At 37.2% G+C, this 141583-nt stretch overlaps 2 protein-coding genes across 2 annotated transcripts in view; both read right to left on the bottom strand.

The window, feature by feature from the left end:
* Positions 1 to 11750, bottom strand: part of ALDH9A1 (aldehyde dehydrogenase 9 family member A1) — a 28942-nt gene extending 17192 nt beyond the window's left edge. The window contains 5 exon segments of the mRNA XM_082833831.1: positions 92 to 93; positions 95 to 224; positions 989 to 1118; positions 9602 to 9747; positions 11555 to 11750. Of these exon segments, the coding sequence (XP_082689957.1) occupies positions 92 to 93; positions 95 to 224; positions 989 to 1118; positions 9602 to 9747; positions 11555 to 11735 (589 nt within the window). The 5' untranslated portion in view covers positions 11736 to 11750.
* Positions 11751 to 21772: 10022 nt separating this feature from the next.
* On the bottom strand, positions 21773 to 68627 carry TMCO1 (transmembrane and coiled-coil domains 1). The gene is made up of 7 exons (XM_082834508.1): positions 68427 to 68627; positions 67941 to 68018; positions 58645 to 58704; positions 46938 to 46984; positions 45513 to 45580; positions 35425 to 35569; positions 21773 to 22746 (listed from the first exon to the last, which is right to left on the bottom strand). The coding sequence occupies exons 1-7, from the start codon at positions 68494 to 68496 to the stop codon at positions 22648 to 22650; spliced, it is 567 nt and encodes a 188-aa protein (XP_082690634.1). The 5' UTR covers positions 68497 to 68627; the 3' UTR covers positions 21773 to 22647.
* Positions 68628 to 141583: the final 72956 nt, after the last annotated feature.

The raw sequence follows: 141583 nt of genomic DNA, 5'->3' as shown, positions 1-141583 counted from the left end.
CCTCAAAGCTCCCTAAGGGGTAGGGCAGGGGTGAAACCGTGTCCTGGGAGAAAGGGTGGCTCACAGGTAGAGGAATAATTCATTCTCTTACACAGCCAGAGCTGGAGCCGACTTCCAGCAGGCGATCTGAAAGGGGTAGTTCCACGCTCCTATTCCGACACACACCCCTAGTGGTTCCCTTCTGGTGTAACCAAAGGATCCGCCGGGGAGCTGGATGTGTTCGCCTAAGGGGAAAAAGAGGGTAGAGAAGAGTGCAGTACCGCTTGTCCCAAGACTCCACCAGCACCTGGACTCACTCTGGACTTGTCAGACCAGCCCCCTCCCAGGCCCCAGCCACTGGGCTCACACCACCTCTGTTCTTTTGTTCATTCTAGTCATTCTTACACTGCTTCCGCATGTTCTCTTCACGTAAATAGTCCTTTCTATCCTTCAAAACCATGTTCGTTCAACTCAATATAACCCTCTAAAAATTAACCAAGCATCCACCACATAACTTAGATGAAATGAAACAGAAATGGGGGAAGACTCAGCAGCTGAAGAGTCTGAGGACCCTGAAACCTCAGACTTCCGGCTCCCCACAGCCCTCATGGGCCCTGCTAAACCAGCTGACATGTAAACTGTTTCTTTGTACACTTCCTAGACAAAGAAAATTTTCTGCTAAGTAGGTAAAACTAATAAATATGATGTACTTACTGACTCTTGCAAGAACTGGTTTTTCCACAACCTGTTCTACAGCTCAGGTATGAGGCTAGGTGCTTTACATACATCATCTCATTTAATCCTTATAATAACCAAGAAGATAGAGATTACCATCTCCAGTTTAAATAAAGAAAGATAAAATAGTTCTCAGTGTCACCAAAGTAGAGAGTGATAAGCCCAGGATTTTAACCCAGGCCTGTCTTAATTCCAAAATCTGTACCCTGACCCCCCAGGCTCTGCTCTCCTGCCTCCTTGTCAGCTGGTCACAGAAGGCCAGGTGAGGGCTTACCGGCCATGGATCCCGCTAAGCCTGCATAGTACTCCAGGCACTGCCAGGAAGTGTCAATGTCCCAGCGGGCCTCAAAGATGGACTTGCCGTTGTTGATGGTCTCCACAGTGGCAATTTCATCCTTCCGATCCTTTGGGTGAAACAGAAGACCAGATTTAAGACAAATTACCATACACCTCAACACATTCAACAGTCAAACCAGAATACATTGCCCAACTTTTAAAAATAGAAACAGCTTTCACTTTCAATGAAAACAGAAGGAATGGCAATGGGACATTTGGAAGAGAAATAAAACTTATTGCTAAACAGTACCCTGTTCTCCCCATCAAGTAACTGTCACAGATACAAGACCAACACCTCATTTCAAGATCAATTAGAAAAGGAATGTTTTGAGAAATAAATATTATATATGTACATCTGTATAAATATGTATAGATACATGTGCATGTGTTTGCATGTATAGAGTAAGAGCAAACAGTCCTTACTTAGGAAAACTGTACAAAACAGCCAAACACACAATCGGCATTTAAAAGGTTATATACCCACGGCTTTAATTCACCCAAAGAAATGCAGCATGTTAAAATCATAAGATAATCACAAGACAATTATTTTCTAATGCTTAGTACTCATCAATTCTCTTTTCTAATACTGTTTCCAGATGTAGTTTATAGAACTTAGAGGTAAGAGAGTCCAGGGATGAAGGAAAAAGTTTGGGAAATTAGACCTAAAAAGAAAAGCTAAATAATGCCCCTAAAGGAGATCAAAAAATTGAATATGTAAGAAATAGATATTTGCTATTATGGATCAAATTTAAAATAAACATTGTGGTCAAAATCTAAACATACATAAAAGATGAATCAAATAGTTGACAAGAAGATGCATTCTCTTATTAAAACTGATAATCAGTAAGGCTTACCAGAAGCAAAATGAAATAGCAACAGAAATTAACACAAGCGTCTAATTAACACAAACTCTATCAAGATTGAGTACAAATCTCAGAAAAGATGGAAGGAGGAATATGAAAATCAGTATGAAATATATAAAAGGACAGTTTTATAATGATATTTGGACATGTTCTGTTTCTACAAAGACCAGAGGTATAAAGTACTTTGATTCATTCATTCCATATTTGTCGAATTCCAGACATGGCAGAGTAGAAGGACTTGAGCTCACCTCCTCTCATGAAAACACCAAAATCACAACTAACTACTGAATAACCATTGACAAAAAAGACTGGAACCTACCAAAAAAGATATCCTACATCCAAAGACAAAGAAGAAGCCACAATAAGATGGTAGAAGGGGGGCATTCGCAATCTAATCAAATCCCACGCCCACCAGGTGGGAGACCCACAAACTGGAAAATAATTATATTGCAGAGGTTCTCCCAGAGGAGTGAGAGTTCTGAGCCCCATGTCAGGCTCCTCAGCCTGGAGGTCTGGCATCGGGAGGAGGAGCCCCCAAAGCACTTGGCTTTGAATACCAGCAGGGCTTGATTGCAGGAACTCCACAGGACTGGGAGAAATAGAAACTCCACTCTTGGAGGGCAGACGCAAGGTCTCATGCGCACCAGGACCCAGGGAAAAAGCCGAGACTTCATAGGAGCCTGGGCCAGACCTACCTGCTGGTCTTGGAGGGTCTCCTGGGGAGGCGGAGGGTGGCTGTGGCTCACTGTGGGGACAAGGACACTAGTGGAAGACGTACTGGGGAGTGCTCATTGGCATGAACTCTCCTGTAGGCCGCCATTTCGACACCAAGACCTGGCCCCACCCAACAGCCTATAGGCTCCAGTGCTGGGATGCCTCAGGCCAAACAACCAACAGGGTGGGCACACAGCCCCACGCATCAGCAGACAGGCTACCTAAAGTCTTCCTGAGCCCACTACAACCTCGAAACACACCCCTTGACATGGCCCTGCCCACCAGAGGGACAAAGCCCAGATCCACCCACCAGTGGGCAGGCACCAGTCCCTCCCACCCGGAAGCCTGCACAAGCCTCTAGACCAGCTTCCTACACGAGGGGACAACACCAGAAGCAAGAGTAACTACAACCCTGAAGCCTGCAGAACAGAGACCACAAACACAGAAAGTTAGACAAAATGAGATGGCAGAGAAATATGTTCCAGATGAAGGAACAGGATAAAACCCCAGAACAACAACTAAGTGAAGTGGAGATAGTAACAAATGCGGAATGACTGCCTAAGAAAAAAAGGATAGATCCAGTCTCTGCCTTCAAGGAGCTCACTTCAAGGAGTCTCACTTAGTGGGACTTCCCTGGTGGTCCAGTGGTTAAGATTTTGCCTTCCAATGCAGGGGGTGCAGGTTTGATCCCTGGTCAGGGAGCTAAGATCCCACATGCCTCACAGCCAAAAAACCAAGAAAAAACAAAATCAAAAAACAAAAAGCATAAAAAAGGAAGTTAGTAACTTCTAAATAAATTCTGCAATTACTGAATAGACATGTTCCTTCAGAAAGGATAATTTGTTTACATTCAACACAGTCTAAAATAAACTGCCTTTTAAACCAGCAATTTACCTTCTCTTTCTCTGATTCTATACTCACCAAAACGACTTTTTAACAATTAACTTGTTTCCCAGTTACTGATACTGGAAAGAGGGTACCTAGAAGGACAACAAGCATCAGTTCTGATGTAACAGTTCTTTAACTAGGTGTAAGTTATTCCCCTTCTTGGATCTGTTGAGTATGATCAACATGAAACACATTTTCAAAAGGCACGATCAACCGTAAGTGACTTAAACTACATTTCTAGAATGCAACAGGGCAACTAATCCCTAAAAAGGAAGTAGGTACTGGTTCACTAATCAGCATGAATACACTGATGAATCAGTATATTACACTTCAAACACATGAAAAAATATTAAACTGGCAAAAGTGAAATGCTGTTGTCTTCCACATTAATACAAGAGTGGACAGACAGGAAGTAATCTGTGACTATCGCTGAAAAGCCTTGGAATATTTACTAAGAAAGGAAGTTTTATTATTATTATTATTATTTTTGGTAAACAATGGACAGGCAATTAGCTTTGAGGACTGTTTCAAGGTTTGAACTCAAAGAGAAAATTCAAGTTATTGGCTGGCCTTCTGAGATTTTTCTTGTCCTATTCCAGCATTCTCTATCCTCACAAAAAAGGTTATTTCTAAAAAGCCATTATGAGGGACTTCCCTGGTGGTTCAGTGGTTAAGAATCTGCCTGCCAATGCAGGGGACATGGGTTTGAGCCCTGGTCCAGGAAGATCCCACATGCCGCAGAGCAACTAAGCCCATGAGTGACAACTACCGAGCCCACGTGCCATAGCTACTGAAGCCCGCGCACCTAGAGTCCATGCTCTGCAACAAGAGAAGCCACCTCATGAGAAGCCCATGCACCGCAACAAAGAGTAGCCCCCGCTCGCCACAACTAGAGAAAGCCCGCACACACCAATGCAGACTCAATGCAGCCAAAAAATTTAAAAAATAAAATAAAAAGCCATTATGAGATCTTTTAACATACCTTCAAGGATCATCAAAAAAAGTTCCTGACGAAAACTATCAAAGAGTCCGAGTGGATCTCTACTGATACTTAATATTGCTTTCAGGGAAATGGTATTCGCTTACCCTCCCAGAATAAGGAGAGTAGAGGGAGAAGGGGAAAACAATATAAGTTTCCTGCCCCTACTAGTACAAGAGCCAGCACAAAACAAAACTGTCCACCATGACAATGTACTGCTGTTAAGTATTTCTTGGGAAACATGTACTTCCTATCTACCCCTGTCATCCTCTCCACCACCCTGCTTCACATGTGACCTGACCAGGGGTCCTCTGGGATGAAAGAGAAGAAGCAAAGGGCAGGAGACTCACCTCTCTCCTTCACTTCAAACCCCCCAGCAAGCTCAGTGTTTAGCTTTTATAAGAGAACCACCTGAGCAAAGACATGCCCACTAAACCTTGACAAGCCTGAGCCCCTGCTTGCTTTAAGAGGCAGAGCTGAGCAAAGCAGTCACTGAAGGCAAGTGCATAATCTATATACACAATCTTTTTATATGTAAATGTGTTATCACAATCTTTTTATATGTAAATGTGTTATCACAGTTTTAAAACACATTTTCTCTCTCCTTTTAAAGCCAAACGATAGCTACTTTCATAAGAACACTCCAACTAAGAAATGATTGGGGCCTACCATTAAGATCTTTATAATCTGATAAAAAGCATCAAAAGATTCAAAGTGAAAAAGGAAACATAAGACCAATAAATATACCAAAAACCATCCACTTCACTAGGAGTCAATGGGCTCCCAGCTAAGGTGGAATTACAGGGACCAGATTTAGCCTCCACCTTAAGCAACTAAAAAGACCAGGTAAAATACATGAAACAACAATTTTCAGACACTGGACAGACAGCTCAGGACAGTGATCCCTGAGAGAGGGAAACAAATGAGGTGAGCCCTACACGTATTCCTGCCTACTGCCTGGAAAGAGTTCATCACAGAGCAGGGAGGAGGAACTTAGGTGGGGCCCAACAGATACTCTGAGTTGAGGAAACAGGTTGGGAGTTCAGGGAGTATGTGATGGCTACAGTCTGCAGGCTGAGTATGGGACAGAAGAGAGCTGCACAGGAGAACCCCAGAGATCCCCCTTAAGTCTTCATCTGAGAACTGGTCAGTTGTGAGGACACTACCCAAGGCCAGGAAAAAAACTAACCAAAAAGGTGAAAAAAATCCCCCAAACTCACACAGGGCCAGGAATAGTTCATGGTCCCACCAGCCACAGTGAGAAAAACCTCACTAATACGCAGAGCATCAAGCTAGGTATTCAAAAGGGTATTCACCAGTGGGGCAAAATTAGCTTCTCTGGTCATACCTAACAAAGCACAGAAGCAAGCCTTGCAAGGATCAAATTGATTCCAAGTAACTTCACTGTGTCCCAGAACAAAGTTCATTAATATTTTTTAAAGTACAAGAATATTCGACATCCAACAACATACAATTCACAGTGTCTACTGGTAATAACTTACCAGACATGCAAAATGTAGGAATGTTATATAACGCCTAACCAGGAGGAAAAAAAACAATCAATAGAAACAGAACCAGAATTGAGAGATGACAGAATTAGTAGACAGGGATATTAAATGTTATTATAACTATATTCCATGTGCTCAAGAAGGCAGAGTAAAACATGAGTATGTTAGGGAGCAATGTGGAGCAACAACAAAAAAGACTCATGTTGAACTTCGAGAGATGAAAAATATACTGGATGGGATTAATAGCAGATTAGACACTATAGAAGAAAAGATAGATGAACTTTAGGCATAACAATGGAAATTACCCAAAATAAAACACACAGAGGAAAAAACTGTGGAAAAAATGAACAGAGCATCAGTGAACTGTAGAATAGTTTCAAGCAGCCCAACATATATGTAATTGGAGGCTCTGAAGAAGAGGAGATATAAAAGGGGGCAGAAAAAAAATATCTGAAGAAATAATAGCCAATATTTTTTCAAATTTAACTAAACTGTAAGTGTACAGGTTCAAGATCAATAAACTCCAAACAAAAGAAATATAAAGAAAACTGCATCAAAAGCCATAATCATACACCCCAATGTTCACTGCAGCACTATCTACAATAGCCAGGTCATGGAAGCAACCTAAATGCCCATCGACAGATGAATAGATAAAGAAGATATAGTACATATATACAGTGGAATATTACTCAGCCATAAAAAGGAATGAAATTGGGTCACTGTAGAGATGTGGATGGACGTAGACTGTCATACTGAATGAAGTCAGAAAGAGAAAAATAAATATCATATATTAACACATATATGTGGAATCTAGAAAATTGGTACAGATGAACCAGTCTGCAAGGCAGAAATAGAGACACAGATGTAGAGAACAAACATACGGACACCAAGCGGGCAAGCGGGGGGTGGTGGAATGAACTGGGAGACTGGGATTAACATATATACACTAATATGTATAAAATAGATAACTAATAAGAACCTGCTGCATAAAAAAATAAAATTAAATTTTAAAAAAAGGAAGATATAATGAAATTGCTTAAAACTAGTGATAAGAAGAAAAATCTTAAAAGCAGCCAAAGGGGGAAAAAACATTAAAAACAGAGGAACAAAAATAAGAATGAGGGCTTCCCTGGTGGCGCAGTGGTTGAGAGTCTGCCTGCCAATGCAGGGGACATGGGTTAGTGCCCCGGTCCGGGAAGATCCCACATGCTGTGGAGCGGCTGGGCCTGTGAGCCACAACTACTGAGCCTGCGCGTCTGGAGCTTGTGCTCCGCAACAAGAGAGGTCGCGGCAGTGAGAGGCCCGCGCACCGCGATGAAGAGTGGCCCCCGCTCGCTGCAACTAGAGAAAGCCCACCACAGAAAAGAAGACCCAGCACAGCCAAAAATAAATAAATAAATGAAATTTAAAAAAAATAATAATAATAAGAATGAAAGCAGACTTCTCTTCTGAAACAACACAAGCCAGACAACAGCGGTGCAACATCTTTAAAGTACTGAAAGAAAAAACTGTCAACCTAGAATTATCTACCTAGAATTCTTTTAAAAAGGAAAGCAAAATAAAGACTTTCAGACATACAAAACCTGAAAGAACATCTCCAGCAAACCTGCACTATAAAAAATGCTAAAGAAATTTCTTCAAGCAGAAAAAAAAATATGGTAACAGATGGAAATTTGGGCCTACCCAAAGGAATGAAAAGCACTAGAAATGCTAAAAATGTAGGAAAATATCAAATATTTTTATCTTATAAAAGATAATTGTGCATAGTTTTAAAATGGAAGGGGCAAAGAACTGCAGATCACGATTAACTAGAAAAATCACTACGAGAAACAACTGAGAGCTTTAACTGTAGGCTGTGGTCAGAAGGTGGGATTTGTTTAGTTACGGAATAGTTTTGGGTAAAGGCAGATCCAGGGTATGATCATCAGACAAGAGCTTTAGAGAAATATAGTAATATATTTTTGACTGTAATATGTAAAAATATTACATAAGATATTAAAGAAAATGGAATGGGGAGTTTAAAGGAAAAGAAAATTAATATCAGATAGTCCATTTCAGAGCAAAAAAAAAATTAGATATTATTCAGGATTTAAAAAGTAATTTTATAATGATAAAGGAGCCAGTTCTTAAGAAGATATTACAGCCCAAATGCTTATGCACAAGGAAAACGTGAGAGACAAATCAGAATAATAAATTATCAGCTTTGAGTTACCACTTTTAATCTATCAAATAAAAAATAAATTTTAATAGCAGAAAATACCTTGTTGGGAGAAAATTCTCCAGGAATATTTTGACACTACTGCATGGTCCAGGCTTTCTGAGCAAAGGACACTGGCAAGCTGACTGAAAAACAAAGGCCTTAGAAGGCAGAGACGGGGTCTCCCAAAAGATAGAGGTCACTGGAGCGATGTGGCGATATAAAGCTCTCTACTTCCTGTTCCTGGAGACATCTGCTTCTATTCCAGGGTAGTAAACCTAATGACACCTTCCCCCCTTATGAGATCTGCTTAATGAGTAACTTCTCTCCAGAGAAGAGAATGGGCAGATGTGCAGCCCCCATAAAAGCTGAGTCTCATAATTTTAGGGTTCCTCTCCTGTGGTGCAACCACTGCATGCAACAGGGTTAACACCTGCCTCTCACTGCATCACCCCATGGGGACTGGGACTCAGAAAACTAGTGCTAAAGTATTGCTCTGGGTACAGCATCTGGGCGCTGTAATAAATCCTTTCCCTAATCCAGAAAGCTTCATGTCTCTTGTCAGAATACACATATAACCTTGCAAGTAGGGTAACTCTTAGACCCTCAGTTTCTGACAATAACACACTGATGAGGAAAAAAGAAAATCATCACAGTCCTACACTGAGAGATAGCCTTGACTTATATTTTGGTGTATATCCTCTGAATTTTCTAATTTTCTGTAATGACAATCTAGTACTTTTGCTCTTTAAGACTGTAAAAAGCTAAACTTTATTTCTTAAGAGGGGAACACTGATGAATCTATGAAATCTTCCAGGCAGCTAAGGTAAAAAGTAAAACGAAAAGTGAACTTAAGAGTCATCAGAGGAAAAAGTAAAAAGGAAACAAGTATACATAGTAAAATGAAAAGGAGACAAGCTACAAAGGATACATTATCACTCCAACAAAGAAGGAAAAGAAGGGCTTCCCTGGTGGCGCAGTGGTTGAGAGTCCACCTGCCGATGCAGGGGACACGGGTTCATGCCCTGGTCCGGGAAGATCCCATAGGCTGCGGAGCGGCTGGGCCCGTGAGCCATGGCCGCTGAGCCTGCGCATCCGGAGCTTGTGCTCCGCAACGGGAGAGGCCACAGCAGTGAGAGGCCCGCGTACCGCAAAAAAAAAAAAAAAAAAAAGACGGAAAAGAAAACCTGCCGAGGGAGATGTCACAAGGAGCCAAGAGCCAGAATGAAATCACTGATGGAAAGCTTGTTGTACATACCAAGGTGAGCATATGGAAATGTCTTCCTACTTCATCAAAAAGGTATCACCTAATAGCGCATCAAGGTCTAACTGCAAATCATCATAAAGAACTCACAGAACAGTGCAAGAGGACTTTTCTGGAAGACATTAAATTAAAACATACCCTTATTATCCTGGCAGCCTCCAAAAGGATTCGGCAACGTTCCATGCCAGATTTTTGACTCCATATTTTAAAGGCAGCCTTTGCATCTTGAACAGCTAAATTTACTTCCTTTTCTCCTGAACACGTGAAAGTAGCTATCACTCGCCCTATAAATACAGGGAGAGTCAGTTTTATCTCAATTGGTTGCCACACATTTTAAATAAAGTATTGTGTATCCAATTTTCATTTTATTGATCCTCTTCTTGTTTTAAAGTATGGTTTGATTTAGTGACTACCCTTATACCAGCAGCTGACCTTTTTAAGAATCTAATAAAAATTGCAGACTTCTGTCCAGAAAAATCTACTGAACCGTATCACAGAATTATAGAGAGAACATGTCCCTTGCCTAGCACACCATGAACTTCAGGGTAAGAACCCCTGCCCTCCTCTATTTTACATTTGGGTTTACTAACATTAACCTCCAATCAATTATTTCACAGTGCTCCTTAACAATGTTTGAGAATCCCAGAGGTCTTACAAAATCAAAGTACTCCGTCTCCTGGGGTATGAACTCTGACTTTAAATCACTGGTTTATGTTCTATACAAGTCATATAATACTGATACTTGATGAATATGGTTAATAAACAGAATATCAAGAAAAGATATTCCTAAAAGCAAGAAAAATTTTTTCTCAAATATGGGGAAAAGACAAACAAACAGTCCCTCATTTTCTTATCTCAGTCTTATTCCCTACCCTGGGCAAAATATGAAATGATCAGTTTTTCTAGACCCAAATCCCAAGGGTTGTGACTGACTCTACTAAAAAGAATTCTCTAAGATGTCAAGTCAGCAGTTTCTTTTCCCCTCCCACAAGAACACCTGGGACTCCTGCTTTTTCCAGCGATTTCACAAACCTGCTATTTGTTACAAATTTAAGTAGCCAACTGGTAAAGGCAGTGCTTAAGGATCACACACACTGTAGGCAATTAAAATAAAGAGCAATTTTTCTTTCTTTTGTATCATTATGGGGGTGGGGGTCAAGAGGCTGTTTCCTCCTACCTAAGGAAGAGCCTGATGGTGTCTGTGGCCCCTTCCTGCTCTGACAAGTCGCTGCTCTGTGGTTTGGTGTTATTGGTCAAATGTAAATTCTCCAGTCTCTTGAAATCCAGTTTTATCCCTCTGGCTACATACCACTTGGTTTGCACAAACATTTACACTTCTCTCCTCACAAATATTCCGTAACACCCAGCAAAACAAACACAAAGCAAAACCAAAACTAAAAACCTGTTCCTCATTTGCTTTGTGATCTATGGAGCTCCCAGGGCAAACTGAGGGCCTGGCACAGTGCTGGACACACATTAAACACGGGATAAACGCAGGATTTTTTTTTCCCTTTCCCAGTTCTGGTTCATGTTCGGAAATATTTTAACACTAGGGGACGGCAACAAAGTCCTCATTCACGTTAACTAGAAACCTCTGTGCGCGTTCCTCCATTTTGGCACAAGTGTTTCTTTTCACCCCGTCCTTCTAGAACTCCTCTGCTACGTGCACGGTTGAAGACATTACTGCACTCCTAACCTTAAAATTTAATAATTAACGAAGACTCCACCTCACCCACCGGGGACTTTGTGGACTCTCTGTTCAGGCCGTTGTAAAACTACCCATGACCCCATCGAGCAACTCACCAGCCTGTCCAGTTTCCTACGACCCCCTTCGTGTCCGGTCCACATGCTTTCGAGTTTGCACAGCACCGTTAGCTGCCTACACATACAACTTTATACTCTACACTGTCACTTACCTGTGCTCAGTAAACGTCGGCTGAATGCACTACATGAAGGTTCAGGGAGGTAGACTAGGCTCACCCCTGGGGCGGGGGAGAGTCAATCCGCGCCCGACCCTCGCCCCTACCCCGGTCTCCGCCTCGTTCCCCGCCCCGCCGCCCCGGCCCTGCCGCCCGGTCTCCGTCCCGTTACCGGTTGCTGGCTCTAATGCCTTCTCGGTGCCGGAGGCGTCCACCGGATCCACGCGGGCCCCGCCGCGGTAATTGAGCGGCTGAGACACGATGAAGGTGCCAGTGCTCATGGCGGCGACCAGAACAGGCCGGAGACTGTGGCGAAGCGGAGAGAGCCCGGACGTACCCGCTCGGAGGAACATGGGGGACGGGCGCACTGTCGTGCCCTAGGTTAAGGGGAGGCGGGGAGGGGCGGGGGCCGCTGAAGGGGCGGGGGCCGCGGGAGGGGCGGGGCCGCGGGGAGGCAGAGCTAGCTACGGGCTGAGGGGCGTGGCGCCGCTGGACTAGAGTTAAGGGGCCTCCAGGAAAGGAGCCGGGCCTTCCGGGGCGGAGTTTGCGAGACCTTTGGGGGCCCTCGCTAGGCTCCTCCGCGGTCCAGGTCTGGCCTTCGCTTAGCTGAAAGGATGGGCGAAACACCAGAGACTTAAACACACGCACACGCATGCACGCTTTCTCTCTCTCTCTCTCCCTCCCTCCCTCCGTCTCTCTCTCTCTCTCTCTCATTTTTGCTTTCTTCTTCCAGATCAATATTTGAAACAAGAGTTATCAGGTACATCACTGCATGTAATCATCCCAGGATCTTACTCTCGATTTTTCTGTCTGAAGACAGCGGAGGATTGGAGTGCTAGTAATTTTACTTTGGGGATTACTTCACTATTAAGCCACCATTTCTTTATTTGTGTAATAATACTTTTAAAAAGTTATTGCCTTTGTTGTACACCTGACACTAACACAACATTGTAAATCAACTATACTCCAATATAAAATAAAAATTAAATTAAAAAAAATGTTTAAATGTTATTGTAAAGACCAACGGGAGGACTGTCAAGGAAACATGATATTTTGGAAAGTGCTGGGAGTGGGGGTGCTGGTGGGATGAATTGGGAGATTGGGATTGACATATATACACTAATATGTATAAAATAGACAACTAATAAGAACCTGCTGTATAAAAAATAAAATTCAAAAACAAATGCAGTAAATAATTGTGAATAAATTAATACAAGTAAAAAAACAAGATATTTTGATGTGAAGCTGCTTTTTTTTTTAAACACCTTTATTGGAGTATAATTGCTTTACAATGTTGTGTTTGTTTCTGCTGTATAACAAAGTGAATCAGCTACACATATACATATAACCCCATATCCCCTCCCTCTTGCGTCTCCCTCCCACCCTCCCTATCCCACCCCTCTAGGTGGTCACAAAGCACCAAGCTGATCTGAAACTTCTTTTTAAATTCCGAAAGATCTATGTAAATTCTATTAATGACAGCAGCACAAACGGAAACCTAATAACAGGTTATAAAGAGCAAAATCCTCATGAAAAGGCCTGTGGAAAAAGGCACTTCCAAGGTCCCAGCAGCTAAGTGATCTTACACAAAAGCAGTCTTGTTCATTCTTCGTACTGAACTCACATGCATCTGCAGCAGAGAGTTTCATGAACAGAAATTAATTGCCAATATGCACATTCCATTATTTCCGGCAGGCTTGTTACTCTTCTAGGGGCTGCAGTCTTGCTCAATGTTCTTTCCTTTACCTACCAGCACAATATTAGGGAGGGTGATTTTCACGTTTGAAACAGAAATAAACTACACTGGTCAACTTTTCCAGAACTCTATGCCAATTTGTTACCCCCTGCAATGCTTCTGAGATTTGTAGGTCTTGGTCCTCAAGTGGAAACAGCAACATTCAAACTTAGAACACCTGGGGCCAAACTCCGCTACTACCTTTGTTATTATTGGCCATTGGAAACAGAATTGAAAAATATCATGAGTTGATAACCAGCAATGTAGATTTGCAGGATCACTGGATCAAAGATGGTCATTTGCATGTACAGAGACCACACATCTGAAGGTTTTTACTTGGGGGGTGCAATTCCTACTTATAATGTTCTGCCCCAACAAATGCATTTTGACCTGTCAGATCATGGGTCCTGATGTTTGTTTTAGACATATGGTCGTGATGCCTGTTGCTATAATTCATAGATTAAAAAAATGACAAATCTCCACCAAAATATTTAGCTCTTCCCCTTACCTACTGGTGCTTTTATTATTAGTGTTATTAACATATTATTATTTGAAAAACCCAACATGTAGAGAGAGCTTTATAGGTTGCAAAGCCCTTTCACATTTATCTCCTCACATAATGCTCATAATAACCCTGTAAAAGAAAAGGAGACTAGTACAGATTGACTGAGGAGCTCATATAGGGCACTCTCATAAATATCTTAGTGGTAATTCAGCAAGGCAGGTTTTATCATCCTTTGTGTAGATGAGGCAACTAGCTCAGAAAGGTTGTAGATCTCCCCTCCTGGAGGACCTGGGATGGGAATCCAGGTCTGTGCAAATCCAAAGCACATTTCTTCTCACTACACCAGGTCCAGATGTTGTCCCCATGAAGGTTGCCATCAAAATTCTCTCTTAATTGGGTAGTCATTTATCAAAGAAAAGGGGGATTTTGAAACCCAGGAAGCTGGCCCTGGGGAAAAGATTGAAAGAACCTGTAAATTTCCTGGGAGGAGCTTCTTAGCAATACTCCCAAAGCAGCTGAGAAGCCACGGAGGGTGTTGGCCAGTTGTGATCGGGGTGAAAATTTAAAGAGACAGGCACACACCGAGTGAGACGAGTGCACCTCCTGAGATGGATGCACGAGGGACGGCACAGGTGAAGGAATAAAGAGGAGTGGGAGGAGTGGAATCGTTGCTAAAGGAGGAGGAGAAGCTGAGAGAAACTGCCTACCTCACAATTTGCTTAAAGCCAAGCCTGGGTGCCACTAAAGCCACCTCCATATCCAAATTTCCTTCCCCAGAGAACTGGAGGTGAAGAAGAAAAGCAACTAGATCCTCTTCCCCCATCTCCAGGATTCCCAAAGGAGGGAGCCCTTGGGAACCCATTTGGGGTCCCTCACTCCCCTCTCACCCCCATGTCATCCAGCTGCCAGGCTGTTGCTTTGGCTTAGTTTCATCATTAGCGGTACTCCATGCTTTGATACATCCACCAGGAGGAAAAGAAAATGTCTTTAGGGAGTAGCCAGCTCTTACTCCATCTTCTAGAACTACATTAAAAATAAACAGTCATACAACTTTTTTCCTGGATACAATAATACATCTATTACACTTTTCTTTCAATGAGGAACCAGAAAACCATCCACACAAAAAGAGGAAAAAAATTATTCAGAATCCTTTTCCTGCCCATATTTACAGGGACTTTCTCTTATAATAGTTTACAGATTGAATTCCATTTTAAGCCTTGAGACTGCACACATTCTTCACATATAGAATATAATTGTCTTGGGACTTCCCTGGTGGCACAGTGGTTAAGAATCCACCTACCAATGCAGGAGACACAGGTTCGAGCCCTGGTCCGGGAAGATCCCACATGCCACGGAGCAACTAAGCCCGTGCGCCACAACTACTGAGCCTGTGCTCTAGAGCCCGTGAGCCACAACTACTGAGCCCACGTGCCACAACTACTGAAGCCCACGCGCCTAGAGCCGGTGCTCCGCAACAAGAGAAGCCACCACAATGATAAGATCACGCATTGCAACGAAGACCCAACGCAGCCAAAAATAAAATAAAGAAATTAAAGACTCAAAGATTTTAAAAAAAAGTTATCTCTGTGATAAGCCATAATGGAAAATATGAAAAAGAACATATATTTGTATAACTGAATCACTTTGCTGTACAGCAGAAATTAACACATTGTAAATCAACTATACTTCAGTAAAATAAGTTTGAAAAATAAAAATTAAAAAAGCAATTTTGAAATTAAAAAACATCATCTCTTAGTAGACTTACGTTTATCCTCTTCCATATTCATTTGTGACAGGTGAACAATTTCCTGATTTAATAATTTAAAATTTTCTTCTAAGATTCACAAAGTCACATTAATATGTACCATTCAGATGGTGAAACAGGAATGTGGGGAAGTTTTTTAAAGAGAGGGAAAAGAGATAGTGATAGTCACTTAAATGATACTCCCTGGGAACCCCAGCTTGCCTTACATGAAGACATTTTGCATAAAGGGTAACAAGTCCAGACAGGATTCCAGCTCAGCAGTCTTATACTGTAGACCCAATGGAGTCAGCCTACCGGATGCTCTAGTGGAAAGAGCATGGACCCTGGGGCCTAAGGCTCTTCCTCGTTCTGCCACTTGCTGTGATCTTGGACACATCACAACATTTCAGAACCTGATCTGTCACACAGAAAATCAGGACAATAAAAAGATATCCTATCTACCTTATAGGACTGCTGTGTTTGAAGATCAAATGCTCTCAATATGCGAGGCATAATGTCAATTGCTTTATATAATCCATCCAAAACACTATGAGGGAAAAATCCATGTCGCTGATGTGACTAGAACCAGTAATTTGTAGGTTAATCTAAAAAGTTAATTACACAATCATGAAAAAATTTTTGTATGTACTTCAGACACTTCTAACTTATAACAAATATATACCTATTCACTTCTGATGTAGGGTCAAGGCTTTTCCCCTGAATATGAGCCTATTTTTTTGAGTCTCGTTTTTCTTTTAATAAATTTATTTATTTTTGGCTGCTTTGCGTCTTCGTTGCTGCACGCGGGCTTTCTCTAGTTGCGGCGAGCGGGGGCTACTCTTCGTTGTGGTGCGTGGGCTTCTCATTGCGGTGGCTTCTCTTGTTGCAGAGCATGGGCCCCAGGCATGCGGGCTTCAGTAGTTGCGGCTTGTGGGCTCTAGAGCTCAGGCTCAGTAGTTGTGGCGCACGGGCTTAGTTGCTCCGCGGCACGTGGGATCTTCCCAGACCAGGGCTCAAACCCGTGTCCCCTACGTTGGCAGGCGGATTCTTAACCACTGCGCCACCAGCGAAGTCCCTTTTTTCTTTTTTTGTATACACTAAACCCATAATAAGTGTTCAAAGAACCCTTTATTTTGTTTTCCATGCATAGTTTATAGCAATAAAACAACAGAATCAAACATGTGCAACTCAAAGATTTCAAAGACTGCAAGAATTTAAACAGAGTTTTAAAAATTTATTTATTTAATCTTATTTTTTGGCCATGCCGCGCAGCATGTGGGATCACAGTTCCACAACCAGGGATTGAACCCGCGTGCCCTGCAGCGCAAGCATGGAGTCTTAACCACTGGACCGCCAGGGAAGTCCCTAAACAGAACCTGTGATGATGAAAATTCCATGTTTTGTGGCAATGCTTTCCTAAAGTAAAATGTTGTGGGGTTTTTTTTGTGGTATGCAGCCTCTCACTGTTGCGGCCTCTCCCGTTGCGGAGCACAGGCTCCGGACGCACAGGCTCAGCGGCCATGGCTCACGGGCCCAGCCGCTCCGCGGTATGTGGGATCCTCCCGGACCAGGGCACTAACCCGCGTACCCTGCATCAACAGGCGGACTCTCAACCACTGCGCCACCAGGGAAGCCCTAAAATAAAATGTTTTTAAGACGAAAATGTATCACCTCTGATTTCCAGTTTTGGTTTCTTTAAAGTGAAGTATGAACTAAAACACTAAGAATGAATATGAGTACTGAATCTTTCTAAACTTTTATTACTTTTTTCAGTCTCTGTTATTTTACCCATATGTAAGTCAAAGCAATTATTTTTAGCAATTTGCTTTTATTGAGTCATTCCAAACCATTCAAATTAGTTTTCATGGACACAATTCTCTTTTTTGCATTCATATTTCATTAATTTACACAATACTTAGTGTACATAATTAAAATTAACAAGTAAAACAAGTAACGTTATACAATCCCCTGGTAAGAGCTAAAGTGCATACGTGCAGCTGAGAGTGTCCAGTGTGCTGTGGGCAGCAGGCAGCAGGGTTTTCAGAGGGAACTAAGAGAATCTAGCTGAAGACTCAGATGAGTGATGTTGGATATGACAGTTTTAACTGGAGTGTTCATCCCATTTTCCAGACGAGGCCATTGAGGCTTAGACAGTTAAGAGATTTGCCCATTTTTAATAAATGACTCATATGAAAAGCTCAAACAGATACAGGGAAAAGAAACCTAACACATAAAGGTCAGAGAAAACCTTTAGGAGGAGGAGATGCTTGAGTTGAGTTGAGAAGGAAACATGAGAAAATCAGGCAAATAAGAGAAAGAATATTTCAGGCAGAGAAAACAAAGGTAATAAAGTCTAAAAATGTGAAAAATGCAGAATTTAAAAAATAAATTTGCTTGACTAGAGCCTAGGATGTATGCGAGACAGGGATGGGAGAAGGGTAGATCCTAGGGGTGGGAGAGGCTGGAGATCCAGACTAGGATGATTTTCTATGCTAAATAGTCTACATTTACTTACAGGTTACTGGGAGGCGGTGGACAACTTTCCTTGGAGGAGCAACACAAGTAGATTTATATTTTAGAAAGATTATTGACTTTACAGGATGGATGATGAGCCAGGAGAGACCAGAGTAAAGGAGACTACCTGGGAGGCTACTTCAGGGAAATATAGGGGACAGAGATGAGGACATGAATGAGAAACTCAAAAAAGAAACTATTCCACATAATCTGAAATTTCAGTAATCTGACTGTATACCTGGAGTGGGATGTATTTTAAAGAACCTCCCCCCACTCTCCCCCCAAAAAAACTTCAATTATTTTCAGTAATTATATTGTTGGTAGTAATGTTGGTATTGATATTCTGGGACTTTTGGGTGGATATTGTGGGATTATGCTAAAGACTAAGTATATGATATTCCATCATTTCTGGCAATGAAAATTGCAATTCTTAGCATGAGAATTAAAAGAGACACAGGTTAAAGAAAGTAAGGAAAAACTCTGTAGCTCAGAATTTAAGAGGGGCATAGAGTACTGGTATAAACGCATGATGCATTTTATCTTAAAACAACAACAAAACGTATTACCTATCTTAGTCCACAAAAAGGGCCTAGAAACCTACTAACCCAGTCTCAACGAGCATCTTTATGCTCTGACTGCAGTCTCCAAATACCATTCCCCAGTAAAAATAATCAGGCCTCCTTGAAGAAAGTGTTGCCTTCTGCTCAGGCAGGAAATATGAGGCGGCCCTGGAACATCTTGTCATATCACTTAACAAGGATGCCACCAATGAAAACTAGGGTCATGTCAAACAGTCCCAGGAGCCAGCTTAAAGAGCCTCTCACTGGCCAAAAATAGGACAATTTGAGCATCTGCAAGAAAAATAACTTCAGTGAACTGAAATGAATCAAGTATGTTTAAACCTATGAACTGCTAATCACACACATTGTTCACCCCTGGAGCATTAGAGTGAACAGCTCATTATTTTGAAAACCAGATAATCACACATTTAGTCTGCCTTTCCTATAAAATTTAACACTGGGTAACCAAACGGTATATGAAGGGATGCTTCTACCTATAGAGGTATTTTTACCTAATAAATGAAGAGATAGTAGAGTATCATAATTTTTCAATCCCTAATTATTAGTAATTAGTGATTAGCAAAAGCTAACATTACAAAAAGAGACAACCAACAGTGTGTAAAACAGGCATGCAATCAGCAAATTTCAAACTGAGGGAAACCCTACAGGGGAAACAATGCAGTTTCTTCAACAAATAAATTACAAGGGGGGAAATGAAAGAGAGATGGTGCGGAACTAAAATGTGAGTGGACTGCAAACCAGCCAACATCAGCATCACCCTGGAATTTGTTAGAAGTGCAAGTTCTCAAGCTACACTGCAGTCTTATCAGAAACTCTGCAGTAGGGCCCAGCAGTCTGTGTTTTAAGGCTTCTAGGTGATTCTGATGTATTCTAGTTTGAGAACCACGATAATAGATTAGAAGAGATTTACAACGCTTGTCAACCAACTGATTCAAAAAAACTGTAAAAAATTTTGAGATCTATAGACAATTATCCTATCAAGGAATTGTCAATTTTTTAAAGTGTGAAAATGGTATTGAGACATATATAGAGATATATTCTTTAAAGCCCTGAAACATTTTTGAGTAAAAGATACAATGCCTAGGATTTGCTTTAGAATAATATAAGAGGAATAGAAGCAAGAAGGGGTAGACATAAGATTGGCCATTAATTAACTGCTGAAGATGAATAATCAGGATCTGGGTGTTCTTTATACATTTTTTTAACTTTCATTTATTTTTGAGGTTTTTCCCCATTCTAAAAAGCTTCAAAACTCAAAGCAAGAAGTAAATTCAAAGAAAATAAAAGACTGTAACTTAAGCAGAATTAATCCAAAAAAGGAGAAAGTATATGGTGCTTTTACTTGTATTGAAGGGCAGGACTGAAATACACAATATAAGTTTAAGTTATGTTGAAAAAACCCTACTACACACTAGCCTGTGACAAAATGATTTTGATTTGGATGTAAGGGAAAATTCTGGATGCTCATCAACCCACTGATGTCATTTTAAATTACTAAACAAACTGAAGAGAATAATTTTCAAATGAGAGAAGAGGAACCACAATCTGGTCAAAGGCATATGAGTACACTCGTTTGCTTTCCAGGTTTCAAACTGGCTTAGATTTTGAAGTCTTATCTGTTAATAAATTTAGGTTTACCTGCATTTTTAAAAAGTTTACTACTAAGTATATTATGAGCACAACCTGAGTAGCCTAATGTAAATATTAATAATGCTTGATTTTTTTTTTTTAACTAGGAAGGGGACAATCTACCCTTTACATAAGCAAAGTAGCCAAATCACGTGTTTTGAGAGCTGTTCAGAGGCTTCTCTGGCTTGAAATGTCATCTCCACTAATTCAGTGATGGTCTGGATTTAGAGTCATCCAAATGACTAGTCTTGAAAATTTTTCAGGGCAAGTAAATTAAAAAGCTAACTGTGAGGCTACAGTAGCCCTTAGTATCTCCTTGAATTTACATTCTTGTGATGTGATAGCTCTGTTTCCTCTGCATACATCCCTGCTATTGTGTCCTTTTAGGAATAGGGTGAATAGATGTTCTCTCTCCTCCTTCCTTCTCCTTTTTTACTTCTCCCTCTTATTTACCCTCTTCCACTGAAATATACTTTATGAAAACCTCAACATCCATTAGAAATCTGATTAGAAAGCATCAGCTTCAAAACCTAAGAGGGCTGATGGGAGGATGAACTATATATTTTCACTTTACAAGGTAATAGCAGAATTTTGAGTGTGGTTTCTTCTCTTTTTATGCTTTATTTTAGATATTCCATCATTTTCTCATCATTGTTATCGTGATCATCATTTCCTTCTTTATCACCCTTTTAATTATTATTTTGCCTGGAACAGTTAATGACATGGAGGAAAGACCATTAGAAGTTATCACTATCCATTATCAGGCATCTTTTCTGATAAAGGTAACCTTGCAATAGAGATTTCTGTTCCATTTCATCTGCTTTCAATGAGCTCCTGCTGTGCTCCCTCCCACCCATGTGATGGCTTTGAGGAAACAAGAACAACAACCAAAAAAGACAAAGCCTCAACTTTAGAGCTCATATACTCTAGCTGAGGAGATAAGGGAAAGAGATGGGAAGAGACTCACCACATGCTATATTGGGATGTTATAATACAACATAGCATTTGAGAGCCTGGACTACATGGCTTTAAACTGCTTGGGTTCAAATCCTAACTCTGCCACTCACTACCTAAGGGATGCTGAGCAAGTTACTTAACCTCTCTTGCCTCAGTTTCTTCATCTGTTAAATGAGGGCAAGAACAGTAATTACTTTGTGGGGTTGTCTCGAGATAATCCTTAAACTAGATAATCCATAAAATATTTAAATTTATCCATATAGTTTACCAATTTCTGTGTTGACCATCGATTCTTCGATCCCACACCTTCCCCCTGGTATTCTTCCCCGTCCCTGAAATATATCCTTTAATAATTCAACTATCTTGGATTTTGTAGCTCTGAAAATATTTTCCCCAGTTTTGCTCCCAAACTTCTGGTTTAGCTGTACATAAAATTCTAGGTTGATAATTATTATCCCCAGCTTTCAAAATATTATCCCACTGTCTTCTGGACTTGATGCCATTGAAAAGTTTGCTGTTGGTTTAACAGTTGTTACTTTGCAAATAATGTACCTTTCTCACTGGTAGAATACATGCATCTAAGGACACTACTGATAAAAGTAAACATTTAGTACTAGAGTTATCACTCCACATAAGATTTCTAATTCCATGGATTCGGGGAGGGGGGAAGATCATGGTATAAACATCCCCTCATCCTTTACAAAGGAGCAGGGCAGGAACCGAAGGCCACTGTGACTACAAGGAAGCTCTGCAAGATTAACCACAAATAACCATAACCTTGCCTCCAGGGGAGGACTGAGTGCCTTCCCAAGAATCCAACAGATTGTACTAGGGTATGAAGGAAACTGCTGAGGACCCTCATTTTTATACTTCCGTGAGTTATTACCTTCCTTTCCTCTCATGCTTTAGAATTCCTATAACAGGGCAACTCTGTATTTTGAGCATATGAAGCAAGTATGATAAAATATTACATTTAAACATTGCCCCAGGGTAGGGGGGACGGGTGAGAAAAAACAGAAACAGCATTGCCCCTTCCTCGCCAATGTTTTCCCTTATGTTCAGATTACTAAAAATATGTATCTAGAAATATGGCAAAACAAAACACGTCTCTCCTTGTAGATGAAATAGCTAAAATTTTGGCCTCTTTTATTGATCTCAGGTCATATATTTGGGTTGAAAAAAACACACAACAAATTGTTCCAAATAAGAGTTACATAAACTAAATTTTTCTTCCAGATATCTAAATGCTCATAGAAAGCCAACTTCCATGGTACATGGCACACAGCACATACTTGAAAGTTGATCCCACAGAAATATTTGTGTAAGCAAAATAAGAATTTGTTTCTCATTACATAAACATCACCTGTGCTTATCTAATCAAAACACTTGTTTAAAAAAAAATTAATTTGTGACCAAAAGCACTATCATGTTTGTTGAGTGCCATTCTCATTCGAATCATATCCAAAAAAACCTAGAAATAACTCAAAATTAGAAAGTGGCCCAAGTTCTAAGGCTGCCTATGGCTCTTGCTACAAAATAGTTGCCGGTCTTATTTGAGTGCCTAAAAAGAATGACAGGAATTATAGGGTTCTTCTTAAATTCAAGAGAACTTCCCAGAAGGAGGTGGAGGGCCAAGAAATCCACCTGCCTGCTTGGTGGCGGCTCGTGAAGGGGCAAGGCCAAGGATCTTCTGGATGTTCTGTGAAGGAAAGAGAATAAAAATTGGGTTTTAATGAGATTTAGAGAAAAGTATTTAACATAGATCTCATATAAAGAGAAACCTTACAAATAAAAAGTACTAATATGACCTAAAACAGGACGATTACTACTTATTTTTTAAAAGGCCTACAATGTTATAGAGATCACAGAACAGTAAAAAGCCTCTTCCCTCATAGGATCTTGGTCTACTAACCAAAGAAGCTGATTTTTTCAAGTGGAGAATCATAAAAAGAGGTAATCTTTTATTTCAACACAAAGTACATTCATTAGCTATTTCGTGTAGGAAGGCTTTTTCTCTGAGTATGGGGCTTATAGCTGGATTTAGTCATTATTGCACCGTCTGAAGCTGAAACTGAAATATTCAGTATCAGCTGAAACTGAAATATTCGGTATCAATGTCTTCAAAGAAGTGAGAGAAATCAGAATTTTGCAAAGTAATCTAAGTTCAGAATCCTCCTAGGTTTCTACACAACCCCTCATCTTTTCAGCTGTCTCACTTAAATCTAATTCAGTAGTTTTTTTTTTTTAGAAACTCAACTTTATGAAACTAGTTCTCATAGAAAAGACTATTTTATACTCAGATTTCATCGGTTAATATAACATTAAATTAAATAACATAAATGCAACAATGAGTAAAACTAGCATAAACAGTTTCGGGATAAACACAATTCGCTCTTGGAAGACAATGACTCAACTGGTAGGAGCAGACAGGTGGAGGAGTTCTAAAGAGCACAGGAGTGGACAGTGTGATGTGGGGATAAGGTGGTTTGCTTTAAAGAGGGAGGGAAGGGGTTCATGAATGTGGAGAGGGTAAATAAGGTCAGTTAAGATATTGTACAGCACCTGTAAGTGGGAAAAACCTTAAAGATCGTCTAATTATTTTTGCTCAAGTCTTTCATTTTATATTTGAGAAATTCCAATTAAAACTTGGAAGAGTAGGATGGCCTGTCCAAAATTACAAAGTTAAATGAAGAACAGAGTTAGAATTAAAACCCATGTTTTTGGATTCTTAATCTAATGGGTTCTCTTACATAGTACCTCCTCTATTAAAGTTCTGTTCTTCAGAACAAACTCTAACCCAGGGTAGGCAGGTTAGCTTGTATGCATTCATTCATTCAACAGTTACTGAGTACCTAATGTGCATAAGGCACTATGAGAATATCTATATCTAGGCTCCTCTGAAGTATACACTCCCCAATACTTTATCATTAAGAATAATTGCTACTGAGAGGGCAGACAGCAGAAGCAAGAAGAACTACAGTTCTGCAGCCTGTGGAAGGAAAACCACATTCACAAAAAGATAGACAAAATGAAAAGGCAGAGGACTTTGTACCAGATGAAGGAACAAGATAAAACCCCAGAAAAACAACTAAATGAAGTGGAGATAGGCAACCTTCCAGAAAAAAAATTCAGAATAATGATAGTGAACATGATCCAGGACCTCGGAAAAAGAATGGAGGCAAAGATCAAGAAGATGCAAGAAATGTTTAACAAAGACCTAGAAGAATTAAAGAACAAACACCTAGAAGAATTAAAGACAAAAAAACAGAGATGAACAATAAATAACTGAAATGAAAAATACACTAGAAGGAATCAATAGCAGAATAACTGAGGCAGAAGAATGGATAAGTGACCTGGAAGACAGAATGGTGGAATTCACTGCCACAGAACAGAATAAAGAAAAAAGAATGGAAAGAGATGAAGACAGCCTAAGAGACCTCTGGGACAACATTAAACGCAACATTCGCATTATAGGGGTCCCAGAAGGAGAAGAGAGAGAGAAAGGACCCGAGAAAATATCTGAAGAGATATAGTTGAAAACTTCCCTAACATGGGAAAGGAAATAGCCACCCAAGTCCAGGAAGCGCAAAGAGCCCCAGGCAGGGTAAACCCAAGGAGAAACACGCTGAGACACATAGTAATAATACTGACAAAAATTAAAGACAAAGAAAAATTACTGAAAGCAACAAGGGAAAAACAACAAATAACATACAAGGGAACTCCCATAAGGTTAACAGCTGATTTCTCAGCAGAAACTCTACAAGCCAGAAGGGAGTGGCATGATATATTTAAAGTGATGAAAGGGAAGAACCTACAACCAAGATTACTCTACCCAGCAAGGATCTCATTCAGATTCTACGGAGAAATCAAAAGCTTTACAGGCAAGAAAAGGCTAAGAGAATTCAGCAACATGAAACCAGCCCTACAACAAATATTAAAGGAACTTCTTTAGGTAGGAAACACAAGAGAGGAAAAGGACCTACAAAAACAAACCCATAACAATTAAGAAAATGGTAATAGGAACATACATATCAATAATTACCTTAAACGTGAACGGATTAAATGCTCCAACCAAAAGACACAGGCTCGCTGAATGGATACAAAAACAAGACCCATATATATGCTGTCTACAACAGACCCACTTCAGACCTAGGGACACATACAGACTGAAAGTGACGGAATGGAAAAAGATATTCCATGCAAATGGAAATCAAAATAAAGCTGGAGTAGCAATACTCATATCAGATAAAATAGACTTTAAAATAAAGAATGCTACAAGAGACAAGGAAGGACACAACATAATGATCAAGGGATCAATCCAAGAAGACATAACAATTATAAATATATATGCACCCAACATAGGGGCACCTCAATACATAAGGCAACTGCTAACAGCTCTAAAAGAGGAAATCGACAGTAACACAATAATAGCTGGGGACTTTAACACCTCACTTCACCAATGGACAGATCATCCAGACAGAAAATTAATAAGGAAACACAAGCTTTAAATGACACAATAGACCTGATAGATTTAATTGATATTTATAAGACATTCCATCCAGAAACAGCAGATTACACTTTCTTCTCAAGGGCACATGGAACAGTTCTTCTCCAGGAGAGATCACAACTTGGGTCACAAATCAAGCCTCAGTAAATTTAAGAAAACTGAAATCACATGAAGCATCTTTTCTGACCACAGTACTATAAGACTAGAAATCAATTACAGGGGAAAAAAAACATAAAAAACACAAACACAGGGAGGCTAAACAATATGTTACTAAATAACCAAGAGATCACTGAGGAAATCAAAGAGGAAATCAAAAAACACCTAGAGACAAATGACAATGAAAACACAACGATCCAAAACCTATGGGATGCAGCAAAAGCAGTTCTAAGAGTGAAGTTTATAGCAATACAAGCCTTCCTCAAGAAACAAGAAAAATCTCAAATAAACAATCTAACCTTACACCTAAAGGAACTAGAGAAAGAAGAACAAACAAAACCCAATGTTAGTAGAATGAAAGAATTCATAAAGATGAGAGCAGAAATAAATGAAATAGAAACAAAAAAACAATAGCAAAGATCAATAAAACTAAAAGCTGGTTCTTTGAGAAGATAAACAAAATTGATAAACCTTTAGCCAGACTCATCAAGAAAAAGAGGGAGAGGACTCAAATCAATAAAATTAGAAATGAAAAAGGAGAAGTTACAACAGACACCGCAGAAAAACAAAGCATCATGAGAGACTACTACAAGCAACTCTATGCCAATAAAATGGACAACCTGGAAGAAATGGAGAAATTCTTAGAAAGGTATAACCTTCCAAGACTGAACCAGGAAGAAATAGAAAATATGAACAGACCAATCACAAGTAATGAAACTGAAACTGTGATTAAAAATATTCCAACAAAGTCCAGGACCAGATGACTTCACAGATGAATTCTATCAAACATTTAGAGAAGAGCTAACACCTATCCTTCTCAAACTCCTCCACAATATTGCGGAGGAAGGAACACTCCCAAACTCATTCTATGAGGCCACCATCACCCTGATACCAAAACCAGACAAAGATACTACAAAAAAAGAAAATTACAGACCAATATCACTGATGATAAATCCAATATCACTGATGATAATCCATGATGGAAAATCCTCAACAAAATCCTAGCAAACAGAATCCAACAACACATTAAAAGGATCATACACCATGATAAAGTGGGATTTATCCCAGGGATGCAAGGATTCTTCAATATATGCAAATCAATCAATGCGATACACATTAACAAACTGAAGAATAAAAACCATGTGATCATCTCAATAGATGCAGAAAAAGCTTTTGACAAAATACAACACCCATTTATGATAAAAATTCTCCAGAAAGTGGGCGCAGAGGGAACCTACTTCAACATAATAAAGGCCATATAGGACAAACCAAAGGATATACAATGGAGAAAGACAGTCTCTTCAATAAGTGGTGCTGGGAAACCTGGACAGCTACATGGAAAAGAATGAAATTAGAACACTCCCTAACACCATACACAAAAATAAACTCAAAATGGATTAGAGACCTAAATGTAAGACTGGACACTATAAAACTCTCAGAGGAAAATATAAGAAGAACACTCTTTGACATAAATCACAGCAAGATCTTTTTTGATCCACCTCCTAGAGTAATGGAAATAAAAACAAAAATAAACAAATGGGATCTAATGAAACTTCAAAGCTTTTGCACAGCAAAGGAAACTACAAACAAGATGGAAAGACAACCCTCAGGATGGGTGAAAATATTTTCAAACAAAGCAACAGACAAAGAATTAATCTCCAAAATATATAAACAGCTCATGCAACTCAATATTAAAAAAACAAAGAACCCAATCCAAAAATGGGCAAAAGACCTAAATAGACATTTCTCCAAAGAAAACATGCAGATGGCCAAGAAGCACATGAAAAGCTGCTCAACATCACTAATTATTAGAGCAATGCAAATCAAAACTACAATGAGGTATCACCTCACACCAGTTAGAATGGGCATCATCAGAAAATCTACAAACAACAAATGCTGGAGAGGGTGTGGAGAAAAGGGAACCCTCTTGTACTGTTGGTGGAAATGTAAATCGATACAGTCACTATGGCAAACAGTATGGAGGTTCCTTAAAAAACTGAAAGTAGAACTACCATAGGACCCAGCAATCCCACTACTGGGCATATACCCAGAGGAAACCATAATTCAAAAAGACACATGCACCCCAGTGTTCACTGCAGCACTATTTCCAATAGCCAGGTCATGGAAGCAACCTAAATGCCCACTGACAGACAAATGGATAAAGAAGATGTGGTACATATACACAATGGAATATTACTCAGCCATAAAAAGGAATTAAATCGGGTCATTTGTAGAGACGTGGATGGATCTAGAGACTGTCATACAGAGTGAAGTAAGTCAGAAAGAGAAAAACAAATACCATATATTAACGCATATATGTGGAACCTAGAAAAATGGTACAGATGAACCAGTCTGCAGGGCAGAAATAGAGACAGAGATGTAGGGGACAAACGTATGGACACCAAGCGGGGAAAGCGGCGGGTGGTGGTGGTGGTGTGATGAATAGGGAGATTGGTATTGACATATATACACTAATATGTATAAAATAGATAACTAATAAGAACCTGCTGTATTAAAAAATAAATAAAATAAAATTTAAATATTCAAAAAAAGAATAATTGTTACTGATGTGTTTATATTTCTGAGATAACACCGTCAGAATATCACATAATATTTAAATATGAAGACACAACTTCAAGAACTCATTTAAATTATATTTGCCATAAAATACTTCATTCATTCATTCAATCACTCACAATACTATAGACCATGCTGTACTTTAAAAAGAAATCTAAAAACAGGTTATGAAGAAAAATCAATCATTAGTAGGTTACTTCCCCTTAGTAAAGCTGGAGAATGTCTATATTTCTTTCATAATAAAAATAGCTCCTTCATGCCCCCCTCTAAAAATCCACTACACAAAGCAATAAGAAGACCAAATGATAGAATGTCACTAAATTTCCAACTTCTTTTATTTATTTATTTAAAAAATATATTTATTTATTTATTGGCTGCATTGGGTCTTTGTTGCTGTGTGGGGCTTTCTTTAGTTGCGAAGAGCAGGGGTTAGTCTTCATTGTGGTGCGCGGGCTTCTCCGAGCGCAGGCTCAGTATTTGTGGCACACAGGTTTAGTTGCTCCGCAGCATGTGGGATTTCCCCAGACCAGGGCTCGAACCCATGTCCCCTGCATTGGCAGGTGGATTCTTAACCACTGCGCCACCAGGGAAGTGCCTCCTTGAAAACTCTTAGGTCAGTGGTGAATCATATAACCACTAACATACCAGAACATGAAAAAAATAAGTAATAGATAAAAACCAGACTCACAAATACTTATGTGAATTAGTAATGTCATAAAATTGCCTTAGTTTAGGTTTAAAATTTAATCTTTGTTTAATCTGCCTCCACTCTGAATGATTAGTATAACAGAAATAATTTTAAATGTACTTCTATACCCTCATATTTGATAATGATTTCTTTAGAAGTGAAGTTGCAGGTGGGGAAAATTAACCTTTTTATTTCAAAAGAAACATAAGTTCCATGAGGGCAAGGACCATAATTATATGTCAGTTTTTTTTTATAACTATATACTAAGCATTCAGCACAGAGCCTGATACACATATGTGTTCACTTTTGTTGAATGAATAAATGAACAGAGGACTCTATCAAGGGATTATTATTAATGTGATAGTAAGTTCTCTTATAGATAGGGGAAAAAAATATTGAAGCAGATAGATACCCTTAATTCAACCTAATATTATACCTCCATCATAATAAGGGGGCATGATATAGAAAGTTAGCAGTTTTCTTTTTTGTTTTTAGCAGTTGTTCTTAAGGTGACACTTTTTTTTAAACCAGTTAGCACACTCCTACCCTTGGGGTATTGTCACGAAGGGACTGGAGCTAGCTGATTTAATCACACTACCACTCTCAGTAAAGGAAGTGGATTCTGGTTAATACCGTAGAGATGTTATTAACTGACATATGTAAATATCATAATCTTTCACAAATATAAGGTGTTTAAAACAAATTCCAGAAACCTGGTGATAGAACTATCTACTCACTTCAGCAATTAAAACTGTTGACACTTTAAGGACATGAATAACAGAAATGTTTCTCATTCCCGTAGATGCTATATTCTAATTTACTACAAGAAGACTTCCCCATTAAAACAAGCAAGGCCACCCTACCATTGCTGGAGGTAACGAATAAAATACATTTTGTTTTTACACATTCAGCATAAACATTAACCCTGAGTGAATGAAATTATGGTTTTCACTCACTGAAACAAAAGCATGAGAAATTACTTGTATTCTTTTAAAAATGGTCTCAAACTGGTGGCAAACTGAAGCCTTAAGATAACAGTACTGGGTAAAATGATGAGTAGCTGTGGAAAACAGTATGTTGATTCCTCAAAAAATTAAACATAGAATTGCAGTATGACCAGCAATTCTACTTCTGGGTATATATGCAAAAAGAAGGGAAAACAGGAATTCAGACATTTATACACCTGTGTCCACAGCAGCATTACTCACAACAGCCAAAAGGTAGAAGCAATCCAATTGTCCTTTGACAGATGAATAAACAAAATGTGGTATATACATACAATTGAACGTCTATTCACCCTTAAAAAGGAAAGAAATTCTGACACATGCTACAACATGGATGAACCTTTAAAACATGCCAGTTACAAAAGGACATAAGTATGATTCTACTTATATGAGGTCAAATTCACAAATATTAACAATCAAATTCACAGAGACAGAAAGTAGAATGGTTGTTGCCAGGGACTGAGGGGAGAGGGTAATGGAGATTTAGTGTTTAATGGGCAGAGATTTCCGGTTTGGGAATATGAAAAAGTTCTAGAGATGGATAGTGGTGATGGTCATATGACAACGTACAATGTACTTAATGTCACAGAACTGTACAGTTAAAAATGGTTAAAGCAGCATATTTTATGTTATGTCTATTTTACCACAATAAACAAGAAAGATTAAAAGCACTGGAATTACTGAATATAGGAAACCAGAAAGTAGCTTCTGGACATAAGAGAGCATTGCCTTGAGGATTCCTCAGGAAAACTGCTACGAGGGGTGGTCACACTGACAAGTTTAAACCTTGACACTCTATAGGTATGACACATATATTTTAACCCACTCCTCCATATTCTTTTACTCTAGGGGTTCAGATCACAATGCTTAGCCCACTCTATGACACCTGCGCATTGCAAAACCCTAATTATCTACACAAGGTGTGAAGAAAGGAGGAGTGTCCCCAGCCAAACACTTGCATGGGGATCTGAACAGACTTTCAAATTTCAAAGAGGAATTTAGACAGGCACTCCAGAGAAAATATTAATAGTAGGCTGCTGATAGGGCTTCGTCCTACTCATATACACACTAGATTCAAGAATAATCATTAACCTTACTGCATTCTTTTGACCCTTCGGCTCCTCAGTCTTTGAAAACAAGGGATAGGCAACCTTTGATCTCAAATGAATCCATGCTTTCCCTAATAAAAATCACATAATAGTTGGCAAAGTACAAGAGCAAAGAATAAATAAGGTACACCAGTGTCAACTCCAAATGCATCGAACCATGACTTAATGAAACCAAAATGTACTAGAAGAAAACAAGGATGAATTTCTTTATAACTTTAGTTAAAGACTAGTAAACCAAAAAAGGAAAAGAAAAACAAACAAAAAAAAAACTAAAAACCTCCAGCAAACAAAATTTTGCATGGCAAAAACCATACTAAGTAGAACAAACACGAATGACAATTTGTAAAAATTATTAGTAACTTAGATCATAGAGAGGGCTAATCTCCCTAAGAGCTAAAAATTAAGAAAAGACCAACAACCCAATAGCGAAATAGGCAAAAAGCATACGCGGTGTCTCGCCTACCAAAGAAAGAAAAAAAATACATGAATAGCTCTTAGACAAACAGAGATGCTCAATCCAAATAAGCAAATTAAAACTACGATGAGAGAGCAATTCTTATCTGTTAGATTGGTAAAAACCCCAAAGTTGGACAATTCCTACTGGAGGTTGGGGGCAACATGAATTTTCCCACATTGTTTTAGGGAGTAAAAAGTGGTATAACCCCAATTTTCCAAGTTTATATTTGGGTGTAGTATCTACTGTTTGTTTCACACCTGCCTTTTAGGTGCACACTACACTTTAAGGTATATACAGGAAATTCAGAAATCACTAGAAGCCCGCGCACCACAATGAACAGTAGCCCCCGCTCGGTGCAACTAGAGAAAGCCCATGCGCAGCAACAAAGACCCAACACAGCCAAAAAAATTTTTTTTAATATATATATTTATTAATTAATTAATTTAAAAAAAAGAATGGCTTCATTGAGGGAATCATAATACAGTCTCTAATCTGAAAGTCTCATATTTTATGACGGATCATTTCACATGCATCTACAGAGTCAACTATTATGCAACGTAAGATCTTAAAAAACAAATACAACAACAAGACAAAACATAGAAAGAGAAAGGGAATAAGAGAAAGGAATTTTAATTCAAAGAAAGAAGCATATATTCCATAGTAACACTTCAAATGCTAAAGTATTTCAGACTGGATATAAGTTCATAATCCTCCTGTTAGTATACATACTAACAACCAACGGGGAACAGAATAAGAAACTATTGGCAGCTAATAAAACTGATAAAAGTAGGTCATTTTAGTGATTTTTCAAAGATTTTTAATATCTCTGAATACCTATACTAGAGCTCTATATACTTTTCTCTTATTAATATCAGTGCATAGACTCGGACAAGCGGAAATTAAAAGTATGAATATATATCTTCCTTGGCTGAAAACAAACACACTGAATTTTTGTGTGTTTTTTTTGCTGCTCCTTCTCTCCCCACCCATCACCTTTCACCTTTTTTTTGTATTCTCAGGAGTTAGCATGGCTGGTCTACTGTCCGTTTTTTAAAAATTAATTAATTAATTAATTAATGGCTGCATTAGGTCCTCATTGCTGCGCACGGGCTTTCTCTAGTTGCGGCTAGCGGGGGCTACTCTTCATTGTGGCGCGCAGGCTTCTCACTGTGGTGGCTTCTCTTGTTGCGGAGCACAGGCTCTAGGCGCATGGGCTTCAGTAGTTGTGGCTCGCAGGCTGTAGAGCGCAGGCTCAGTAGTTGTGGCACATGGGCTTAGTTGCTCCGCGGCATGTGGGATCTTCCCAGACCAGGGCTCGAACCCGTGTCCCCTGCATTGGCAGGCAGATTCCTAACCACTGCGCCACCAGGGAAGCCCCTGACTGTTTTTATAAATAAAGTTTTGATGGAACACAGCCACATTCATTCATTTACATATTGTCTAGGACTGTTTTCATACTATAATGGCAGAGTTAAGTTGTTGTGACAGAGACTGTATGGTCTGAAAAGTAAATACAAAAGTACTTATCATCTAGACCAGCAGTCCCCAACCTTTCTGGCACCAAGGACTGGTTTCATGGAATACAAATTTTTCCATGGACGGGCAGCGGGGAGATGGTTCAAGCAGTAACGTGAGCGATGGGGAGCAGCAGATGAAGCTTCGCTCGCTTGCCCGCAGCTCATTTCCTGCTGCGCGGCCCAGTTCCTAACATGCCGTACCAGTCCGCAGCCCAGGGGTTGGGGACCCCTGATCTAGACCATTACATGGTGGTCAGCAAGCAGAAGAAGTTTGCTGACCACCATGGTAAATGACCATGGCATTCCTGATAAAATTAATTGCTACACATACACCTCACCAGACTTTCTGAAATAACTGAAAGGAGTTTAAAGACCAGCTTGAGCTGAACTTTCTCAATGATCATTCTTAACATTTATTTCACTAAAAAAAAAACCTTTACAGTTCAGATGGTGATTTCTAGGTAACAATGTCCAGGTAGCAGTGCAAATGGTGCATCTAAAATAACTATTGTGAGGGAGTTCCCTGGTGGCCTAGTGGTTAGGATTCCGGGTTTTCACTGCCATGACCTGGGTTCAATCCTTGGTCAGAGAACTGAGATCCTGCAAAGCCGCGAGGCTGGCCCAAAAAAAACAAACCCCCAAACACAAAAAAACCACAAAACTGTCGTTAGCCGTCACAAATAAAGTACTAACATCTGCATGTAATTAAAATAGAATTGTTCTTTGTTGCTTAAAGTAGCATGTATACATCATTTTTTATTAATATTTTGACCTTAGCTATAATTTTAATATTTCATACTTAAATAATCAAATTTAAGAGCAATATTCTAGTTATCAATGACCTCTGTTAAACCAACAAAGAGATCCATGTTGTCACTGTCTTGGCTTTCACCTTGGATAAGCCAAAATGCTAAAGCATGTCAAAAGATGTAGTATACACCTCGGCTACACAAGAATACAACTTCCTGGTGGACATACCCACTTAAGTGCCTCACAAACACCTCAAACAGCATGTTTTCTAACCAACCTACTTCTCTTTCTTCTACTCCCATCCTCCATTTGGTCACCAAAGCCATAATGTTGAAGTTACCTTAGTTTCTCCTTTCTCACATTAAATCAATCACTAAGTTCTGCTAGTTTACCTCTATATATTTTTCAACTTTGTCCTCTCCTTTTCAACCCTCCCATCACTGTAAGTTTAGAACATAGTGATTTTTTGCTAGACTACTGTGATAATCTTCTGAGATTTCTGCATCTGGTCATATATCTACCCTTCAGAATGCAGCAAGTGTCAGAAAATGATTCCAGGAAGCCTGGAAACTTGGTTGCATTTAATATGCAACAGAAAAAGGTGGGAGACATCCAGATAGAAGGAAGAGCATTCACAAAAAGTGAGTCTGGGTAAGTGGAACATGGAAACTGTCAGGCAAGTCAGAATGGCTGGAGTGTTGGATGAGGTAAGGAAAGTATTAAGTGGTAAGATCATGAAGATCTTTGTGACCTTCAAACTATTATTCCATTTCCTATTGATTCCCACATGCCAGACAAATCAAAAAACCTGCTGCCACAGACAATATTCAGAGGAAGAAGAAGAAAAATAACTCTGAATCATTTATGTAACAATCATTGAAAGAATCATGTTCATACTTATTGCATGTGCCAACCTCCCCACTACAATGCCTGCTGAGTGGCAGTATGTTCAAAAACTGAATAATGCCTTGAAATATGAAGAGTTCTGGAGCCAGAGACTTTAATTAACCTCTCTTACTTTTTAAAGTCCCATCTCAAAAGCCACTTCATTCTTTCAACCTTTCTGCCTGAATCGTCTGCCACTAATTGAATGTTATGTCTCTCTTCCAGGCTCTCACAACCTTATATGTATCTCTTAGCTCTCACTCTTTTTCACTATGAATGTCTGACCATCATGTTGCTTGAATGTAAATTCTACAAGCCAGACTTTATCTCAACTGTGACTAACTTCAAGTCACCAAATTATTTATTTGTGTTTCTGAAGTGCCAAAAGGCACTGGTGTATAATAAAGAAGAAATGATAGTGGGAAGACAAAACCCACTCTACTTTCCTACCTTTAGATAGTTGCAATAAAGAAGAAACTTGAGAGCTCTAAAAATGGGATGTGGAAACCATGTTTGATTTTATGGCTATTTCCCATTCCTAAGGATCAGTAATCTAGACCTACATACATTTAGAACAGTTTTAGATGATACTTGAATTCTAAAACAAGCAACTGAAAGATCTCAGTAGCAACAGGTAGACACTTCCAGTATTACAGAAGTAGACACTAATTTAGGGTGTGACAGCAAGGAAGGATATACATATTAAATAGTGGATGTTGTCACTTACTTGTCGAATTGACATGGTACAGAGAATATACAGGAAGATGAAGGAACAGTCTGTGGTATCGTCTCCCAGCAGATTTCGATGAGACAGTCCTTGGATGTAGGAAAGGGGGGTGAAAGGGAGCTTTGCCACCACTCTACCATCAAATCTAAAAAGGAAAAAACAAAGAACTGTTATTTTTGGAAGACTGACAAGCTTCTTAGTTCCAGAGAAGAATCTGGGACAGAAATAGAACTCTAAGTCCCTTGATCTCTAAAAAACAAAGAAAGGATGATATTCTAAAAAGAGACTTGAAATATAAGAATGTAAGGAAGGGCGCCTAGATTTTTCCCATCAATCTTTTTCTAAACTAGTGATTCTTAATTTTTTCAGTATCAGGATCCTTTAACACTCTGAAAAATTATTGAGGACCCTAAAGAGGTTTTATTTAGAGGTTATATCTATCAATATTACTGTTTTATAAATTAAAACAGAAAATTTAAACCATTTATCAAATGATTTAAAAGGTAGCAATATTCAGTATGTTAACACAAATATTTTTATGGAAAATATATGTTCCATACAGAAAAAGAATTGAGTGAGAAGAAAGGCTTTTTTCCCCCCCATCTCTTTAATGTTTTATTTAATAGAAAAATGTTGGATTCTCATAGCTGCTTCATTACTCAGGCTGTTGCAATATTACACACCCTATGAAGCCTCTGGAAAATTCCACTGTACATTCATGAGAGAAGGAGAGTGAAGAAAGCAAATAACATCTTAGAATTATTACAACAACAATTTTCACCTCAAGGACCTCCTAAAAGTCTCAGAGACCTCCAGGGATCCCCAGACCACACTTTGAGAACCACGGTTCTAAACCATGACACCAATAAGGTTTTAAGAACCCTCTTTTCCAAGACTCAAAGATTCCCAGTATATACACATTAAACAGGATAAACACTTCTGGAGAGAAATTCATGGAATATACATAGTGGTGAATGAAAAATGGCATACATAATACTCTGAGGTAACTTTTAACATACTTCTAATGTTTGAAAGTAATTCCTTTTACTTTTTCTAAAATAGAAAAATGTTTTGAAAAGAGAAAATCTTAGAAAAAAACTAGAAGAAAATATGTATCAGTGTTTATTTTGAGATGCTGGGGATATAAACTTCTTTTACACTTTTCTATGAATAAGCTGTACAGTCAGACAATATTGAGAATTATAAATTAATGTGATTAAGGACAGTGATACTTCATAATATTAGAAAAATATATGACAGCATCAGTTACTTTATCCAAATAAAGTCTTTAACTCCAGTTAAAATGTCTAGAACATTCCCTCTTAGAAAAACATTTGGTATTTAGAATGTTTCTATAGAGGGAGAGGGAAAAGAGAGGTAGTATTACCATCTTTTTCGCTGGGGAAAAAAATACCTAAATATCCATATTAACTATTGTGGTTATAAAGAGCTTCTTATACAGCTGAACTCCAAAGAATATAAATAGAATGAATTTGACATATTCTGTACATATGTATGATTGTCCACTTACTATGCCCAACTGCTTTCCTAGTATATAGTTTGCACAGGGTAAGAGTTCAATCATCAACTGTTGTTACTTGGATATGACGAAAATATTTAAAGATCTGCTTGAAGTAGTTATTCTTATCTACTAACCTCACAAAAGCAAAACAAAGTATTGTAATAACTTTTCCAGGAGGAGGTATTCCCATTCACTCACAGGAAGTATTATACACAGTTGTTCCAATATTTCCTGGTTATATGCTATATACAGTATACTGTTCTACATACGCCACTCTACTCTCCATCTGTAGAGTTAAACTGTGAGGAGTAGGGCTGGAATAAATATAGCCCAAAATGTTTACCCCTCTTGCTGCTAACATACACACCCAACAAATTCATCTTATACAGTCATTTTTTTTATTCCTTGACATTTTTGACTTGAAATTGTAACCAAAAAGAAAATCTTTTACAACAAATAAATGAATTCAGCAAAGTTTCAGGATGGAAATCAACATACAAAAATCAGTTGCATTTCTACACACCAACAATGAACTATATGAAAAAAAGAATAAAACAATCCCATCTACATCAAAAACAATAAAATACTTAGGAATAAATTTAATCAAGGAGGTGAAAGATACATACACTGAAAACTATAAGACATTGATTGATAAAGGAACTGAAGAAGACACAAATATATGGAAAGATATCCATGTTTATAGACTGGAAGAGTTAATACTGTTAAAATGTCCATACTATCCAAAGTCATCTACAGGGCTTCCCTGGTGGCACAATGGTTACGAATCCACCTGCCAATGCAGGGGACACAGGTACAAGCCCTGGTCCGGGAAGATCCCACATGCCATGGAGCAACTAAGCCCGTGTGCCACAACTACTGAGCCTGCGCTCTAGAGCCAACGAGCCACAACTACTGAGCCTGCATGCCACAACTACTGAGGCCCGCATGCCTAAAGCCTGTGCTCCGCAACAAGAGAAGCCACCACAATGAGAAGCCTGTGCATCGCAATGAAGAGTAGCCCCCGCTCCTTGCAACTGGAGGAAGCCCATGCGCAGGAACGAAGACCCAATGCAGCCAAAAATAAATAAATAAAATAAATAGATTTATTAAAAACAACAACAACGAAGTCATCTATAGACCCAATACAATCTCTAATCAAAACTCTACTTTTCACAAAAATAGAAACATCCATACTAAAACTCATATGGAACCACAAAAGATCCTGAATAGGCAAGGCAATCTTGAGAAAGCTGGAGGCATCAAACTTCCTGATTTCAAACTATGTTACAAAGCTATAGTAATCAAACTAATATATTACTGGCACAAAAAGAGACATGCAGACCAACAGAATAGAATAGAGAGCCCAGAAATAAACCCAGTCAACTAATATCTGACAAAAGCCAGAAAAGCTCAGTGGGGAAAAGGATAGTCTCTTCAATAAATGGTGCTGGGTAAACTGGATATTCACATGCAAAAGAATTACACTGGACCCCTATCATACACTACTCACAAAAATTAACTCAAAATGGATTAAGGACTTAAACATGATACCTGAAACTGTAAAACTTCTAGAAGAAAACATAGGGAAAAAAGCTCCTTGACATTGGTCTTGGCAATGATTTTTTTGGATATGACACCAAAAGCACAAGCAACAAAAATCAACAAATGTGACTACATCAAACTAAAAAGCTTCTGCACAGCAAAAGAAACAAAATGAAAAGGCAAACTATGAAATGGGAGAAAATATTTGCAGACTATATATCTGATAAGGGGTTAACATCCAAAATATATAAGGAATTTGTACAACTCAATAGCAAAACAAAAAACACCAAATAATCCAATTAAAAAGTGGGCAGAGGATCTGAATAGGTATTTTTCCAAACAAGACATACAAATGGCCAAGAAGTACCTGAAAAGGTGGTCAACATTATTAACCATCAGGGAAATACAAATCAAAACCACAATGAGATTTCACCTCATGCCTGTTAGAATGACTATTATCAAAAGGACAAAAGATAACAAATGCTGGCAAGGATGTGGAGAAAAGGGAACCCCTGGGCACTACTGCTGGGAATGTAAATTGGTACAGCTACTATGAAAAACAATATGGATGTTCCTCAAAAAATTAAAAGTAGAACTACCATATGATCCAGAAATCCCATTTCTAGCTATTTAGCCAAAGGAATTGAAATAAACTACTGTCTCAAAGAGATCTGTACTCCCATGTCATTGCAGTATTATTCATAATAACCAAGATACGGAAACAACCTAAGTGTCCACCGATAGATGAACGGATAAAGAAAATGTGATATATATACTGTATACAAGTCTGACAGAGAAAGACAAATACTGTATGACATCACTTATATGTGGAATCTAAAACAGCTGAACTCATGGAAACAAAATTAGATTGGTGGTTGCCAGAGGATGGGGGTTGAGGGAAATGGGGAGATGCTGGTCAAAGGGTACAAACTTCCAGTTTTAAGATGAATAAGCTTTGGGCTTCTAATGTACAGCATAGTAATTATAGTTAATACTGTATTATATGCTTGAAAGCTAAGCGAGTAAGTCTTAATTGTTCTCACCGCCAACACAACAAAATGATATTTATGTGAGATGAAGGATTTGCTAACTGATCTTATTGTGGTAATCATTTTGCAATATGTATGTGTATCAAATTATCACTCTGTACACCTTAAATGTACACAATGTTCTAGATTATACGTCATTATATATCTCAGTAAAGCTGGAAAAAAGCTTTAAAAGAAAAAGGAGAGAGAAAACCTTTCATGTCCTATAAGTGAGTTATTCATTTATGTGAAACTGAACATTTAGTACGAATGAGACCTTAAACCAGCCACAAATATGAAGGAAAAAACCCCTTCAAATTAATTTTTCCAGGAGATTAGAGGCTTTCCATAGGAATAGCTAAGAATAGACACCATTACTAGTCTGTAGCCTAATAATGAAAGAGTTAGGGAGAGAAAGAAAAAGGTGCAAAGAGAGAGATAGCTTATAGGTAGATTATTTCTTTAAGTGAACTTACTCTCTGCAGTTCCAGAGGGCAGGACCACTGCTCATGAACAGAACAAGTAGGCATATTTTGGTCCAGTAAAAGGAACCACTTTCAAACCCTAAATACTACTCGGTAAAACTATATTATCTCAGAAAACATCAAGCTCCTCATCGTTGAAAATGATTAAAAATAATGGAAAATTATCTGCTAGAGGTATTATTGGAGAGATTTCCGTATTGACACAGAAGTAATGTGTTAAAATGACTTTTAAGATCACTTCTAAGATTTAATGTTTCAGCTTTATGGAAATGATCCAGAAGAGAAGCCAAAGACAAATAAATAGCTGAATTTGGTGCCTCTTGTTGCTACTCTGGCAATCTGGAGCTCAAGTCCTTCCCATCTTACTCTAACTTGAGGCTTTTTTCTTATCAACAATTGTAAGACTAAAATGGATATTAGAGATAATGTATTCCATTCTATAATAAACAGATGATCAAGGTGAAACTAAGAGAAATTATGCGAAAAATGAATAGTGATTGTTCAATACAATCAAAATATGTACTAGACGGTAATAACTGACACCCACATTACTTTTGTTTAGAACTGCTAAGGGATGGTGGGCTTTTTTTTCTATACATTTTTTCCTTTTTTTCCCATTTAAATTGAAAATCCATACATACAAACATGATTAAATTTTGATTAAATTATTATTTGCTAATATTTTTAATGAAAAGAAATAGAAAGGGGTGCATTCAGTTTCAATCCCAGCTATTGTCTGGACTGTCATGTCACATGAACAATGACGTTTTATCTGAGGATATGAAGATAGCATTGAATCTTATAGATTGGATATTCTGAACATCAGATCTGAAATGTCTGCTTTTCAATATATGTGAAATAAAACTTGGAATTTGCTCACCAAAAAAAAATGTACTAGACTTTTAATGTCACATACCAGCTTATAAAAATAGAGATACATTCTTTAACTTCTAGGTGCTCACAGTCCAAGACATAAGAAATTTTATACATACATACATACATACATACATACATATATATATATATATATATATATATATATATATATATATATATATATATATATATATATATATATTTAAATTTCTGGTCTGAGCACAAAGACCAGAAAAAAAACATGAATACCATTCAGCAACCATGCTCCTTGGTATCTATCCAAAGGAGTTAAAAACATGTTCACAAAAAAACCTGCACACAGATGTTTATGGAAGCATTATTCATAATTGCCAACTGATGAACCTGCAATGGTACCTCATCATCACCCAAAGTCCACAGTTTACATTAGGGTTCACTCTTGGGTTTTAATAAATGTATAGCAACATGTATCACCATTAAGTATCACACAGAATAGTTTTACACTAAAAAATCCTCTGTGCTCTGCTTATTCATCCCTCCCTCACACCTAATCCCTGGCAACCACTGACCTTTTTACTGTCTCCAGAGCTTTGCCCTTTCTAGAATGTCATATAGTTGTAATCATATAGTACGTAGCCTTTTCAGGTTGATTTCTTTCACTTAGTAATATGCATTTAAGGTTTCTCCAAGTCTTTGCATGGCCAATAGCCCATTTCTTTTTAGCAATGAATAACATTCCACTGTCTGGATGTTCCACAGTTTATCCATTTACCAACTGAAGAACATCTTGGTTGCTTCCAAGTTTTGGCAATTATCAAGCTGCAATAAACATCTGTGTGCAGGTTTCTGTGTGGACATAAGTTTTCAACTCATTTGGTTTCACTTTCACTTTTTATTCTACATTATACTGTTTGAATTTTTTAGAAGTACTTGTGTATTACTAGTATAAGAAAATCTTTTTCTTTTTAAACTTTGGTTCTGATGCGCACTCCTGGTTAAGATCTACTACATAGGGCTTCCCTGGTGGCGCAGTGGTTGAGAGTTCGCCTGCCGATGCAGGGGACACGGGTTCGTGCCCCGGTCCGTTAAGTTCCCACATGCCGCGGAGCGGCTGGGCCTGTGAGTCATGGCCTCTGAGCCTGCGCATCAGGAGCCTGTGCTCCGCAACGGGAGAGGACACAACAGTGAGAGGCCCGCGTACAGCAAAAAAAAAAAAAAAAAAAGATCTACTACATAAGCTTTGGGAAGCTACCTGATATATCATAAACTAGTCATTTCAAATCATCAGAGAAAATATATTATTTGTTCCCTACCTGGTATTAACAATAGCTAAGTACTTGGTAAAGTTGGAAACTAACCACCAAAAAAAATTACAGATGAAACAAAATTTAAATATAAAAAATAAAAAGTAGAAACAAATTTATATAATCTGGTATGAGAAAGGCACTATTTATATAACAGAAAAGAGTAACAGATTTGACAAAAATTAACATTGCCCATATATCTCAAAAAGAGAGCTTAATAGTCTCAATAAATAAAAAAATCTTATAAAAAGAAAATAAGGGAAAGAACATGAACTGGAAATTTAGAAATAGATAAACATAATAAGTATATGAAAAGATGCTACATCTCACAAGAAATGCAAATTTTAAAAGAAATATTATTTTTAGCTATTAGATTTGCAAATATTAAACAGATACATAATTCCCAGTGATGACAAATATATGAAGAAAGAACCACTCACAAGTACTGAGGGCAATAATCGAAAAATATAAATTAATAAAAACCTTTCTATGGGAATTCCCTGACAGTCCAGTGGTTAAGACTCCACGCTTCCACCGCACGGGGTCGCGGGTTCGATCCCTGGTCGGGGAAACTAAGATCCCGCATGCTGTGCGGCAAGGCCAAAAAGAAAAATTTCACCTAAGCAATACTTCTAGGATATGCCTGAGGAAAAAATAAGTATACACTGGTGTACATACTACCTGTGAAAATTCTGTGTGAAGATTAATAGAAGATTATATAAGTTAGGGTACATCCATTCAATGGAATATTGACAGACATTAAAATGATTAAAAATGATGGGATTAAATGATGAAAAATCATTTAAAATGATTATGCAAGATGGGACTTCACTGGCGGCACAGTGGTTAAGACTCTGCCCTACCCATGCAGGAGGTCCGGGTTTGATCCCTGATCAGGGAACTAGATTCCATATGCATGCTGCAACGAAGAGTTCACATGCCACAACCAAGGAGCCCATGAGCCACAACTAAGACCTGGTGCCACCAAATAAATAAATAAATAATTTAAAAAATCCTAGCCTGCATGCAGCAATGAAGACCCAACGCAGCCAAAAAAATAAAAATAAAAAAAATAAATTTAAAAAAAATTTTTTAAAAATCCTCTAAAAATGATTATGCAAGAGTTACACATAATGCATTTAAAAAATTATCACAGGCAACTACAGCAGGTTACAAAACAACCATTTTGGGGTATAAAAATTAATACATACAAATATCTAAATGTTTGTATACAGAGAGAAGAAGTACAAATCTTGAAAGGACACGTACTCATTTGAGGAAGGCAGAGTGATCTTTACTTTATATTTTATACATTTATATATTATTGGAATTTTTCCAGTAAGAATTTATTACTTCAATGATTACAGAAAGAAATGTAATAAAAGGTTACACCTGAGGGGAAAAATATGGCATTGGGAGAAAAATATATTTGAATCAGATGCCCTTCCCATAGAGCAGCCGTTCATACCACAATATGTTCACAAATAACATTAAGAAAGGGAACCACATGAATATAAGGCAGCATTACCACTGGTAGAAATGGCCACCATTCTTTCTTCCTTTTCTTTTTTTAAAAATTCAGGTATACGTAAGTTTTACAATATTAAATAAGTTCCTGGTGTACAACATAGTGATTCGCAGTTTTTAAAGATTATACTCCATTTAGAGTTATTATAAAATATTGGCTATATTCCCCACAGTTCTTTCTTAATCAGCCTATTTCGTTAGAACCCACCTGTACATAAGACTAAGGAATAAAATCAAATGCTGAACTTCAAGCAAAGCAGTGATTCAAATTTATTGTAGGTATCACACAACAAAAGCCAAGACCAGTAAGAACAGCTCTACATACACACACCACTAACCTATAAAAATATTATTTTAAAAATCAGAAGTATGAGGAAAATAAGATGTTAGGCATTAAATTTTTAAAATATAGATGAGTACTTAGCTAGCTCTATACTGTCCAGAATGTGACAAATTAAAGAATATTTGAGTATTTGAGTTGTACCAATGAAGTTTACTAGTTAACTACAAAATCTTTCAGTGTTTGGTTTGCCTGGTAATCCACGGTGATATATACCCAAGAAATGAGAGAAAGCATAGCAGTGAAAAAAGGATACTGAGTTTAGAGTTATAAGTTAGAAATTATGAGACTTCTAGAGACCTTGGGCAAGTTATTTAATCTTCCAAAGGTCCTTTTCAGCAGTAAAGGTCTATGATTTTAGTAATCACTAGTTAAGTGGAAATTTTGTATTAAAATCATTTTGGACATTCCCTTTGGTGCCTCACCTAAGTAAAAATAACCACTCCCCTTTTTCCCCCCTACTATATTTCACACACACACACATCTATTGTAACATCCATCAATGTATTGATTTGTTTGTCCTTTCTTTCTATAAAATTTTGATATTACTGAGGGCAGGGAACACATCTTATTTGTTATATTCTGATACCTAGCACAATGCCTGGCACAAAGTAGGCCCTTGACAGATGGGAAGAGAAGAACAACTGGAGGTGGGGCGGGGTGTGGGTACAAGGAGAGAGAGACAGACAGGTAGAAATGAAGCAGGGGAGGAAGAGTAGGAGAAAGGGAAGGAAAAGAGTGAGTGAGGAAAATGCGTGGGATAGTTCAGGAGAGCTCTGAAAGGTAAGAAATGACAGCTTGTCATCTCTGGATATTTTCCCAGGTTCTGTCAAAAGCAGTCCCACAATTACTCAGGCCTGCTATATGCTAGTTTAGACAACAGTAACCTACCTTATTATTAAACAAGATTATAGTTGTTAAGACTCTATTTTAAGAGTCAAAACATCTCTGTACGACTACCTTCATTTTGAAGAAGTTTGTTAGTAAGGAATTTAAAAACCCAGGAGACATATTAAATTCTTTTTAGAGGACCCATAAAACCTTAGTCTTTGCCTTACATATAAGATATCTTCAATATTAAGAGGGTGAAAAGTTATCATATAATTGTATTCCATCAAAATTAAATTTCCCTTGATTTTGATAACTGGATTGAGGTTAAGTAAGAGAATGTCCATGTTCTTAGGAAATACACACTTTAGTAGTTATGGGTAAAGGGGCATGAAGCCTACAACAAACTCTTGAATGATTCAGAAAAAAATATACAAATAATGTATGAATGAGTACATATATGATATGGAGAAACAGAGAAAAAAGGAAAGCAAATGAGGCAAAATGTTAACAATTGTGAATCTGGTTAATCAATGTACTATTCTTGTAACTCTTCTGTAAATTTGAAATATCAACATATTACCAAAAAAGCTAATTGTTCACATATACATACACATAGAGCAATATTTAGATAAAACCATATAAAAGGCTACTCACATAGAATTAAACATTCCCATTAGGGCAGTAAAACAAAAGCCAATTGCAAACATGGATTTCATTCGAACCTGGAAGGAAACCAACGAATTGTTATTTTACACTAGAGAAAAACCACCACTAAAGCACACCCCAAAAGTTTTGGTTTACATCATTTTTAAAAGATGCTCCTTGGCAAAAAGCTGTTTATTGGCTAACCCACCCTCCACCTCCAAGGCCTCTTCTCCTTGCCAGCTTCTTATGAATAGTATTGGGGTGGTCATATGACCCAACTCTGGCCAATGAGATGTAAGTACCAACCAGAACTTTTAAAAGGGACAAACTTGGCTAGCATCCCTTTAGGCCTTTTGCCCATACTTCTTGCCTGGAATGAAGAACATAATGCCTGACAGTAAAGCACCATCAAACAACCAAACAACCATAAGCTAAGGAAGGTTAATCTGAGTCCTCAGTGACATTACTGTGCTGCCACAGCAGCCCAGGACTACCAACCTCTGTACCTCTTGAGCAAGTGAAAAAAATTTTATATGTTTAAGCCATTATTAAGCATTTTGTTTCTTGCAGCTAACTTCTTTCTTAATTACATGTGCCATAAAAGTATAAACAAATAAAAGATCATAAAGATATAAGATTAACAGTTTATCAGCAATTTTTATCTCTTCTTTCTGCAGTTTCCAAATTTGGTCTCATGAACATGTAATAATTGCAACAACAGAAAAGCTATTTTCAAAAAAAATGCACTTCTAAATTATGATCTTTCTTAATAAGAATTTCAAGAAACAGAAGATAAAATAATACAGCAAAGGTCTCTTGGTAAGCAAAAGACAACTGTTGTGCAGTTTAGATGTCCTGTGTTGAATATACAGAAATTAAGTAGAAAAATAAGTCAAGCCATATAATCAGCCTACCTACACCTCAGAAAGACATGCTTGAACTCTACTCTTTATAAATAATGAGTAAATGGCTAATAAAATCACTTTTCCTTACACTTTATGATATGCCTGACCCTCAGATCAAAAGGCCTCTTAAAGAATAAAGGCCACAATACAGGCCATTTATGATGCTCCAACTCCTATTTGGGATTACCAGGTCACCATAAAGCCAAAGATTCAGCAATAACATGAGGAAGAAAAAGAAAATAAGCTACTTCATTTGAAAACATAAGGGGGAAGCTAATAAAAACTGTGTGAAAGGGACAAATTATGACTTCGAGAGAGCCTAAAAAAAAAGCTATTCATATTACTAACACGAAGCTTCAGTCCAGTAGCATATTTTCACTTCTATTTGGTCCAGGAACAACCATGATATTATTTATAGCCTGCATAACTATAAATTTCTGAAAAGGTAAGTGCAGTGTACTTGATGAAAATCAGGGTCTTTTGCTGAAAAACATGTGGTTTATCATGAAGTTATATTTAGGACTCTTACCATTGATAGATCTCTGTTATTATTCTTCAGTTTCTCTTCTTGACGCTCTGCAAAGAATTAATGAACTGGTTAATATACACAGCGCTGAGCGCAAAGCAGATGTTAAACTGTCACTGCCTGATGACTATAATAGCACTTCTGTCTCAGTATCACTTAATAAGATAAGCTGAATACATGGAATACTGTATACTTTGTACTAACAGAAAATTCAAATGCAGCAGGGCAGCAAAATAGTTCAAATTAAATAAATAAAAATATTTAAAGTTTAATTTAAACTTTAAGTGTCTGGACTCTGTACATTAAGATATACTCTTACATTACATCAAAAGGAAGTATAACCATTATGTCTGTATTTAGGTTTCAAGTATTAATTACCCATCTGTTATGATTTTCTTCCCCCTCTTTCAGTTTCCTTAAGAGAGCATGGAGTCTAAAAATTAAAAGCCAATTAAGATGAATTTAAGATCCAGGTTCTTTCATATTACAGTCAAATCAATCTAAAAATAAGCATAGTTTCATAGTTAAGTCACTTGGAAAGCTAGGAAATTTGACATATATTTCAAGAAAATTGTTATACACACAGAAACTAAACCGCTAAAGAAGTCTCAGTTGTACATTAATGACCTTATTTACTGTATTCCATCAACGTAAGGGACTTTATTGTACTTATGAAGAAACTGAGGCCCAGCAAAGGAGAAGTGACTTCTCAGAGACCACACAGGTATTTTATGCCAAAGCCAGGACGAGAATCCAAGTTTCCCAACTCCCAACCCAATGATCTCTATATATACTATGCTACTGCTTTCTTTGATTATGCATTTTTATCACCAGGATCAATTCACTCAACAAATACTTATTGATTACCTACTAAATGCTGAGCACTTTTCTGAGCACTAGGGATAAATGAATGAACAACACACACACAAATCCTCACCCTCACAGGAAGATTTTGAAATTAAAATATAATACCCTCTAAAATAAAAAATATACAATCGGAATATATGAAACTGGTGTGAGGGCTGCAAGTTCAGGCAGTTAAAGGAAAGGAAGGAAGAACAGGCCTATAGGAACCGCAGACTGGAGTGTAGTTTCCAAACAATGTACAGTAAGACGAATATATGCTTCCTTGTCCTAAATCGTTCCTATCCAGTTTGTTTTCCCTGGGAGGAAAGGATACAGGCAGGAGAAAGTGGGGATTATGAAGATATATGGAAGAAAATGAACAAAATGGGGTGGAACTAAGGTGTATCTCGGGGGCTAGAGCCCTTTTTCTACCTGAGCAGCCCTCTTAAAATGTAATAAGACTGTTTAAAATTGGGTGTTTCAAGATTGGGATGACTAGAAGGTAAACAGGTGTAAAACCAAGTAGAGGGGGAAAAGGACTACCACTGAGACATGAAAAGAAAGGTACAGAAAAGCATCTATGCTAGAAACCTTGGCACATCCTTGACTCTCTACTCTATCTTCAATCAAACACCAAGTCCTATTAATTATACCTCATAAATACTTATGAAATCTACCTCTTCCCCTCCTCCTTACTATACTTCCTTAGTTAGGATTTCTAACATCTCTTACCTATATTACTTTCAAGTCTCCTAACAGATCTGCCTCCAAACTTGTTCCCTCAAATCCATCTTCTACATAAATGCAGTCAGATCTACTTAAAAGGCAAAACTGAACAAAATCTTGATACTCTCCAGCTTAAAATTCTTCCATGGCTTTTCATCCCTACAAGATCATGTTTCTTTTTTTTTGGCCACGCCACGCAGCATGTGGGATCTTAGTTCCCCCATGAGGGATCGGATGCACCCCCTGCAGTGGAAGCGTGGAGCCTTAACTACTGAACTGCCAGGGAAGTCCCAAGATCATGTTTCACTATCACCTGCAAGTCCTGCATCTGGCCCCTGCTTACTTCTGCAGCCACATTTCCAACCACTCCCATTAATTTTTATGTTCTTACAATACCAAACAACTTTAAGTTCCTGTATATATGATGCTTTTCTCTTGATTCAGTGTGTTTGTTCATAAAGTCTCTTCTACCTTGGGTGACCAAGTGTCCCAGTTTTCCCTGGACTGTTCCAGTTTTAGCTCTGAAAATCTCATATCCCAACAAACTCCTCGGACTAGACAAATTGGGATGGTTGGCTACCCTACTTCCACCTAGACTGTTTTATCCTACCCCATCAAACCCTTTCCTGGCTAGCCTGTACTCAACTTTTAAGCCTCAGCTCTTGTGTCACCTCCTTTTGACAATCTTGATTCCTTAAACAATACTATTCTAAAAAGCTTTCTACAATTATGAAAATATCCTACATCTGTGCTGTCAATACAGTAGTCACTAGCTACATGTAGCTACTGAGCAATGAAATGTGACCAGTATGATTGAGGAACTAAAATTTCAACTTCATTTATTAATAATTTTAATTAATTTAAAATCTGAACAGTCAAATGTAGCTACAGGCTGCTGTACTGGACAATGCAGTCTTAGACAATGGATTAGAAGTCCTTTCTTTATACTTCCAGAATATTCCAAGCACATCTCTATCATTATACTCACCGAGTTTATACATTTTGTTATAATGATCTGTTTATGTACTTAACAATGCAACTAGATGGCAGGCTCCTAGAGAACGAGGACTTCTTCATCTTTGTATCCTCAGTAATTGGCAAGTAGTTAGTTGTTCAGTATTGTAGTATATGCTCAATATTGCTTAATGAATCAGCAATATAATAAAAGCTGATCTGAAGATATCCTACACCAAAAATCCCTTTTCTGGGACAGGAGTCTTTGATAAAGCTGGTAGGCTGAAGAGGCACTTAAAGCCTGAAAGGCTGAGAGGACACTAAAGTGACACAGTTTTTATGAAGTTCTATTCCACTTTTTTCAATTATGTCCAAACAGAAGCTCTAACCATATGTAGTGTCAAGGTAGACTGTATGTATACATGGCTTAAGAAGAATATAGCAGTACAGGTTTATGATATATCCCAACACTACTGTGTTTGGCTCCTGAAGACTTTTCAACTCAAATTGTTTTTAGGTGCCCACCATATACAAATAAAGTAGGTTTTGTTGGTTTCAAATAATTCAGAAATAAGTTAACATTCGTCTGGTTTTGGAGGGGATAAAAGAAACAGAGACAAGTTTCTTATGACCTTGATGTGCTTAGTTGGTAGGAAATGCTAAGATGCCTCAAGAAGCATAAACACTACAAGCACTATAACATTTAAAGTCCTAGACAATGAAAGAGTTTTCAGAAATCCAGAAATGCCCATGTGGGAAACAGCAAACCTGATCTAATAGAAATGTTACCAATAGGGAAGCAATTTCAGGTACTCCCCAAGTTACGAACAATAAATTTGTCAATATCTCCAAAAAGCCACAGTTAGGTTTATATACCTCCCCTCTCCCCAGTAACCCCAATGCCTAATCTAAAGTTTTTCCATTTTCAGCTTTCTCCATTCCCAGCTCAGTTAATTGTATCTCAGATCCTCCTAATCTCTCTCTCTCTCTCTCTCTCTCAATACCCACGTTCTCTTTTACCCTCTTTTTTTTCTTTCCGGTCTTAGAAAAGTATTAAACTCCTTCTCTATCTCTCTTCCATTATGACTACCAAACCCTGACTCTAACAAAACTGCTAGGCAAAGATTTATTCTATTCATTCTCATTATTTTAAACTGTAAGATTCAAGTTTTACAAGGATATTCTGTTAGACACAATTAGAAATGAAACATTCAAGTCCTTAAAAGTACTTAAAACATCCTTTTAGAGTTTCTATCTCTCATACTGTAATCAAATCTACTTTTCTTTAAGCCTCAATGATTTAAGTAAATTTTAAATGTTATTTCCTAACCAATTTTGCTTTTAATTACCAGCAATACAAAAGAGGAACAAAACCAACTATTGTCCCTAAAAATAAAGTTTTACATTACATTATGGGTTACATAAGCTTATGAAGACAGGTCTGTCAATATAACCACCATGTAATACATGGTTTTATAAGAATAATCCAACTTCTAATAAACTGTATTGAAAAAAGTATCTTTTTTTAAACAACCTGCTTTTCCCTTATCAAGAAACTTTGTTTCCTCAAGTGAATAATTTCTGGGAAAGTCACATTAGTAAGTAAAAATAAGTGCAAACAATTTATTTTGAAATGATGATTTATATTGTTTATTAGCAGCAATCAAATATTTGAGCATAATGCTTCATGTAATTATGAGAACAGTTTTGGCTGAGATGATGCAATAAAAGCTAGCTAGTTAACTCTTAACTTCTAGTACCCCAAATAGTTAAGAGTATACTGAAATAATTAAAAGTGATTGACTGGTTCTCTATTGCTCTGTGTGTAACTTAGCCCTTAACTGTTGTCAGTTAACTAGCATAACTCCTCTCAAAAAGTTGTTTCTTGGCCCCAATAAGGTAGGGAAGTCACTGTCTCAGTCTAATGTTATTTTAAGCTTGGTGGTGTGTTACTTAAAAGAAGTATAGCTAGGGCTTCCCTGGTGGCGCAGTAGTTGAGAGTCCACCTGCCAATGCAGGGGACATGGGTTCGTGCCCCGGTCCAGGAAGATCCCACATGCTGAGGAGTGGCTAGGCCCGTGAGCCATGGGCGCTGAGCCTGCGCGTCCGGAGCCTGTGCTCCGCAACGGGAGAGGCCACAACAGTGAAAGGCCCGCGTACCGCAAAAAAAAAAAAAAGTATAGCTAGTGAACCTCCTCCTAAGGTTCACTCACCCTTAGTTTTCTCCTTTGAGAAAACTCAACATCTAGAAGCCCAAGGCTTCCAAGATGGTTGTACTTCCCAACCCACCTTTCAACTGTTATGTTGACATAAGAAGGGAGAAAACTATGTCTAAAACCTTCTACACCTCCCCTGAAGATCTAAAATTTAAAGGTTCCAAGCCGAGTGCTGGAAATAAATATTCTATGTCATTCAGTGTTCACTTGTCCTGTGTGAACTATTCTTTATGCCATTCAGAACCTCAGGATTTAATACAGAGGAGAACCATACCTCAATTCCTCCATTTGAAAGGAATTCTATACACCCTTTTACTATGGAACTTTTGGAATACACCCTCTATGAAATTTGAGGAAATTTCATGGAGAGAAAAAACTGGAAGTATAAAGGAGATATATTTATATTCTAGGATGATTTATTATTCAAGATGATAGATAAAAGGAAACATTAAAATTCTAAAAGGGAATACTCCAATTAAAAAGAAGCTACATTTCTTGTAGCTATTGGAATACACTAGTAGCAACGATGACATCCATTCTGACCAAAGAATGAACAAACTCAAGCCAATCTATCACACATTTTTATTTGACAGCATTAGACTTTGTACAAAAAGATAATATAATTTAACTAAGAAAGGAACACGTCATCGTTTACCTTAGTCAATAACCAGTGACGGGTCTTCCCTGGTGGCACAGTGGTTAAGAATCTGCCTGCCAATGCAGGGGACATGGGTGTGAGCCCTGATCCAGGAAGATCCCACATGACGCGGAGCAACTAATCCCGGGCGCCACAACTACTGAGCCTGCACTCTAAAGCCCGCAAGCCACAACTACTGAGCAGATGTGCCACAACTACTGAAGCCTGCGCACCTAGAGCCCATGCTCCACAACAGGAGAAGCCACCGCAATGAGAAGCCCACGCACTGCAACGAAGAGTAGCCCCTGCTTGCCACAACTAGAGAAAGCCCATGCACAGCAACAAAGATCCAATGCAGCCAAAAAAATAAAAAAAATAAAAAATAAATAAGCAGTGACTTTTCTGTCAAAGAATATAAATCAATTAAAGTACTCACGGGGCAACTGAGTAGTCTGATCAAACCGACAGTTTGGGAGATGGGGAACATTTTCAAATAAGGAAGAGATGATCAAAATAGCAGATGCTTCTCTATAGATTAAAAGAGTTAGGTATGCCATGACATTTCTATATTCTGAGTTGTCTTGAATGGAAGACCAATTAATAACATGCCTTTAAAATTTCATGTAGATTGGGAGAAGCAAAATTTAAATGAAATGCCTGATACAGCCTTCTTTTATAGAAAATCCAAATAGCATAGATAAACATCTAGAATAAATATATTAATTCAGGGCCCCAAATAAATTTCAAAAATGTCCTCCCATATTTCCAAGTCACCAAGAAAGGAGATACACACCCCATTCAGCAAAGCTTCAGAATGCCTGCTCTCCCTTCTCTGGCCACCTTCTGGGGAATATCTCCCTCTCATCATAGTCTCTGTTGAGGTTCAACCTTATGAAGATTCCTAACATCCCCTGCCCTGCCACTACTGACCAAAAAGGATGCCAATCCATAGGCTTACCCATGACCTACGGCATAAAAAGATGAGCTGAGCTAGTTGGATTCCTTCTTGCAGGAATTTAAACCGGAAAATATTGGGAAAGTAAACCATTTAACTGTGGGAGCAGAAACAGCAAAATAGTAATGTAGAACTGGCTCTTGAACTTTAGTTCGTCTAAAAATTATCTGCTTGTTAAAAAAGCAGGCTCCTGTGTCCCATGTCCAGAAATGCTGATTCAGTAAAGCCTGGGAGTAAGACTCAGAACCCTTCATTTGTAACAAGTATCTCAAGCAATACTGATATAGGTGGTCTAGAGAGCACATTATGAGTAATACCGATATAGAAAGAACCACAGGAGACAAGCCAAAGTTAGACACAGGCAAAAATTAAATGCTAGGGAAGCACTGCAGAGAAAGTGGGGAAGTTGAACAACAGAAGAGAGAGAAGTACTAAAAATTAATAGTGGAGCCCAATGTCTGGCTTTATCCCAGGGCTTGCTCTGCCTGCAGGAATTGCTTTAACACAGTTCCTGCCTTCCTGTAACCAATTAGTTCAGCTTTTCCTGAGTTCTGGATCACATATATCCTTAAATTCCTCATTACTTGAGGTAACTTGACTGCAGCCGAAAGATCTAAATAAAATTCATACATCAAAAGTAGTTTCTCTTTTATGAGACGGAAAGGTAAAATAACCAAAACATCTGCTCCTGAAATTAAGAATGGGAAACATAAAATCTTCCGACACCTCAGTTTCAAATTAATGTCTCTATCCAAGATCATTATCTCTAAGAGCTTCACCTAGTGATATCAATGACATTTTCCTTCTCTAAAACACTGAATATTGCTGACCACATCCCTCTTACTAAAAACTCCCTTCTTTCAATGCAGCAATATCATTCTTTATAGTCTCCCCATTACTGTATATATATGTTTGCTTTTTAAAAAATAAATTTATTTATTTATTTTTGGCTGCATTGGGTTTTCGTTGCTGCTTGCGGGCTTTCTCTAGTTGTGGCGAGCGGGGGCTACTCTTTGTTGCGGTGCACGGGCTTCTCATTGCAGTGGCTTCTCTTGTGGAGCACGGGCTCTAGGTACGCGGGCTTCAGTAGCTGTGGCTCGCGGGCTCTAGAGCACAGGCTCAGTAGTTGTGGCGCACAGGCTTAGCTGCTCTGCAGCATGTGGGATCTTCCTGGATCAGGGCTTGTACCCGTGTCCCCTGCATTGGCAGGTGGATTCTTAACCTCTGTGCCACCAGGGAAGTCATACATATATATATATATATATATATATAAAATATAAAATATATATATATAATATATATTATATATAGTATATATATAATATATATAATATATATATATATATATTTTATTTTAAAGAAACCCAAGTGGGGAATCTGAGCAAAGGGAAAGTAAGGGTTGCATAATAACAAAATTGTAGATAGGGTCAGTATACAAAAATACATTTAACTGGTCTTATAAAGTTGCTGGAGATGAATAGCAAATCTGACTCTATGCTTATTAGCAGCCAGTCTCAAAGTGGAGGGAAAAACCATCAGTTCAAGCACAGGGTCAATAAGATAAAAAAGAAATCAATTATTTATGAGAATCACTGCTTGTCTTGACACTGAAAACTACTAGAAAGTTTCCGTAATTTCTCGTCAAAGGGGGATCGTGCAATGTTGTAGATAATGTTCTCAAAAATAGTCCATAGCAACTACAGTAAATTTTATCTGGCTGAGTTTTTCATGACATGTCTAATAGTGCAAATGTCAAGGAGAAATAGAGAAGAAGCAATTTTATAAAGTCCAAAACTATATACAAGTTTAGGTTTACAGATTTCTGATAGTCTGGTTTAATTTAGGAGTAAAATTTATAAATCTACAGAATGGATAGGATGTTTGTCCTTCAAGCAACTCCTAACAAATATTATGTCTTGTAACTCCTATTAGATTTTGACAAGCAACTCTTCATAAATATTATTTCTTTTACCTTCTGATGACATTTTGGTGAGCAAACAATTTAAGGTAGCATTCCATGGTAAAATAATTTGAGTATAGATAGTTTGTGCTGTCAATTTTAAGGGTAGTGGGTAATGTGCCTTCCATTTTTATATCTTGCCTATCCTTTATAGCAAAGCTACTCCAAAGAATTACCCATGTTCAATGTCTTTACTTCCTCACCATGCATTATCTCCCTAATTTATACAATCTGGCTTCTATCCCTTATCATGCCACTGAAATTATTCTTCCTAAATCACTAATTATCTCTGTTTTGCCTCTTAGATATTCAATACCCAACCTCTAACCCTTCCTGTCCTCTGAAACTCTCCCCTCAACTTCCGTGACACAACTCCTTTCCAACTTCTCTGGCAATACCTTTTCAAGCTCCACTTCTTCTTCTACCCCTTAAATTTCTATGTCTCAAGACTCTCTCCATCCTTAGCTCTTTGCTTTTCTTACTTTATATGGTCTCCCTGTGTGATTTCATTTACTTTGTGGACTCAATTATAATTTATAATCATATGATTCTAAATTCTATTTGTAGCCTTTATCTGCCAGCTCCAAACCATACATCCAACAGTGTGCCAAGTATTTCCGCCCTATTGTCACACAGACACTGCAAATCTAACATGTTCAAACCTGAAATCATCCTCTCCTCTTCCTCATCCCAATCTGCAACTTCTCTGATATTTCCTCTCCTAAGCAGAAATCTGGGCTGTTTCCCAGACTCATTCGTCTCTACATACCCTACATCTAAAAAGTCTGCAAGTCCTGGGACTTCCCTGGTGGCACAGTGGTTAAGAATCCGCCTGCCAATGCAGGGGACTCAGGTTCAATCCCTGGTCCGGGATGATCCCACATGCTATGGAGCAACTAGGCCCATGCGCCACAACTACTGAGCCTGTGCTCTAGAGCCCACGAGCCACAACTACTGAGCCTACGTGCCACAACTACTGAAGCCCCCGCACCTAGAGCCTGTGCTCCGCAACGAAGAGAAGCCAAAGCAATGAGAAGGCCACGCACTGCAATGAAGAGTAGCTCCTGCTCGCCGCAGCTAGAGAAAGCCTGTGTGCAGCAATGAAGACCCAATGCAGCCAAATAAATAAATAATACTAAGAAAAAAAAAAAAGGCCTTCAAGTCCTGTTACATCTACTTCCTCTATATCCATTGAATCTGCACCATTCCCATTGTCAATGCCTAGGTTCAGGTTCTTGCCATTCGCATGCCTAGGATACTTAAAAAGCCTCATAACTTCCCTGCCTCCAGAATGATCCCCCCTCTGATTTATCCTCCAAACTATTGCCAGAGTTGTCTTCCTTAAAATCTGATTTCAAATCTGTTTAAATCCCTTAATGGTTACGGGAAGACTTCTGCATACGTTAACCTCCTTACCTTAGTTTAGGCCCTACTTATTTCTCTAGGCTTGTCTGCTTGTACTTTACACATACCTTATTTTTTAGTTGTTATACTAAACTATTTATAGTTCCAGGTATATACCTTGCTATTTGATCCCTCTATGCTTTTGTATATGCCTATCCTTCTACCGAGAATATACAAGGCTTAAAAATGCAGATTCTTGGGACTTCCTTGGTGGCACAGTGGTTAAGAATCTGCCTGCCAATGCAGGGGACACGGGTTCGAGCCCTGGTCTGGGAAGATCCCAGATGCCGTGGAGCAACTAAGCCCGTGTGCCACAACTACTGAGCCTGTGCTCTAGAGCCTGCAAGCCACTGAGCCCGCGTGCCTAGAGCCGTGCTCCACAACAAGAGAAGCCACCGCAGTGAGAAGCCCGCGCACTGCAAAGAAGGGTAGTCCCTGCTCGCTGCAACTAGAGAAAGCCCATGCGCAGCAACGAAGACCCACAGCAGCCAAACATAAATGAATAAATAAATTTATTTTAAAAAGCTGCAGATTCTTAAAGTTATGAATGACTAGGTTCAAACCCCTTCTCTACCACTGACGTAATCCATCATACCACTGAATGACCAAGAGCAAGTTACTTAAACCTCAATTTTCTCATCTCTAAAATTGAGGTAACACTGTTCACTACCACATACCATTGTTAAGAGAATTAAATGTCAAGTGATTACTTCAGGGTGTTGCAGATGGTAAGAACTCAACTGACCAGTATTTTATTTATTTATATTTTTACTTAGTTAACGCACACTAAAGCTTCAAGATTCAGCTTAAGCATTATCTCTTAAAGAAAACCTGATCCTCTAGATTGGTTTGGATATCCTTTCTTCTTTACTTTTATGACACTCAGAATATCTCTCTAAAAAGTAAGTATTACACTGCATTGATCTGTTTTTCCTCTTTAGACCTCTTAAAACAGCAGTCCCCAACCTTTTTGGCACCAGGGACCCGTCTCGTGGAAGACAATTTTTCCACAGACGAGGAGGGCGGGTGTGTGTGTGTGGGGATGGTTCAGGTGGTAGTGCATACGATGAGGAGTTATGGGGAGCGGCAGATGAAGCTTCGCTTCCTCACCCACTCACCACTCACCTCCTGCTGTGTGGCCCCATAATGGTCCGTGGTCCAGGGGTTGGGGACCCCTGTCTTAAAAGACAGAATTTTTTCCTACTTTGTTTCTCCAATGCCCACCAGAGTGACTGACACATACAGAGCAGATGTACAGTAGCATCTTGCCATGGAACTAAATGAAAAGGCCATTTAGAACACATCTGATACCCCTACACTAAACTGAAAAGCTTTAACCAGAACAGAACACTTGTATAGTCTAGCCTGGTAGAGTAATCTCCCAGGATTTAACAGCAGTGACCTAGGCACAGAGACATAGTTTCTGAGCCAAATACACAATTTCACAACCATTTTGTTCTGACTGTAGAATCAGGAAGCATCATAAAGTATAAATACAAATCACAGGCAGTCACTTATAAATTGTCTTTTTGGAACTGAACTACATTCTGTATTAAATTCTAAATTACACTGGAAAACCAAAAACATATAATTATTTTGCAGACTAGGTAAAATTACTCAGCAGAAAATTTCCTACATCTTGGCAGATCTCCATCACCAGTCAATTCTCAGTAAGGAAGTTATGGCAACAATAAATACAAGTAACTCAGACTTAACTGGAAATAATCATCTCAGATAAGAAAAACAATACCCTTTTACAAACTATGCCAAGAACCTTCAGCCAAGTTCAAAAGCCATGACTGTCAACACCATTTCACTAAACTGAAATTTCAAACCTAAGAGCAAAAACAAGAGAGAGAATCAAGTAAGATAACATATGCAAGTGCTTTGTAGACCATAAAACTATACAAACATAAGTTACCACTACTAAATACTTTATTACATTTTCATTATCTAAGAATTTATTTCTTCCAAGAAACTTCAATATTTTGTATACCAATAACTCATCTTACCTATTTTCTTTTTTTGTTGTCGACCAGCTGACTCCGTTATTGTTTCCTTCTTCTTTTCCACTGTAAACAACATAGTAACACAGTAAAAATTAATTATGCATTACACAAAAGAAACAAAGGATGTTTTATCACAGCTGAACCAATGAAAGAAGCTTACAAGAAAGTTACATGCTGCCTTTGATTATGGTCATGGTTAACTGGTATGCTCCCACACCTGCTGACAGTAAAAGGTAGACACAATATTCTAAAAATAAAACAGCAATATTGTAAGCATCATTAATTAAATACCCATAAAGGACTTTATAAACACAAAGTCATAATCAAAACTGAGATGATTTTCAGACCATTAGCTGTGGGTGATTGCCTTACGTAGAGTCTAAGCACAATTTTAAAATTCTGCTCTCAGGTGATTAATTGTAGTGCCATTCTCATATTCACCATAGAAGGTGGGCATTCATTCATTCAGTTATTGGCTGCCTAAGTTAACAGGCACCATTCTAGGTAAATAAAAAGATAAACATGATCCTTGCCCTCTAAAAAGCAATTTAGTGAGGGCACATAATCAAGTAACAATTATAGTATAGAAAAATGGCAACACATGCACAGGGTAGGAAGATCAGGAGAGCCAAAAAAGCTACGACTAAATTTTTTTGAGGCTTTTCAATTAATATGACAATAGAGTAACAGTAAGCTTTTGAAGAAGAATAGTGTTAATGTATTTATATTTAATATTTACTATCTTTAATCACCTATGAATGGACTAGCAATAGATACACCAAAAATTACCTTTACTCTATTTACATTATCTGTTTCTTATATTATCTTAGTATACTTCCTTTACTAGCAAATAGTATAGTACATGTATTATTTCTAAAAGCTGCATTAAAGAGAATTGGCAGGTAGGAATCTTTCCCTTAGTATATTAAGTATGCTGAATTCTAAAAGGAAAATTGGTGTTACTCCTTTATCAAAGAGATATAAATTCAATTTAACTCCACTATTACAAATAAAATGGTAAAGTTCTGACTAAAATAAAATGGTAAAGTTCTGACTATAATAAAATGTGTGTGTGTGAATTGGGTGTCTAAGTGACAGGTACTGTTCTAGGTAGATAAAAAGATAAAACATGACATATATAGGGGGAAAAAAGAGGGGTTTTTTTGTTTGTTTGGCCGCACCAGGCGGCATGTAGGATCATAGTTCCCTGACCAGGGATCTAACCCATGTGCCCTGCAGTGGGAGCTTGGAGTCTTAACCACTGGACCACCAGGGAAGTCCCAAGACAGAGATTTAGAATGAACTACTGTTATGAGATCATAAAAGGAAATTAAGTCAAATTCTACAAGATGTAACAGAAATAACATTTTAAAAGACAAAATGGACAGAAACATTGATGCTTTATTCTTTATCATTATTATTAACCAAAGAAACAGAAAATATCTTTCCCACCTCAGAAGGACTATAACACAGCTACTTGGCATTTAACCATGACTGAATAAAAAACAAGGAGGAAAAAAAAAAGTCAGAAGGCTAGAGAATAGAAACATAAGATAATACAATGAACATTAACCTGATCTTCTAGCACACTGGATTAAGACTAGATAAATCTTTTCTAGGGATAATATAAATTAACCTAATGGTTTTTTAACCTCATGAAGTTGCGAAGAAACTCTTTTTGCTGATATTTATTCACCAGGACCTCACCCCATAACAAGAAATGGAGATACTGGACTTCCCTGGTGGCGCAGTGGTTAAGAATCCGCCTGCCAATGCAGGGGACATGGGTTCGAGCCCTGGTCCGGGAAGATCCCACATGCCGCAGGGCAACTAAGCCCGTGCGCCACAACCACCGAGACTGCGCTCTAGAGCCCGCGAGCCACAACTACTGAGCCCACGTGCCACAACTACTGAAGCCCGCATGCCTAGAGCCCGTGCTCTGCAAGAAGAGAAGCCACCGCAATGAGAAACACGCGCACTGCAACTAAGAGTAGCCCCTGCTCGCAGCAACTAGAGAAAGCCCGCACACAGCAATGAAGACCCAAGGCAGCCAAAAATAATTAATTAATTTAAAAAAATAAAGGGAGATCCTCCTCTAAAAAAGAAAAAGAAAGAAAAGAAATGGAGATATCAGAGTTGACAAAAATAAAAGACGTCTACTATGAAACACATTTTTTGCCCATGACCTGGTATTGCTGCGTTCTGAATTAGAGTTGTCAAACAGTTTATAAATTACTCTAAAAGCTTTATCCTGTTGCACTGTAAGCTAAAGAAATACTTCATACTTTACAATAATTTGTACTTAATAAATGTTCTCAAATAAATAATTTTGTTACAAGAATCCAATTACATGTGTACTTTAAATCTTTCTCATTTACTGAAGTGTTCTTTCATTGGTCTACATTATTAAAGTGACACAACGAAAAAAGACTTACTGACATTTAGAGCACACTCATAAGTCTAGTGACCACCTAAATCAAACAGCTTGGTACCTTTATGAAAGCATCTTTTGTCAGAGGCCCCACCACAATAGGACAGTTTTGTAGGTAACACCAGTATTCTCCAAATAATGCCTCTGATCAGATCTGCTCAAGATACGAAATCTACACCTAATTCTGATTCAAATATATTTATATTTCTTTGTATTCCTCAAAAACCCTACAAATTTTTTTGAGGTTTTAATTATTTTAATTTTTTCATTTCATTTTATTCTTTTACATTTTGAGCCTGTGCTTCCCATCGCTTTATTACAGAACAAAGAGTAGATGAAATAGCAAGGCTTCCTTTCAGTTTGGTTTATTACTATTGATTGGTTTGTTCACTGAAATGTGTGAAAATACACTTTAGTCACCTTAAATTCATTATTAGCTATCAAAGTCCAAAATGTACTGATTGATTCAAAATTGTTTCAATAGACAGAAAATTTCTACTTTTTCAACTGTGGCTGCCTACTTATTTATACTCATAAAGAATTTTTGTTTGCCTGAAGTTGTGAATAGATTAGATTTTTATATAAGTTTAAAATATCAGGTAGTAACTATTTTAATAGTCTACAAGTTGGTGATCATCCAATGAGAGTTGTCACTGGAAAACATTTTAAAGAAAAGATACGTGTATATGTATAACTGAAACACTTTGCTGTACACCTGAAAGTAACATAATGTTGTTAATCAACTATACTCCAATACAAAATAGTTAAAAAAAAATAAATAACCGAAGTAAAACACTCATTTATTTTAAAGAGTCAGTTTTAAAGATAAGCGATGGTCTTATGCTTACCCCCACTCCCTATTTCCTTCATTTCAAAGAGGAACCACTTTTACCTCTTTTAGCTGATTATTTTGATATTTACCCCTATATCCTTTTTTTTTGGTAGCACCGGTGGCTTGTGGGATCTCAGTTACCCGACCAGGGACTGAACCCAGGCCATGGCAGTGAAAGCACCGAATCCTAACCACTAGACCACCAAGGAACTCCCATAAAGTTTTTTTTTTTCTTTTAACCCCTATATCTTGAAATAAGCTAGTTACATCATAAAATCCATTGTTATAGTTGTAATTTTGGTTAAATGTGAGTTCAACATTTACAAAATTATGATCATGAAAATACTGTTCACAGGTAATTTATGTAGCAAACTATTTAACTTCCTGCAAGTTTTTCCTAGATTTATGGCATTTTAAAATTTGTTTGGTTGTCTCCGTACTTATCACTAATTCAGCCCCAAATTCTTAGTTAGCTGTCTAAATCTTTCCTGTACAAAGTCAGATCATTAGGCATTATAAATTTTCCTGAAGAAGTTTCTCCTAGCACCCTCTTACAAGCTCAGCCTGGTGCACAGCTGACATTCCTAAGAATGTCAGATCTAAATCTGCCTTCATCATCGTCCGGGCGATTCCCTTCACCTGAGTCCTGTGTTGGAGCTCTTGTTTCCTGGAGTTCATATCTTCCTTTGTTTTTTGGTTTACTCATTTGTCTTGGTGTAGTGTATTTTCCAATAGTTGGCTGAGATAAAATTTTTTAAGGCCTTGCATATCGGATAATTTCCTCAAAGGATCCTTTATGTCTGATATGTTTTTATTTCTGTCATTTCCATGTGACACTTTTTTATAGTTTCCGTCTTCTGAAAATCCCCATCTGTTCATGCATATTGTCTACATTTTCCACTAGATCCTTTAACATGTTAATCATAGTTATGTACAAGTTCTATGCCTGGGCCATCTCTCTCTTTTTTTTTTCTTTTTTTCTTTGGTCACACTGCACAGCTTGCGGGATCTTAGCTCCCCAACCAGGGATTGAACCCGTGCCCCCTGCAGTGGAAGCGTGGAGTCCTAACCACTGGACCACCAGGGAATTCCCATGGGCCATCTATAAATTTGGTCCCTACAAACTTTTCTTGCCTGGATCCATACGAAATTTTGAACACAGAATGTCAGAAGGGATTATGTTTGCAATTAAGACGTTTGTTCAAAGAGGGAATTTACCTTATTTCTTCCTATTAAATATCCCATGCTAAATAATAGTTATCCATTTGATTACAAATATCTAGAAGACAGTATCTATGCCCGTTCATTGCGTACTGCACTCATCATGGTGACCTCTACAGCGAGCAAGCAATCATACATGTCAACTGATCATATAAATGAAAATAATACATGCTCACTGAGTTCTTGTGTTTTTTTTTTAATTGAAGTATAGTTGATTTACAATGTTGTGTGAATTTCTGGTGTACAGCAAAGTGATTCAGTTATACATATATACATAAGTTCGTTTGCAGATTCTTCTCCATTATAGTTTACTACAAGCTACTGAATATAGTTCCCTGTGCTATACAGTAGTACCACGCTGTTTATGTATTTTATGTATAGTAGTTTGTATCTTCTAATCCCAAACTCCTAATTTATCCCTCCCCCGACCCTTCCCTTTTGATAATCATAAATCTGTTTTCTATGTCTGTGCATGTTCACTGAGTTTTGATAGATTACCTGAAATAGAGGACTTAAGACCATAAGAAATGCCATGAGACATTCCAATCATCACCAACCTACCTCATACTTATCTTCAAAGCAAGCACATTAGTCAATTATATTAAAAAATACAACCATGGAAGCTTTGCCTGGCAACTATTGCTTTGAATTTAGGTGTCAGGTGAAGGAGACTTAACTTCTATAATACAGATAACTAGAAACAAGGCAATTAGTTGTGGATACTAAGGAAGCCCAAAATCTACAGAGCAAATTCATATAATTATTTAAGGTATGAGAATATTAATCAAAACAAATTCGAAACTAAAGGTGTTTTGTATTTCATAAGACTACTCCATGATACATGTGATATGAAGAAATTTGTCTTTGGATGCCTCTGCATGCTGGCTAACTAGTTTATGATCATAGCAGAACAATTCCTCACAAAGAATACATGTGATGTTATGTTATAGAGATCATTTATTCTTTAAGCTATTCAACATGCTTTTATCAAGTAGTGAATCTGTGCCAGGACCTGTGTTAAGTGCTAGAGACACAAGGGCCTTTGCCCTCATAGAAATTACAGTTCAGTTGGGGAGAGGACATTATTTGAATAATAATAATCATACATAGAAAAAATTGTAATTATGATAAGTTCTCTAAGGAGAAGTATCTGGATAAATTAAGGTCCATGATCCGAAGATTTGATCCTGCTGGTGAGACTAAATAAGGCTTTGAGATCTGAAGAATGACTAGGAGTTTATTAGACAAATGAGAAGGGAAAATTATTCCAGACAGAGGAAAAAGTAGATACAAAAGCCCAGCTCCATAGTAGGAAAAAGCAAGATTAGTTCAAAGGATGGCTAGAGAATAGAAAGGAGGGAAAAACATGACGCAGATGTGGTCAGAGAGGGAGGTACCCGACCACGCTAGACCTTGTAGGACACACCTTTGTCCTCAAAGCAATGGGAAGAAATTGAGTGTTTTAAGAAGGGCAAATAACACAATCAGATTTGTTTTGAAAAACTACTCCAGGTGTTACTGAACAGAATAAATTTGAGTGGCTGCAGGTGGAGCAATGAGGAGTCTATCACAGTAAATCAAATGAAATGTGATAGAAGTTTAGGCTAAGTGATGGTGGTGGAAATGAAGAGATGTGGAAAGACTGAAAACTCTTCAGGAGGACAACAGGATCAGGAGTTGAGAGTGGACTGCACATACAGGGTGAAAGAAGGAAGTATTTGAATCAACAAATATTTATTAGACATTTCCCATGTGCCAGCCACTTTTCTAGGTGCATGGGATACATCAGTAAACAACAATGATAAAAAAAAAAAAAAGAACCCTGCCCTAGTGAAGCGTTCATTGTAGCAGATGAATGAAAACAAAACAAAACAGCAGGATAAGGAAGATGAGGAGCGGCAGTGGTACAGGAGGTAGGCTGACTGCAGTTTTAAATAGGGTGGTCAAGTTAAGACTCACTGAGGTGAGCTGTGAACAAAGATTTGAAGAAGATACAAGGGTTAGGTAAACAGATATCACAGAGAAGAACATTCTAGGTAGAGGGAACAGCCATTAGATAGGTCCCAGCACAGGAGCGAGGCTGATGTGTAATAAGGAACAGCAAACAGGTCAGTGAGGGTGGAGCAGAGTGAATGAGAGGGAAAGAAGATCAGAGCCGTAACAGGGGACCTCTGTAGGCCACTGTAAAAACTTTATTAGCTTTTCCTCCGAATCAAAATGGGACACCATCACAGAGTTATGAGCAGAGAAGGGACATGATCTGATATACTTTTTTTTTTTTTTTTTTTTTTTTGCAGTATGCAGGCCTCTCACTGTTGTGGCCTCTCCCGTTGTGGAGCACAGGCTCTGGACGCGCAGGCTCAGCGGCCATGGCTCACGGGCCCAGCTGCTCTGTGGCACGTGGGATCTTCCCAGACCGGGGCACGAACCCGTGTCCCCTGCATCAGCAGGCGGACTCTCAACCACTGCGCCACCAGGGGAGCCCCGATATACTTTTAAAAAGATTATTCTGGCTGCTATCTTGGGAACAGATTACAGGGAAACAAGACCACTTGCTGGAGGCTATCACAATAATTCATGCAAAGGATGATGGTGGTTTGGACTATGGTAGTTAGCAGTGGAGGTGATGTAAAGTGGGCAGATTCTGGATATATTTGAAGGCAGCCCAACAGTACTGGATGTGGGCTGTGAGAGAAGAGTCAAAGATAACTACACAAGGATTATGTCCTTATGTCCTACACAAGGACAGGATTACCACTGACCAAGACACTGTGATGGCTACTAATGTAGCAGGCTTGGAAGTGAGGAACAGTGTTCAATTTGGACAGGTTGGGTTTGAGATATACATTAGACATTCCAATGGAATTAACAAGTTGATAGTTGGATATTTGAATCTTGCATTAGTAGAGAGGGCAAAGGATATAAATTTGGGGGTCACTGGCAAATCGAGCACATAAATGAGTTCATTAAGGGAGTATAGAGGAAAATAAATAAATTTTGAGTCACACCCAACAACAGGAAGTCAAGAAGAGGAACCAAAAAGGAAACTGCAAAAGAACGACCAATTGACAAGGTAAGTGCAAACCCAAGAGAGTGTGGTGTCCTGAAAGCCAAATGAAGAAAGTATAGTAAGGTTTCTGGCTTGCACCATTGGAAGCAAGGAAGTACCATTCACCGAAAAGGGAAATACTGGAAAAGGATCACATGTGTGAAGGTAAAGATAATGAGTTTGGTTTTAAATATGTTGAGGTGCATTAACAACACTGAATAAATGAAGGAACAGTAAACCGTAATTTAAAAGGCCTGAATTTGGTTTCTAATTCTTTGTTTGCTCTGAGACATTAATACATCATTTAACCTTTCTGAGTCTCAATCTCCTTTTCTAGAAAAGGAGAATAATTTTACACAACTGACCACAAATTGTTACTATGTGGATATTAGAAATGGGATGTTGTAAAAAAGAAAACTTCAAACTCTTATGAAGACATACAGAAAAGTCATAGAATACAGAAAGTCACAAGAATTTTAAGATGTGAAAGTTAGAGTTAATCTTTATAAGGCAGAAAAGGAGACTGAAAACCAAATCAAGCTTGTAAGGAACCATTCACATTATACCTATAGCAGCCCCCTCAGCTGTATCCTGTGGAATTCTTGTTTTATTTCAAAAACAACAAACTCAACTTGTTCTTAAACTTTTCCTCAAATACTCCTTCAACCATCAGACCCAAATGAAAGTTGGCTTATCCCTGAAGACACCACTTACATTGACACCAATCATTATGACCTGCTGTTCTCCAAACACACCTTACTAGTTAAAATTTCCCTTTTTGCACATATGCTATATCCTTTGTCTGGAACTCCTTCCTCATCTCATCCTCTGTCCAAATTCTAACTACGCATGAAGGACTGCAAGGCTATCTGCATCACAAAGGCTTCCATGGCCCCTCACAACTGAATGGGGTCTCTTCTTTAGAACCACCACAGCACATAATAAGTACCTCTCTTGTCAGTTACTCCACTGAGGTTTGTATGACGTATTCTGCATAAAAGTCTTATATTTGGGGACTTCCCTGGTGGCACAGTGGTTAAAACTCCACCTGCCAATGCAGGGGACATGGGTTCAAGCCCTGGTCCGGGAAGATCCCACATGCCGCAGAGCAACTAAGCCCGTGTGCCACAACTACTGAGCCTGTGCTCTAGAGCCCGCAAGCCACAACTACTGAGCCTGCGTGCCACAGCTACTGAAGCCTGTGTGTCTAGAGCCCGTGCTCCACAACAAGAAGCCACCACAATGAGAAGCCTACACACCGCAACGAAGAGTAGTCCCCGCTCACCACAACTAGAGAAAGCCTGCACGCAGCAACGAAGACCCAATGCAGCCAAAAATAAATAAATAAATAAATTTATTAAAAAAACTTTTCTTTAAAAAATAGAAAATCTTATATTTCTAAACAGACTTCAATTCTAGTCAGATTCACCTTTGTATTCCTATGAAGTTTTTACATCAGTTGATGCTCCTAAAATATGTACTGTGAACATGCACTCAGTGAGCCTGATGTATTGAAACTGTTTTTAAAGGATGTTGCCATACTCACATTTTTTTTTTTTTTCTTTGCGGTACGCGTGTCTCTCACTGTTGTGGCCTCTCCCGTAGCGGAGCACAGGCTCCGGACGTGCAGGCCCAGCGGCCATGGCTCACGGGCCCAGCCGCTCCGCGGCATGTGGGATCTTCCCAGACCGGGGCACGAACCCGTGTCCCCTGCATCGGCAGGCGGACTCTCAACCACTGCGCCACCAGGGAAGCCCCATACTCACATTTTTTACTCTGTTTTTCCACTTCTGCCTTCAGTCTCTTGTACTTGTCTGTCCTGTAAACCAGGACCCAGGTTATACCTGAAACATTAAAAGCAGCATGCTAATAGTGAAATGTTTGGAACGGTCACAACAGCCTTTATTAGTGGTTACCGTTGGATAAGAATGGATTTCAATTTTTTGCTTTGTATTCACCAACAGTTAACTTTTTTCAAACGTTAAGACAACTGAATTTTCAACCAAAACTGTGACACGATACGAAGGTGTCTTCACAAACACGCAAGTGAAACCTCCCCTAGACCGAAGAAACCTCGGCAATCGATTCCACACTACCCCTCCCGCTCCTGGAGGTAAGATTCCCTGGAATGGAGATGAAACCCACTCCCACCCCCGCCAAGGCTCGCGACCTCTCCCTAGGCTCGAGGGACCCAGGGCCTAGGATCCTTCCCTCGGGGACTGATCAAACGTCAGAGAAGCAGCCGCTCTCACCCTCGGCGAGCAGAGCCGTACACACGGAGATAAACACGATGAGCAGCGTGTCTGCGAACATGGTGCTCATCTTGCGCTTCAGTCTCTGCACTCCCACCCGCCAGGGGGGAAGCGCTCGAAAGCCACGGAAAGTGAAACGAAAACGACTTTCCTAGATTTCAGGACAGCCGAGTAACACACCGACACTCTCAGCCTGGAAGCCTCACTTCCGCTTCCTGGGCGCAGCGCCGAAAGTGCTCCTCCTGGCGGTTCGCGCTACCGCGAGAATCCCGCGGAAACCGAGCTGCGTGTCTCTGGGGCTTATGGGCTGGCGCTCAGGCCGAATCTCGCGAGAGTTGGAACTGGAGCCGCTGAAACGGAGTTACGGAGGCGGAACCTCGTCCGGCAGCGTTTGCTCACGGTGGTGCTGGAGTGTGCTTTCTTCTCGCCCAGAGTCCACTTGTTTTGACTCGTCTGCGTTTCTGTCTCAGTCCCACATCTAAGGTCGAGTAGGTAGTTTAGCCTGGGTTTGCGTAAAGTGGGGAGTTTGACTTCACGTACCGAATGCCTGTGTTTAGATGCCGGGCCACGGATTTGGGGCGGAACGTCAATGAATCGTGGGCCGCTGGCTTCCAGGCACTCACATCCTAGTAAAAGAGAAAAACTTGTACGTACGGTGTGATTGGGGTTTTAATAGAGGTATGACCAGAATGCTGCGGTGACCCGGTTGAGGGGATGGTCAGAGAAAGCTAGTAGAAGGAATTGAAGCAGTCGCTTAGAGAAGTCTGAGTGCTTTTGTAGAAAGCAAAGTCTTTCCAGGCAGAGACACGGTGCTTGAAAATACCCGGTGTGTAATGAAGCAGTGAGCGGTTTGTCTTGAGAAGGGGTCCTAAACCCAAATACCCATCATGGTCAGGTATAAAGTATTTTACACTGGGTGGGCGTAAGAAAATGGTGGGAGGTACTACGATGAGCAAGGGAGCACTGACTTTATCTGAAGGGAACAATTGCCACATCCAACCAATTTCCCTTGGAGAATGAGCACCCAGTTTCCAATACCTTCCCATTTTTCAAGAAAATCCAAAAACCCTGATTTTATATGAAATTTTACAAGTTCAGTCTATAAATGCTGGTAACTCATTAAATTTTAAAATGGGTAGAGAAATTGTCTCATTAGCTTGGTTTCAGCCTTTTCAGCTTTTCCAGACTGTGTCTGTGTGAGTGTGTAGGAAAATCTGGAAGCTGGCTGAACTGTTTCCCCTTGACCTGTACTCTCTGTCGTTTTTTTTCTTTTCTCGTAAACTCCCAATGCATTTTATTTATAATTTTCCTATAACACTATATTTGGCCTTTATTAGTTATATGTGCATTTCTTGTCTCCTCTTTACACTTAGTGGCAGAGACCCTGTTTCCTTTTAACAGATATTGAGCTTCTCTTCATGTGTCAGGCTCAGTGGTAGGCACTGTTAAGGTTGGAAAGAGTGATTAAGATACTACTACTGACTTCCCTGTAAGTTATACATTATAACAACATATACTAGAGGTGTCAACTGAAAAAAATTGCACAACCTGAAAGTTGGGAGTTATATTTTATTCCGTGCGGACTTTCTGAGGCCTTAAGCCCGGGAGGCAGCCTTTCAGCTCTGAGACACTGCTCCAAAGAGGTAAGGGAGGAGCAAGGATATATAGGAGTTTTTGCAACAAAAACCAGGTAGTTGGCAATCAAAAGATTACTGCTAATTGAAGAAAAACCAGACATCTCAAGTTAATGAATTTAGCTGTGTATGGGAAGATGCAAGAGTTTGGGCTTATTGAAATCCTTCCTTTGATATGCACCTTAACTGTCTAGGGCCAGTATCCTGTTTTTTACTCCATCCTGAATCCCCTCAGGTTGCACCATTGGGGACAGCTGCAGTGGCTGACAGCTTGGTGACCAGCAGCCTGTTTGTTTTTCTCTATCCTGAGTTGCCTCAGGGCTGATGTAGTGGCTGATGGCTTGATGGCCACAATATCTTATGTTTGCTGATATGGCAGGTGACATTTAACATCCACAGAGGTACTCATAAAATGTTATGGGAGCACAGATGAGGGCAAGATTGGTTCTTTCTGGAGGAGTTGGAAAAACTTCATCCCACCTGAACTATTCAACTTCGATGGTTTTTATTCAGCTTTGTATCACCCATGGTAAATGTTGAGGTGCAACAGAGCATGACCTTTGAAGTAAGGCTTGGGTTTCTTTTTCTGTTTTTTTTCTTTTTGGCCATACCACGAGGTTTCTGGATTGAGCCCAGGGCCCCGACAGTGAGAACACTGAGTCCTAACCACTGGACCGCCAGGGAATTCCCCAGACCTGGTTTTCAATTCTGGCTTTGCCACTTAGTTGACAGCAGTCCTTGAGCATATTGTTTAACATCTTTTTCTTTTTAATAAATAAATTTATTTATTTATTTATTTATTTTGGGGTGTGTTGGGTCTTCGTTTCTGTGCGAGGGCTTTCCCTAGTTGCGGCGAGCGGGGGCTACTCTTCATCGCGATGTGCGGGCCTCTCACTGTCGCGGCCTCTCCTGTTGGGGAGCACAGGCTCCTGACGCACAGGCTCAGTAGTTGTGGCTCACGGGCCTAGTTGCTCTGCGGCATGTGGGATATTCCCAGACCAGGGCTCGAACTCGTGTCCCCTGCATTGGCAGGTAGATTCTCAACCACTGTGCCACCAGGGAAGCCTTGTTTAACATCTTTGAGCCTCAGTTTCCTTGTCTATAAAATAGTAATAGCATCAGCTACATGAAACTGTTAGGAAGATTAAATTAGAAAGAGTAATATTATAAAGCATATAAAACTGTTTGTGGCACACATAGTTGATCAAATCCAACATGCTATTGATTAGAAGATGCACTATTATTTTATGTACTATTAAGAAAGAAAATAATTAAACCATGACACACCATTGATTGTAAGATGCATCCCATCCAGAGGTTTAAAATATGGGGGGAAAAGTCTTACAATCAGTGAAATACAGTAATAAAAAGCATTCCAATTATTCCTATGTGAATATTTACTACAGAACTGTCTGCCAGGATAACATTATCTTCTCTAGGGCAACAATATCATGACCCTAATGCCCTTTGTTCAAGAACAGTGCTAGAGGCAATCAGTGACATCTTTACTACATGCTACCAGATTCCTTTATCATATCTCTAAAGTCTCATTGTATTAATTTTTAGATTTCAAAGTTTTCTCCATGAAGACCACTGTCCAAAAATTCACTGTCCTGCTCCAATTTCTATGACTACTATAAGGCTTTTGTACTGGGACTTCCTTTCACTATTCTCTAGGGTACGAGTCACTATTTCCTGGACCCACATCTTCCACCTTAGTTTATACTTTTTTTATGTTGTGGTACAACCTCAAGTAACTTCCTGTGAAAGGTAAATTGGAGCTAAACTTCAATGTTCTTACATTATTAGTAGTAATAATTAAGGATAATAATACCATTTTTTAAACAAATATTTAGTACTAGGTGAGGCATTGTAAAAGATTATGAGAGAAATTAAATCTCTTCTCATAACTGACGTATTAAAGGATATGGTCTTTACGTTTGAATCGTAATCCTACTTCATGCAAGCTGTATTACTCTAGCAAGTTAATTTCTCTGAGCCTCATTTTTTTTTTTTAATCTATGAAGTAGAGGTAAAAATACCTACCTTCCAGAATTACTGTGAGGTTTGTATAGGGTTGAGAACAAAATTCTGGATTCAGGCTACCTGTCTTTAAATCTTGGCTTCACCACTCAATTTAATGTGCAATTTCAGGCAAATTATTTCACTGCACTGTGCCTTGGTTTCCTTAAATGTAAAATGGCATAATAATAAGTCCAAAGTTGTTTTTTTTTAATTATTTGAGCAAAATATTTAGAATGGTACCCGGCTCATAGAAAGGTCACAATAAGTGTTAACTGTTATTGTTACTGGTTCTTATTAAACCATTTAGCACATAATCCTTGAACTAGTTTTTTCTCATTCCATTCACTTTCTCTGTCATCTTGCTTTCTTCAGTAGCTTCAGTTACCATTTACCCACTGATAATTCATGAAATAATATCTGTAGCTCGGTTTCTTTTCTGATTCTCAGACCTAGTAACTTAACTGCCAACTGGGCATTTCCGTTTGGATATCCCAGACTGAACCTATCCAGTTCTTTCACTCAAACTCCAATTTTCCCTTCTTCCCTTATACTTAGCAATCCAAGTGTTCATAGATGGATGAATGGATAACCAAAATGTGTCCAGATATATATATATATATATACACACGTATATATATATATATATATATAATTCAGTCTTAAAAGAAGGAAATTCTAACACATTCTGCAACGTAGATGAGCCTTGAAGACATTACACTAAGTGAAATAAGCCAGTCACAAAAGTATGAATACTGTATGATTCCACTACGAGGTACTCAGAGTAGTGAAATCCATAGACACAGAAAGTAGAATGGTGGATGCTAAGGACTGGGGAGAGGAGAGTTTTTGTTTAATGGGCACAGAGTTTCAGTTTGGGAAGATGAAAAAGTTCAGGAGATGGATGTGGTGGGTGATTATTGCACAACAATATGAATGTACTTAATATCACTGAACTGTACCCTTAGACGTAGTTAAAATGGTAGGCTTGATATTGTGCATATGTTACCATAACTTAAAAAAACTTTTTTAAGTTGGACCATATCTAGAGGATGTGGATCAGCAGAATCTTTTAGTCATTTCTAGTGGGAGTATAAATTGGTACAACCTCCTTTGAAAGTTTGTCATTACCCTGTAAAGATAAACATTTGGAAACCCCTTGACCTACCATTTTGCTCCAGGTATATACCCAAAAGAAACTTGAACAAGTACCAGGACATACACAAGATTGTTCATATGAGCATTCTCTTTAATATCAAAATCTGAAGACAACCCAAATGCCTATCTACGAGTAGAAGAATAGATAAATAAATTAGAATATATTTATACAGCACTCCAAATGAATTTATTGCAGTTATATGCCATAATGTGCATTAATCCTAGCAATATAATATTGAGTGAAAAGAGTAAGTCTAAGAATTACATACAGCATGTGATAGACTTCTTATAAAGTTAATAACTTCTAAGCTGCCCCCCCAAAACTGTTTAGGAACATATATATATATATATATACACACCTGTGATATTAAAAAGAAAAGCAAGAGAATGATGATTTAGATAGTGTTACCTTGAGTGGGAAGAGGCTGGGTGATGCAATGGAGGGTCAAAGAGGTGAATGTCAATGTAAATTCATGTCCTAGTTTTCATGTTGGTGGTGACTTCGTGGATATTTGTTTGTTTGTTTATTTATTGGCTGTGCGGCTTCTGGGATCTTAGTTCCCCAACCAGGGATTGAACATGGGCCCTCAACAGTGAAAGCTCAGAGTCCTAACCACTGGAACGCCAGGGAATTCCCCTGTTGTATTATTTTGAATGAAAGAATGAATGAATGCTTGAGAGCCTTGAATGAACCAGTGGTGAGAATGTGTCATGAGCCAAGAATAATAGTGAATCTAATTTTCTGCAACTGAGCTCAAAAATATTTTATCTTTTTATATTCAATTCGATATCTCTTTGATGCAAGTAAAGAAAAGGGGGGAAATAATCTTTTAAATTACTTGCTATCAAGAAAAAAATGATACTCTAGAAAAATGTGTCACATTTCTCTTGTGGCTTCAAGTATCCTCTTATTGACTGTCACTTTTGCCTGGGCATTTAAGCATCCCAAGTGTAGAAGATCAGTGATAGTGGAAAGACACCAGAATATCTTGAGTTTGGATGGGGATTTTGCAAAATAAGCAGTGTTTCTTTTTAAGAAAATTAGTCTGCCATCTTTACATAGAATAGATTTGTTTGGAAGGGAGATTGCAGTCAGGAAAACCAACTATCAGGCTATCATCATGATGCAGTTTTCAAGTGAGGAAGCCCTGAACTAAATAGTATCAGCAGAAATTGACAAGAGAAAGTCCAATAGAGTTTTGAAGGATGAAATAGTAATTCTTAGAATTAAATAAAATGAGGTGAACAAGAATACTTCAGTAATTATAAGGTTTCTACCAGAGGCATTTCTAGGTGTATTGTGACCTAAAGCTTATACAATTCTTGGGCTCTTTTTACAAAGAACAATATGGAATTACATGTCAAAATTAGGTACAAAAGTGAATACTTATTCATTTATTTAAAAGGGGCCAGCGCAAGTGAGGATCCCAAAAGCGTAAGTTTCTTTCATTAATTTCATGGTAAATCTGTCTCTGTATTTTGACAAACCTGACATAGAATGTCTGGGAAAAGTAGCCTTTTAAGAGCGGAAAATATAAAAAATTTGGTTTTGACAATAAGCTTTATAATATTAAGAGTTAGAAGGGACCCTTGAAAATGCTTAAATACCTAAACAAGTCCACATTCCTTTTCTCACATGTGAGTCTGGGCCATCTTTAATAGAAGCCTAAAATCTGAGGTGACTTTTCCCATTAGAAATACACATTGTCATGCTTACTCAGTATTCCTATGGTAGATTCTTGGCCGATAATTCACTTGTACTCACTACTTAGACTCTTACCCACCTTAATAATTCACTTTGCTGCCAAAAAGGCATTGATTTTATTCATGGAGAAACATAAATACCATAAACAATACTACTAAATGTTCATTTCTCTGACTCTGGGCCTTTTCAGGAGCTCCATCTCAAATTGACCTATACACCAAGCACAGGGCCTGTTAGTAGATACTTAAAAATATTTGTCAAAGGAATGAAATGCATGTTCTACGTACAAAAGCATTCAACCAAAGCACAGGGAAATTTTAACTTTCCATTCTTGTGGTACAGATCACTTATCCTTTCCCAAGCAGAGGGAAATTGTTCTGTGCAGGACAAATTAGACCTTTTTCACTCATTTCAATCTGATTCTTACGCATTTTTCTGTGGTCTGTTTTCTGTGTTCTCTCTGAACCTCATGCAAATAATTCATTCCATAATGTTCTGAACATAGATGGCAGTTGGTTATTTCAGGTAAAACTTCCTAAGTGACTGTACCATAGTGATTTTACCTCTATCTGAGGTCTGATCTTCAACTTTGAAAGTTCAGAAACTTCATTATATGGATTTGTATGAAGGTGATCAGATTTCCATGAACCTAGGTTGAAGGAAAGTGACTATCCCTGTCATTTAGACTAATGCCACATTGTAGGTACTCAGTAAGTGTTTTCATTAATGATTAAGTAAGAGGCAGTAAAATGAAAGTTTGTTGGAAATAACAGATAATTTAGTACAGCTATATCATAAGACAAAAAGCTGGAGAAGTAGGTAAGACTTTGAATTGCAGGTGAAACACAGTCCAAATTTTTATTCAGAGGGCAGCGGAGCCTTTGAAGATTTTATAGCAAAAAAAAGTGACATGATCAAAGTGGTGCCTTAGGAAAAAGAATTTGGCAACACAGTTTAGAATGGATGGCAGATTAATTAGAAGACCATATTGACGTCCAGACGAACAGAAAAAGAGCCAGAACTAGGGTGTCAGTGAAAAGAATGAATACTAGAGAAACCAGGAAAGTAATTCATCGGACTAATTTAGCGTGGCTTAGAGAATAGAGAAAGGAGAAATGGCAACAATTATTCTGGTGTTTCTAGTGTGGCTAATGGGGAAATGGATCCTTAACAGAAACTATGTTATACAAACTCAGCATAGTCTTGTGTGCTCTTTGCAATCTTTTTATCTATCTTTTTTCCTAAACCTCTATCCTATTTGCCTTTTAGAATCTTCCCTACCTCTCTCACATCTTCCAGCACATTGGAGCTCATCTCATTTCAATAAGTTCACCTTTTTCTTCTCAGAAATCTAAGGTAATCTGTGGTAAATTTTCTCTCTGTGTTTCATTTGGGATGGTTTCTAGCGCTTTATCTTCAAATTCACTGAACATTCTTCTGCAATATCTAGTATGCTGTCACTTCAGTGTGGTTTTCATCTAAGACAATATGGTTTTCATTTCTAGGAGTTCTATTTGTGATTTTTTAATACCTTCCATGTCTCTACTTAGCGTGTTCAGTCTTTTCTCTAGCTTCTTGACCATATGGAATTCAGATATAACACTGTTTTATACTGTTTTTAACTACCACCCTAGATCCAAGAATCTCAACTAACCCCAAACAGGGTAAGTGTAAAAAGAAAAGCACATCAAAGCACATTATAATCACATTGCTGAAAAGCGCTGATAAAGAGAAAAATGAAAAGCAATAAGAGGAACTAAAATACACATTATGTACTGAGAAACAAAATTAAAATGACAACAGCTTTCTCATTAAAACCTAGGCAAGTCAGAAGATAGAACATTTTTAATACTCTGAAAGAAAAAAAAACCTGATTTTTCATGTAACAAAAATATTCATCAAAAATCAAGGTAAGATAAAGATATTTTCAGACAAATCTGAGAGAGGTGGTCTGTAACATATTGTACTACAGTAAAAGAAATGTTGAAGTTCTCCAAGCTGAAGGGAAATGATACAAGATAGAAAGTTGGATTTATACAAAGGAATAAAGATCCCAGAAATAATAAATATGGTAAATTTAATGATTCTCATAAATAAACTATAATTTATTTAAAAGATATCTGTTTAAGCAAAAATAATAATAGTGTATTGTGAGGTTAATAACGTGTAAAAGTGAGATGTATGACAAGAACAGCAACAAAGAATGGATGGGAGAAATGTAAGTATACTTGTATGATTTTTACATTTTATCATGTCGTATAATAGTATTTGAAGATAGAATAGTTAAAGATGCAATTGTAAACTCTAGATCAACCACTAAAAAACTAATACAAAAATACAGCTAATGGGACTTCCCTGGTGGTCCAGTGGGTAAGACTCCACACTCCCAATGCAGGGGGCCAGGGTTTGATCCCTGGTCAGGAAACTAGATCCTGTACGCATGCCACAGCTAAAGAGTTCGCATGCCACAACTAAGAAGCCCACATGCTGCAACTAAAGATGCCATATGCCACAACAAAGCTCCCGCATGCCGCAACTAAGACCCAGCGCAGCCAAAATAAATAAATAAACAACAACAACAACTATATATATATATATATATAGCTAATAAGCCAGAAGTGGAAATTAAATAAAATAAAATAATTCAAAAAAACCAGGAAAATATTTAAAAGGGGACAATGAACAGATCAGAAAAATAGAAAACAAATAGCAAAATGGTAAATTTAAACCTAACCATGTGGAAAATTACACTAAGTGTAAATGGTCTAAACACCAAAATGAAAAGGCAGAGATTTTTCATACTGGCTTTCATTTTCTTTTTCAAAATTACATTTTATTCTGCTATTGATATGATAAAAATAATACATGCCTAATAAATGAACAAATAGGAAGAGGTCAAGCGATGTTACTTGACATCATTATGCCTTTCTTCTGTTGATCATACTGGCGTTTAAAAGGAACCAATTAAATAATACACATATATATATAATGTATATATAGATATGCAAGAATATAATATATTCTTAAATATTAAAACTCGTAAGTTAAAAGAAATTGGAAAATATTACTCTTAAGAAAGCTGAACTATATTAATATGAGACAAAGTAAACTTTAGGACAAGTATATTACCAGGGGTAAAGAGGACATTTCATAATAATAAAAAGATTAGTTCAACATAAAGACATAACAATCTTCAATGTATATGCACCTAATTCAGAGCTTCAAAATACATGAAATAAAAGACTAACAAACCAGAAAAGAAAAATAGATAAATCCACAGTCATAGTTTGATACAAGTAGGTAGAAAATCAGTAAGAATATGAAAGACTTGAAAACATTAGCAAAATAGTTTGAGATCTAAAATTAAAAACATGAAACCATACAAGCCCTAGAAGACACAGGGATAAATTTCTTTAGAACTGGGAGAGGGGAAATCTTTTCTTAACTAGTACCCAAAATCAGAAGAAATGATACTAAAGACTGATACATTTAAGTGTTTAAAGATTATAAATATTTTTTTTGCATGACAAAAAGGGCTACAAAGATAGCAAAAGACAAATGAAAAACTGCAGCTTGTACCACAGACAAAAGGCTGATTTACATTAAGAAACTGAGATCCATAACATGATAGGACAATGGACAAAATTCACAAATAGGCAGTTCACAAAAACGACAGAAAAATGTCTTTTAAACAAAAAGACAGTCGAGCTTACTCGTAATAAGAAAGTCAGTTTAAAACAACACTGGGGGACTTCCCTGGTTGTCCAATAGCTAAGAATCCACCTTCCAGTGCAGGAGACATGGGTTTGATCCCTGGTCAGGGAACTAAGATCCCACATGCTGTGGGGCAACTAAGCCCACAACTACAGAGCCCACGCACTCTGTAGCCTGCATGCCGCAACTAAGGCCTAACTAAGCCAAAAATAAAAATAAATAAATAAATGTAAATAACACTGAGACACCATTTCTCAACTCTCAACTTTCTCACCTATCAGAAATCCAAAAATTTGACAACATACTCCATTAGCATGGCTATGAATTATCAGACACTCTCATACATTGCTGATGGAAATGCAAAATTGTATAACTGCATGCAAAGGAATTTGGCATTATCTGATAAAATTATATATGCAAATCAATTTTTAGGAAACCATCTTGAAGAAACAATGTGAGAGGGAAAGAAAAAAAGCACAATTAAGTTCTCACCCAGAATATCGATTTTCATGGTATTGGCACTCTTACATATTGACTGTCATTTTTTTCCCCATTCAGGAACTGAATCACTATTTTTTCTCCCCCAGGCTTTTCTTACAGTAATTATGTTAAGTTCTGGAATCTATCAACTTTCTTGCTATTATGGCATCTTTACAGTTGGGTTGGAGGAGGAAGACTTCAGCCCAAGTTTGCTGTGTGTCCCCAAAGGGTCATTTTTGAAAGATGTTTTAATTTTTTAACAAAAATTCAGCTTTATTGAGGTATAATTGACAAATGAAATTGTAAGATATTTGTAGTGATTTGATACACATATACATTGTGAATGATTCCCTCCATCTACATAGTTAACACATCAATTGCCTCACATATCTTTTGTGTGCATGTGTGTGGTGAGAACATTTAAATTCTACTCTCATAGCAAATCTCAATTTTACAATACAGCCTCATGTTAAAAAAAAAAAAAAAGTAACAGGCCCAAAATGGAGTCATTTGCCCCCCATGGCAGCAAACCAAGACTTCAACAAAAAGAACAAAGAGTGTGGCTTATCATCCCATTTATAAAAGGGTTAAGTTGCAACTCACTGAGATTGCTCACCATCTGTGCGCTCTGAGGGGAATTCAGAATGGGATGTGGGGGGGGACTTCTCTGGTGGCACAGTGGTTAAGAATCCACCTGCCAATGCAGGGGACACAGTTTAAGCCCTGATCCAGGACGATCCCACATGCCACAGAGCAAGTGGGGCCATGGGCCACAACTACTGAGCCTGTACTCTAGAGCCTGCGAGCCATGACTACTGAGCCCGCACACCTAGAGCCCATGCTCTGCAACGAGAGAAGCCATCACAATGAGAAGCCCATGCACCACAACTAGAGAAAGCCCTCATGCAGCAGTGAAAACTCAACACAGCCAAAATTAATTAATTAATTAATTTTTTAAAAAAGAATGGGATGGGATGGATGGGGAACAGCATGAAACATTCTGTGCTTTGGGCTCCTAGATAGCTACGATGCATATCTAAGGAAAAATTTCAATGACCCCAAATGCTTGAATCTTCCCATACGCAGAAAAGCATTACTATTACTAACTTGAGATATCTGTTCTTTGTGATTAGCAGTCATCTTTTACCAAGATACATGCTTGACTACATGTATTTCCCAGCCCCACAAATCATGTATCTCCTGGCTCTTCCCCTACCTCTTCAGAGCAGCCCCTCAGAGCTACTGAGAGGCTGTCTCCTGTGCTATAGTCCTCTCTAAGGTCCCTGAATAAAACTTAGCTCACAACTTTTACATTGAGTAGGGTTTTTTCGTTTGTTTTTTAAGATAAGGAGTTTTATAATTTTTTTATTTATTTATATTTTTTTGTCTGTGTTGGGTCTTAGTTGCTGCACACGGGCTTTCTGTAGTTGCAGCAAGCGGGGGCTACTCTTCGTTGCAGTGTGTGGGTTTCTCATTGCGGTGACTTGTCTTTGTTGCGTAGCATGGGCTCTAGGTGCGCAGGCTTCAATAGTTGGTGTGTGCAGGCTTCAGTAGTTGTGGTATGTGGGCTCAGTAGTTGTGGCTCGTGGGCTCTAGATTGCAGGCTCAGTAGTTGTGGCACATGGGCTTAGTTGCTCCATGGCATGTGGGATCTTCCTGGACCAGGCATCGAACCTGTGTCCCCTGCATTGGCAGCGGATTCTTAACCACTGCATCACCAGGGAAGTCCCCTCATTGTGGTTTTGATTTGCATTTCCCTGATGATTAGTGATCCTGGGCACCTTTTCATGTACCTGTTGGCCTTTTGTATGTCTTTGGAAAAATATCTATTCAGTTCCTCTGCCCAGTTTTTAGTTGGATTGTTTGATTTTTTGCTGTTGAATTGTATGTGTTCTTTATATATTTTGTGTATTAATCCCTTATCAAATATATGATTTGCAAATATTTTCTCACATTCCATAGGTGGCCATTTCATTCTACTGCTGGTTTCCTTTGCTGTGCAGAAACTTTTAGTTTGATGTAGTCTCACTTGTTTATTTTTTGCTTTTGTTGCCTCTGCTTTTGGTGACAAACCCCAAAACACCATCAACAAGACTGATGTCAAAGAACTTACTCCCTATGCTTTTTTCTGGGAGTTTTATGGTTTCTGGTCTTACATTCAAGTCTTTAATCCATTTTGAATTGATTTTTGTATATGATATCAGATAGAGGTCCAGTTTCATTCTTGTGGCTGTCAGTTTTCCCAACACCATTTATTGAAGAGACTATTTTTTCCCCAGTGTATATTCTTGGCTTCTTTGTTAATTGACCAAATATGCATGGGTTTATTTCTGGGCTCTCTATTCTGTCCCATTGATCTATGTGTCTGTTTTTATGCCAATACCATACTGTTTAGATTACTATACCTTTGTAATATAGTTTAAAATCAGGACATGTGATACTTCCAACTTTGTTCTTTCTCAAGATTGCTCTCACTATTTGGGGTATTTGGTAGTTACATATGAATTTTAGAATTGTTTATTCTATTTCTATGAAAATATGCCATTGGAGTTCTGTAGGTATTGCATTGAATTTGAGATTTCTTTAGGTAGTATGAACATTTTAACAATATTAATTCTCCCAATCCATGAGCACAGAATAACTTCCCACTTACTTGTGTCTTCTTCCACTTTTTCATCAATATTTTATAGTTTTCAGTATACAATTTTTTTATTTCTTTGGTTAAATTTTTTCCTAGGTATTTTATTTCTTTTGATGCAGTTGTAAATGGTATTGTTTTCTTATTTTCTCTTTTGGATAGCTCATTGTCAGTGTTTTTAAATACAACTAATTTTTGTATATTGATTTTGTATCCTGCAACTTTACTGAATTCATTTATTAGTTCTAACAGTTTTTTGAAAGAACCCTTGGGGGTTTCTATGTATAATATTATGTCATCTGCAAAAAAGACAATTTTACTTCTTCCTTTTCAATTTGAATGCTTTGTATTTCTTTTTCTTGCCTAATTGCTCTGGTTAGGACTTCCAGTACTATGTTGAGGAAAAGTAGCAAGAGTAGGCATCCTTTTCTTTTCCTGATCTTAGAGAAAAAGCTTTCAGCTTTCCACCATTGAGTATGATGTTACCTGGAGGCTTGTCCTAATGGCCTTTATTATGTTGAGGTACACTCCTTCTATACCCACTTTGTTCAAAGTTTTTATCATGAATGTATGTTGAATTTTGTAAATGCTTTTTCTACATCTATTGACATGATCATATGATTTTTATCTTCATTTTGTTAGTGAGGGATAACAAATTGATTGATATGCAGATTGTGAACTATCCTTGCATTCCTGGAATAAATCCCACTTGATCATGGTACACGATCCTTTCAATATATTGTTGAATTTGGTTTGCTAATATTTTTTTGAGGATTTTTGCATCTATGTTTATTAGGGATACTGATCTGTAATTTTTTTTTCTCATGGCATCTTTGTCTGATTTTGGTATCAGGTTAATGCTGGCCTCATTAAATGAATTTGTAAGTGTTCCTTCCTTTTCTATTTTTTGGAAGAGTCTGAGAAGGATTTGTATTAATTCTTTAAATGTTTGGTAGAATTCGCCAGTAAAGCCATCTGGTCTAATGTAGTTGGAGTGCAATGTTTCCTTATTAATTTTCTGTCTGGATTACCTATCCATTGTTGAAAGGGACTATTAGAGTCCCTTACTATTACTATGTTGCCATTTCTCCCTTCAGGTCTGTTAATATTTGCTTTATATATTTAGGTGCTCATATTTTGGTTGCATAAGTATTTACAAATGTTATATCCTGTTTTTGCATTGATCCCTTTATTACTGTATAATGACCTTTCTACTTTCTTATTGCAGTCTTTGGCTTAACGTCTGTTTTATCTGATTTAAGTATAGCTACTCCTGCTTTCTTTTGGTTTCCATTTACAAAGAATAACTTTTTCCATCTCTTCACTTTTAATCTGTGTGTTTCCTTAAATCTTCAGTGAGTCTCTTATAGGCAGCATATAGTTACTTAGGTCTTATTGTTTCTGTAATCCATTCAGACACCAGACACTCTGTGTCTTCCTTTTTTTTTTTTTTTCTTTTTCTGCGCCATGTGGCATGTGAGATCTTAGTTCGCTGACGAGGGATTGAACCTGTGCCCCATGCAGTGGAATCGCGGAGTCTTTTTTTTAAATTTTTATTTTTTTATACAGCAGGTTCTTATTACTTACCTATTTTACACATATTAGTGTATATATGTCAATCCCAATCTCCTAATTCATCACACCACCACCCCCACCACTTTCCTCTCTTGGTGCCCATACATTTGTTGTCTAGATCTGTCTCTCTATTTCTGCCCTGCAAACTGGTTTATCTGTACCATTTTTCTAGGTTCCACATACATGCATCAATATGCGATATTTGTTTTTCACTTTCTGACTTACTTCACTCTGTATGACAGTCTGTAGATTCATCCACGTCTCTACAACTGACCCAATTCCATTCCTTTTTATGGCTGAGTAATATTCCATTGTATATATGTACCACATCTTCTTTATACATTCCTCAGTCGATGGGCATTTAGGTTGCTTCCATAACCTGGCTATTGTAAAGAGTGCTGCAATGAACACTGGGGTGCATGTGTCTTTTTGAATTATGTTTTTCTCTGGGTATATGCCCAGTAGTGGGATTGCTGGGTCATATGGTAATTCTATTTTTAGTTTTTTAAGGAACCTTCATACTGTTCTCCATAGTGACTGTATTAATTTACATTTCCACCAACAGTGCAAGAGGGTTTCCTTTTCTCCACACCCTCTCCAGCATTTGTTGTTTGTAGATTTTCTGATGATGCCCATTCTAACTGGTGCGACGTGATACGTCATTGTAGTTTTGATTTGCATTGCTCTAATAATTAGTGATGTTGAGCAGCTTTTCACGTGCTTCTTGGCCATATATATGTCTTCTTTGGAGAAATGTCTATTTAGGTCTTCTGCCCATTTTTTGATTGGGTTCTTTGTTTTTTTAATATTGAGCTGCATGAGCTGTTTATATATTTTGGAGATTAATCCTTTGTCCGTTGATTTGTTAGCAAATATTTTCTCCCATTCTGAGGGTTTTCTTTTTGTCTTGTTTGTAGTGTCCTTTGCTGTGCAAGAGCTTTTAAGTTTCATTAGGCCCCATTTGTTTACTTTTGTTTTTATTTCCATTACTCTATGAGGTGGATCAAAAAAGATCTTGCTGTGATTTATGTCAAAGAGTGTTCTTCCTATGTTTTCTGCTAAGAGGTTTATAGTATCTTGTATTACATTTAGGTCTCTAATCCATTTTGTTTTTATTTTTGTGTATGGTGTTAGGGAGTGCTCTAATTTCATTCTTTTCCATGTAACTGTCTGGGTTTCCCAGCACCCCTTATTGAAGAGACTGTCTTTTCTCCATTGTATATCCTTGCCTCCTCTGTCACAGATTAGCTGACCGTAGTTGCATGGGTTTATCTCTGGACTTTCTATCCTGTTCCATTGATCTATATTTCTGTTTTTGTGCCAGTACCATATTGTCTTGATTACTGTAGCTTTGTAGTATACTATGAAGTCAGGGAGTCTGATTCCTCCAGCTCTGTTTTATTCCCTCAAGACTGCTTTGTCTATTCGGGGTCTTTTCTGTCTCCATACAAATTTTAAGATTTTTTGTTCTAGTTCTGTAAAAAATGCCACTGGTAATTTGATAGGGATTGCATTGAATCGGTAGATTGCTTTGGGTAGTATAGTCATTTTCACAATATTGATTCTTCCAATCCAAGAACGTAGTATATCTCTCCATCTCTTTGTGTCATCTTTGATTTCTTTCATCAGTGTCTTATAGTTTTCTGAGTGCAGGTCTTTTGTCTCCTTAGGTAGGTTTATTCCTAGGTATTTTATTCTTTTTGTTGCAATGGTGAATGGGATTGTTTCCTTAATTTCTATTTCTGATCTTTTGTTGTTAGTGTATAGGAATGCAAGAGATTTCTATGCATTAATTCTGTATCCTGCAACTTTAACAAATTCATTGATTAGCTCTAGTAGTTTTCTGGTGGCATCGTTAGGATTCTCTGTGTATAGTATGTCTTCTGCAAACAGTGACACTTTTACTTCTTCTTTTCCAATTATTATTCCTTTTCTTTCTTTTTCTTCTCTGATTGCCGTGGCTAGGACTTACAAAACTATGTTGAATAATAGTGGGGAGAGTGGACATCCTTGTCTTATTCCTGATCTTAGAGGAAATACTTTCAGTTTTTCACCATTGAGAATCATGTTTGCTGTGGGTTTGTCGTATATGGCCTTTATTATGTTGAGGTAGGTTCCCTCCTTGCCCACTTTCTGGAGTTTTTGTCATAAGTGGGTGTTGAATTTTGTCAAAAGCTTTTTCTGCATCTATTGAGATGATCATATGGTTTTTATTCTTCAATTTTTTAATATGGTGTATCACACTGAATGATTAGTGTATATTGAAGAATCGTTGCATCCCTGGGATAAATCCCACTTGATCATGGTGTATGATCCCTTTAATGTGTTGTTGGATTCTGTTTGCTAGTATTTTGTTGAGGATTTTTGCACCTAATTTCATCAGTGATATTGGTCTGTAATTTTCTGTTTTTTAGTATCTTTGTCTTGTTTTGTTATCAGGGTGATGGTGGCCTCATAGAATGAGTTTGGAAGTGTTCCTTCCTCTGCAATTTTTTGGAATAGTTTGAGAAGGATGGGTGTTAGCTCTTCTCTAAATATTTGATAGAATTCACCTCTGAAGCCATCTATTCCTGGACTTTTATTTGTTGGAAGATTTTTAATCACAGTTTCAATTTCATTACTTGTGATTGGTCTGTTCATATTTTCTATTTCTTCCTGGTTCAGTCTTGGAAGGTTATACCTTTCTAAGAATTTCTCCATTTCTTCCAGGTTGTCCATTTTATTGGCATAGAGTTGCTTGTAGTAGTCTCTCATGATGCTTTGTTTTTCTGCAGTGTCCGTTGTAACTTCTCCTTTTTCATTTCTAATTTTATTGATTTGAGTCCTTTCCCTCTTTTTCTTGATGAGTCTGGCTAAAGGTTTATCAATTTTGTTTATCTTCTCAAAGAACCAGCTTTTAGTTTTATTGACCTTTGCTTTTGTTTTCTTTGTTTCTATTTCATTTATTTCTGCTCTGATCTTTATGATTTCTTTCCTTCTACTAACTTTAGATTTTGTTTGTTCTTCTCTCTCTAGTTCCTTTAGGTGTAAGGTTAGATTGTTTATTTGAGATTTTTCTTGTTTGTTGAGGTAGGCTTATATTGCTATAAACTTCCCTCTTAGAACTGCTTTGGCTGCATCCCATAGGTTTTGGATCATTGTGTTTTCATTGTCATTTGCCTCTAGGTAGTTTTTGATGTCTTCTTTGATTTCTTCAGTGATCTCTTGGTTATTTAGTGATGTACTGTTTAGCCTCCATATGTTTGTGTTTTTTACATTTTTTACCCTGTATTTGATTTCTAATCTCATAATGTTGTGGTCAGAAAAGATGCTTGATATGACTTTGGTTTTCTTAAATTTACCAAGGCTTGATTTGTGACCCGAGATGTGATCTATTCTGGAGAATGTTCCATGTGCACTTGAGAAGAAAGTGTAATCTGCTGTTTTTGGATGGAATGTCCTATAAATATCAATTAAATCTATCTGGTCTGTTGTGTTACTTAAAGCTTGTGTTTTCTTATTAATTTTCTGTCTGGATGATCTGTCCATTGGTGGAAGTGAGGTGTTAAAGTCCCCCACTATTATTGTGTTACTGTCAAATTCCTCTTTTATAGCTGTTAGCAGTTGCCTTATGTTTTGAGGTGCTCCAGTGTTGGGTGCATATATATTTATAATTGTTATATCTTCTTCTTGGATTGATCCCTTGCTCATTATGTAGTGTCCTTCGTTGTCTCTTGTAACATTCTTTATTTTAACGTCTATTTTATCTGAGTATTTCTACTCCAGCTTTCTTTTGATTTCCATTTGCATAGAATATCTTTTTCCATCCCCTCACTTTCAGTCTGTATGTGTCCCTACGTCTGTTGTGGGTCTCTTGTACACAGCATATACGTGGGTCTTGTTTTTGTATCTATTCAGCGAGCCTGTGTCTTTTGGTTGGAGCATTTAATCCATTCACATTTAAGATAATTATCAATATGGATGTTCCTGTTACCATTTTCTTAATTGTTATGGGTTTGTTTTTGTAGGTCCTTTTCTTCTCTTGTGTTTCCCACCTAGAGAAGTTCCTTTAGCATTTATTGTAGAGCTGGTTTGGTGGTGCTGAATTCTCTTAGCTTTTGCTTATCTGTAAAGCTTTTGATCTCTCCATCGAATCTGAATGAGATTCTTGCCGGGTATTGTAATCTTGGTTGTAGGTTCTTCCCTTTCATCACTTTAAATATATCGTGCCACTTTCTTCTGGCTTGTAGAGTTTCTGCTGAGAAATCAGGTGTTAACCTTACTGGAGTTCCCTTGTATGTTATTTGTCATTTTTCCCTGCTGCTTTCAATATAATTTTTCTTTGTTTTTAATTTTTGTCAGTATGATTACTATGTGTCTTGGCGTGTTTCTCCTTGGGTTTATCTTGTATGGGACTCTCTGCGCTTCCTGGGTTTGGGTGGCTATTTCCTTTCCCATGTTTGGGAAGTTTTTGACTATAATCTCTTCAAATATTTTCTCTGGTTCTTTCTCTCTCTTCTCCTTCTGGGACCCATATCATGCGAATATTGTTGTGTTTAATGTTGTTCCAGAGGTCTTTTAGGCTGTCTTCATTTCTTTTCATTCTTTTTTTCTTTATTCTGTTCTGTGGCAGTGAATTCCACCATTCTGTCTTCCAGGTCACTTATCCATTCTTCTGCCTCAGTTATTCTGCTATTGATTCCTTCTAGTGTATTTTTCATTTCAGTTACTGTATTGTTCATGTCTGTTTGTTTGTTCTTTAATTCTTCTAGGTTTTTTTTTTTAATTCTTCTAGGTCTTTGTTAAACATTTCTTGCATCTTCTCAATCTTTGCCTCCATTCTTTTTCCAAGGTCCTGGATCATGTTCGCTATCATTATTCTGAATTCTTTTTCTGGAAGGTTGCCTATCTCCACTTCATTTAGTAGTTTTTCTGGGGTTTTATTTTGTTCCTTCATCTGGTACAATGTCCTCTGCCTTTTCATTTTGTCTATCTTTCTGTGCCTGTGGTTTTCCTTCCACAGGCTGCAGAATTGTAGTGGAATCGCCAAGTTTTAATCACTGGACCACCAGGGAAGTCCCAAGACACTCTATGTCTTTTGATTAGATAATTTAATCCTTTACATTTAAAGTAATTATTGGTAGGTATGGACTTACTGTTGCCATTTTGTTAATTGTTTTCTGGCTGTTTTGTAATTTCTTGGTTCCTTTCTTCTCTTGTTCTCTTCCTTTTTGACTTGATGATTTTCTGTAGTGGTACACTTATTGGTACCACTCTGTTGTTATCTTTTGTGTATCTACTCTAGGCTTTTGCCTTTGCTTACCATGAAACATGAAACAGATATTTTACTTTTCCTTTCTTTTGCATTCAAATCATTTTCTTGTGAAATGCCACTACCCTTTTGGAGTTTGTCTTCCTCAATTATTAACTAGTATACTTCCATAACAATGTTATATTTATAATATTCTTCTGGCTTTGCTTGTGATTTGAGGAATTCTCCATTATTACTTTCCATGACTTCATGAAAGTCCTACATCTTCTGCAATAGATTTGCAGTTTCATTTTGCAAACAATTTGGAATGAATTTGCAAATAGGCTAATGGGAACAGAAAGATATTACATGAGGAGGGATATCTGATGACTAGTTTTATAAGTGATTGTTTTATTGGTAAATATATAGCAGGGCAACTTTTGCATCTTAGTGCAGTCTCTCAACTGGAGGAACTTCTAATCAAACCCTGACTAATAAAGACCCCCTGCAGGCATGTAATAGGGTTGTGGTAAGTCATATATGGGTTAATGCCCATGAAGTGCTTAACATCTGTTCCTGGCACAAGTAGAGTTGATTACTTAATCCTTTGTGCTGCCACTGTATAGCATAATATCACATCATACGGTATTAACAATTGCTAAATTGTTTATGTGAGTGTATTTCCTAATATGTGACTCCTAGAAGGTAGAAATGATTTCTAATTCCTCTTTATACTCCTAATAACCAATAAGTTCCCCATAATATCTGTTTAGCCTTCCTCAAAAGTAATTTCCTCTAGGCCCTGAAACTATTTTGTTTTGTGCCTTTAATTAAAAAAAATTTTTTACGAGGCAGATACCTCTGTACTAATATAGAATAGTCTCCAACATACAGTGATAAAAACAAAATGGAGAACAGTTTGCAGCATATGCTATTTTTTTTTAATTGGAGAGAGAATACACATATAATTTTGTGTGTGTGTGTGTTAATTTGTTATGTGCATGGACTGCTTAAGGATACGTAAGAAACCATTAGGAGTGATTGCCTTTGGGTGGTAACGTTGGGAATACACATGGTAAATATTTAGTTTTTACTGTATACTCTTTAGTATAGCTAATTTGTTTTACTTTGTGGATATATTACCATATATATATGTGTGTGTATATGTATTTATATATATATATATATCAGGAAAAAGGATTTTTATATTTTTACAAATATATTCAGGAAAAACGCATATGCTCTTTTTGGACAACTGCATCATTGGCAAAGTTCTGCTGCTTTTCATGTGCTTTCAAGGCAAGTCCAATCTACGTCTTGAAAACTGTTTCCTGCAATTCTGCCTTGCTTTCAAATCCTTTTGGTTGCCTTACCTCAATATATTTTTGGATGATAGTTACATTTATATCATTTATAACCCTGCAGGTTTGTGAATTGCAGTGCCCCTGAGCTCCATTTTTCAACTCGCTTTTTTGGGAGCTGGCCGCAAATCTGCAGGATTGCTTCAGACCCTATTCTGGTTCCAGGGAGCAAGTTAGCCTTTGGTTAATTCTTCTTCCTGATTGGAAATTAGAGTGACATATGCCTGACTGAACAGCTAGAGCTGGTCTCTCATCGGATCCCCCTCTTCCCGTTCATCCTCTGGACAAATTGCAAACTGTACGAAACAGAAGGTTAAAAGTGCTGATTCCCCAAGTGGGGAGATTGTTAGTAAAATGGCTGGAATGGCGAACCTGAGCACCAGGAGATGAATAGATGAGGTACGTCTTAGAAACCTTTCCTGATCACACGGTGTACCATCCTCTGGGTTTCCCAGGCATGTTTTAGCTGTAGGAAGATTCCCCTGAATCTGGAGATTTGGGACCCATGGAATGGGTACCACGCAGTATTACTTTAAAGGGTCTGCATTTGCTCACCCAACCTCACCCATCCTCTCAGCCCCAAGAGTGTCCAGCCTATGTCTCATCCAGCTGTGGGTCTAGATGTGGTCAATCCAGGTTGCATCACAGCCCCTGAATGAATTTTGTAAGAATTTTTCTCACTTTCACTGTCCTTGTTTTTGTTTGTAATTTATTTTTATAGTGGGGTTTAGCTGATTTTCAATGCTGTGTTCATGCCGCTTTACACCCACTTCATTTACTTACAGAGAGATATCAATATACACGTTTTAAGATTCTTACTACTCAGATATATTCTTCTCTGGTGAATAGGGTGTGTTGAGTCCAGTTCATTGAGCAATGAGTAGGTCTTGTCCATTACATATTTGGTTTATGGAACGGTATCTGTGCTAATTTCAAACTCTTCTTTTATGCAGCACCTCACCTCACGTTTCCCCTTAAGCAGCCATAAGTGTGTTTTCTAAATGTGTGACTCTGTTCTATTTTGTAATTCAGTTCATGTGTAGCAATTTTTAGATTCCCCCTCTAAGTGATATCTTATGATAAGTTTCTTTTTCTGTGTAACTTATTTCACTTAGAATCATTGTACCTAAATCCACTCATTATGCTGCTACTGGCCTTATGACATTGATTTCATGGCTGAGTGATATTCCATTGTACTAAGTACCACAACTTCTTTATCCATTTTTCTCTTTCCTGGGATATTTAAGGTGTACCCAAGTCGAGGTTCTTGTAAACAGAGCAGCACTAAACTTGGGGTGCCTGTGTCCTGTCGATTTTTGGTTTTCCCAAGACATACGCCCATGAGTGGAAGTGCCCTATGCTCTGTAGCTCTGTTTTTTAGATATTTCAGGAAACACCATACACTTCTGCAGAGTGGCCATTGGCAATTTACATCCCCCCCATCAGCGTAACAAGGCTCCCTTTTCTCCATGGCCTGTCCTGCATTTGTGGTTTTTACACTTTTCCAGGATGGCCCTTTTGACAAATGTGAAGTGAGACTTCTTTGTAGTGCTGATTTGCATTGCCTGCTTGTTTGGTTGGCCAAAAAGCACGTATGCGATTTTTCTGAATATATTTAGGAAAAACGCATACGCCCCTTTTGGACAACTGCATCATTGGCGAAGTTCTGCCACTTTTCATGTGCTTTGAAGGCGAGTCCAATCTACGTCTTGAAAACTGTTTCCTGCAATTATGCCTTGCTTTCAGATCCTTTTGGTTGCCTTACCTCAATATATTTTTGGACGATAGTTGTCCTTTATAACTCTGCAGGTTTGTGAACTGCAGTGCCCCTGAGCTCCATTTTTCAACTCGCTTTTTTGTGCACTGGCCACAAAACTGCAGGATTGCTTCAGGCCTTATTCTGGTTCCGGTGGGGCAGGCTGAGCCTTTGGTTAATTCTTCTTCCTGATTGGAAATTAGAGTGACATGTGCTTGTCCAAAACCTAGAGCTAGTCTCTCATTGGTTCCCCCTCTTCCCATTCATCCTCCGGACAAACTGCAAACTGTATGAAACAGGAGGTTAAAGGTGCTGATTCTCCAAGTGGGGAGCTTGTTAGGAAAGAGGTTGGAGGGGTGAACCCGACTACCAGGATATGAGGAGATGACGTGTCTTTTCCAAACTCTTCCCGATCAAACGGTGTACCATCTTTTGGGTGTCACAGGCAGGTTTTAGCTGTAGGAAGAATCCCCTGCATGTAAGGAGAACACGGGAGATTTTTCCAAATCAGTGTCTCCCGGAACCACAAACTGGGAAATTTTTAAGCGACAGGTATGTGTATGTTCATTAAGGGCCTTGGGCAGTAGGCAGATTCCAAGCTTTAGATGATTGAAGTCTTCAGGGTCAGAAGTGCTCACCATCGGCCTCCTTTAGGTTTTGTTTTATCTGTCGTTGATAGATGATGTAGATATAGATATCTATTGTTTTTCAGAATATTTCCCCTTATAGGTTATTACAAAATATTGAGTGTAGTTCCCTGGGCTATACAGTAGTTCCTTGTTGATGATCTATTTTATACATAGCAGTGTGTATATGTATTTATCCCAAACTCTTAATTTATCCCTCCTCCCGTGTTTCCCCTTTGGTAATAATAAATTATAAGATTTTATGCTTCTCAGAAATGGGGGACCTGAAAGAGAGATATCATATTCAATGGAAAAGCATTCAAAACAAGATTGAAGCTTCAGCCAAGATTATTAGATGTACATCCTTGGAAAGAAATCACTTCATTTCTCTAATGTTAACCTGACAAATAAGACAAACCCCTCCACTGAACTTGCTTATAGTAAAGTTATGGAAACATCAAATGGAAGTGTTAGAAACATCTTATTTTACACGAGCCTTATACACTGCTCTATGTTAATAACAGTTTGGCTCACACATCTATTCACTGAAGTTACAATGTTCTCAATTTCTGTTACTGATCCTCCAGAGTGGGTCCCAACAAGGGTCCCCCTGCCCAGCGTCATTGGAGCCAACAGATCGAGACTGAGTTTGGTTCAGAAGCAAAGGAAAACTATATTTTGATCAGAGAATGGAGAGGTGAGAGCATGAGCTCCCCCGCGGGCTGTGGGCCGGGCTGCTGTGTAGGGATCCCGGCAGCGTCAGCGGGAGGGAGGGGGCGGAGCTCTCGAGGGGCGGGTTGGCAGGAGCTCAGGCTCTATGTCGCGGAGTCTGCACGGGGCCCCGCGAGCTGAGGTGTCGGCCCAGCCATTTTGCACTAGGAAATCGGCTCTGCAGTGCCAGGTGTGAGGCCTCTGCCTGCGGAACTCTAGGAGCACGTGAAATTAGACAAAGCACAAAGGAAAAAAAGGTTAGACTTTACTTTATTGCCCAGATTCTATTTTTATCTCCAGGAATTTTTCATGGGCTTTGCCGGTGACAAACCCCTCCTCTGCCTTTTGTCTCTTTTCTCATTCTTGGGGCGCTGAGGGTGCAGACCCCTCTTCTGTAAATGCTTCGTGCTGAGTCGGGAGTCCTCATACCCGGCGGGGAGGGGCAGAACTTCTCCTCAGCAGCCTCCAGGTGAGGTTGATTGTCCCCAGGGCTCCTGCCTCCCTGCTCGTCCGCCTGAGCGCCAGCATTGGAAGTGTTATAAATTCTAACGACCTTTAAGGGTCCAGGAAAGAGATGCGCAGAGATGCTAGGGTGGCCGGTTTTACCCCGGCCCCACATTTGTTCGGCCACCTTAGGCTGACGGTTTCTGCCAGCCTAGATGCTCTGACCAGTAGTCTGCGCTTTCTTCAGTTAGGCCCCTGAATTAACTTAAAAACAGAACCAGGTGTCAGAGCCCTGCCTGGTCAACTCCCAGACAGTCCAAGGCCGGTGGTGATCCAGGACCATGACGGCCACTGAGTCAACGGCCTTTTGAAGTAGCCAGGAGTCCAGCCGGTCTTATTGGCCGACATCACCGCTGTGTCTGTAGGCTTTTCTATGGTGACAGCGTGATATACGGTTCCCCCGCCAAGCTTATTAGCTCCGCTAATAAGCTCCTGGGTGCAGGAAGTCCTGCAAGCAGTAGTCTGCTCTTTTGGGGCACACTCTTGTTTTCCGGAAGAGAAGCTCCAGGTCAAGTGATGCTCACACGAGTCGTCATGGGGGCCCGTTGCCCCCGGTTATCTCTCTGGAGGTTGGAGCTTGAGGCCTCCTCACTCGAGGTCAGTGTGCCCATGGAGCGAACCCTGCAACTTCAGGGCATGGTTGGTGGTTAGGATCACCACGTGGGGTCCTTTTCCCTTAGGAGGCAGCTGACCTTGCGGGCTGCTGATTTCCAGGTTTTTAGATACCCCCAGTATCCTGGCCGGAAGGGGGGGCGGGCCCAGCTCTTGGTGACCGTAGTTTATCCTACCTGGATGGCATTCTTGCGTTGTTCCATTTCAAGTGGTCCCAGTTTTTGCACTAATACTCCAAGGGCGATTCACCTTCTACCGGGAATGTAAAGGTCAAAGGGTTTAGCTAAATTTGGGAGGTCCAGGGCAAGGGTCTGAATTGACTGCTCTTTCCATTCTTGAAAGGCTGCTTCTGGATTCTATACAAAAGGATCATCATCTTTTCCTTTCAGTGTTTCATATAGAGGCCCAGCTATTAGACTGTAGTTAGGGATCGATATGCGGCAAACCCCGGCCTCCCCAGGAACCCCTAAGCTGTCTTCTAGTTTTAGAAGGGGTAAGGCTGCAAATGGCTTCTTCCCTTTCCTGGGATGTGCTTCTCCTACCTTCTGTGAGAATGAAGGCCAGGCAGGTCACCTTAGTCTGTGATATTTGAGTCTTTTTCTTGGACCCCTTCTATCCTTTATCGGCTGGGTAGTTCAGAGACCTCCTTAGTAGGGCTGGCGATCAGAATGTTGTCTGCATATTGAAGGAGGGTTCCCTTCTCCAGAGGTAGATCTTTTAGGTCTTTAGCTAAAGTTTCCCTGAAGATGGTGGGGGAATTTTTGAACCCTTGTGGTAGGACGGCCCAGCAGTATTCTCTTTGTTGTATGTTGAGTCCTGCCAGTCAAAAGCTAAAGTATCTTGTGACTCTGGGACTAATGGTATACAGAAGAAGCCATCTTTTAAGTCTAATACAGAATAACAGGTGCGGGTGGAGAGTCGAATGACAAGCATTGTGTAGGAATTAGGAGCTACTGGATATATATCCTCGGTGGCTTCACGGACTGTCCTGATGTCCTTTACCAGGTACCCAGCAGCCCACAGGGCTCTCATGGTCAGGCCCTCCCCAGGATATGGAGCTCAACTGGGCTGGCACCCAGCAGCCCAGGGGGCTCTCATGGGCAGGGCCCTTCCAGGATACGGAGCTCGCCAGAGCTGGTACCCCAGCAGGGCTGGGAACACAGGAACCATGCACATAGCCTTCATTGCAGAGCACCCCCAACTCACCTGTTGGTCAGAGCTGACCCAGAGCACCGCAGAGTAGGGCTTGAACTAACAAAATAGCAGCTCCAACAGGTCTGTGACCCTGGGCTTCACTCTGTGTGGCCTCCCTCCACCTGGTCTTCCAGAGACTTCCACTGCACCCGGGGCACCAGGCCTCTGTCTCCACCCACCACCCACCCCTCCTCTCCCTGACTCCTGGGTTCCTCTCATTAGGAGAGGGTTTTCTTGAAGTTGTCTCCCACTCATGGGCCAGATAAAATGATTAGAAAACAAGCCAGAGCTGCAGCCCCTTGTCTATCCTGACTCTCAGAACTTGTTCCTTCGACCTGGCCGGTGCAGCAAGGCCCATTTTCTGCAACTATGAGCCCTTGGTGGGCGAGGATTGGCTGCCCTGGGCAGCCTGACCCAGCGGGCCAGCCCTCCCCAGGTGTGCCTGGGTTGAGGTCAATATAAACACCCCCTCCAGGCAGCCAGATCCCCTGCAGCTGTGCCTGACGCCATATTCTCTGCCCCGTCAGCAGTCTCTGGGCTGGGCTGGTGGGAGGGAGTGAGGGGCCACGGCTTTGTGGGTGGCCCAGTGTGAGTGGGGCTTTCCTGGACTTTCTGCAGGAGTTGCCAGTCTGCCACCTGCTAAAGAAGACGATGTGTGGAGCTCCCCTGGTGGCGCAGTGGTTGAGAGTCCGCCTGCCGATACACAGGACACGGGTTCGTGCCCCGGTACGGGAAGATCCCACATGCTGCGGAGCGCCTGGGCCCGTGAGCCGTGGCCGCTAAGCCTGCGCGTCTGGAACCTGTGCTCCGCAACGGGAGATGCCACAACAGTGAGAGGTCCACGTACCAAAAAAAAAAAAGAAGGTGTGTTACCAATACCTGCCATTGGAATTTCTCCCCGGGCAGAGATGAGGAAGGAAAAAAGCAGTGGGGGCCAGGACAGGAGGGTTACCTCAAGCAGGGAAATGGAAAGCTTCCAGAAGAGCGCCCAGGGCCAGTACCATCCTGGCTGGCCTGCAGGCACCAACTTGGGCCTGCGTGCTGTCGCTGGTGTGACTCCAAGCCCTTTCCTCTAGGCTTTAAAGTCTTTGCACACATTCAGGTGTTTTACCTGGGAAGGGTGGGAACAGTTTAGCAGCAGCTGGCCTGGGGCTCAGCTCACGTTTACTCAGAGACGCCTCCTCGCAGTCCCCCAGCTTTGCAATGAGGACGCTCCTTGCGGGGGTGCTGCTGGCTGCATGGGAGACGATTCCCCACCTCTGACCAACTTCAAAATTGTTTACCACTGGAGCAAGTGTCCTGATAGGGTTTTCGTCTTTATAACTGGTGGGTTCTGTTTTTTTTTTTTTTTCCTTTTTTTGGTTCAAGGTAGGTTTTATTCCTTTTTTTGTATTTATAGATATAAGCATAGAAATAATTCATATAAATATGTCTATGGGAAGAGAAGAACTTTTTCTTTCTGTTTTATTTTTTTAAATTTTCAATCTTATTTTATTTATTTTTTTATACAGTAGGTTCTTATTAGTTATCTATTTTATACATATTAGTGTATGTATATATGTCAATCCCAGTCTCCCTATTCATCCCACCCCCCCAGCCACTTTCCCCCCTTGGTGTCCATACGTTTGTTCTCTACATCTGTGTCTCTATTTCTGCCCTGCAAACCAGTTCATCTATACCATTTTTCTAGGTTCCACATATATGTGTTAATATACGATATTTGATTTTCTCTTTCTGAATTACTTCACTCTGTATGACAGTCTCTAGATCCATACACCTCTCTACAAATGACCCAATTTTGCTCCTTTTTATGGCTGAGTAATACTCCATTGTATATATGGACCACATCTTCATTATCCATTAGTCTGTCAATGGGCATTTAGGTTGCTTCCATGACCTGGCTATTGTGAATAGTGCTGCAATGAACGTTGCGGTGAATATATCTTTTTGAATTATGGTGTTCTCTGGGTATATGCGGGATTGCTGGGTCATATGGTAATTCTATTTTTAGTTTTTTAAGGAACCTCCATACTGTTCTCCATAGTGACTGTATCAATTTACATTCCCAACAACAGTGCAAGAGGGTTCCCTTTTCTCCACACCCTCTCCAGCATTTGTTGTTTGTAGATTTCCTTATGATGCCCATTCTAACTGGTGAGGTGATACCTCATTGTAGTTTTGATTTGCATTGCTCTAATAGTAAGTGATGTTGAGCAGCTTTTCATGTGCTTCTTGGCCTCTGTATGTCTTCTTTGGAGAAATGTCTATTAAGGTCTTCTGCCCATTTTTGGATGGGGTTTTTGTTTTTTTAATGTTGAGCTGCATGAGCTGTTAATATATTTTGGAGATTAATCCTTTGTCCATTGATTCGTTTGCAAATATTTTTTCCCATTCTGAGGGTTGCCTTTTCATCTTGTTTATCTTTTCCTTTGCTGTGCAAAAGCTTTTAAGTTTCATTAGGTCCCATATGTTTATTTTTGTTTTTATTTCCATTACTCTAGGTGGATCAAAAAAGATCTTGCTGTGATTTATGTTAAAGAGTGTTCTTCCTGTTTTCCTCTAAGAGTTTTATAGTGTCCAGTCTTACATTTAGGTCTCTAATCAATTTTGAGTTTATTTTTGTGTGTGGTGTTAGGGAGTGTTCTAATTTCATTCTTTTACATGTAGCTGTCCAGTTTTCCCAGCACCACTTATTGAAGAGCCTGTCTTTTCTCCATTGTATATCCTTGCCTCTTTTGTCATAGATTAGCTGACCATAGGTGCATGGGTTTATCTCTGGGCTTCCTATCTTGTTCCATTGATCTATATTTCTGTTTTTGTGCCAGTACCATATTGTCTTGATTACTGTAGCTTTGTAGTATAGTCTGAAGTCAGGAAGTCTGATTCCTCCAGCTCTGCTTTCTTCCCCCAAGACTGCTTTGGTTATTTGGGGTCTTTTGTGTCTCCATACAAATTTTAAGATTTTTTGTTCTAGTTCTGTAAAAAAATGCCATTGTTAATTTGATAGGGATTACACCGAATCTGTAGATTGCTTTGGGTAGTACAGTCATTTTCACAATATTTATTCTTCCAATCCAAGAACATGGTATATCTCTCCATCTGTTGTATCATTTTTACTTTCTTTCATCAGTGTCTTATAGTTTTCTGCATACAGGTCTTTTGTCTCCGTAGGTAGGTTATTCTAAGGTATTTTATTCTTTTTGTTGCAATGGTAAATGGGAGTGTTTCCTTAATTTCTCTTTCAGATTTTTCATCATTAGTATATAGGAATGCAGTAGATTTCTGTGCCTTAATTTTGTATCCTGCAACTTTACCAAATTCATTGGTTAGTTCTAATAGTTTTCTAGTAGCATCTTTAGGATTCTCTATGTATGATATCATGTCATCTGCAAACAGTGACAGTTTTACTTCTTCTTTTCCAATTATTATTCCTTTTCTTTCTTTTTCTTCTCTGATTGCTGCGTCTAGGACTTCCAAAACTATGTTGAATAATAGTGGGGAGAGTGGACATCCTTGTCTTGTTCCTGATCTTAGAGGAAATGCTTTCAGTTTCTCACCATTGAGAATGATGTTTGCTGTGTGTTTGTCATATATGGCCTTTATTATGTTGAGGTAGGTTCCCTCTGTGCCCACTTCCTGGAGAGTTTTTATCATAAATGGGTGTTGAATTTTGTCAAAAGCTTTTGCTGCATCTATTGAGATGATCATCTGGTTTTTCTTCTTCAATTTTTTAATATGGTGTATCACACTGAATGATTAGTATATATTGAAGAATCATTGCATCCCTGGGATAAATCCCACTTGATCATGGTGTATGATCCTCTTAATGTGTTGTTGGATTCTGTTTGCTGGTATTTTGTTGAGGATTTTGGCATCTGTATTCATCCGTGATATTGGTCTGTAATTTTCTTTTTTTGTAGTATCTTTGTCTGGTTTTGGTATCAGGGTAATGGTGGCCTCATAGAATGAGTTTGGGAGTGTTCCTTCTGCAATTTTTTGGAATAGTTTGAGAAGGATGGGTCTTAGCTCTTCTCTAAATGTTTGATAGAATTCACCTATGAAGCCATCTGGTCCAGGTCTTTTGTTTGTTGGAATATTTTTAATCACAGTTTCAATTTCATTACTTGTGATTGGTCTGTTCATATTTTCTATTTCTTCCTGGTTCAGTCTTGGAAGGTTATACCTTTCTAGGAATTTGTCCATTTCTTCCAGGTTGTCCATCTGATTGGCATAGCTTGAAGTAGTCTCTTAGGATGCTTTGTATTTCTGCGGTGTCTGTTGTAACTTCTCCTTTTTCAGTTTTAACTTTATTGATTTGAATCCTCTCCCTCTTTTTCTTGATGAGTCTGGCTAATGGTTTATCAATTTTGTGTATCTTCTCAAATAAGCAGCTTTTAGTTTCATTGACCTTTGCTATTGTTTTCTTTGTTTCTATTTTATTTATTTCTGCTCTGATTTTTATGATTTCTTTCCTTCTGCTAACTTTGGGTTCTTTTTTTTTTTTGTTCATTTTTCTCTAGTTTCTTTAGGTGTAAGGTTAGATTGTTTATTTGAGATTTTTCTTGTTTCTTGAGGTAGGCTTATAGAGCTATAAATTTCCCTCTTAGAACTGCTTTGGCTGCATCCCATAGGTTTTTTGATCGTCGTGTTTTCATTGTCATTTGTCTCTAGGTAGTTTTTGATGTCTTCTTTGATTTCTTCAGTGATCTCTTGGTTATTTAGTAACATATTGTTTAGCCTCCATGTGTTTGTGTTTTTTACATTTTTTTCCCTGTAATTCATTCCTAATCTCATAGCATTGTGGTCAAAAAAGATGCTTGATATGATTTCAATTTTCTTAAATTTACTGAGGCTTGATTTGTTAGCCAAGATGTGATCTATCCTGGAGAATGTTCCGTGTGCATGCATTTGAGAAGAAATGTAATCTGCTGTTTTTGGATGGAATGTCCTATAACTATCAATTAACTCTATCTGGTCTGTTGTGTCTTTTAAAACTTCTGTTTCCTTATTTATTTTCATTTTGGATGATCCATACACTGGTGTAAGTGAGGTGTTAAATTCCCCCTCTATTATTGTGTTACTGTCAATTTCTTCTTTTATAGCTGTTAGCAGTTGCCTTATGTATTGAGGTGCTCCTATGTTGGGTGCATATATATTTATAATTGTTATATCTTCTTGGATTGATCCCTTCACCATTATTTAATGTCCTTCCTTGTCTCTTGTAACATTCTTTATTTTAAAGTCTATTTTATTTGATATGAGTATTGCTACACCAGCTTTCTTTTGGTTTCCATTTGCATGGAATATCTTTTTCCATCCCCTTACTTCAGTCTGTATGTGTCCCTACATCTGAAGTGGTTCTCTTATAGACCACATATATATGGGTCTTGTTTCTGTATCCATTCAGCGAGCCTGTGTCTTTTGGTTGGAGCATTTAATCCATTCATGTTTAAGGTAATATCGATATGTATGTTCCTATTACCATTTTCTTAATTGTTATGGGTTTGTTTTTGTAGGTCCTTTTCCTCTCTTGTGTTTCCCACTTAGAGAAGTTCTTTTAGCATTTGTTGTAGAGCTGGTTTGTTGGTGCTGAACTCTCTTAGCTTTTGCTTGTCTGTAAAGCTTTTGATTTCTCCATCGAATCTGAATGAGATCCTTGCCAGGTAGAGTACTCTTGGTGTAGTTTCTTCCCTTTCATCACTTTAAATATATCATGCCACTCCCTTCTGGCTTGTAGAGTTTCTGCTGGGAAATCAGCTGTTCCCTTGTCTTTTATTTGTCATTTTTCCTTTGTTGCTTTCAGTAATTTTTCATTGTCTTTAAATTTTGTCCATTTGATTATTATGTGTCTCGACATGTTTCTGCTTTGGCTTATCCTGCCTGGGACTCTCTGCGCTTCCTGTAGTTTAGTGGCTGTTTCCTTTCCCATCTTAGGGAAGTTTTCGAAAATAATCTCCTCAAATATTTTCTCAGGTCCTTTCTCTTCTCTTTCTGGGAACTCTATAATGCGAATGTTGTTGCGTTTAATGTAGCCCCAGAGGTCTCTTAGGCTGTCTTCATTTCTTTTCATTCTATTTTCTTTTTTCTCTTCCGTGGGAGCGAATTCCACCATTCTGTCTCCAGGTCACTTATCTGTTCTTCTGCCTCAGTTATTCTGCTATTGATTCCATCTAGTGTATTTTTCATTTCAGTTATTGTATTGTTCATGTCTGTTTGTTTGTTCTTTAGTTCTTCTAGGTGTTTCTTTTTTAATTCTTCAAGGTATTTTTTAAACATTTCTTGCATCTTCTCAATTTTTGTCCTCATTCTTCTTCCAAGACCCTGGATCATTTTCACTATCATTGTTCTGAATTCTGAAAGGTTTCCCTCTTTTGAATTTTTTGGCCTATTTTCGACCCCAGGATTTTTTTTAAGGGCAGGTGTCGTTTACAGGCCTGCAAATATTGTTAATATTAAGTGACCATTAGCACTGGGTTTAAAGCTGCTATTGTGAGAAACGGCCACAAGGTGGCAGCCTTTCTCCATTCCCAAATCTGGTTACTAGGGCAGTAGACCTTTCCTGGAAGTTGTGTTTCTAGGTTGTAAATTAGAATGGAATGTGCCAGGGAAAACCTCCATAAGTTTATGTCTCAGTACTTCTTGTTCGTTGTTTTAATTTATTTTTACTAATCAGTGTAATTATTAGAATATTATTTGTACTAAGTGTACACAATCTGTTTCATTTGTACATTTTATATATATATATATATATATATATATATTCATGGACAGATCCTCTTCTCATGTAAATTAATACACAGTGATCTGTACCCCTGCGTTGGTATATGGTCTGTCTTTTTGATATATGTATTTAATATGTATTGGTATAGGTTTGGTAACCCTAATCTTAATTTATCCATTACTCCCACCTTTCGTTTTAGATAACCAGAGTTTGTTTTCTGAGTCTGTGTCTTCTCTGTGGAAATAAGTTCATTTGTGTCAGTTGTTAGATAACACCTAGAAGTGATATCATAAGATATTTGTCTTTTGCTTTCCGACTTACCTCATGTTCTGTGATTATCTCTAGGATCATCTATGGTGCTGCAAAGAACATTCTTTCATTGTTTTCCACAGCTAATATTCCATTGTGTACATAGACCACTTCTTCTTTGTCCATTCATCTGTTGATGGACATTTTGGTTGCTTCCGTGTCTTGGCTTTTGTGAATATTGCTGCAGTGCACCTTTGCCAGCCTGTGTCTTCTTGACTCTGGTCTTCTTAGGTGAGAGGCCAGCGGTGGACCTGCTGGATTGAATGGTACCTCAATTTTTACTTTGAAATGCCGTTCTTTTCTGTTCTCATTATTGGCTCTTACCACTTTACATCTCACCAGCAGCTAGAGTTCTCTAAAACCTCTTCATCATTTATTGTTTGTAGACTTTTTGCTGGTGGTTATTCGCCTGGTGTGTGTCGAAACCTTTTCATAGATTAGATTTGCATGAGTCTAATAATTCCTGATGTTGACCTTTTATCCATTTTCCTTTTTATTTTTTTAATCAGTGTGTAAAACTTACCTCTCATACGATCTTCTTGAAAACTTTCCTCTCTTTTGAGTTTTTTTCACTACTCCCTACCTCAGAACATTTTTTTGAGGGCAGGTGGCCTTTACAGCCCTGAGTCCTTGTGAATATTAAGTGACCATTAGCTGTGGTTTAAAGCCGATCTTGTGGGAAACGGCCACAAGGCGGCAAAATTTCTACATTTACAACTCAGGGGAGTTGGACAACAGAGTCTTCCTGGAAATCGTGTTAGCAGGCTGTGAATTAGAGTGGAATGTACGAAGGCAAACCCCCGACAGCTTATATCTCCTTACTTCTTGTTTGTTTTTTCAATTTAATTTTTATTTTTTATCAGAGCAAATTTGATAAAAATGTTGTATATGTTCTAGGTGTACAGAATCTGTTTCATTATATCTATGTATCTATTCATCTTTGGATCCTTTCCCATGGATGTTATTACAGAGTGTTGAGTGTACCTCTTGGTATTCCATACGTCTTTGGTGATTATATGTTTCTTATGTTAAATTAGTATAGGTCTGTCACCCCCATATCCTCATTTATCCATTCCTCCCACCTTTCCATTTGGTTCAACATAATTTTGATTTGTTAATCCATGAGGGTCCTTTTCTTGGAAATAAGTTCATAGGTATCAATTTTTAGGTAACACCTATAAGTGATTTCAAAGGATATCTTTCTTTCGGTTTCTTTCTTACTTCAAGTTGTATGATTATATCTAGGTCCTTCTATGGTGGTGCAAACAGCACTGTTTCATGCTTTTCCATGGCTAATATTCCATTTTGTACATGGACCAGTTCTTCTTGCTTCGTTCATCTGTTGATGGATATTCTGGTTGCCTCCAAGTCTTGGCTGTGGTAAATATTACTGCAGTGTAGGATTGCCAGCCTGTGTGTTTTGGATTCTGGTCTTCTCAGGTGATAGGTGCAGCAGTGGGCCTACCAGATCATATGGTAGCTCAATTTTTACCTAGAAACTCACATTCATTCTGTTCTAACTACTGGCAGTTACCAGTTTACAACCCACCAGCAGCTAGAGGGTCCACAGTTCTCTAAAACCCCTTCATCATGTATTGTTTGTGTACTGTTTTGCTGATGATCATTCTGACTGTTGTGAGGTGAACGCTTTTATAGATTGGTTTTGCATGTCTTTATTAATTTCTGATGTTGAGCATTTTTCCATGCCCTTTTCTTGGTGAAAGAAAAAAAAGAAAGAAAGAAAAGACAAAATGTGTGTAAAATGTGCCTCTTGAAATGGTCTTTTTTAAAAATTGCCCTCTTTTGAATTTTTTGGTCAATTTTCGACCCCAGAATTTTTTTTTTGAGGGCAGGTGTCATTTACAGGTCTACAATTAAGTTGAATTTTAACTGACCATTAGCACTGGTTTAAAACTGCTGTTGCAGGAAGGCCAAAATGCGTCAGGATTTCTCCATTCTCAAATCTGGTTACTAGGTCAACAGAGCCTTCCTGGAAGCTGTGTTCCAGGGTTGTAAGTTAGAATGGAATGAGCCAGGAAGAACCCCTATAATTGTATGCCTCATTACTTCTTGTTCGTTTTTTTAATATAATTTTTTTTTTTTTTTTTTTTTGCAGTATGCGGGCCTCTCACTGTTGTGGCCTCTCCCGTTGCAGAGTACAGGCTCTGGACGCGCAGGCTCAGTGGCCATGGCTCACAGGCCTAGCCGCTCTGCCACATGTGGGATCTTCCCGGACCGGGGCACGAACCCGTGTCCCGTGCATCGGCAGGCGGACGCTCAACCACTGCGCCACCAGGGAAGCCCTAATTTTTATTTTTACCACAGCAAATTTGATTATAATGTTTTGTTTGTTCTAGGTGTGCAAGATGTGTTTGTTTTACACCTATATATGTATGTATTCGTCTTGGGATCCATTTGCCGTGTAGGTTATGACACAGTATTGAGTAGTCTTCTTTTGGAATTATGTAGGTCTTTGGTGATTATAAATTTCACATGTGTTTGTATATCTCCGTTAACCCCGATATCCTAATGTATCCAGTCTTCACACCTTTCAGTTGGTTAACGATAAGTTTGTTTAATAAATCTGTGATTCCTGTTATCTGTGGAAATATCTTCATTGGTATCAATTTTTAAGTAACACCTATAATTGATATCATGGGATATGTGTCTTTCACTTTCTGACTTACTTCCAGTTGTGAGACTACCTCCAGAGTCATTTATGGTTCTGCAAACTGCATTGTTTCATTTTTTTTCCGTGCCTAATACTCCATCTGTACACCTACCTGTTCTTCTGTGTCCATTCGTCTCTTGATGGACTTTTTGGTTGTTTCCATGTCGTGGCTATTGTAATACTGCTGCAGTGCAGTTTTGCCTGCCTGTGTCTTTCCATGTCTGTCTTCCTAGATTACAGGCCAAGGAGTGGGCCTGTGGGATCATATGGTATCTCAATGTTTACCTTTTAAAGGCAGCTCCATTCTGTTTTCATTAGCGACACTGACCAGTTTACGAGCCACTTAAAGTTGAGGGTATGCATTTCTTCACAACCTCTTCAGCATTTATTGTTTGTATGTTTTTGCTGATGGTTATTCTGACCGGTGTGAGCTGATACCATTTTGTGGCTGGATTTGCATATGTCTAATAATTCCTTATATTAAGCTTATAGCCATGTAATTTTTTTTGTTTTGTTTTTTAAAGAATGAATACAGCTTACCTATTCAAATGGTTTCTTGAAGTATGTGCCATGTTTTGAATTTTTTTGGCCATTACCTCCCTCGACACATTTTGTTGTCCCGTGTCATTTATAGCCCTGCAGTACTTGTGAATATGAAGTGTCCTTTAGCACAGGTTTTAAAGCTGCTGTTGTGGCAATCGGCCACAGGGCGGCAGCATTTCTACATTCCCCACCCTGGTTACTAAGAAAACAGTTTCTTCCTGGAAGTAGTGTTCCTTGGTTGTAAATTAGAGTGGAGTGTGCCCGGATAAAGCCCCAAAGCTTATGTCTCCTAACTTATGTTTGTTGTTTACATTTAATTTATATTTTTTATCGGAGTAATATTCCATTGTGTACATGGACCACTTCTTTGTGCTTTCATCTGTTGATGGACATTTTGGTTGTTCCAAGCCTTGGCTAGGGTAAATAGTGCTGCAGTGTAGGATTGTCATCCTGTGTCAGTAAAGATGTTAAATAACTAAATAAGGCATTGCCAGAAAAAAACAAATCTGTGAAACAGTTTTTTCCCAGCTGAGTTGCCCTTCGGGAAATACTGAAGAAAATTCTGCAGGCTGAAATGAATTTAATTCAGACATTACCAACTAGCCATGCAGAACAGGAAAAGGAAGCTTTATTTTATGTTAGTTTATGTCTTTATGTAGTAGTTATAACTGTAATTTGTCTACTTTTTTGAAGTAGAGTTGATTTATAATGTTGCGTTAGTTTCTAGTATACAGCAAAGTGATTCAGTTATACATATATATATATTGTTTTTCATATTCTTTTCCATTATAGTTTATTACAAGATATTGAATATAGTTTCCTGTGGTACACAGTATGACCTTGTTGTTTATCTATTTTATGTGTAGTAGTTTGTATCTACTAATCTCAAACTCCGTATTTATCCCTCATCCCACCACTATTTTTTTTAACTTGAATATAACTAACTGATAACTTCATTCTGTCTTTGATTTGGATCATTAGACCGTCATTGTTATTTAATGACAGTATTATGGGACAAGAGGAAATGACTGCCAAGGGTATATCTCTAAATCAGCATTTGCTAATGAATGAATGAAAATAAAACACTGTCTTTTACTTTCTAGCTTCTTTAATATCCTGGAGTATCACCTTTTATACTATAAGAGAGTGGTTATTTTTTCAGGCAGGTGGCATGAATATGTCAGTCCATTCTGGAGTAGGTAACAGAGAAAGAAGGGTGGGAACTATAGTGAAGTGAAGAGTGAGGTCCCACCTAAAGCTATCCCCATGCCATTTGTCAAACAAAACATGCCTTCTGGGTGGAATTTGACTAAAAAGCAGGCTAATGTGCTACTCGTATTCAATTCCTAGCCCTTTCATTAAATTACTCCTAATTATTATAGTGGCCAAGACCTTGGAATTTACTACACTTCTGAGGTATTATTTTCATTTTAGTTCTAAGATTATTTTCTGCCTCATGTTGTTAATATATTATGGTATAGCTCCTCTAGTTTTTATTCTCACATTTTCTTCCTTATTTCTGTTCCTAACTTTTTTCTTCCTGTCTTTCCTACTTTCCTGCTGTATCCTTCATTCTCGCTCTTGGAATCAATGCAGTCAAGTCATGGTTGTCTAGAATGCAAGGTAGAGTTGGTTCTCTTTCAGTGTCACACTTCAGTGAAATGTCTAGAGTTCTCTTGTTTGCCTTTTAAGTACATTCACCCGCAGTTCAACTTCGGCTATAATTTTTATTTTTCTACATGTTGGTATCAATTGAATTAGGCTAATAGCAGACTATTCTGACCACAGCATTACTAAATATGTGTAGCAGGTATGTGCGTTGGAGCCCAGAAAAGTAGTAAAAACATAGAACGGTATGAATAAGGAACTATCACTTTGAAATTAGATATAACTAAAGTTTTCATTTATAATTTGTCTGCTAAAATTCATTTAGCTTCTCATGCAAAAATCATGGCTCAGATTCTTCTGAGTCTTCTATGACAACCAAACCAAAAAATCTAGTCATTTTTCAAAAGGAATGAACTGATCTTCTGGATGACCAGTACTAGGTGTGTATGTCATCTTAAAGATGATAGCTGTCTGGTCTTTTACCCTCACTTAGACCTGCTATTGAAACATTTTCATGCCTTTATACCTTCTGTACCACAGAATTATTGCTGTGTAATATAGGATGCCATAATCTGCCTGCTCTAGGGTGTTAGCAACAGCATAAGAGCAACCTCCTTGGTTTGTCTGTTTTCTGCTAGAGCATGTTGCATCACTACATTGTCAGCTAAGGATATTTCTTAACACATAGCCAAAAGCATTTTTTTGCACATCTCATTGCATTATAAATTAAATGTGTTATTTAGTTGGGGAGGTGAATCTTGTACCACCTGTAGCAACAGGGTGATGGGAATTTTAGTCCCACCCAGAATATTAGTGGTACAGGATTTTTGTCTGTGACATTAAAATTCAGCATCTTTACTAAAACTGACAAGCTGTGGCCCAAAAGAGGCAGTGAGTATTAAATATCTCAAAGAATAGTATTACTAGTGAGTATTTCCCACTAGTGAGTATTAAATATCTCAAAGAATAGTATTACTACAACCTTTCTGGTGCCCAAAAACTTTCTGTTTCTTTGCAACCACATAATTATGGCAACCAGCAAAATTTGATACTGAGAAAGGTTGCTTGTTATGACTGGCTCTCTCATCTCCAGATCTCTCAGACTGATGCGCAAAATGAGTTTTGTTTCAAAGAGTTAGTGTCATTTTAGAACAGACGTTATCAGTCACTTTATTCAGAAGCTTCCTCTCTTTTATCCAGAGAAACCAGGGGAAAATTGTCAGAATTTGTCTGAAAATTGTCAGAATGATTGTCTATATTTAACTTAGAAGATAACATGTTTTCTGTAAATGTAAATAATGGTCAGAATAATCTGGGATGTATTAGATTACAATTTAGAAGATCTAGAGTCATTTTTTTCATCATATCTTTTGTCTTGAAATCACTTTCATCATCTCTTCGAGAACTGTCAATGTGAAAAGGAATTATACTGATGAGGTACTGACATTGTAAGTTAGGCTGAGGAAGCCAATGAGCGAAGTCCTTAAGAATTTGGATTTGAATTTCAGCCCTGCCACTTAGAAGTTGTTGAAGTTTCTCTAAAACTATTTCCTCTTCCACCTAGGAATCATCATAGCCCCCCTCCCAGGGTTTTTGTGAAACACAGGGAGAATGCACCCAAAATGATAAGCATAATGTCTGGCACGTAGTAAGCTCTCAATAAATGGCAGTTGCTATTATTGCTAGAAACATGTATAATAAACTCCACATAGCCAATGGTCAGTTATCCCTGCAAAAACGAAATGCAGAATGCTTGGGCTACTGAATTACACCAAATTATTTAACAACACTAAATAGAAAATCAAACAACTTTTCTTCAATAATAAGTGTAATACGTTCTTCATTCTTAAATTTTTTTTTTAAAAATGTCCTGTTAGCTAAAAGAATTTCACTGGTCCAGTTTTCTTGTCTCCTTTCATTTCCTCTTGCCATCCTTTAATCAAGATACTCAAAAAAAAAAAAAAGATACTCATAAGCTCTGACAGTCCAAATGTCAGCTGAGATGAGGTGAAAGAAAGACAAGGAAATAGCCTGAAGAGTCCATGAACTCAAAACTTGTCCCTGGATAATTAAGAAATGGAAATGAGCATATCTGAAGGATTTCGTTGTGGTTTTCTCTCATTACACTGTTGGACAGAGTACAGATTTTTTCCCACTAGTGAGATTTTGCCATGGCTGAAGCTGATTTTTGCTATCATGATACCTGGAAACCTAATTCCTGACTGGAGTTTCTCTAAACACCCTCATTAGCATCTCAAACTATTTCCTCTGGAAAGAATGTAAAGCAGATTCAGGTGTTGTATGTGTTTACAATTTGAAGGCCCAAACATTTTATTTCAATAGATTTTAAAGGAAAAAGAGAATTACAAACATGTTTTAAAGATCCATCCAAAAACCATTTATTTAGCGCAGACTGCTCCAGACTCTGTGCTGGGGTTGGCATTGAGAACACAGCCATAGTGTCAGACCTCAGGGAGCACAGAGGACAATCAAGTGACAGCCCATAAATGCACTATTGCACACAGAGAAACAGAGCTTATAAAATGGGATATGCTCTGTGCTTCTTTCTAAATTAAAGGCAACATATTCAGAGGAGTAATTTTGAGAAAACTACACACACACACACACACACACACACACACACACATACATACATATATGAAGACCTTCAGTACTTTAGATAATTCTATGAAAGTTAAGAACAAACAAGCCATTATATTCCATTCTTCTTTCTCAATTTTTTTTACAGAGAAACTCAGAGAAATGTTTTTATTCTGCTGGTTTAGGAGAGGGTAATTGAATTTTAAGTACCTTTTTCTGCCAGCCTTAAAGTCATATCTACCTATGAGAAAATGATTGTCCAATAATAAAAAAGAGAAAGAATGATAAAAGAAATTAGTCAAAACTTTAAGGAAATAAAGGTTTAGATTTTTTTTTTTTAAGTTTTTGGCCGCACCCCCACGGCATGTGGGATCTTAGTTCCCCGACCAGGGACCGAACCCGCACCTCCTGCATTGGAAGGCAAAGTCTTAACCACTGGACCACCGGGGAAGTCCCTAGATTTTTGTTTGATAAGCACCATGTTCCATCTTGATTACTTGACTTTTTATTTTCCCTTATAAAAAAACTTCTCTGATTATTACATATGGCTTAATTGTCCTAAAATAATGTCATTATTGCAATCTTCCCATGAGGGATTGTAGTGTGTTTACCAGACACAGTAGGAAAGGAAAAGGAACTCCACTTATTTCTCAGCCTGGATTTCAGCTCACATTCAAGAATCCCTCTGCTTACCTGGCCACCTTCAACTTGTAAATCCACAGATTTTGATATGGCGATGAGCCCTGTGGAGTTTTCAATTGTGTAAAGTGGGAACACAGCCCATTGACATCATGCCCAAGATGGTCAGTACATGGTAGCTATCAAACAAGGGTTCTTGAAGGAAGAGCTTTGTGTGGCCATCTCTGCGTGTCAGGAAATTCAAGTGTACATTGCAAAGTGGTTGCAAGTGATCCTTTACATTACAAAGGATCTCATTGGCATTTACACAGGTCAAGCAGGGCTGGTAGAGGCAGGATCAGGAGAAAGGTGTGTTTACCCTCGTTAACCCTAAAGGCAAAGGACACAGACCTTGAGTCTTGAGAGAACTAGAGATTCAAACTTATTAGTAAGATTAAGATAACCTAGTAAAGTGAACATCTAGATTTTTCCCAACTAATTGGGGTTATATGTGAGTGTATCTGAGGAAAAGTAAATTTTTATAATAATTATCCTTAGTTGTTCCACAGCACTCTCTTAGTCTTAGGATATACCATTCAATATTTCCCTAGGCAACTCTAAAGCTGTCCTCATTTTTGATATGTGTATATATACACACACTATAAATAATTTATGTTATATATATAAAACATATTTAATTTGAAGTGTACAGTTTTTGACTGTAAAATAAAGAAGACAAACTAGACACTTCAGCTAATGAAACCTGCAATTAAGAAATTTTATGATGGGCCTAATCATATAGCCCATGTTTCAGAGCAAGAAATTAGTTTCCCTGTGTTTGAAACATGGTCCTATGAATTAATAACTATTCAACCTTGCCAACATGCCTGAATTCCTCTGAGCTTCAGTTCTTATCAGCTATAAAATCGGATAATAAATAATACTGGACTCATAGAATTGCTTTGAGGGTTAAATAATGTAACACATGAAAAACACTTAGAACTCTGCCTGTGAAAAAGCATTTCGTAAATGTTAGCTGTTATTATTTCAATGTGCTTACTTTATAAAGTGCTTCTCATGACATAATGGTATGTCAGTACAATTAAGAGTTTTGCAGCTGTACGTTTTGATAGAGTGTAATTCCTAGTGCAGAGTTGGCATTCAATAATTTTGCTACATGTGGGTGAAAAATGACTATGCACGTGAAATATAGCAATTATTAATATTTATAAATTAAGAAAATATGTTGACTAATACATCTTTTTGAAGGCATTTCAATAGTTCAGGCTATTTTAATATATACTGACATATATAGAATTTTAGTAAAAATACATGAGTTTGCATTTGACATTAATTTCCATCTTCAATCTTATTTTAAAATTTTGTGCATTCAATTTTTCAGAATTTGAAAAAAATAACAATTTTACTACTGTTCACTGTATTATGAATCTTATCCCTAATATATTTTTCCCATGATCTCACCACTTGGATAATTAAGTCCAAAACAGATAGAAACTTTAAAGCTCATACTACACAATGTGTTTTTTTCTTAGTATACCTACTACAGGAATAGCCATGAATTCTACAGTAGCAACCAAAGTTGGCTATTAACTTAAAAGTGGTCATATTCATTCTTCTTATGTCATTAATTTAAAGAATCAAAGTCATAAAGCATAAAAGGACATAATTTGCTAAAATAGTTTTGAATTTTGTTATAAAATATTTTAAACTTACTGAAAATTATAGAAAATACTGTCACAAATACTTGTGTTCTTGCTATCCAATTTTACCAAATCATAACATTGGCTTCATATTTTTTTAAAAATATATATATATTACAGGTACCCCTGAAGTCCTCTGAAACCATTCCCCTGTTGTCCTGAGATAACCACAAAATAGAGTTTAACGTCTATAATTCCCAAGCTGTCTTATGATATTAATGTTTGTCATACATATATACAAGTAGACATAAATAATTTACAGTATTATTTCATGTAATTTTAACTTTATATCATGATAACTTACTATGGGTTTTCTTCTGCAAATTATTTGCTCAAGATTTTTTTTAAGATTTATCTATCGTGATAAATGAAGGTGTATTTCGTTTAATTTAACTGCTGCTTAAATTTCATTGAATAAATATATCATAATGTATTTATTTATTATATTATTAACACACTATTAGAAACAATGTTGCAATGAATGTTCTTTAACAAATTCCTTTTGTACATGTGGGAGAATTTCTCTAAAGTAGAAGTGGAGTTAAGTCAAAGTGGAATTTTCTGGGTACTTGAGTGCATAAACTTCACTAGACATAGACAAATTTACCTAAAAAGTATATGTACAAATGTATACTTTCTGTCCACAGTCTATGAAAGTTCCTGTGTCTTTGAATCATTGCCTATACATTTCCCCAGAATTATTTGCACTTTGTGCCGAATGACAAAATTGTCAAATCCTACTCTCTTGTTTTGTACATTCAGATAGGTTGGTTACAAATGAGAATAGTGCGGCTTCATTTCTTAAATTGGATTCAGTTCACAGTGGCTGAAATGTGAGGTCTTTGGAGACATGAGCTCAGCGGTTCTCAGTGGTTCTCAATCTTGGCAATACTTTAGATTTACCTAGATCATTTTTAAAATTCTGATGCTCAAGCCTCACCCCAGACCTGTTAAGTAAGACTCTCCTTGGGGGTGAAGGGCAGGGGGATGTGGGTGCCCAGCTAGTTGCCCCACCTACAACCCTTGGAACTCAGATCCCAAAGTGATCCTAATATGCAGTCAGTGTTGGAAATTATTGCCCTTGTGTATGTCTGATAAGAAAGAGAATAAAGCCAGAGGGAGAAAAAAAAATACTTGGCTGTAGACCCATCTCTAAAAGTGAGTGGTGAACTGGAGCTTGACTCTTAATAGTTTTATCTAGAATGAATAAGTAAATTAGCATCTGGGGAACAATAGTAGGTATTCCAGAATTTGGCAATGCTTGAGACCAGGAATATAACAAGAGTTAGTCTGCCGACAGTTGGGAATAGAACTACAGGTCCAGAGTCAGGATGCAGTACCTTTAGGGTAAGGCAGTTTATGAAGTCCAGGCATGTGAATGGAGCCCAAACAAGTAGATTTGTTTTCTAGGCAGAAAATTTGGAAAAAGCCAGTGAGTGTTAGAGAAAAGCTTTGTGTATGTGGGTACCATTGGCTCATAGCAAATGGCAATAATTCCAACCCTATTAGCTGGTTGATGCCAGTTATAAATGTTTGGTCAGACTTAATTAGAATAAGTTTTGAAAATAAGTTATGCTTAAACGTGTAAGGTATAAGCTTCTAACTGGTGATCAGAGGGCATGGAAGAGTCAAGGATAAACTGAAATGCCCCAAGTTATAATGAATGAGGAAAAGTTTTGATTTGGTTCATCATTTGTAACATAAGCTATTGACATAAACCAAGAATTTGTATTTAATTATTTCATAAGTAAGTATTCTGCTTTACCAAGAGTGTTAAAATCTACTATAAATAAAAGGTAACACAGGCTTCCCTGGTGGCGCAATGGTTGAGAGTCCGCCTGCCGATGCAGGGGACGCGGGTTCGTGCCCTGGTCCGGGAAAATCCCACATGCCGCGAAGCGGCTGGGCCAGTGAGCCATGGCCGCTGAGCCTGCGCGTCCGGAGCCTGTGCTCTGCAACGGGAGAGGCCACAACAGTGAGAGGCCCGCGTACCGCAAAATAAATAAATAAATAAATAAGGTAACAAATGTTCATGGAATCTCAGCTATAGCAACAGCCATTTTTCATCCTTTCCTCAGTCAGTACAGTTATTTCAGTTTTCTATAGAAAAAAATGAATTGAAAGACCATTTGGCTTTGCTGACATGATCAGTTGCAAAACTATTGGAAAGTTAAATATCAAATTATTTATAGGACATGAAGATATTGACGTTACTGTATAGTTCATGTAATTATCTCACACATTCAGGAGAGATTAAGATTTCTAAAATTGTATTCTAGTTAGAACACCTAAAAGCTTTTAGGGAATACCTTAGGGAAAGTAAAAAATACCTTAGGGAAAGTCAAAAAATACCTTAGGGAAAATAATACCTTAGGGAAATACCTTAGGGAAAGTAAAACTAAAGGCATCCAAGATATTTTTAAATTGTCATTGTGCATTCAACTTAAAATACACTTTAAGACATGAGTATGATGAGACGATTACAAGGTGGTTCAAAACAAAATACCTTTAAAAGTCTGCATGCCCTTCAGGTTGACTATGAAGTCATCGGTCAAGGTAAATAATCAGGGTAATTCTTTTTTTCCAATTCAGTGCTGAGTACAAGAGAAGGACTAAATATGTTCAGAAAAGTCTTAATCCTGAGTGGAATCAAACAGTAATTTATAAAAGTATCTCCATGGAACAGGTATGCAATGATTATTTTCTATATGACAGATTCAGGCTAATATAAAAATAGTGATGACAGAGTTATTGAAAGATTGTGATTCATATCAATTTTTCCATACAAACAAAAAAAAATATAGCCAGTAAAAGGAACTGGGTGCATTTCGAAGATACAGTGAAAGAAAATGTGCACATTTTGACAAACAGCTAAAAAATAAACAAAATGAAAAAGACTAGTGGGACATTTTCCACGGATTATTTCAAAATTAAATATTTCAATAGACTGGGCTCTATTTATCATATTTTGAGGGAAAATATTTTCCAAATAGCTGTATTTTGACTTTCATAAACAAAGAAAAAATAAGAATCAGATGCACTGAAATGAATTACCCCTCCTGGCAACAATTTAGGGATCATCTCTTTTCTAAATTGAGGCTTCCTGCAGATCTGGCATTGTGCAACTAAACTGTACGGAAGAAAGCATGAAGAAGACTAGTGTAAAGGATTATCACAACAAATAGATGACTCTAAGCAAAATTGCATCAATGTGTTTCTGAAAGTCTTCATGTCATAACTTTGTATCAATAATAGAAAATAACTGATGGTTTATAAAGATGAATTCAGAGAGAAAAGAATACAAATAGAATAGGAAGAAGACATCCATGAAAACAATTTACAAATGAGTTGTCTTTCAAAATGAGGTTTCTAATTTATCCTTTGGAAGATTTCTAATTTGACTATGAAATTGAAGCTGGATATAAATTATAATCTGGGTTCTTGAATTTAAAATAAGTTAAATTTCACCTGCAGAAATAAGACAGTGCTACTAATGTGTTTTGGCAATTTACTGAAACAAAAAACTATAATCCAAATACTTTGAATAACCTAGACATTTTTGCAACCTATGAATTTCATGTATTTAAAGAGTATATGTAGATTCTGCTTGGTACTTTTAATAATGGGCAGGGGTAGAATAACAGGAAATAAGTAAAAATCACCCTTTTTTTTTTGAAAAATAGTGAGGTATCTTATGATCAAATACTTGGTTGGACCACAAAATGATTGACAGTTTACATAATATTGAATATAAGTATACAGTTTTATATAAACTTAAAGTATTTTTACATAAGCGAAAAGAGTTCAAGGAATGAAAATATAAATGAATCTATTATATGAGTATAATGAAAATTTATGATGAGAAATGAGGTTTAATGACATTTTGATTTGAACTGTAGCTCAAGAAGAAAACATTGGAGGTGACAGTCTGGGATTATGATAGATTTTCTTCCAATGATTTTCTTGGTGAGGTGAGCCTATGGTTTCCTTTTTTTATTTGCTTCATTATAAACCATTATAAACCATTATAAACCATCAATTAACTCTTTATGGAAAGCATATTTCTTAAGTGTATAAGATAACTGTTTCTGGATAAAATTCTTTGGTGGATAGAATTTATTTACGAATGACTCTTCGAATAGATGAATAGCACCTGGAGAAATAATTTTCACTTTACCACTTGATGTACTTTATAATTAATTTGCAAGATGAAATATTAATTGTTTTGATTGAAAGTTATATAATCGTGCTGTGAATCCAAATGATTATGTAAAAGATTTGAGATAAATTTATTGTAATATAAAATGAGCTGGATTTTTTTCAAATGCATTTTCAGGTTATTTAATTGCTATTCTCCATTGCACGTATGAATGACTTGATATGACATTTTACATTCTTATTTCTTTTAAGTGTCCCACAAAAAAATCTCAAAATATTTTAAGAAGCAAAACTAGAAGTAGGAGAAAACAGTAAAAACAATTTTTATAAATTCACAAGGAGTGTAACCTAATTATGAAATGTGTGGCAGGATGGTCAGATTCTGTGATATTTTTCATCTATCATATTCTAAAAATACATATTTTGTTTAGTGATCTTTGCTTAAAGCAGAAGTTATGAATTAATGTTAAAAAATAAATCTCTAAAAATATATAACACCTAGAAAATACAATATCCTTTTGATAGAGACAATAGAAAACAGTTGAGTAGTCTAGGTGACATGAGGTCTTGTTTGGTTCCTACACTCTGTACCTCTTTCCCATCAAAACTAGATCATTTGAACTTCACCTGCAGGCTCCATGCGGTATAGCCACTTGGACTAATCTTGGTCTTAGGCAGGACTACTCTAGAGTACGGTTATATCTGATTTATTGTCCTATTTCAAAAAGCTGATTTATTGAAGTCCTTATAATTTATTGTTCTCATGAACCTAAAGCATATATCCATTGTGTGGTTTTATTTTTTAATATCTGCTCAAATTTAAGATGCCAACTACTGTAAAATGCACCATTGTTTATGTACCACTAAGAAAGAAAACATGTTGCCAATTAAACCATGACACAGTGCTTTCTTATTGTAAACTGTTGGTAATATCTCTGTTTCAAATGTGAACTAAAGTATGTTTTAAAATAGAGGGAATAAGTTAGTAATTGAAAATTAGCCATTCTTTTTCATTTTTTCCCTCTTGTAACTAAAATCAAACAATCTGCAAAAAAAGCACTAGCCCAGTTTAAGAATATAACGTGTCCATTTAACAAAAGAAGACTTTATTTCATAAAGAGGTTGACTTGTGACTCTACCTTTTTGCATCATCTCCAAATAATTTAATTAATAGTCAGAGATGTCATACAGTTCGATTTAACCAGACGTTTATACAGCGTCTGGTATGCACAAGACAGTCTCAGTATCATGGGTGAAGAAAAATGAGGAAGACCTCATCATCCTAAAGGTTATACTATATCCTTTGACTTATGTCCTTGAATAAATTTCAGATCACAGAAAAAAACAACAAATGAATTACAGCTTAATCCATAAATTTTATTCACTTATTGCACTTTTTTTGAGGTATTGATTGATTTATCTAGCACATCTCACCTCGATAACATGCCTAGGTGGTATCCTCTCAAAGAACAGACTGAAAGCATTGATCATGGCAAGCCCCATTCCAGTCAAAGCAGCCAACAGTCCCCAAAGCCGTCTGTCATCAAAAGCAGAAGCCACGGTATCTTCCCTGACCTATCCAAGGGTAGGAGATATTTCAAGTAGAAAAAGACTTTTGTCTGTTTGTTCACTCAGTATCTTCTTGAATATGAGTGCCTGTATATTTAATATCTTTTGAAAAGTATTATATTGGGAAATATTTAATATAATATCATGCAAAGATAATGGATATGGAATCAGGAGAAATGGGCTTTAGTCTCAGATCAGCTCATAATTAGGTTGATGCCTTTGTGATCTTCACCTCTCTGGTTCTCTGTTTTTCAACCTATAAAATGGAGGAGGTTGGGTTATATGAGCTATTGGGTCTTTTTCAGCTCTCAAAATCTAGGTTAATATGATTTTATAAAATACGTTGGGGTATTTCATAAAGAAAACATAAAAATCCTCAAAAGTTCATTGACTAGACATAATCATCATTACCATTTATGCATGTTTCTTCTGTTTAAATCCCTATTTTTTCATATGCATATTCTTACTCATAAATCATATATGTAATATATGGACAAAACAGTTTTGCATTCTGCTTTTTAATTATATCAGAAACATTTTCCTCATGTCATCAAAACAGTTGGTATGCTGAAAATTACTTAAACCTTTCCTAAATGGTGCATTCAAACTAATTCTATGATTTTTTTTTAACTACTTTTATTGTTTTTAAATTGCAGCATCGTACATTGGGTTTGGCAATATGCACAGCTTTCCCATTGGAATGAGCTTTTCCTTTGGGAGGTTCAATAACCAGTTATCCTACAACACAACAGTAATCTTCATCATAAAATGAGTTACTGCCTGTATGAGGGAACCATGTAGTATGTTTCCAGGATATGCTGAGCTATTCATAAATATCAAATAAAAATTTTTATATTGGATCTGAGTATTCCTTTTCACCAATTCTCAGGAAGTACAGCAAATTGAAAAGTGGTTCTTTACAATTTGGATTGGAAATGCAAGTGTTCTAGGAGGTCACGTCCAGGAGGCCACTGAGTTGATACAATAAACGCTATAGATTACTTATGAGTTGTATAGATCATTTCTGGATTCCACTTAGCCAGATCAACTCTGCACTAATTAACATTCTGGAAGATGATTGGTATAAAGACCTCTCTCTCTATGACTGCCACAGTAAATGTGTGATCTTATATATACATTCTCTAAAATCATCTGAGATGATGATATAATAGTCTCCACTTCCATGTATCCCAGTAACTCACACACCTTCCTCCAGGAATTTTACTTAAAACTCCTCCTGCGGCAGTGTCAGCCTATTGTTTCTTACCTGGTCCCTACTAGAATTAGCAGAGTTGCTTGGTGAAACTATAAGTTAATATATTCATTTATATGAGACTACTTAGAATGTATTCATTCCTCTTCTCAAACCTCTCTTCTCAAGATTATCATCCTCTTGCCTTTTCTCCCAAAAATTGTCTCCCAAATGTTGAATCACACTGCTGTATGGTGAGCAGTTGAATAAACGCGCCAAGAAAGAAACAGAATTAACATAAATCTTAGGCGGTTTCAAATTATGTGAGACCCAGCTTGACAGGAGGAACGCTGGAGCAACTTTAACTCATGTTTTACCCTTTTGTAACCAGACATGCAGGTTCCCACCATTGAGAAATCCCATAGTAGTCCTGGTAGCTCGAAATCCTCATCCAAAGGCCATCTCCGCTCTCATGGACCATCTCGTGGTCAAAGCAAAACCAGCGTCACTCAGACCCACCTGGAAGATGCAGGGGCTGCTATAGCCGCTGTCAAAGCCGCCGTGCAACAACTCCGCCTTCAACCAAGTAAAAGATGCAAATAAATTCCTCAGCATGGCAGCTTAATGTTCATCTGTTGCCTTTCTTTCCTGCTGTCCTTCCCCATTTGCTTTGTTTTGTGCTTTCCCTGCTCCCTCTGTTCTCTGTCCCTTTGTATAGGAACAGTATCGATACATAAATATGCTGTCTCTCATTTAGTTCTTTTTTGTTTTAATTTACATAGAACGAAATAAAACTGGCTGTTTCTCCTTTGTCTCCACCATCCATCCAACCTGGCTCATAGTATTTGGTAGCTGTGTCTGTGATGTGTGCAGGCAAAACGACGTTGTGTGTCCTTTTTGTGTGCACTTAAATATCCTTTAGAATACAGGAATTATAAGCACAAGTGGCTGCCAGTTTTCTGGGCATTACACGAAAAAAAGGCACACACATAAGCATTTTGAGCAGATTAGCAGTGAGAGTCTCACCTCTGAAAAACACTAAAAAATTTTAGGCAGAAGAGTCATGTAACCAACAGTCAAGTTCTAGAACCTAGGGGAAATGGACAAAACATTTTATGCTTAAATTTTTAAATAAATTATGCATGTGAAATAATGAAGCTTTCCATGTGAGAAACTTTCTAGTCTTTTGGAAAAAAAATCTAAAGAAAATAATGTTTCTTATATTCTCAAGAAAGTATGTAGTATTAATATATGTCTAAGCATATTCAATGAGGCCATGTTACCTCATTAAGGAGCACAGTGGGGTCCATTCTGTTGGATCACACTTTGTATATGATACAAGAGAATTTATAGGGTTATTCTTTTTTCTAACCATTGGAAATCCTTTGGAAGTCAAGATATCAATTAAAGCATAACAATTCACCCATCTTAACTGCTGTAATTTCAATTGATAGAATTATATAAGAACTTAGTGAGTACAGAGACTTTAAAAATGTAGGGGCACTGTTACTTCCAAGAGGCATCAGGCAAACAATGGAGATAGATGAATGTTCTCCCCATCTCTCAAAGTCATCATTTCCAAAGAAACAGCCAGTTTTAACCCCCTTTAGTGCTGTGCATGTGGTGTCATTTTGGCATTTGAAAACACAACTTACTTCAATAGAGCAAAAGATCACTTCTCTTTGCATGAATAACATTCAAGCTGGTTCCATCTGAGGATACATACTCTGGGTTTCCATTTCACCCACACTACCACAGCAGCACATAAAAGCGGTCAGTCTAATCATGCCGGGAAGCAGCACAGACACAGCATAGCAGGAGTCCTCCCCATTCAAAGAACTCAGTCTGATAATCTTCCTCCACCAGCTAATGGCAACCAAGACCAAAGCCAGCTAGCCCTCAGGAAGGTGATGTCTGATGGACCAGTCAAGCCAGGAGGTAAGCAGAAATGCACTATTCAAAGCACACAGCAAGAACATCCCCCAAATTTAAAGCCCTCATCTTTTAATTTTTAGAGATTGTCTAATAAAGTATGTTTATCCACTTTTTAATGTGCTTTTGTGGGCATGGCATTTCAGGACTTCATCATCACTGTGTAAGTCCCAAGATCAGTCCCATAATGTATTGACTACAGTGATTTGTATTTTTCTATGCACTGGGCATCTTTTGACTTTTGTTGGGAAATAGATTAATAGTATTCATATTGCAGAATGGAACGCGTGCTTCTAACCTAATCTGTTCAAGCATGACTATAAATATATTGCACTGTGATAAAAGTTTAAACTGCTCACAATTCGAGTTAGCATACCAGTTGGAATGTAGATCCGTTTTTGTTGAATATTATTTCAAGTGTAACTTAAAAAAAAATTCAGTGGATTTTGGAAATGCTCAGAGAAAGTAAAGGAAAAAAATGTTAATGCACTCATTCACCTTTACATGGTGAAAGTTCTTTCTTGACCCTATGAACACATTTTTTCCACTCATGTTTCCGTAGTTGTCAAGTGTATCAGATGTGTTGGGCATGTGAATATCCAAGTGCCTGTGTAATAAAGTATCTTTATTTCATTCATAAACCACTGGGTTCTGATCCATTGTTACATGATGCAGCTTAAAATGAGTGTGTCAGTTTTTGCTTTCTCATTTGATTCCTTGCAATAGAGGATTTAAGGTTACTGCTTCGTTGCTAGTGCGAGCTATAATGATAGAATATTGAGTTGCAGGACAAAGTTTCATGTCGGAAACATAAGATGGATGGGGAATTATTACCAAAGAAAAGTACCAGAGCTTACATAAACATGTCAATAAATAAGGGTTGGGCTACTCTAGGCAATGCTTCCACTCTTCCTTTCTTGCACATCTGATCTACTTCACAATCTTCTCAGCTTTCTGGATAGAGGAAGACAATTCCAATGAGTCTTGCTCCAGACAGGCACCTAGACTTGATTCCGTGGCTTTGTTAGGAAAGAAATCTAGTTAATATCTGTCCCTAACTTGACACCAACAATTTGTGGAATTTTCCCCAAGAAAGAATGCCACTCACTGCCAGTGACAGGGATCAAACCAGTGTGATTATAAAATCATCTTCATTGTAATTCAAATTTAATTTTGATTTAAAAACATATATCAAAAAAAGGATTAAAAAAAACGATAGCAGTGTTTGCCCCCTTAAGTCCCTTACAGCCCTAAAACACTTGAATCTATGATCCTGTACTTTCCACAAAACGAAAATTAAGACTTGTACTTTCCTACTGCATTTCTCTGTATTCTCAGAAATTTTTAAAATTTAATATGCTTTTATCCCAACTAATCAGATATTTAGGAGCAATTGAGGATGTATGTGGCAGTACAAAGGGCAAACCACTGTGATGTTCCTTGAATTAGCAGGCAATTAAGGAAACAGCTTAAATATTAAGATAATTGTGAATATACATTTACTGAGCCCAGTTTATAGACTATCACCAAAGCAGTTTCCCTTTCCTAGTTAGCCTTACTAGTACTGTCCAAGAGTACTTAAAATTCCACCTCTCACCTTTTTTTCCATCAAATAAGTTCAGTTGATTTCTTCATTTTCTTACTGCAAATATTTCATAATTGTGAATGTCATCATAGTCAAATGCTTCTTATTTCACTCTATTTTTAATTATCATGATTTAAGTATTCCTATGATACTTTGAGTTTTCCTAGGTGTGGGTCTTAAAATTTGCAGCAAAATGCATTTAACTCCCTTTCTTTGAATAATGCTCTAATGGATATTCTTACACATTTAGAATAGTTCTTCACATCGTGCAAAGTGTTTCATCACCCATTTTCTCATTTTGTCACACCTAGTGGATGAGGGATTCGTTGCAGATATTTTCATTTCCGTTTTCTGAGTGAGCCATCAGAGAGTCGGGGTGTGCGGGTGGCAGCATGACTGATGAAGAACACATAGGTGGAAATTGTCAGAATCGGCAGTCTAACCCTTGTTTATGATTGCACCTAATAAGCCTTTGCTTTTGAAATACATTGGCTCCTGAAATACAAACTCTCCTGATTTCACTAAAAACAATTGTCATTTATTTATTTGCTATTTACACTCCAGTCCTTACAAATGATTAGAGGTTGCTAGCAATTATGGCAGGATACAATTTAGACTTGGTCTACCTACTTGATCCTCTTTTCTGAAGGCTGATAATTAAGCTGCCACAAACCAGGGAAGTAAAACCCTCCCACTGCACAAGCCAAGTGCAGCAGTAAGGAGGCTCTGTAGAGGAGGCAGTGTGTACATCTGCAGTCATTTCTATCAAGGGTGACGAAATTGTCCCTAAAAAGCTTTTCATATATATATATATATATATATATATATATATATATATATATATATATATATTTGGCGAGTTTTCAGCAGATTTCTGCTTGAAGTAGAAGAAAATATGGGTCAGGTGAGAATTATGGAGTAAGCCAGGAGGAACTTTTTCTCTCCTTCCAGGGTTTAGTTGCATGCTAGGAAACCTGAAGGGAAGGATTTAGACAGATTGTGCCAAATCATCTTGATACTTAAACAACTCTCTGTTTGTATTTAGAAACCCCTGGAAATTTTTTTTTCCAAGCCAGTTGGTTTGGTGGAATATAGGCCCGGCTGTTTTAGAAGGTAACGCCAACCAGGGAAAAGAATTTCAAAATAGGTTGTTTTTTAAAACCATACCCAAACTAATTGAAGTGTTTTTAAAACCTTGAAAATTAATTTAGTTGCTCTGGATATATTACATTTTATATATATATTAAGGGCATTTTAAAATTCCTGAGCTGTTTTTGTTTAATGCTGAGATTTTAGGTAAGCTTTAAGTTTAGAAACACTCATACAGGATGGATAGAAGTATCCCTCCACCCTGGACAATAAGATGAGAGCTTGGAGAGATTAGTAAGAAGATGAATCATTGACTGAGTTGTGTGAGGAACTATGACTGAAGGTCCCTTGTTGTGGCCGAATTGTAGGAGAAGGTCCTGAAGCTACTTCCACAGACCGCTGCTGGAAACTCCACTTTCCGTAAGGCTCCTTTGCAGCACCTGTCAAAAGAGTTTCCTATCCATATTGCCATGGTGAACTCTGACTAAGCCATCTCTCTGTGAGAGCTGCTGCCTTGGGCAAGTGGTATGGGTGGCTGGGTTGGGAAACAGGGCGGGCACTGGGAGTGGAGAGAAGTGTTGGTTACAAAGGCAGTAGCTGATCAGTGGTCCATTCTGTTCTGACCCGAAGCAGATGGTCACTTTTGATCAGAAGGAATTTGGTGTTCTCTGTTTCTGGAAAGGAGAGGGTTCAAAAGGGAAAGAAATCAGAATGAGATCATTTGGAGGTGAAGTCTTCTGGAATGTGTGTAAGAGGTTAATAGAAACAGACTTAACATTCCTCATTTCAATGTGTTTGTGCGAAGAAAAGAAAGGCAGCAGAGAAAAGCTTTAAAAAGGAAACTTTGGATAGTTTAAAATAAAAAGAAAACAAACTGTAATGATGTGAACACAGCAAATAGCCAGCAAAAATCTGAGAGAATCAAATTGGATTTCAGCTTTCAAAGTTTTCTGCCTATTTCTCTGGGGGCAAGGGTTGTATTTCTTGGTTGTCTGTGAAAATCAAAGTGTTCTTCTAAAGTTTTGGGTTTTTAAGAGTTTCCATATTTTCTTAGAAAGATTGGTTATGCATTTTTAAATCTTTCTATAGTCATTTAACATTCATTGCCAGAAATATCTCTACTGCACATGCAGAGGCACAGACAGTAAATATATAGCTCTGAACATATGACACCGTCTCTTGTTTATGCACCTTCCTTCCCAAAGGTGAATTCACTGACATATCATCAATGGATACTTTTGTTCTTTTCTAGTAGTAGCCATGAGTGTGTCAAGCCATCCACATAAAGAATTACTGGTTCATACTGAGGACTTCTATGTTCATTTCATCTGACATGAATAGCAGGACCTACTGGCCTATCTAAGTATCAAACTTGGCTTCAGTTTTGCTGTGCCTTTGTCACGTGATCTAACTATGGGCCTATATGATTGAGCGGGACTATTAATACATGATCCAAGAAGACAAAGGCCTAATTTTTAACATGTCAAAGTCCCTTAAATGCTATTTATGACATGTCTTTAACAAAGTTAAACTTACTTTTTTGATTGCAAATTATTTTATTTTAGGTGTAAACAAATTCATTTTCAAAAAGTTAATTTACCAAATTACCAGCAGAGAGCAGGACCCAGAGCAAATGAGACAGACAAGTAAATGCTGATGGAGGAAAGAAATGAGAAGCATGGAGCATGAGAAGGCTGATGGGGACACAGTGCGGGACCATGGACAGAAGGTACAATCTGAGCTTGGGGCTGGGAACGTTATCACCTGGGTAGGAAGGATCCTGGAACTGGGTGAAATGCCACCTGGGGAGAGGTGGAGTAATGCCAAAGGCTAGTAGGTAGCTACTTAACAACATTGCCTAATTCCAGATATCTATCTATCCATGAATTATTTGATTTTTTTCCCACTTTTCATCCAAATGTACTACATTATGTAAAATCATGATATTTTACCCAGTCTCTGTTGTGCAAGATAATCTTTGGGAGGGAGGGGGACATACGGGGATGGGATAGGATGAAAGGAATCTTTATGTATAATGAGTCAGAGTGTGAAAAATAGCCGTTTTTATTTTATTACTTTGTTGAGTCTGTAAATATATATTTTAATCATTGAGGTGACAAAAAAAACTTTCGGATTTCAAGTGAAAACATTTCAGCAATATTTTGATTGGGGTATTATGGTTTTCAGATGTATAAAGAGAAATAATGTAGATAGAACCATAGCTTTATACCTCAATGTGTTTTAAAATACTGAAAGATAAAATTAATTAAATGATCATTTGAACGGAAACTAATCAAAATATTAATATTACAAATCAAACAAGATGAGTTTTAAAGAAGAAAATGCTTGATGAAAATCAGGAGGTAGGAATTCCCTGGTGTTCCAGTGGTTATGACTCCACACTCTCACTGCCAAGGGCCCGGGTTCAATCCCTGGTTGGGAAACTAAGATCCCACGAGCCTCAAAGTGCGGACAAAAAAAAAAAAAAAATTAAAACAAAAAGAAAAAGTTAGGAGGTAGGTCCCTATTTCTAAACATAAGAAAGACAGTGGAATGAAATTTCTACTTCTACTTTATTTGTTCTTAAAAGAAAACAGAAGCAAAATCTACTTTTCCTCATTAAGACATTTGAAACTAAAAACCACATTATTTTAAGTTCTATAGGTCACATTATTTTTTTTTCAGAGATCTTATAGCTTTTATTTTTATTTAAAAATTGTTTTTGAAGTATAGTTGATTTACAATGCTGTGTTAGTTTCTGGTATACAGCAAAGTGATGCAGTTATACATATAGGTCACATTATATTTTTATCTGACTCTAGGTAAAATGAGGTCGGAGTCTAGAGAAAGAAAATGTAATTTTTATGCTACACAATTCAAATTTCTTTCTATATGGATATATATATATATACTTTCTATATATACTTTTAGTTTGCTGTAAAGCATTCTCATTGCTACTGATGTTTTTAAAGTAAATAACTACTTTGGCTCCATCCAACTATTAATGTACAAGAAAATTGAAGAGACTTAATGTAGAGAAAAGCCATTTGGGAAAGAATTTGCATTGTTTTATGCCTGCCAAATTTCATTATTTGCTCTGGATTTCTGTGTAATATAGTTTTTTGTGGGGTTTTTTAGGCAAAATTAGAACAGACAAGCAAATTTTTATGATACATATAATATTTAACTCAGACCTTATAATTCTAGAGTTGTGAAGTTCTGGGTGAAACAAATTCTGAAGAAGCTTAGAGAAATTAAAAGGGTGATGATAATAATAATAAATCTTTCCAAGTAAGGCATTAGAACTTGATTTTTTTAGTGCAGAAAATAAAAAATAAAAGACAGCATAGAATGATTGTCATGTATATACTGGTTTAAGATGATTGTCAAAAAAAGCTTGTGCTAATTGTTTCTTTTTTTTTTTCATTTTCACAGTTCATACCTCATTTTCATCACTGTAGATGTAGACCAGTAATTCTCAAAGTGTGTCCATTGATCCCTAGGTGTCCCAGAGACCTTTGCAGGACTCTACAAGGTCAAAAAATTCTTAAGACTCTTAAGATGTTATTTGCCTTTTTTACTCTCATTCCTTCCTTAGTGTGCAGTGGACTTTTCCTACATTTCCATGAGATGTGATGACATCATTGCTTTGATGACTAATGGAATATGTATTTGTCAACTGCTTATGTTAAATTTTTCTTAATTTTGAATATGATAAATATTGATAGATATAACTCACATAAAGTGAAGTTCTTTAAGAAATTCAACAATATTTAAGACTGGAAAAGGGGTCTTGAGACCAAAATATTTAAGAGCCACTGATTTATACCTGAGCACAATCGTAATTTTTCCAGTAGTCAATGATGTTGGATAATTAGAAATTTCTTATAAGATATAATTATCATATTTACCTCTAAATTTTCTATGCCTTTTATATCTTGTATTGCATTTTGGAACCCCTACTTTCTTTTCTTATTTAATGTTAATTTATAATTTAAGATTGAGAAATGATTTTTCATTTTATATTCTTATTTTAAATATTTTATTGGGCATGATTTAGATTAAGTTATGATTATATGCCCATATTCATTATTTACATTTGCAGTTTGACTGGTAAGTTGTCTATCAACTTTAATCAAGTTGTTCCTAGCCTAAGGTAGAATGAGAGGGAGTATTATAAAGGTAGAACACATTTTATTTGTATCCTTATTTTGGTGATAAAATTTATTGGAAAAACATTTATAAATTATTTGTTTCTTTAATCTTCTATTGTATTATCTATATTAGTGGTCCTATACATTGCAAATTCATTGTTGGCATAAATAACAATAGAAACACTGAAGATCATCCCTTTGATTCAAATTTGAGGAAATGTTAAGTTTCTTACCTCTTACCTAATCCTTGATCCTTAATTTCAAACATATAATTTATTGTGGTTTTAAATAATTAAAGCTAAAAAGGGAATTCTGAAAATATGTATTTATCATTTATAGAAAATATTATCTGAATTACCCATATTAGTTGCTCATCATTTATTCACATTCATACACACATTTTTTTTTGTTTGTTTTGTTTTGTTTTGTTTTACACATTTTTTTTAATGAATAGTATGTTTCAGAAACTCTTCAAAGTGTTAGTGGTTCTGCAGTGGACACAATAGACAAAAATCACTGTCTCCATAAATCTCCCATCCTAGTAATATTTATCGAATAACCGATTAAAGATATGTGGGAAAAATTTGAAGAATGACAAAAGCATGAGTTTTGTCTGTCTTCAACTGAAATTGAAGTAGAACATTGCAATTAGTCATTGACTTAAGTTTATATGCACAGACACCATCATGTTTAGAAATATTTGAAAATAGAATTATTTTGTTATTTGTTCTGGTATGGTACTCTCTCATAATCTTTACAGTTCACTGGGATATAACCAAGTATAGGAGGAGAGAAAGTGTTTGAAAATGATCTATTTGGAGAAGGTAGGAATATTAATGAAATTAATTAGAGATGTTGGATTCCATGGGACTGGACATGTGTTTACCAAATAATTGTCCAAATTCCTCTTTACTTTATGGCCATTGACTACATTTGAATGATATGAAAAATAATACTCAGTGTTTGTTGTAGCATTAGCCATGTAAATCAGTATGCTATTATTAATTTGTATTTGTTTACACTGGAAATGTCTCCTTTGGGCAGGATTTTTGTATAAATCAAATTATTTGGATTCCATTTAAAGATAACATCTTTGTTATCTTAGTATTCATGATCTAGGTGATCAGTTTCAGGATTATGTAAGAACATTTTTCAAAACTATTTTTATAATTACTTTCACTCAAACAGGACCGCTTGTTTTGCAAGTAAACTGTGAGAGACAATATTTCAATTTCAAAGGAGAATGAAATAAATATTGAAAAATTGAGTTGTCCTTGAAAAATTGAGGTAGATCTTGAGTATTTTTTTCTTTCAAATACGATTCTCCTTACTATTAATCTTTTAAAGGTAAAGATCTTTATTGTGTTATTTAAAGGTAAAGATCTTAATTGTGTTAACATTTTTTTAGCACAAAACCAAAACTGGGTCCTTGATAAACTCTTTTGTTCATTCTATTTATTTGGACATAGCTGGAATTATAAACTAAACTTATTAAAGATAAAATGAATTTACTTTCTTTATGATGTCTTAATCAAAGTTTTATCCATTATTTACTGTGAAAGTTTTGTCCCCACTTAAACTGTATTTATTTTAAGTGTCTTCTTCCAAAATAAGTTCTGAACGAAAAACCCCTTTAGAAAGGAAGACACACTTAAAAGGCAACATTATAGCATAAATGCAAGAACTATAGTACACTGAGCCATCACATATTGTATTTATGTAAGAAAAAAATCCTCTCTACCATGTTATTAAGCTAACTTTACTCTCATTTCAAATACGTGTTGTATTGAAGTTAATATATATGCTATTACTTTTGTTCCCTAAAGTGATCATTGATTCTATTATCTGTAAAGCTAGGGAGTGAATGGGAGACACCTGCAAAATGGTGATGCATTAGAGCAAAAAAGATTCAACTGATTATTAAAATGTCTTGAAAAAGTCAGTTGTAAGGCCAATGTGGATGGAGAGGGAAGAGTGTGAACATGATTCAAAGTTTTACCACCTTTCCCAGGATATAGAAAATAGAGACATTGCATCTTCATCTCCCTCTCTGAAAGAAGCTACTATGTGAATAATATGGAATATCTTGAGGGACATATTTTGATTTTTATAAGTTTGTTATAACTTTCTGATATATATAATTATTTTTTCTGAGTGACCAAGCCCAGTGTTAGTGTTAATTTCATCCTCAATGACCCTGGGAGAGAGGTAATATAATCACCAATAGTTTTTCATTTAAAAAGTATTTCAATGACATCCTTCCTTTCACTGACCCCACCCAAGGGTTTACAAAGGACTGATATATTGTAGAAATCAGAGTTGTCTATTTTAAATACTTTTATTTGTGAAAACTTGTAATTTGGAGGTATGTGAACACTCCTACAAATAGTTGTATTGAAGCTACCTATGCCATTTTTCTAGTGTCTTCCTTTAAATTTTTCCAAATTGGATAATGAATATACTGAAGTAAATTCAGAAAAAAGTATATTAAATTTCTAAAGTCCTTGTAAGATGCAACACCCCTTCTTAATACCTCTGGATGATAGTAGAAAACCTAAAAATGTTATTGCACATAATTCAAGGGGAAACCTACCAACAGTGCTGGTAACAGTGGAAACTAAAAGTTGATATTTTTCAGGGCTACATCCAAATCCAATCAACAAATGAGATAAAACTGCAAAATCTCTTTAGTAAATATAACAACTAAACAACGGCAATAATAAAAGGTAGATAGATAGATAAATAGGAAGAGTGAAAGGTAAAGGAGATAAAGTAGAAAAGGTCACTAAAGTTAATACCAGCTAAATTAAAGTTAAACTAGCTAAAGAACCAAAAAAAAGCATGCTATAATTATATAATTTCTAAAATAAACAGGTAGTTATTTCAGTTCCATCATTATACTATTGGAATAAACAAAAGAATTATTGATTGATTTCTCTTAATTTCAAGCAGTTGATCCTAAAATCCTATATATTGTTATCTATGAAGATAATACTACATCAACCAAGTAATTTGGGAAATTACAGGTTACCTACATAATAAATTACTCCTGAAATATTTGGAAATACCTTTGAGCTAGACCAAAGATATAAAACCAATGGAAGTGTCGCTTCATACATTCCAAGCACTGACTCCTAAGGTAGGCAACCTCTCAATTTGAGACAATTCAATATGATAGAAAAGTGGATGAGCGCTTTTTAGTTTTGATTTGTGACCTGGAACAAGTCACTTAAACTTTCCAGGGCTTAGTTTTTCTATAAGCAAGATGATGGTTCTGGAACAGGTTGTCTTTAGAGTCCTTACCAGCTTTTAATTTCCATGATTACGCAATTATAAAATCATCTACAGTTCTGATCCGAGACTTTGCGCATGGTGCTGCCATCGTGTGGTAGGCACAGTGATAGTTCTGTATTTTTTAAGTATGTATATATATAGTAGAGGGGGAAAATCAACAGAGCAAACATTGAAAACAGATGTGCAGTCAAAGAGACACTACCAGGTTTAATTAAGGTTAGCCACAGAGGAGTAATAAAACAAAATGTTTTCTAACCACTTAGCAGCTGCAGAAAATGAAGAGGTCAAAGAATAATTTAAAACAGGTTGAATTGCCTCACAGAAAATAAAATTCGTTTACCTGAAATGCCCCCTCAATAACTGAGTCACAAAATTATTCAACATGCTAGTATTTATTCTTCTAGCATATAGCATTCTTCTAGCATATTCTTCTAGTATTTATTCTTCTAGGGACCCTCTCTGTAGGAGTGGACTTCTTCCATCACATATTTATATGATACATTCTTTTCTCTACTTGGTACTTAATAGTACAAATAAAAATTCAAAAAGAAAGTAGGCCCCCCAAAATGTAACTCTTTAAGAAAATGGCTCCAAAAATGTTTTTCATTATTAAATAAATCTCAATTCTAATGTAAAATAAATATTTTCATATGTAATACACAGGTGCATAATACATGATTTCTGAAATTCTGATTTCAAGATTTGGAAAAATAAAGCAGATAGAATATTTTTAAATTGTTAATTTTGAAATCATAAAATTATGGAAAGTCATATTTAGTTTTAATGTTTTAAAATAATATTTTCTACAAGAACATAGAAAGAGAGACATTACACTGAAATTTAAACCAGAGCTCACCACCTGTCTGTATACCAAGAGGTGCAATCAGCCTAAGTACTAGTATCTGTATTAGCACCATCTAGTGCCTCCCATGGAATGTTACCATACAAATTATTTTGTCACTTCAACTTAGAAATATATATGTAATATTCATGGTCTGTTATGAATTTTTTTAATTCACAAGTCTATGCTCTCCCATGTTTCATGTATTATCATTAAATATTTCTTTCAGTCAAACCAGTTTTGAGGGAATTGGGATAACAGAACATCTGGTTGAGTGATCACATTTTTATATATAGTATGACAGATTAAAGTTAAATCTCTGATTTTAAAAGCCACCAAAAAAAAACTAGGTTACCCAAAATTTCATTGACAAAGAACGTGGGGTTAAAAAAACCCTGTATTGTGGTGTCTTTGATGAGATTTTTTTGATTTGTATCAACAGAACTGGATTAAAAATGAAAAATCTACTAAATCACTGAGACGTTTTAAGCTGTTTGATTAAAGGAAAGAATTATTAATATGTTATCATTATTATAATTTTACTATCAATTTATTCAATATTGCTTAAGCATAGTCCCAGGATTAAGCTTTTAAGAAGGCTACCATGGAGCAGACATAGGTAGGTTCTGTTTCCAATAGCCACATGAATGTATCAACTACAATTAAAGATAGAAAGTGACAATTGCCATAAAAGACAAAACTTATGTTCTATGAGAGTCTAGGTATAGAAGTTCACTTCTGATTGTAAAGATGAGGAAAATGTATGAAGCAGGTTCTATCTGAGCTGAGCCTTTCCGGATGAGTATAATTTAGATATGAGAAAGTGACAGGGTCAGAGGAGGGTATAACAAAACTGGAAAGAAGAGGCTTGGCTAGAGCTCAGGAGAAAAAAAGCCAAACCATAGGGTTTCAGAGTGAGTGGTCTGAATGGGCTTCAATGAAGGGTATACAAAGGAAAACTATGGGAGGTACATATGGAAAGGAGCAGATGATAAAGGACTTCGAGAGGCAAACTAAAGAATTTGACTGAAATCATGAGATGTCTTGAAATTGCATACAATCTGGCCTCCAATATTGAATCCTAAAAGTGCTTTAGTCATTAAGAAGTTTGCAGTAATACAGATTTAGTTCAGTTTAATTGATTTGATGGTTTCTTATGTGGGGGCTGATTCAATTAAAAGAAATTAGCAAATAGACATGTTGTTTCAAGTAACTGAAAAAGAACTTTTAAAATATTTGGACTCTTAGCACCAGCTTATCAAAACCTCAGCATTTCTGTATTTTTAATCTCATTTTATGCTATGTATATATAGCCCTGTACAGGGAAGATCCACTCTGCATTTTAGTTTAAGTCATTTTCAGAAACGAACTAAATGTCAGGCTATCTCTATGCTTACATACCAGGTTAAGTATAAAAAATTCAATCATGCACCAGATGTTTTGAGATAATGCCAAATATCTAGACTCATTTGAATTATTCACCTAACCACCCCAAATTTCTTTAGATTCAACATTACACGTAATTTTGTTTTGCAAAGATGTTAAGGTAGACTTAGACTTATTCTGAAATATGTATATTTTCCCTATATTTAGGTTTTTTTCTTGTAATATTTCTTTTAAACTATTACTTGTCTGCGTTTAAAATATTGACAACACTTGCACAGGTTTTCTAAATGAAATTTCTATTCACCTAGGCAGTATGACAAAACTGGTTTTCCTTAAATTTATTTCTATCCTTGTTCCTTTTCTTTTACTATATTGTTTTACGTTCTGTTCACATTTCTCAAATTTCCCAGAAGAGGAATAGAACTGGAAATTGCATCAGGTAAAATCAAAGTTTGCAAAAGAAAAGATTGGATATTTTGATATGTAAATAAGAAACATCATTTCTATAATGTGGATATTTTGATATATTGTGAGATTGCTCTGGGATTAAAAAAGTTTTAAATTAGTAAAGATAAATTGATTTTAAAATTAATGTCTATTAATTAAGATTTGTCTTTGAAAATAGTATATTGAGATTTTCCAGTTGATGAAATTAAGTTTTTACATTCAATATCATACTAAAAATTATTAACTATTTTGTAGGTGGATTATATAATGACAATCAAAAGGTATGATAGCTTTTCCTTGTTTACAATCAGTTGACTTACCTGAGTCATTATGTGGTTGGTTATACAGTTTAATCGTCTTTATAATGTTCATAATTTTATATCAGTCATATTACCTTTACATTTTTTAACTTATCCTTTTAAAAGGTCTTTAACACTACATACATCAGCTGGGTTTCTTCTATGTACGTTGAAGAAAATATTAAACAAACATTATGACTATTATTCTTTTCCTGGAAATCTAGTCCTATGGGTTACTCTTAATTCACTGGTGACTGGCTATGTAACAGGATTCAGACCCTTTTCTACCTAGCTAGTCCCAATTTATAGATACCTGATATATAACTGACTAATTATCAAACATTTCTTCCTTCTCTATTCTGGGAAAGGAATCCTACTATCACTGGAATAGATAGTATGAAAATTTCTGGTGGCTTTAGAGAAACTGCTAGTTCACAAATGAAAGGGAAGAAGTGAGGAAAAGCTAAAGCCTTTGCAAGACTTGATCCTGGCTAATCTGATGGAGAGTTTCCTGCCCTCAGATATTTCCCTCACAGTATCTATGCTTTTCACTTTATTTGGGTATATTGGTTAAAACTCCACCGGATTGTCATTGTGTTTTTATACATTTCCTTAAGAAAAATGTTGATAATTTAGAATCATTAAATGATTATCAACTCTTTACCCAGTTGTGTGGATCTATCCAACTGCTTGAGAAACTCCTGAGTGAACAGGAGGAGAGTATTTATGGAGGAGGGAGACTCTTAAGTACTTTTGAAGCCTAGAATACGTCTAAAATTAGAAGAGAATCAAGGTGAATTCATTGTCCGGGACTAGGTGCGCTGTTCAATGGGGAACAGCCATTGACAATAAAGTCCTGAAGAAGAGCTTGGGGGTACAGCAAATTAAATCACAAGACAAAGAAGAGTGAGTTACTGAGTTCCTGTTTTATCTCACTCCTCATAATCACAGTCTTATGAGGGGGGCTTTACTGACCCCATTATTTTCAAATGAGGAAACTGAGACCACCTAGAGTTAACTTCAGTAGGAGTTGGGATTCAAAACCAGATCCGTGTGATCAGAGCTTATGCTCTTAAACTCTGACCACGTGGCAGAAAACAAAAATTTCAAAAATTTGCCTAGAGAATCTCCACCCCCACAAAAAAAGAGGAAACACTTGCCTTCTTTTCTTTTCTTTTCTTTTTTTTTAGTTATTTCTGAGATATACATTTTAAAGTAATAACTAAAATTATATTTTATAACATTATACTAGGACATTCTGAGATATACATTTTAAAGTAATAACTAAAATTATATTTTATAACATTATACTAGGACATATAAGATTTTTAGAAATTTCATGTAATGTCTGAAACATATTAACATATTTCCATACAAATAACCCAAAGAAAGTTTAGTATTAGTTGTTTTTTTTGTTTGTTTTATTATACTGCAGGTTCTTATTAGTCATCAATTTTATACACATCAGTGTATACATGTCAATCCCAATTGCCTACACTTGCCTTCTTTTCATTCCTTTTGCATCAGAATTTCCTCCCAAATCTCTAATCTAGAACTCTGCTAACAATAGTACCATTCTATTACTGCATAATTTATAACACAAATTCATAACTCTTCTATGGGAATATGGATTCTTATATACAAAAAATCAAACTCATGGGTTATTTAAAACAAGCCCCAGTCATAAACTAGGACATGCCTAAGGGGAAACAAATATTTTCAAATTTTAAAACCTGCTGGAGGTAGTTGGTAGAGCTACACACAAACAAGTTCAGGATTTTCAGTCATTTCCTGAAATTATCTATTCTATTTTGCATCTTCACTTCTCAGGAGAAAAACAAATTACTGGTTATTAATATGGGAAATAATTAAGAAATTTTCACATATTCTGTCATTTCTATCTACCCAAGTCTTCCTCAATTCCTTTCTCCATGAAATAGCCACAATTCTTATTTGTTTGCCATATCGTTATTGCAATACTATATAAAGAAATAACAAGTAATAATAATACTATTTAACTCAGTCTAAAAATCTGATGGTTGATTCCTAGAAGTTAATTTTTTTTTCTTTTATATCCAACAAAACCAATCAAGGGCTTTAGTGTTGCCACTGAGAGTTACTGGTTAAGGAAAAGAAAATGAAAGGCAGGTTAAGATGTGGAGTTCTTGCTAGAGCTGTTTCTTTACACACGTAAATGAAGAAAACATATAAGTATGCATTCGGAGATCAATGGGAGGTTCATTGATTGACTGTGGTGTTGATTCTTCCCACACCATGCAGCCAAGCCCACCAATCACTGGCCTGCAGAAAACTCCGTGTCCACTGGCTCCTTGGGCAGCAGCTTTGGCAGTGGGTATAGCGTGGACAGTGAAGGAATCAGCAGCACTGCAGGGGACACTAATCTATTTCCTATTCCAAGGATGTAAGTGGTGGTTTTTTTTTTTTTTTCCACTGGAAAATTAACAGCCTCATGAGTAAGCTTTTCTTAACATTGGAAAGGAAATCACTAGATAATTATCCAAGTCTGAGTCAGTGTCCCTGAAGGACTTCAGCTGTTTATGCCTATGTAAAAAATAGACTGTTCAGGAAAGATTGGATTAATAACTTAGTGAATTCTAAGCATGAATGCTGGTCACCACCAGGACTACTTAATCAGTACGTTCTGTATTTAATAGAAAAACTGCTAAAATAATAATAACCTAGCTATGCCTGAATCAAGTTCAGCAGCAGTAACACATGGATGCTTTAATCGCATAATGCATAGATTAATTGATTTTGAATCAGGAGATGTTTAAACATATTTAAAGAACTCATATATCACATTTAAAATAACACATTGGGTTACTCATATAGACTTTTCAACTATAAATTCCTCTACCATTAAAATGGAAGATTTTGAAGTGGATCCATATTTTCTAGAACAAATAACAAGCAGTACATAGGTCCCCAAATAGATACTCTTGGAGTAAAGTTAATTTATAATACATTAAGCCTCGAGAAAATCATATTGCCAATAAAATGCAAAACTAAAGCAGACTGTATTTAAAATGTGTTAGAATGGGTTTAGTCATATCAGTGGCAAAATCTAGCAGCATCCAAGATAAATCCAAGATAAATATGTTATCTCTATTCCAATATCAAAATCTAAACTTCCTGACTTTCTCCAGTAACTAGTTTTCTAAGTTTTCAAGAACACCATTGGGCCATGCAGCTCCAGGATCTAGCCCAGGGTGAGTCCAGCCTGCTGTCTGGTTTTGTAAGGTCTGTGAAGAACTAAAAATGGCTGTTGCATTTTTAAATGTTTCCCAAAAACCCAGAAGAATAGCATTTTGTGACACATGATAATTACATGAATTTGAAATTTAAGTGTCCACGTATTAAGTTTTATTGGAACTCGGCCACACCAGTTTGCTTATGTGTTGCCTAATGTTGTCTGTGCTCTAAGTGTAGACTTGTGTAATTACAACAGAGACCATTCAGATCATTCACTGTCTGGCCCTTTGCAAAGTGAGTTTGAAGATCCCTGGTCTGGGCCCTTGTTAGAGGGTCTTTTTCATTTTCTCTGTTAAGTGAAACCATCTCTGGGAGTGGAACTTCTATTTCTCTTTGTTTTAATATCACGGTTTTTTATGAATCTTTTGATCCCCAGAATAATTCTAATATTTAGATAATGGCTCAAGTTTATAAAAGCAAAATAATGTGGAAAATGTATTTGTAAGGTGCAAAATGTGTTTATTTTGTGATTTTCAGGTTACATTTTTCCTACTTAAATTGACTAATTATTGGATTATCTGTCTATTTTTTTTGAGACCTAGGCTGTGGATTTAATGGAGTTATTTGTATTTAATCAGTTCGTTTATTATTAGCAGTTATTTCTAAAAGGAGTGTGATCTCATTAGTCCGCAGACTCTAATGATCCATTTTAACTGAAGAGAATTTCTACAAATTCATTACATTCCTCTCTCTCCAAGCTGTGAATATCATATAAATTTGTAAAGGTTTTGCACCACACATCACTTACTATCCTTCCAATTTATCTGTACCTTTCAAAGTATATAATCTAACACTGATGATAAAGTTATAACTTTCAGAGCGTAAAATACATTATTTCCTCAATATCTGAATGTCTGAAGTGGAAGTAGATTGGTTTTTTTACATAAAAACAACATTTCAGTTTTGCTTTTTCCCATTTTTCTGTTTCTCTTGTAAATCAAAAGCTTTTAAAACTGCGTAGGAGGCTATTGTTTTTGCCATATGAGCACAAAGAAAATTCTCTTTTCTAAAGCATTACAGGATATAAGTAAAAAGCAGTATTTGGTGGTTCTTTTCTATCTCTTTGTATCTAACACAGTTTTGCTTGGGCTAGCATAAGTGTTTAATAACTATTTGGTGATTGTTTAACAAAGACAAATTATAACCCGTGCAGTCAGAATGTTCTGAGATGAAGATTATTTATTGGGAATTCAGAAAAATTACATCCTTTATGACCCACAGTTACATTTCCTTTGTACTTCATTTAGCTTCACAGTGCTGCAAGTTTTCTGTATAATCTTAGAAATGCACCTAATACACATTTTGGCTAAATACCAAATGTTAAAATCAGTTTTCATTAGAAGCAAATACTGCAGCTGAATAGCATCATTAAAATATGAAATGTAGGCCTCAAGATCAAATAAAAATTATCCACAAAATTTTTATTACAATTACTAAAAATTATACTTATTTTGTTAAAGTTTGGGATAGTATAGGATAGTAATTTTTCAGTACTCTCATCTACTCGATTAGCACTACTAAAACGATCCTTACTTTCAATTGAGTTTGGCTCAGTAACAAGATGTGTTTTGGCCCGCTCTGCTTGTATAGTATACTGCTAAAGGTGAGATTGCTACTAAGTTATTAAGCTTTCTCCATGTCTAATCCTGGCAGACAAAGTCAATTTTTTAAATTTATCAACTCTTTGTCTTGAATCTCATTGAAGTAATTACACAAATTGAAGTTTTGTGCATTGATTAATCAAGACTTTTTGTATATATTCAGAAGCAAACTATATATAATTATATATATATAATTTATAACATTTCTTCATGCACTTTATCCTTCACATAATCACATAATAAAAATTTGTGTTTAAAACTTTGACCTAGAATTGTCGTCTTGGAACAATGTAATGGCTTTCAAGATAAAATGGTTTTGGAATTTATACCAGTTCCTCTTTCATTATGTGCAGAACCATTTCAGTAGAATGATGAGAGGATCTTTAGAGCAGTTTTCAAGTAAGATCTAATTGGAGTCTTAAGAAATAAGTATGGTTACATTTTCAGCTGGTTGGTCAAACTAAATATTTTTGTGAGAGCGTGAATGAATTGTTAGTAAATACTGCTATGCTTGAATTATTGTCTAGAAAGTATAGTATCAAGACATTCCTTTGTTCAAGCACCATTTTTAACACTTAAGAATTTTTATTCCATCTTTTTAGAACATCTTATATAACTACATATAAAGGCAACTTCCAAATCTTTTGTACGCCATGTAGCTTTTTCTCTGAAGAAATAAGAAACGACCTATAATCTTTTGGCTGCTACATTATCAATATTCTGAACCCACAGTGCTCAGAGTATAATGAATTCTTCATCTGTTTGGCCTTCCAAGAAGTTTAAGGCTGAAATTAAAAATGGTTCACAGCCTTTGGCTGAATTCTAAAGCTGTTATGTACATATCTACCTATTAATAATTTATATTTATTGAATATTATGATGTTTCAGACACTATGCTAAGCACTTACATACATTTTCCATGTGATTTTCCCATAACAAAATGGTAGCTCATGTTACTATCCTTAAATTACAAAAGAAGAAATAGTCTTCACCAGATTAAGAGATTTACCTTACATGACGTAGAGCATAAAGTAGCAAAGCCAGAAGCAGAAACCAAGCTGTATGACTTCAAAAGCCAATGTGCTACACACAGCTGAAAATACAGGAAGGATCTGAAAGAAATGATAATCCATGTAATTACAATATTATATTTATAAATTATTCTATTCAAAATTTCCCTTCTCACCAAAGGATCTATACAACTCATCATAACAAAGTGTGAAGATATAAATAACCCTTCTGCTTCTTGAGTTAAAAATGGCAGAAAAAAAAATAAACAATTCTTAAAACAAAATTTGAAGATTTCATGATGGTCATGTCTTTCATAAATGAGTCTATGAATAGGACACTGAATTTTGAGGTACTATGTTTGGACTAAATAGGAATGATAAACAAATTTCCACTTTAAAATTAACATGATATAGAATGATTTATTGTGTTTGTACATTTGCCATTCAAGTAATTTGTTGCAGGTCTGAATATATGTCATTCTATTTTTTCAAACTTAGACTCCTTATTTGCATTTAGGGTCATAACTGAATATATAAACTTTTATTTCCTTTTTAAACAGAGGAAAGGTGGGGCAGAATGGGCAAGAGCCTATAAGACAGCCAGGAGTAGACATAGGACTAGCAGACACTGAAGGTAAGTTACAGTTTACAATACACTGGATTTTGGTTGTATCTGTGTGCTATCCTGTTTGCTTTGTTTTTGTTTTAATATGAATGTTAATTTCTAAGTACTAATACCAAAAGCACCAAGAAATAAGTCACCATTATCTGTATGATCTATTAAATTAGAATGACTTTGTCACTTCATTTAACATTCATATTTAACATTTAAGCACTTTGGGGTACTACAAATTTTAAAGGGAAAGAAGAATGAGGATTACAGAATGAAACTTGAAGACTTTCTCAGGGAAAAAATACATTGAAATTAAAAAAATGTTTTTGTTTAAAATACTGTACAAATAGAAAATCATGAAACCTCATTTAAGTCAAAGGCAAGCCTTAAAAATGTGGAACTAAGAAGAAACTAATGGTGTAAAAATCTTTTTATAGAAAAAATAATCACTGAACTAACTTCTAAAGTGAAAACTTAATTTGAAATTAAATTTTATTTTATTAAGTAGTATTATAAATATATTACAAAATGCAAAAAAATTCCTTTTCTTCCAAACATAATCAGTATCTCTAAGTTGCACAATGACTTATCCTTCATTTAAAAAAAATTTTTCCTAATGTTTTGATAAGATCTGATAGCACTTGTATCCATCATGACTTACACTCTCAAGAATTTTAACTATTCCAAGTACTTAACACTATTCTAAGTACTTTTCACATATTATCTCATTTAATTCTTACAATTACCTATGAATATACTTGGTTTTACACGAAAATAAACTGAAGTGCGAACATCACACAAGGTAAGAGCAAGTGATTGAATCCAGGAAAATGATGCCAAATCACAAGCTATTAAAAAGAATGATAAATGGCATGGTATCACACAGACATTCGATGGGGAAATAGGAAACCCAGATTTAAGGTTTTTAGCTCTTTTGTGGTGTGAAAGGTAATATTGAATTATTTAAATAAATTTTCCTTATTCCATGTGATGAGGTAATAG

Source organism: Leucopleurus acutus, assembly GCF_964270905.1.
Source record: "Leucopleurus acutus genome assembly, chromosome: 2".
NCBI lineage: Eukaryota > Metazoa > Chordata > Mammalia > Artiodactyla > Delphinidae > Leucopleurus > Leucopleurus acutus.
The sequence above is the reverse complement of the archived record's forward strand: the minus strand, read 5'-3'. Positions and strand labels throughout refer to the sequence as shown.

Excerpts from the sequence above, each read along its gene's own strand:
- TMCO1 (XM_082834508.1), bottom strand. The coding sequence starts at position 68,496 with ATGAGCACCATGTTCGCAGACACGCTGCTCATCGTGTTTATCTCCGTG. Across the intron at positions 58,705-67,940 it reads GGAAAAACAGAGTAAAAAAT|TGGAAAAGAAGAAGGAAACA; the intron begins GTGAGTATGGGG and ends TGTTGTTTACAG. Across the intron at positions 45,581-46,937 it reads ATAACAGAGATCTATCAATG|GTTCGAATGAAATCCATGTT; the intron begins GTAAGAGTCCTA and ends GTTTCCTTCCAG.